Raw genomic sequence first — 125,029 nt, 5'->3', positions numbered from 1 at the left:
GTCAATGGTTGACACATAGCGAGTCCGTCCTAACTTCTCAATTAGTTCATCCACGCGTGGCATTGGATATGCGTCAAACTTGGATACCTCATTTAGACACTGAAAGTCATTGCAAAAGCGGAGGGTCCCATCCGGTTTAGGGACTAAGACAATAGGGCTCGCCCACTCACTCTTTGACGACAATCAGTTCCAGCATCTCGTGCCCCTTCCTCAGTAATTACTTCCCAGCGTGCTTCTGGGACACGATATGGCTTTAAATGCACCCGGACATGTGGCTCAGTGATAATGTCATGTTGGATCAGATGTATGCACCACGGTACTGCTGAGAACACATCAGTATTACGCTGAACCAACTCTCGTGACTCCTGCTTTTGCCTTTGCGTGAGAGCTTCGGAGATTTGTACCTCTGTCTCCGGAGTAGGAAGTGGGTTTCTCCTCTCAACATGGGTCTCAGCACTTGTTACCGCTGGAACATTCACTGCCTCGAGTGCTTCACGTTCAATCCAAGGCTTTAACATATTGATGTGGTATATTTGCTCAGACTTGCGTTTCCCGGGTTGGAACACCTTGTAGTTCACCTCTCTGACTTGGGATACTATCTCATAGGGTCCTTGCCACTTTGCCAGGAACTTGCTCTCCACCGTTGGTACGAGCACTAGTACTCGATCCCCTGGTTTAAAAGTGCGCAACTCGGCAGATCGATTATACAGTAGACCCTACTTTGAGCACTTTGAGCTCTCTCCACATTTTCTCGAACCAGGGGCAGGACTGCTGCCATTCTATCCTGCATACTGGCAAGATGCTCGATCACACTTCTGTATGGAGTGTTTTCCTGTTCCCAGGTCTCCTTTGCAATGTCAAGCAGACCTCTAAGCTGACGTCCGTAAACCAGCTCAAAAGGTGAAAATCCGGTAGAAGACTGTGGAACTCTTGTATAGCAAACAGGTACGGCAACAGACAGTCCCAGTCTTTACCGTCTTTGCTGACAACTTTCTTGAGCATCCCTTTTAGTGTTTTGTTGAAGCGTTCAACAAGACCATCGGTTTGTGGATGATAAACCGAAGTCCGTATGTGTTGGATTTTCAGCATTTTGCACAACTCCTTCATGACCCGTGACATAAACGGAGTTCCCTGGTCTGTTAATATTTCTTTTGGGATGCCAGTCCGAGTGAACATCAGAAAGAGATCCCGAGAGATTGCCTTAGCTGTGGTGGCTATCAGGGGTACTGCCTCTGGGTGGCATAATCTAAAATTACCAAAATAATTTGGTGTCCCCGGGAGGACTTTGGCAGCGGGCCCACTATATCCATGGCCAACCTCTCAAATTGAACCTCAATTATTGGCAGTGGGATTAATGGACTTCTATAATGGGGCATGGGTACTGACTTTTGGCAAACAGGATAGGACTCACACAAAGCCCTTCTGGTCGGTTTCCCAAGCCCGGAGTGGATGGCCCTGCAGGACTGGCCTGAACTTTTACTCCAGTCCAGGACCTACAAGTTAAACGCCTGTGCATACTGCAACAGTCTTGGGGAAAAATATCGGTTCTCCCACACTATACCTCTCTCCACTTCACAATATATATATACAGTAATACAGTATACTATACACATATTCTCCTATGTATTATATGTAAGAAGCTAAAGAATCCTGTGTATACATTACATTGCAAGTATCAAGTCCTTATTATATTATATATTTATAGTTCTTCTGGTTGGTTCTGAAAACATAGGGCAAACATTATCAGAAAGCGTTAATTTTTGCTATGCAATTTTTGGTGTAAAGGTTGCACTTCCTAGAAGGCAAAATTACTAAGAGAATCTCTGTGTGAAGATTTAGCAGTGTAGCTAATGTATAGCTGCAAATTACCTGGTGGGTTGGTCTCCTGCACATATGTAAGCAAGAGACTCTGATCAGCAGTATGCTTGTTACTGTTACAGTACCTTTGGACAGCATCACATTATCCTACTAATATTATAAATGTGAAAGTTTGTATGTTGTGTGTTTGTTTCTCAATCATGTAAAAATGGCTGAACGGATTTGGATGAAATTTGGCACATAGATATTTGGAACCAATATTAACACATAGTCTATCCCGGTAAATGACATGCCTTCACAACTGTTATCAATTTATGTTCATATACTAGATTAAACTTCTCTTGCCAGCAGCAGTATCTATAATTGGAGTTTGCCGATAAAGCCTCATCTCTCTATGTAAATATATAGATAACACTGAGTCTATTGTGTAAAAGCATTTGCATATTATTTGATTTGCTCCAGTGCTGAAACACTGACATAGGAAAACCCCTTTAATCCAAAGTGGCAGTTTGCCAATTTTAAACATGCTGGGAAAAAGAAAATCTAATTTTTGGCAAAATTCTAAAACAACGAGAGCTATGAAGGTAGCCAGAAGTCAACAGAGTTCTCCTTAAGTGGAGTTGATAAGGACTGAGCAAGCTAGGCATCGAGCGGCTCTTAGAGCAGCCAAAACACTGGAGCAGGCGGTTAATTGACGCCAACAACACACTCATTATATGGCATCCCAGCGAGCTGCTGAGATGAATGAACAATCACATGCATAGCACGAGGAACAAGTTCAGCAGCTGAACAGCTTGAGAGCTGCCAAAATGCCGGAGTAGGCAGATCATCGACGGCAGCAATTTGCTGAATATAGGCGGATCATCAACGCCAACAACACACAGACGAAGTCGCGGGCAGAGGCTAGTACAACATAAGACCAAAAGCCTGGCAACATTAAGACTCCAGAACTGGAGAAGAAAAAGCCTGAAGAAGGTGTTAATTCTTTAAACACTTCAGTACGGGGTTCATTTTCCTGGTTCAGGACCAGACACATGTTCGTGTTTTTTCATATATGTGGTTATGATGGCTATAAAAATTTTTCCATTTGGATTATTCAATTAATTTTTGTCTTTTTGGGTGACACTTGGGGCTTTATTTTTATGCTATTTTTATCTTTACATGTTTTTTTTTTATTTATTTTTATATACACAAAAATCAAAACAAAAAACCCCTGAAATAGTATCTGTTTTTAGCATGTTTCACTTTTTTTTTTTTTTTTTTTTTTAAAGCACGTCAGCAGTTCTTTTCTGTTGCAGATTTTGCTGCGTTTTTTTTGAAGCCAGGGAGGGCTACAAAAGAAATGGGAAATATAAAAGAAGTACTACCGTATTTTCCGGACTATAAGGCGCACATAAAAACCTACGATTTCCTCAGAAATCGTAAGTGCGGCTTATAGTCCGGTGCGCCTTATATATGGATGGAAGCGGCGGCAAAGTTACAGCAGGGCTGCCGGACACTTCCCATTCATTTCTATGGGAGCCGGCATGCGAGCGCTCCCCATAGAAATGAATGGACAGACACTTCCCATTCATTTCTATGGGAGCCGGCATGCGAGCGCTCCCCATAGAAATGAATGGAAAAAAGCAGTCCATTCATTTCTATGGGGAGCGCTCGCATGCCAGCTCCCATAGAAATGAATGGGAAGTGTCCGGCAGCCCTGCTGTCACGCCGGCCTGAAACAGAACGTGAAACTTACCGAGCGGTGCAGGGCGGACAGGCGGGCATTCAGGCCTCCTCTTCCTCCGATGTCCTGACCACTTCCTCCGGCGCTCGCAAACTAATGGCCTGGGCGCATGTGCAATATCATAATGCTTCTACTACTGCGCATGCGCCCAGGCCATTATCAGCGAGCGGCGGAGGAGGAGGATGGAACATCGGAGGAAGAGGAGGCCTGAATGCCCGCCCACCCTGCACCGCTCGGAAAGTTTCACATTCTGTTTCAGGCTTTTATTTTAAAACGGGGGGGGGGTCGGGGTCGGGGGGGGGGGGGGGGGTAGTTTAATGTAACTTTTACGGTTGGGCTCTATCAGCATGATTTTGCTGATAGAGCCCCTCCTCGCCTGCCGAGCGCTTCCAATAGAAGCGGCTGGCACGCGGGGGGTTAAGCGGCCGCTGGCAAAGTCTGCCTGCCGCCGCTTTCAATAACATATAATGCGCACCGGACTGCGGCTTATAGTCCGGTGCGCCTTATATATGAACCGAGACGGACTATAAGGCGCTCATGGGCAATGCGGCTTATAGTCCAGTGCGCCTTATAGTCCGTAAAATACGGTATCTCCTGCTCAATCCAATCCTGACAAAACAAACACAGCATAATCTGCAGCAAAAACAGCTGCGTTTTCCGCAATGTGGGGCCTCAGCCTAAAATAGTTTTCCCTCTTCGTAATTTTTATTCTGTATTGCGTCGTTGGGGTTAAGGCTAGAATCTGCGGTGTCAGTGTGGTATTGGCATATTCAGTTTTTCTTTTTCTACTCTATTTATACTTATTATATTTATACTTATTTTACTTTAATTTTTTTAACTTATTTTTTTTACATTGTGTCCCCATAAGGTCATGATATACTTTTGGGGGTATTTTAACAGTATTCTAGACAAACGTGTGGAAGCCATGCCAGTAGTCATTCCACAGACAACAGACCTTAAAGGGGTTGCCCACTTTCAGTCCAATATTGACAAACAAATGTACAATAAAAAGATATACAATTTTCCAATATACTTTCTTTATCAATTCCTCACGGTTTTCTAGATCTCTGCTTGCTGTCACTCATTCTGTTACTTCTAGAGGATAAAACGCTGACCATGGTCATGTGATTTACGGTCCATGGTCATGTGATGCGCACACAGTCAGAGACCTGGAGGGAAGTTAAAAAAACAATAAAAAAAACCCTTCCCTCTTCCAATGATATTTCTGTATCCAGTCCGGTTAGATTGGCGTTTATAAAATCTTCTGGAGTTCTGTTTCATGCCAAATTTTCTCTGTGCAATAACAGGGAGGAGATTGATGTCCTTATTGATTGTGGTTCGGCTCTGAACCTTATTGACACTAAGTCTGTGCAAGACAGCTCTTTGAAGTTAAAGAGGACCTTTCATCAGATCGAACACATGCAGTTTTATATACTGCTGGAAAGCTGACAGTGCGCTTTCCCGATCTGTGCCCGGTGTAAAGAGCTATTGGTCCCGGTACTGTAGCGCTTTAGTGTCAGAAGGGCGTTTCTGACACTTAGCCAGGGATGCCCTTCTGCCCAGCAGCGCCTATTGCGCTGTACTGTGGAGCGGGGAGGAACTCCCCCCTCCCGCTCCTGATAATACTCATCTATGGACGAGCACTGTGAGCAGAGGGAGGGGGCGTTCCTCCCCGCTCACACTGTACAGCGCGATAGGCGCTGCTGGGCAGAAGGGCATCCCTAGCTAACTGTCAGAAACGCCCTTCTGACTGTAAAGCCCTACGGTACTGGGACCGATAGCGCTTTACCCGGGGCACAGATCGGGAAAGCCGACAGTGCGCTGAATTCAGCGCACTGTCAGCTTTCCAGCAGTATATAGAACTGCCTGTGCCCAATCTGATGAAAGGTCCTCTTTAAGAGAGTTGTCTCACCCTATTCCAGTGTCTGCAATTGACAATTCTCCATTGGGTCTTAATGCCATTACCCATTCTGTTGATGATTTTGATTTATGTTTAAAGCCTGATCATGAAGAATAGATTGAACTGTTTATTTTGCCTAATTTACCTGCCAGTATTGTTTTGGGGCTTCCCAGAAGGGGGAAGCATAATCCTGTAATTGATTGGCCCAATAATGTTATTTTGTCCTGGGGCAAAGAATGTGTTAAAAAGTGTGGTGGTGCCATGATTGCCACTATAACTGATTATACCTTACCTGCTGAAATATCAGATTTTCATGATGTCTTTAGTGAATCTGAATCTAAGACTTAACCACCTCACCAGGAGTATGATTGTTCTATCTATGATTCATTCTATCGCATGAGGGCTTCAAGATGGACCCAGATAAGGTTAAAGCTGTGTTGGAATAGCCAAGGCCAGAGACCTTGAAAGCGCTACAGAGGTTTCTGGGCTTTGCCAATTATTACAGGAAATGTATGAAGAATTTTTCTGTGCTTGCTAAACCTATAACTGATTTGACAAAAAAAGGGGTGAATCTCTCGCAGTGGCCTTTGAAGGCATTGGAGGCTTTTGAAGCCTTGAAAGCTAGGTTTAGCTCAGCCCCTGTGCTTATCCAACTGGGACTTTAACATGGTATTTTCGGAACACACAGACAAGACTGTCTATATGGGATCGTCCCCCACATGCACTAACTCATCTTGCGAAAGAGTTTAGATAATTGATTCGTTCCCATGCTTTTTTTCTGACCTATGGCACATGAATAACCCCACAGGACGGTCATATACTCTATGTTCTTTTCCCACCCCCATTCCAGAATTTATTGGAGATTGGAGTTCTCTCCTTGTCTGATTACCCTGATCTCAGTGAGCCTAGTCCCCTCTTTGGTCCTGACCCGTTGCTGTCACTGGAGGGTTTACTTAAAAACCCAACTATGCAGTCTGCCCTATGTCATCACTTGACTAATTTGATGATAATGGGGGCTCAGTCCCTTCAACTGCGACCCTATGGGAAGCACACAACTCGGCAATGAGAGGGGCACTGCATTGCTTTGGCGTCTATGCTTAAGAAGGATAGGCAGGCGACATTCCAGACCCTTGTGAATCACATATGTATGCTCTCCTCCTGTCTAGCGGAGCATCCCTCCTTTTTGACCCTGCATTGCCTAGTGGCTGACCCTCCAGAACTTCGTGACTTGGTCACATCCTATGTCCAGAGTCTACTACTCTATACAAGTCAGCACTACTATGAACATGGTAATAAGGCTCATACCTTTGTAGCCAGGATGCTTAGAGATCACTACACTTCTACGACCCCACACGTAGTTCGGGAATTCTCTGGTCACACTTAGCACCATCCCAACACCATAGCAGCGACCTTTGTACAAATTGAAACACCAGAAAGACTGTGAACATGAAGGAAGTTGCCAACTTCTCCTACTCTTCTCCTGGGCCTGGATGCAGAAAAGGCCTTTGATCGCCTTGATTTTGAATTTATGTTGGCCACCCTGGAGGAGTTTGGTTCAGGCGTTCTACAATGTCCCTTTAGTGGTAGTAAAACTTCCCCATTCCTCTCCTCCTCCTTTCCCATTGGCAATGGGACCCGACAGGTATGCCCTCTCATATTTGCGCTTTGTAGTGAACGGCGAAACCCAGTATTGCAGGGATTAATGTATGGGACAGAGTTTAAGATTTCACCCTTTGCTGACAACATACTTCTCACTGTTACTCACACCCTGGGGGCATACAGACGACTGTCTGGCTACAAGATCAATTTCTCCAAGATGGAGGCCCTCCCAATCAATATTCCCCACATCTTTTATCACTCCAATGCAACTACAACTATCAACAGAAAACATGGAATTTTTTTTGCCTTCCTCTGGATCAACACTGTAAGGTACTGTAGGGTTATAGGTTGGACTTGATAAACTGGTGTTTTCATCCAACCTCATCTACTATGTAACTATGTAACAGTTTGTCATCTACTAAATAGTTTGTCATCTACTAAATAGTTTGTCATCTACTATGTAACTATGTAACAGTTTGTAAAAAAAATATATATATATTTTTTCCGACTTTCCCCACATGGGATAAATGATGCTATTTTTGGATAGTGGGAGCCTATAGTGTTTTTAAATGTAAGGGTTTTCTTAAAAATAAAGAATAAAATATAAACAAAACTTTTAACAGTTTTTTGTTTTTTTTTTTAAACTCTTTACTTGTTCCATAAGGGGACTGGTATCTTTATGTTTAATGGGCATAGGCAGTCAGTATGCCATTGCTCAGTCTCCTAAATGCCATTGCAACTCCTCAGGCCCCAAAATCTTATCCCGGGGGATCTGAGAGCTGGCAGGGAGGGTCAAGTTTGCCCCTGGATGCCATGATTGATATCAATCACAGCATCCAGAGGGTTATTCCACCAGTCAGAACATCTTTCGCCTCTGGCAGCTAGTCCCGGGCCTCGTCTTTATAACACAGCTGAATGCTGGAAGTAATCCTGCAGACATAGCTCCTGTGCCTGCAGATAACAGCGCCGTTCTATTACTGTGCTTAGTGTTATGTACATGCTAAGGGTCGGTTCACATTAGCATATGTATTCTGTCTGGTTAGAGTCCATATGGAGACCACCCGGACAGAATACAATCGCAATTGCAAGCGCTGTGCTGTAAAAGCGTATGGACCCCATAGACTATAATGGAGTCCGTGTGCTTTAACTGCACAGTGCTTGCAGTTGTGTTGGTATACCGTTCGGAGGGGTCCTCATGCGGACTCCCCCGGACAGAATCCAAACGCTAATGTGAACCACGGTAAGTGCAACGTAATAGTATGGCACAGAGTGGGAAGGGGTTAATTTTGGTACTTTATATGATAATTACTGTAGCTTCTGTACTTCAAGTGGATAAATCCTAAAATTTGGCTAAAATTGCAACCTTCTTGTTCTATTAGAGCAGTGATGGCGAACCTATAGCACGTGTGCCAGAGAGAGCACACAGAGCTCTCTATGCTGGCACGCGTACTGTTGCCCAGATCGCTCACTAATGGGGAATTCGGTACAGGATTCCCCATTGAGCGATCGCTGCCTTCAGTTGTATGTGCAAATGCACATACAGCTGAAAGCAGCCAGTGTAGGCCGCAGATCGTGCAACCGCAGCCTACACTGACTGCAGAGTTTGACCTCTACCCCGATGCAGGCGCGATGACATGAGTTATCATCGCCTGCAGTCAAAAGGAAATGGACGCCAGCGGCTCTTCATGGGTAAGTATAAGAGTGTGTGTGAATGTCATACTGAAGAGCATATAATACTGGGAGGGATGCGTACTGAGGAGCATATAACATGGGGAGGATGTGTATTGAGGAGCATATAATACTGTGTGTGGGGGGGGATACTGAGGAGCATATAATACTAAGGGGATGCGTACTGAGGAACATATAATACTGTATGTGTGGGGGTACTGCGGAGCATATAATACTGAGGGGATGCGTACCGAGGAGCATATAATACTAAGGGGGAGGGCTACTATGGAGCGTATAATACTGTGTGGGGCCTACTGTGGAGCATATAACACTGTGGGGGGCTACTGTGGAGAATATAATACTATAGGGGGGGGCAATGCATATAGTACTGTCTGGGGTCCCCTCACTATTTATATCACACAGAGTCTGTTTTATGGCAGATGTGATATATTAGTACAGGCTGTAGTAACATTGCAAGGTCACTATAAAACAGATCCTGTGCGATGTAAGTAGCGAACATTAATTGTTCAAAGTACTAAATGCACAGACCTTTACCTTTCAGTACAAAGTTATTTGTATTATTGAAAGCTCTGTAAAGCCCCATTCACATGACTGTAATTTGTGGGTCTGTAACTGTCCACAATTGTGGATCCGCACAGTATTAACCCCTTCCCGCCAACGGCATTTTTTCATTTTCATTTTTAACTCCCCTCTTTCCAAACCCCATAACTTTTTTTATTTCTCCGCTCTCAGAGCCATATGAGGTCTTAATGTTTGCGGGACAAATTTTTCTTCATGATGCTGCCATTATTTATTCCGTATAATGTACTGGGAAGCTTCCAAAAAAAATTAAGAATGGGGGGATTTGAAGAAAAAGTGCATCTCTGCGAATTTCTTACGGGCTTCGGTTTTACGGCGTTCACTGTGCAGCCAAAATGACAGGTCACCTGTATTCTATGTTTCGGTACAATTCTGGCGATACCAAATTTATATGGTTTTATTTATATTTTAACCCCTTAACAAAAATCCAAAACTGTGCCAAATTTATTTTTGGTCTTTTTAGTTATACCATTTTTGGGAATTGCTTTGATCATTTTTTTATTCAAATTTTTATCAGAGGCAAAACAGTGAAATAATGGCGGTTTGGCACTTTTGACTTTTTTTTTCCCGCTACAGCATTTACTGTACAGGAAAAATATTTTTATAGATTTGTAGAGCAGGCAATTTCGGACACAGGGATACCTAACATGTATGTGTTTCACAGTATTTAACTACTTTTATATGTGTTCTAGGGAAAGGGGGGGCGATTTGAATTTTTTTTTTGCATTTATTAGACCCCCTAGGAGTCTTGAACCCCAGGGGGTCTGATCACTAATGCAATGCATTACAATGCGAACGCATTGCAAAAAATAATAAATTTCTTTTGCAGGTTGCATAGAGCAGCCTGCAAAAGAAAAGCACTGCAGACAGACCGGGGAGCATTTACAAGGCTCCCGTTTGTCATACCAACATAGGCCTACAAAATGGCGGTCCCATGTGCTGCCGTGAAAATGGAGCCTCGGTCAGCTTTGGCCGAGGAACAGGAGGGGTTAATGCCACCGATCGGTCCGGGCACCGACCGGGGGCATTAGCGTTGGGTGTCTATGTAAAATAGTAGGTACCCTGCAGCTATGACGGCCGCCCAACTCCCAGGCGGTCGCCATAGTTAAACGCCTGGCATCCACCGAACTATTACGGCACATGTTGGGAAGGGGTTAAGTTTAAACTACCATGTTGGCAGTTCACGAAAATTTAGTGGGTTTTGGGTTGCAGTTTGGGCACTCGGTCTCTAAAAGGCTCCCCATCACTGTATTAGTGATGGCCTCTAGTGAACCAAACATGTTAGCCAGTAACTAGACTGCACAGTTTACTTGTGGAGGGGTGGAAGAAAGAAAAATAAAAATTATGATCTGATGGTAATACCATTTTGACAAATGTTACTCAAGCTCTACTCAGGGAAAGTCTGATCCATGACTTTTTCATATGTAAGTGGAGAAATATTGATTTGAACTTAAAAGAGAAGAAATCTCTATATTGAGAAATTCAAATGGGTCAGACGACTTATAAGGAAGATTATTCACAGGGCTGCTTGGATACTGTGTTTACAGTTGATTGTGGCATCTGATGGGTTAACCTTCTAGCATTGGCATAAATGCGCTTTGTAAACCTCGTTCCAACATTGGTTACTTTTTTTTTTTTTTAAATTGCAGATAATTCAATAATTATTTACAGATGTGGGCTTTTTTTTTTTTTTAACACTTACTGCCAAGGATATACGTAATATGTATCTATATGAGATGGTTAATCTGATACAAAAAAAGGAAAAAAAACAAAAACCTACATGAACTTATTAATGTACTCTGTCAAAAAACTGGATTTCAACTAATCACTTTGTCCCAGAAGTTTGTATGCAAATATCAACATGAAAGAGAAAGTTTGATACTGGAATCTTCAGAATATTTCCATTACTCCAGAATCATGTTGTCTCGTGCTCTATTGGTGCTTGGTGGAGTCAGTGGTGTAACTTGAAGCACCTGGACTCAATGCAAAATCTGTAGCACTATCTACTTTGTACTATTTAAAATACAGGTATAATGTATGTAGCACAGGGAACTGTAGGCCCCCTTACACCCCTGGGTGGTGCAAGGCTTGAATCCAACTGCCATGGAAACTTAAAGGTGTTCTCAAGGATAAACTGATAATTAACCCCTAAACTAAACTCCCTCCCCCACTTCTAACTTGCAAAAAAAAAAAAAAAAAAAGAAAAAAAAGAAAAAGGGATCTATAAATTACCCATATCCTTGGAGCAGTCATGTGACCACCCCAGGAACACTTTCTGATAATCCAGTGACATTCCGTTTCACCGCTTGGTCACGTTCCGTCACCATTACTCGTCTCCACCAGCCCCCACCATCCCCGCTTACCAAGCCTTCCTGTGTCCAGGGACGGCACCTCCCTGTCTTCTAGCAGTGGGCAAAATAGATTAGCCAGGGAAATGGGGGTGGGGCTAGAAATGGACAGGATCACTGTGGGAGGAGATAGGCTTGGTCAGACAGCAGGTTTTGCAACAGAGAGGAGGGGGTTGAGTGAGAGGGAGTTAGTGCAGCAGCTACAGAGGAATCTACACATCTGGAAGCTAACAGCATGTGAACAAACATAGAGGATGCAGCAGCAACCAGACACACTCAGAAATCGCTCCAAAAAGGTATATTGTAGGTGTACTTAACCCATGACTAGAACTAACAGAGATATATATATATATATATATATATATATATATATATATATATATATATATATATATAAAATTCTGTGTGAAAAAACCCTTTAAGCTATGAAGCTTCCTGGACACAGTTTTGTGCCAATGTGCCAGTTACAAACAATAATGCAAAATTGTATGAAGAAATCCATTCAAAGCATTAGGTGGCATTTTTACAATTTGCTAGGTATCTGCAATCAGAAAAGTGAAGGGTGCAATTTTTGGGGCACAAAAACTGCCCTGGCACTGGAGGTGTTATGGAAGGGATTGGAAAGTATATTTTGCAACACTCCATGCTTTTTGTATATTGCGTCTACTCTGAGTGGTTTAAATTGTCCGGAACAGAAGAAAACGCAGAACACAGGCAGATGCAAATACATAGATTTCGATACAGTCTAATCAATGCTCAGCGGATCTTAAAGCTACACTAACTTACTGTGGAAATACTGTACATATTCTGACTGCATTTGTATATAGAAAGCAGTTATAGCCATAAGGGTTCGAATATACGTTTCATCCACATGCAGCAGTAAAATATCCACATGTAAATTGACATGAGGAGCAGACATTTTCACAGTGGACTGCACTCTCTGCAATGCATACGATGGAATCCACTGCAAATCCGTCTGCATGTAAAACAGCCCATATGGGTGTGTTCTTGGGGGTCTAATTGTCTAAAAAAAATAAGAAACACAAGGTGGTGCTGTTGTAAACCATCTTCTTCAAGCTCATAGTCATTTACCTGTGATTCATATAAACAAGTGTGTCAATACAAGAGTATCACAAACAAGGTTGTGTCTACAGTATTTCACTACAGACCTGAATCCCTTCCCCTAAATATTCTAAATTAAAATAATGTCGCTTTGGGGCAGCATTGTCTTTAACCACAGGGAGTGATTTTCTGCAAGTGTTTTATTCTTTTGACCTCTTTCTAATACTAATGTATCCACCGCTTCACTGTCCTGATGCCCTAAACTACAAGTCTGTCCAAGGATATTTAAGGCAAAAAAAAAAAAATATATATCTTTTCACTGTGCTTAATATGAAACACACAGGCAGCTGTAAAAACTTTTATTTTTTTATTGCTTCTCTTTTCTTGATCGACATGTTTGTCAAGGACACAGGTTGCAGTAATAAAGTGACAGCTGTAACTGTGCAGTAGGGCGCTCTGAGGATATACAGTTATCTAAGACCATATTCATTTTACTTTATAATAAAAATACACAAGAAACTAATATAAAATATGGCAATTTATCATAGAGTGGAAATGTACTTGTTTAGATTTGTGCAAAATACAATTTAGTGAGGTATTTCTGAAATTCAGGCATCCACTGTACTGATCTCCTGAGCATTAGAGGTATGGGGCGCATCCTGTATTGAAGATGTGGATACTTTACCTAGATAAAACAAAAAGGTGGTAAGAGATCAGTTTCAATAAATTTTACTGTTCAAGTTTTTACAGCACACTTAAAATATGTCCAGCGAAAAGATCAAAAATAATAATTTGATAACTAGCAGTAATGCTTACCTGCCACTTCTTCAGTGCTATTGCTTGGCTGCTTCTTTAGCTTAGCTTCATTAGGGCAGAGCTGTGATCTGTGACTACAGCTAGTTAGGGGCCTAGTCTGAGACACATCTTATCTCATCACTGGTTCAGGTTGTTGCTCTTTCCCACCCCCTGTAGCTCTGCTTTCTTACCCTTAGTTCAGATCTGCGTTTGGTAATCCGTTCAGCGAGTCCACATGGGGACTTGCGAACACACTGGCAAGCGGTGTGCAGTGAAAGTACACGGACCCCATAGACTATAATGGGGTCCGTGTGCTTTCCACACGCTGCCCGCACAAATCATGCAGACATAAAAGTAGATCACAATATTTTTCTATCCACATACTCTGTGCGGAGAGAGCACACGATCCTCATTAAAGTCTATGGGATCCGTGTGCTTTCAGTGCACACCGCTTGCCAATGAGTTTGGTATTCCGTTTGGGGGGGTCCCTATGCAGACTCCCCCGAACGGATTACTAACACAGATGTGAACGAGGCTTTAGATAGATTTATGTTTACACACAGTAGCCAAACACAGACTCTATAGGAAGTCAGTGCATGTGAATAGATTCCTAAACTTGCAATGAAAGATTGCGGGGACATTTACCGTATTATGGCCCTACATAATTTTTGTGGTGTAAAAATGGTCACAAATGGAGTTTACATTCCCCTTGCCATTTTCCTAAAAGGGAGCATGGTAAAGTCCAGGCCACTGTCTCAGTTACACCAGTTTTATGTTGTAAATAATGCCTGACATCTATAACAAGAAGTTGGAGTAGATTTCAGTATTTGTGACATGGTCCCCCCCTCCCCGACTAGGCCTAGGTATAACAAGCTGTGTACCTGTGTATTCATCACAGAGATCTAGAAGACTGGGAGGAATTGATACAGAAAGTATAAATGGAAAATTTGCACAACTTTTTATTATACAAACAAAAACATTTATCTCTCAATATTGGTCTGAAAGTGGCCAACCCCTTTAAATTCTGAAGTATTTATGAATTGGTCATAAATTATCACATTATGTATATTTCATTTACGTATTAACCCAGGCCTTGTCTGTAACTGCATTTTAAGAGTGGTTGTGTACAGGTTTCTAAAACCTGTGACATTTATTAGTACAATAAAGTATATGACTTTGCTTATGTATTTGGAGTTACGTGCTGTCCTCATGGGTTATAGATACAACATAAGAATGGGTTCTAAAACCTGTAGTCATAAAAGATCACAAGACTGCAGTCTAGTACATCCACTATACCATATATCATCATGAAGATCAGTGATAAAGAAACCACATAAGGTGATCACCACAAGACATACAAGTTCAAGTTTATTTTATTATAATATGACACAATAAGTCCAAGGGCATAGAGTGAGGTTGCATGTACAAAGTAGTAGAATCTCCAATCCTTATATGTAATAATCTTGTACACACTTTTGCTTGTTACGTTATGCAGTCATTAAAGGGATCCTATCATTAAAAGTTTTTTTTTTTCTGGGTTCCACATAGGAATAGCCTTAAGAAAGGCTATTCATCTCCTACCTTTCGTCGTCTTCTCCGCGCCCCCGTTCGCCAACAATCCCAGTTCTTTTCGGTTTGCAAATGAGTTCTCTCGCAGCATTGGGAGCAGTCCTCCGCGGTCAGACAACATTGGGGGCGGCCCCAATGCTGCAAGAGAACTCGCTCCAGCGCGGCCTCCATCTTCGTCAGGAACATTGCCTTCACCGTCTTCTTCCGGCTGGTTCAAAGTGAAACGCATGCTCAAGTCGGCTCTGCCCGCAGGGCGCGAGCAGAGTCGACTTCACATGCGGGCGGCCATTTTTTTGGTGGCCAGCCGCATATGCGCACATGCTCCAGAGACCTACAGGAGCGTATTGCACATGCGCACATATGCGGCCAGCCACCAAAAAAATGGCCGCCCACATGTGAAATCGACTCTGCTCGCACCCTGCAGGCAGAGCAGACTTGCGCATGTGTTTCACTTTGAACCAGCTGGAAGAAGACGACGTTCCTGACGAAGATGGAGGCGGCGCTGGAGCAAGTTCTCTCGCAGCATTGGGGCAGCCCCCAATGTTGTCTGAGCGCAGAGGACCGCTCCCAATGCTGCGAGAGAACTCATTTGCATACTGACAAGAACCATGATTGTAGGCGAACGGGGGCGCAAAGAAGACTATGAAAGGTAAGAGACGAATAGCCTTTCTTAAGGCTATTCCTACGTGGCACCCAGAAAAAAAAAAAAAAAAAAAAAAAAAAAACTACTTTTAATGATAGGATCCCTTTAAATATTGCAGTCTCAGGCCTGGTTCACATCTGCGTTTGGTATTCCATTTGGGGAATCCGCTTGGGGACCCCTTGAATGGAATATCGAATGCATTAAAAAGCGGTTAGCAGGGAAACCACACAGACCCTATAGACTAATGGGGTCTGTATGTTTTCCGCACAGTGTCTGCATGAATCATGGAGGAGAGAAAAGTGCTGCTTGAAGTACTTCTCTCCACATGATTTGTGCAGAAAACACACAGACCCCATTGTAGTCTATGGGGTCCGTGTGGTTTCTCTGCTAACCACTTTTTAATGTGTTCAGTATTCTGTTCAGGGGGTCCCCAAGCAGATTCCCCAGACGGAATGCTGAACACAGATGTGAACCAGGCCTTTACACCATCCAGCATATAGTTGCAACTGAATGACTGCAGCCTAGCCATTGTAATATTTAATGGCTTATTCTGAAAAAGGTCAAAAATGGGCAGAAACAACAACTTTTGATTGGGTCTTGAATATTTCATGATTGTATAAACAAGAAGCTCAAGAACTGTATGCAATAGTTCTGTTATTGCATATTTTGTAATGACAGTAGAACATCCTTCTGTGTACATAGACCAGATAGGCTGCATGGTGACATTCCAGACCAGGGCGGTCACAGCCTATACCTCTAGGTCTTTAGCACATATTGAACAAAAGGCTGACATTTAAAAATGGCAATCATTTAAAGCCCAGTTAAGGTGTTCCCCTTACTAGAAGGCAGATGAATGTTGTCCTAGTCACCTGTTGTTTACTAAACACTAGGGAATTTTTTTCACCCTATTTGATAGAGCTTTAACCACTTCAGTACTAGGACAATTTCTGGTCCAGGACCAGACACATTCTAGGTTTTTTTGTATGTGCGTTTTTTTTTTTTTTTTTTAAGTAGGTTGTCAGCCCCAAATAGGGATCACAATGTACATTATTTCTCATTTAAGTATGTCTTTGTAGAATGGGATGAAATCCACACAAACACAGGGAGAACATACAAACACCTTGCAGATGATGTTCCTGGTGGGATTCGAACCCAGGACTCCAGCTCTGCAAGGCTGAAGCGCTAACCACTGAGCTACCGTGTTGCCCCATGGGTTGTAACATTTTTTTTTTTTATCATGTGTGTTATTCAACTAATTTCTACTCTTTTTGTTGACACATACAGCTTTATTTTTATGTTTTTTCTATCTGAGAAAATATTACCAAACTAGGAGGGAAGTCTTGTCTGTTTTCCACTTTTTTTTTCTTTATTTAATAAGTGCTTTTTTTTCTCCGTTACAGTAATCTTTATTTTGTATGGTGTCGTGTTGGAGAGGGGGGGGGCTATAACCTTTAATAACAGCGTTTTATTGGCATATTTTATTTCCATTTTTCTTTACCTTTTCTATTTATTTCCTCACATTAACCCCCTGTGTGCCTCACATAAGAATTACTGATATGTGGGACATATGGAAGTATCTTCATAATTAAGGTCCTTCATTAGTACCCCCATGTGTCTCACATATTAGTAACCCTTATATGGGGCACACAGGGTTAATATGAGGGACATGATGGGGTTAACTGCTATTAATGTGAGGCACATGGAGTTAATGAAACTAAATCAGTAACCCTAAATGCCTGACATTACTAGGCAGAGTAACTAAAGGAAGGTCCCTGTGTGTGTCACTTTACTGTAGCTTCCTCTCCTCCATACAACAGACATCTTCCATAAGACACAATGAATCCTGGCTCATCTGCAGGGTAGATGCTAAATCCTAGTGTGCTAAAGCAGGGGTCCCCAACCGCCGGTCATGTTGCACCGGTCCACGTACTGGCGGCGAGGAGTCAGCAGCTGCTGTGGAGCCAGCGAGAGCCCGGGATTGAGCCACGACCCGGGATTTGTCCAGTATAGTATAGTATAGTATAGTATAGTATAGTATCTCGGACAAATGGTGGGTCCTGGCTCAGCCCCGGGCACTCGCGGCTCCACAACACTGACATCCAGTGACAGTATGGCAGACCACAGCTGCAGCGGAGGGCCGTGCTCAGAGCTCCGCTGCGGCCTGCTGTTCTGTCTTCCGAGTCCAGTGGCTGACAGCCACTCACCTCTCCCGGGCGCACTGCCTGTCACAAGTGAGATAACAAGGAGAGCGGAGGGTCGTGCACTGACGCTTGGTTTTTGCTCATCAGGATAAGGTGAGCAAAGTGTGGGGTTGAGCCAGGACCCGCTGTATGTCCGGGATTCTAATACTATGTTGGATATGCAGCGGGTCTTGGCTCCACCCTGCACTCACCTACCAAACTTTGTCTTGTGTTTTCAAATGTACAACCCCATACTTAATCCCGGCCTCAATCACACCTCTTTCCTGCCCCCAACCACACCCCTTCCCGCCCCCACCGGGCCATAGAAAAATTGTCTTGCTGAAACTGGTCTCTCGTGGAAAAAAGGTTGGGACCACTGTGCTAAAGGTCCTCTGATGACGTCATGACCATGTGATCAGACTCTGGTGTGGGCGGAGCTACTAGGATTTAGACTCAACCTTATCTGCAGATGTTACATACCAGTGACTACAGGACCTTTGATGACATCACAGTCACGTGACCTCATGACAAGCCAATCACAGAGCAGTAGCATTAAAGGACCCCCCCCCCCCCCATTCCAGTTTTCTGTGCTCCGTGGACCCTGATTTTTTTTTTTTTTTTTTTTTTTTACATAATTTTTTTTTATAAAAGTCCATATCACTCTTTTATACTTTCATAGCAATAGATATGTTTTATATGCAGACCAACTAGACAATACAAGTGCAAAGTTCAGGAGGTATTTTAAAAATAAATAAAAAAAAAAAAAAACCCAAAAACACTGACATAAGACATGCAGGACCCCATACTTGGGAAAAAAAAAAATAAAAAAAAATAAAAAAAATATATATATATATTTATATATTAAAAATATGAATAATTGAGATAATGGTAATCGCACCTAATCTGATTGTGCTTTTCATTCTGACTAGAAAAATGACAATTTCAATTTGTAATGGGTAAGAAATCTACTTTGTATTCATTTTCAGGCATGAGGTCAACTGAGCTCCAGGGCATGAGTTTTGACTTGAGACGGTAACACAAGATAAAAACTGCATACAGTTTGAAGCTAAACACTTAGGAAGTTGTAGTTGATCAGTGCCGCATGGGCTTTCATTTCTCATACCCTAAAAATACAAAAGGGATGCAATAAGAAACATTATGCATATAGAACTTATTAAAAACCTATACAACAATGGGGCCTTCTAGTCCTCACACTGGTCACACTTATAAAATGTAGCAATTTGGGGTTTTTATAGGTCATATTTCATCAGCATGTAATATATTCTCATCATTGTACTTGCACTGGGTAGCTGTGGTACAATGCATGTATGATCTTTGCTTATATTGCCCGAGGAAGTGCACATTCAATCAAGTGTACACACAATTTTCCACATACATGAAATTTTGCAATCATAAATAAATGCTGACACTTGAAATAGCATTTACATAAGATTTAATGTGGATGCAACATGCATGTCACGCTACAATATAAAAAGAAAGCACAGTCACCGGAGCGCAGGCATTATAAAACATTCTACTACATGCAAAACAATGGTTTATTGCAATACAGTAGTTAAAGATGACCCTTCACCACCTCCAACAAGTCCAATTCTTATCATCAGCTGTTGCTCGACCGATTCTGGCACCATTGGAATTTTCTGTCTAGCCCCTACCATTCCTTAACAATCGATGCTACTACAGTCGACTCTCGATTTAACGTATCGGTATATAACGTATATAGGCTATAACGTATATTTTCTCAGGTCCCGACTAACCTACATGTATTTTTATCCCGTTATAACGTAATATGGTTTGCATATAACGTACTCTTTTTTGGACCCCCGCAGCCAATTGCAAGCCACATATAACGTAGAACGTTGTGTACAGGAGGGTCCCACCTAGCCAATCGCATGCATTTTCTGCCGCGTATAACGTAGTACGTTATACGTGCGAGCCTCTGACGAGTCTCTCACCACAGTGCCCTCTGGGTAGATTAGTTCACCGGAAGGAAGTCGTACGTGTCTCGTGTCGTGTGAAGTTCCGGTTTTGGTTGTTTATTGGCGCCAGAATGCCTCCCAAAAAGAGGACTAAGCTTACTGTGCAGCAGAAGGTAAGCGTGACATGGAGTTGCACACTGGTAAAGATGGTTTTGTGTTGATTGCATCGCGATTTCATTACTGTACGTTTCTATTCTCATCGATCAGGTTGAAATCATACGGGAGTTGGAAGGCAACTCTAGCCTCAGACAGACAGATCTCGCAAATCGCTACAATATGCCTCTGACGACGGTCAATACCATTGTGAGAAACAAAAAGCATATCCTAGAGCAGAGCGAGAAACTCGGGAAGATGTCAGGAAAACGTTCCAAATTCCGCAAAGCAAAGCATGAGGAATTGGAAAACATTTTGATGAAGTGGATTAACCAAGCACGAGCTGCCGGAATTAATATTGATGGTTCGGTTGTCAGGGAAAAGGCAAACACTTTAGCAGCAAAAATGAATGTGAAAGACTTTGTTGCTTCCAGTGGCTGGTTCACGAGATTTAAGGAACGAAACAGTCTTTCGTATTGTGTTGCTGCTGGCGAAAGTGGGGCTGTAGATGTGGCTACTGTTGAAACTTGGACAACGGAGCAACTGCCGAAGATTTTAGAGAAATACGACCTAAAAGATGTCTTCAACACTGATGAGACTGGCGTATTTTTTAATTTGATGCCGAATCGCACTATCGCTGTAAAGGGGGAGAAATGCCACGGGGGCAAAATGAGCAAGGAGAGGATCACCGTACTCGTTACCACCAATGCGGACGGCTCGGAGAAGATTCCTATACTGGTGATAGGCAAGTAAACTAAAATTACAGTACTGTATAAACGAGTTTCACTAAATTTAATTTAAATGTTGAATTACTGTAAATTTGCCTTGCAGGCAAGTACAAGAAGCCACGTTGTTTCAAGAATGTACGCACACTGCCGTGTGAGTACAAAAACAACACCAAAGCTTGGATGACGGGCGATTTTTTCATGCAATTTTTGAGAGCCTTCGACGCAAAGATGGGTACACGCAACAGGAAAGTGGCCCTCTTCCTGGATTGTTGCCCCGCACACCCACAAGAAGTGGAGGGTTTACGCAACGTAGACCTCTATTTTTTCCCGCCTAATTGCACAAGTAAATTGCAGCCACTCGATTTGGGTGTAATTAAGTCCCTCAAGTACAATTACAGGCGTTTGCTCGTGCAGCGGGCACTTGCGCTGATGGAGCGCAACCAATTGGATCAGTTAAAACCGGACCTGCTCCAGGCCATGCACTTCCTGGTAGCTTCGTGGAACAAAGTGACCACCGCTTGCATCAAGAATTGTTTCCAGAAAGCAGGGTTTGAAAGTGCTGGAAACCACACTCAACCTTCGGAGCTAGAAGCAGCTGGAGCAGCAGTGATTTTGTATCAAAATGAGGAAGAAGAAATGGAGCAAGCAGAAATCCCAGGTGACGCCGAAGAAGTTATTGATACACCAAGCTGGGAACTCATCGCAGGGTCTGGTTTAGATTTCGAAACGTACGCAACCATGGACGATGAGGTGATTACATCAGAAGTGCTTTCTGTTGAGGAAATATACGAAAACGAGCAGGAGGAGGAGTGTATTCTTGAGGAACCAAATTCTGATTCTGAAAGCAGCAATTCCGTTTCCGAAACAATCGTGCCAAAATATTCTGATGTTCTCGATTCATTTCAGAAGGTGAAGACTTTCATTAGCGCTTTTGATGTCGGTGAACATATCATTAATCAGGTAGCAAACGTCGAGAGTGTGCTGTATGGGTTGCGCACCAAAGCTGTGCAAAAACAAACCCGTATTGAGGAATTCTTCTGTCCTAAAAAGTGAATGATACGGACACACACACAGACATACAGTACTGTATAAATAAATGTAAATAGTTTTAATTTGGCTTCTGCGTTCTGACATTCTTACATTCGGCGTTATGTGCATGACACGCGCATGTACGTACAGTATTTTATAGGGCCGAAAAAGGTGCTATCGTGAATAACGTAGTCAGGGTCCGGCACAGTGAAATACGTTATATACGTATAACGTATTTTTTTTCCCGGTCCCAGCAATACGTTATATCGAGAGTCGACTGTAGTTTGGTGTCTGATATTCCATTTAGACTCAGTACTGGTAGGAAGGAGGTGTCAGGTATGAGCAGGCAAGGGCTGTGAGGATGAGCTCCGACACTGGCTGCCTCTGATTGGAGCTCTGGGTCGCACCCCCTGCCTGACACGGCCCTTCTGAGATTACAGAGGTTAAATGGCAAATCAGTCACCAAAACTACCTGCATTGATTGCTTGGGAATTGTGGGGGTTAGAGAGAAGATTCCAATTGTGCTGGAATCCGTGGAGCGGTTGTGAAATGTGCACTTTAAAATACCATTGCTCTAACAGCTCTTTAGAGGGGGAAAAAAAAGCAGCAAAACTATTTATAGCCAAAGACACCACAACAAATATGCTATATCTTTAGAGAAATTTTACAACAGAAAAGTTTTAGCCACATAATTGCTAACTGCCACAAAACTGTGCTAAAAAGCAATATATGCCAAAGAAAGCAGTAATAGCGGCACAAACCACCACAATATCACACACTACAATAGAAGCCCCAATTTCAGAATCTGAATCTTATATGCACTTCTAAGTAATGAGGAATGCTTTCTACTAGCACTAGGAAATCTTTATAGAACAAAAAAAAAAATAAAAATAAATGCTCTTCCCATACACGCATGCCAGGGAAATTGAGAATCAAATATGTTAGATCTGAACATGCCTAATTGTTTTGTCGTAACCCACTAAAACAAAAATACAAGCAGTCAGCCTGACACAAAACTAGGGTATAAAGTTGCTCAACACATGTAAAGACATAAACCCACTTCACATCTGTGTCCGTAATCCATTCGGGCAGTCTGTATGGGGAACCCCTGAATGGACTACCGAATGCATTGGCAAAAGTGAAAGCACATGAACCCCATAGCCTATAGATTGTGAACTACTTTCCTGTCTGCATGACTCGTGCGGAAAGCACACGGATCCCATTATAGTCTATGGGGTCCGTGTGCTTTCACTGTACACTGCTTGCCAATGCATTCGGTAGTCCGTTTTTTTTTTTTTTTTTTTTTTTTTTTTTTTTTTTTGGGGGGGGGGGGGGGGGGGGGGCGTTTACCAGCGCAGATGTGAACCAGGCCTTAAATTCAACAAACATGTACACAGGTCACCTCTTGAACTCTGACCTCTAACTTTTCACAAAAACTTTGGCGAACAGGCTTAACATTTGACTTCCTTCCCTAATCCACAAGGACCAGGTAGGTTTCGTTCCCCAATATCAGGGTGGAGACAATGGATGTGGCCAACAACTCTGCTAGGTCTGCCCTCCTTTTGAGTTTAGATGTGGAGAAGGATTTTGACCGTCTAGCTTGGTGCTTTATGATGGCCACTTTAGATTTTCGGGGGCCTTCTTGGCTATCAGAGCAATTTACTCCTCCCCCTCAGCAGTAGATAAACTCCCATATACCTCCTACTCATTTTTCCCTATTCACAACAGGACCAGTCAGGACTGCCCGCTCGCCTCTCATTTTTCTCATAATCTAATCCTGATATTACAAATCAACGCTGGTTCTGCAGCAGGCTCATCCGTGCTAGTTGGGAGAGCTGGCAGCTTGCTGTTACGAGGGAGCGGATTTTTTTTTCATAGGAATGCATTGACCAGCGTTGATTGGCCAGTGTACAGCATTTGGTCAATTAACGCTGGTTCTGCCAGAGGCTCGTCCACAGCAGTCTCCATTGTGGTCCGTTCTTGGACCCCGCCTCCTCACAGACGAGCCTCTGGCAGAACCAGCATTGATTGGCCGAATCAATCAATCAACGCAGGCCAATTCATTTCTATGAGAAAGAGAGTCAGCTCCCTCATAACAGCAAGCTGCCAGCTCTCCAGACTAGAAAGGACGAGCCTGCTGCAGAACCAGCGTTGATTTGCCGCAGGCTCGTCTTTGCTAGTTGGTAGAGCTGGCAGCTTGTGATTACGAGGGAGCTTACTTTTTATCAGCGCAACTGCAAGCGCTGTGCAGTTAAAGCACACGGACCCCATAGACTATAATGGGGTCCGTGCGCTTTAACTGCACAGCTCTCCTCCTAAACACTCTCCTCCTGCTATTTGTGGACTTGGTGACTGTCCTTTAGTTGAATAGTGGTTTCCCCTGAAATGAGCATTTTTTTCCCCATAGACTATAATGGGATTCGATATTCGATCGAGTAGTTGAATATTGAGGCTCTACTCGAAATGAATATTTCACTGTTCGCTCATCTCTATTAATTACCCATCTGTTTCATGAACTTCTTTCTCCAATAGATAAATGGCGTCCTCTACACATATTCCTTATAGGCCATATTACAGCAGTCAAAATTACACTTCTCCCAAACCTTCTGTTGTTCTTCTTCAAAACTCTACCTGTAACTGTTCCTCGCTCTGATCTACACTCCCTCCAGAAGGCATGAAGTGGGAATGAGAAGAGTCATTGCATTCCCCACTTTGTTATGTTGGCTGGTAAGGCAGCTGGGGAACTAGCAGTGCTGTACTTTTTTCACTACTACTGGGTGGCCCCATTTACAATGTATCCCACTTTGGGCAGCATTGAAAAGCTCTGGTTGGCCCTAATGCTTTCTTGTGGGCCTGCTTGTCTTCTCTGCCTTCCACCCCACTTTTAGGACCAATCCATTTAACTAGAGCTATCTGGCTTAGACATCATCAGCTTTTCCCACTCGCTTCATGAGATTTCTCTAAGATTTCCATTCTTTTCAACCCTCTCCTCCCAGAGGGATTAATGGCTGCTATGGCGCACCCTTGGAGCAGGCTGGGCCTGTTCTGTGTCACTGGTTCCATTACCAGCAGATAGCCCATTTTATTTTAGCTTCCAGAAGGGCAGACCCCCCCTCCCCTGACCTACAAATATATGGTTACGTTTACTGGGGCTCTGGGCAGGAAGATCAACTGGTCCCGTGCAGCTAAGTCACCCTCGTGCATTACATTTTGAGAGACCCAATATAAACTCTTGATGCACTGGTACCCTACCTGCTGGAGGCGCCTTTGTACCATCACCCGTTGTATCACATCTTTTGGGACTGTCCTTTAGTTCACCCCTTTTTGGACATAAAAGGGGGACATAACACTTCATGACAATCATTTACCTACTCAACTGCCCACCCTGACACCTAGGTAAAAGGATGTCAAAGCTGTTCCTGTACCTCTGCACCATTGTTAAAACGCTTGTGGGCTCTCCACTGGAGGAGTGTGCGTGGGCACCGCCCTTGTTGCTTGTATTAAAATGAACGTAGGCTAGAATACCTCACTGCTACCCTTAATACTGTAGAGGCTTTCCAGTCCATTTGGTCCCCGAGGAACATGTATGGTATCCTTCATGGACTCGGACCTCCTTCTCCCTCCCGACCCCTCTTGTTTCCTTCCTTTGTATATTATTGTTTTTGTCTAATATCCTTGTCCCCCCACCTTATCTCTTATTGTTCTCAATTGCCATCCATGTTACTTCATGTTCTTGGTGATTTTTTCTGGTTATTCTGTTAATTTATCAAATTAAAATAAAGTACCCCTTGATAAATTCTTTAAAGGGGTCAAATTTACAAAATAGGTTTTTGGCTGGTTTCAACTGTTCTGGCAACTGAGGGGCTCTGCAAATGCAACATGTTGCCTGAAACAGATTCTAGCAAAATCTGCCTTGTGCCTATACATCAATTTACATCCATATGTTGGATGATTTCATGCTTGGGAGAAATTGCATAATGGATTATGGAATGCATTTAGTCTTTTAACCCCTTGTGAATGTGTAAATTCTAGGGCTAATGAATACATTCGTAACAGAAACTGAAAAGTGTAAGTTTGACCTCCATTTTGTATTAATTACTGAGAAACTCCCCTCCCCAACCATATTTACCTCTCTTCCTTTCAGTCTTCGTCCCAGGAGGGAAAGGCTCCTCTTCCTTCTGAGACACGTGTGTAAAAAGCCATTAGCTTACACTCCATCTCTACTACACAAGCGTGGGAGCCCACAGGAGCTCCCTACACCTGCGCAGTAGAGATGGAGCAAAAACTACAGTACAGTACTGGGACTGCTGCACAGGCAGAATCAAAGAGGAGGAGCCATTCCTCAAAGAGGGAAGTCTGGACAGGAAGAATACATTTTTACAAAATGGGGTAGGTGGGTGGGCTGAGCTATTTGGAAAGGGACAGAAGGGAGACAGGTAGGGGGTGTTAGAGAGGGAGATCGTGTGAGAGCCTACAACTACCAGAATGCACTGCATCAGCTAAGGCAGCAGGAAGCTAACCTGGAAATAAGTGCAGAAGATGCTAGGCACTCCCAGAGAAACCCAGAAATCACTCAAAACACTGCTAAGAGATATTTGGGAGCACTTATTAACCCGTTAATAGCACTAAGAGCTGTTTTTGTTCCCCTGAAAACCCATTTAAAGCATCTCAAAGTTATTACCACATGTGACATGTCAGATTTGAAAAATGACCTGGCCATTAATCCCTTAACAACAGAGCCTGTTTTTGCCTTAAGGACACAGCATTATTTCTCATTTTTTCATCATCATATTGCAATAACCTTAACTTTTGTATTTTTATATCGACATAGCCATATGTAAACTTGTTGTTTGTGGGATTAGTTTATTTTATTTACTTTTTTAACAGCATTTTTACAATACAAATCATTTAGCAACTTTTTTTTTTTCCCCCTTTCTTCACTCTTTCTGGGATGGAATGGGAAAACAGTAATTTTGCCATTGATTTTTGTACTATAAAGTTTGAGCTGTTCATTCTCTGGTAAAAATTACATTCTTTATTCTGTGGGACAGTATGATTATGGCAATGCCAAATATGTATAGGTTATTTTACTGTTTTACTACTAGGAGAAATATATATATGTATATATATATATTTTTTTTTTTTAAGAAAAGCATTAGTTCTGAAGTTGCTATTTTCAGAAACCTACCGTATATACTGGAGTATAAGCCGACCCCCTAATTTTACCATAAAAAACCTGGGAAAACTTATTGACTCAAGTATAAGCCGGGGGGGGGGGGGGGGGGGGGATGTAGCAGCTACTGGAAAATTTCAAAAATTAAAATGGTTTTTTGGGTGCAGTAGTTTCTGGGGAAGGGGAGGGGGTGTTTTGGTTGTCTGTCTGCCCCTTCCCTGAGCTTGAGGACTGTTTTTTTTTTTTTTTTTTTCCCCCCCACTTGGAACTCAGCCTGGCTGAATATAGAGCTCCTGACTGAACAGGAGCACTGCAAATACCCTATATTTAGTAGATCGGGCACTTTCAGACACAGGGATACCTAATGTGTTTGTGTTTCACAGTCATTTTCTACTTTTAGATGTATTCTAAGGAAAGGAGGGATTTAGAAGTTTATTTTTTTTATTATATTTTTAAAGCTTTTTTTTTTCACTATTTTATGGGAGATTCTACACAATACTATAGCAGCTGGTCAATTTTTTTTTTTTTTTTTTTTTTGCTTGACTCGAGTATAAGCCGAGGAGGGCTTTTTCAGCACAAAAACTGTGCTTAAAAATTCGGCTTATACTTGAGTATATACAGTATACCTTTTTTATGGTTACATCAATGAGGTTGTGCGATGGCTTATTTTTTGCAGGTAATGTAAAAATGTTATTGGTATTGCTTTAGGTTTTGAGAGACTTATTTCTATTCTGTTTTTTTGAATAGCGGGTGTGAACAAAATTGGTAATTTTGGCTTTTTTTTTACTTGTATTTCTTACACCATTCATCACGCAGGAGAAAATATACATGTGTCAAATTTCATTGAAATCTGTTCGGCGGTTTGGGCGTGATTGAGAAACAAACACCCAAACACACAATCTTTCACATTTATAATATTAAGTAGGATATACACACACAAAATATCAGGTCGTCACTGACATGGCAATAACAAAAATGTATTTTTTTTTATTTTTTTTTAAAGCATGCAAAATATTTTAATGGGGAAAATTGGGTTTGTTTCATTTTAGTGTTTACTTTGTTAATTTTTTTTAATTTTTTTAATTAATTTTATTTTTACCCCCCCCCCCCCCCTTCCTTCCCCCAAGTTCCCCTAGGGTACTTTCACTTAAACAGACACTCCTATTGGCTTCCTAGTTGTAAACACCTAAGATGCCATGGTCGCTATTGACATGGCATTTTAAGGGTTAAACGGTGGGGACTGGTGTTATCACGGTTACAGCAGGAGTAGGTTTTATTTCTTTCACCTTCCCTGGTCTTGTTAACAAACAGGATCTGCTGTAGACTTCAGGTAATATGCCAACTTTCTGGCATGCTAAATTTGTTGGGCCGAAGCATCCTCGTGCTAGTTCTCCCACTTTTGTGAAACTGAAGAACCAGAAGGGTACAAAAAGGTCTGTGTGCCAGAGATGTGCCACATTTACACCTTTGCCATACAGCTGATGTACTTGGGCTACCAAATCCTCCCTCACACCCATTATATATGTATACCTAGTATTTAGTAGTATTTAGAAATCTACAATTGCCCTCTAAAGATAACCTAGCAGCCTTGTGCTGTTACTAATGTCTTATTTTAGATTAATACATAACATTTATGATGTCAACAATTATTGTATTTATCACCACTGTTGCTTTAGTCAGTATTGACTCTGGTGGCAAGGCATGACCTCAAATTTTGGTTGTACATGGTCGAAGTTTTCTCATTACCACAAAAACAAAAAACACAACTGAAGCTTCTTTCACTATAACTCTGGATTGTGCCTTTTTTTTTTATTCTTCTTGTATATAGTAAGTGACAACTGAATGTTACCTGTTCCCTGGTCAAGTACTCAGCATCTTTTTCTAGCTAGCATAAAACACACACACGAGCCCCCCCCCCCCCCAAATAAATAAAAAAGCACAATAACGCAAACACAAGCACAATAATGCAGGCACAATATAACCAATCCCCACCTCCCACAAAAAAGAAACCAGAGAAATATACAATGCAGCTGTGCATCAAAATGGCAGCATTTTCAAGGTAGCACAAATATCAGCAAAAACAAATTTTTCCTTATACCAAGAACACAGACTGTAGATTTACAGAGCAAGCCTGCCAACTGCTAAGGGAGCAGGTAGGGCCACGTTTGCGTGTAACTGATGCACAAATACACACTGTGCCAATGATTTTTGCAGGAACACTTGAAAATGCCTCTGAAATACTGAAATTTCCAATATCTGTAAAGCTGTAATGTTTTGGAGGAGTAACATCTGGCCTTTTTACAATTTTATTTCAATGTAGCTTTAGGAGACCTTGTATTTTGTGGCTACATGGGACTTTGATCAGTTTTTTTTTATTACTTTTTATTAAGAGGAGAAATGAACAGAAAATATCAGATCTGGAATCAGAACGTTAAGGTGTTTATCATGTAGAATAAACATACTAGTTTTATTTTAGGGTGGGGACATGTTTTGGTACCAATTTTGTGGGTTGTTTTTTCCCCCCATAAACAAGAGATTTTTTTTTTCTGTAAAACAATTTAGGTGCTGCAGTTGAACACAGGATATAAGGAGTTAAACGACAAGTATGCTTGCTTATTGGTAATGGGGGGGGGGGGGGGTGAGATATGAACATGAGTCCATGGACACCTCTCCTAGGGTCATCTGATGTGAAAGGGACAGGAGAATACAATCATTTTCTCCTCTCCCTGCACTGTCAGCTGCATGTGTTCTGCACACTGGTTAAAATGTAGGTTGTGGGTATATGGAGCTCCTCTAACTCGACTGCTCTCTATTATATACAGGTGTGACTAAAACACTGGGAATAGTTGCAGTGGGAAAGGGTCCCAATCCGTCTCCATAAGGTTTAAAAAGATCCCACATCAGTGAGATCTTTTTAAACTCCACTGCTCTCTAAATCTAGGTGGGCCAAGATTCTAACGCCATGGCTCAAAAGCTAAGTCATTTGAAGTGACCATTTCCCTGCTTGGAGAAATGCTTTGCTCATTGAACTTTAAGGGGGAAGTGGGGTAGGAGCATAGATAGAAAACTCTCTCATAGATCTAGGAGTCATCTCAGGCAAGATGGCAGCCACCATAACTGTGTGGAGAGGTGAACTGCTAACATAGCCATTAAATATGGAGCCTGACTGAATACATTGACAGTTTGTTGGGTGTCTGTCTAGAGCAGGGGTGGGCAATTAATTTTCCCATGGGGCCACATGAGAAATTGTAACGGTTCTAGAGGGTCATGCGCGTTGTGGCAAATTTAGCTCCACCTAATTCTCTGCTGACTCCGCCCATTCTCAATCATTTTTCCATGTGCCCCACAAAGTAAATTCCTCCTACAGTCACCCTAACATTATACTCCCCCCACATTATAACGTTTCCCTCCAAATGTCCCACAGTATTAAGTTCCTCTGGTGCCCCAGTATAAACCAGCAGAAACTAGAGGGGACATTAAACTGGGGCAGCTGGAGGGGGACATTAAACTGGGGGCAACTAGAGGCAGACATGTCCCCCTCCAGCTACCCCCATGGTTTAATATCCTCCTCCAGCTGCCCCAGTTTAATGTCCCCCCTACATGTGCATTAAGTTTAACTGCCCCCTACATCTGCCCCTAGTTCCTCCCTCTTGCTCACACATGCTGTCTCCTCTCTCTATCATCCAGCAGCCTCCATTGCCAGCAGCTTTCAGCAAGCACAGTCCCGTGTGGCTCCGCCCACTAACAAGTCATAGCCTATCCTGGTGATAGGCTGTGATGACATCATCACAGGTCCTTCAAAAACCTTCCACTAGCTATGCGGGCCGGATAGAAGCAGTCAGAGGGCCGGCTGTTGGCCAGGTCTGGTCTAGACTGAAAGCAGCGCATGAAAAAGCTGTGTGCTGAAGACTCTCTCATCTGCTAATTTCAGGCAGACATTGTGATGTATTATTCATGAGACTACAATCCAAATCCATTATATACAGCGGCATAACTAGGAACGACGGGGCCCCGTGGCGAGCTTTTGACATGGGCCCCCGACCGACACCCACCGAAGACCCCGACCATACCCCCCCCACCCCGCATTTCTACGCTCTCTATTATGTCCCATAGTGGCCCCTGTACACACTGTGACCCCTGAGTATAATAATAACCACTGCCAGGATCGGTTAGTAAATAGGGACAGTTACTGGCTGGAGTAACTCCCAATATCCTGGGCCTGGTAGTTACACCACTGATTATATACAAAAACACACAAATATTTTTTGCCTACGTTTGGGTTTTTTTTTGTTTTGTTTTGGGGTTTTTTTTTTTTTTTTGTTTTTTTTTTTGGGGGGGGGGGGGGTCATTAACCATGAAAAGAAAACCTTAGTGGAATAATCTTTATTACTGGAGGTTTTTCCTTCTGCTTTAATTGAAATTTTATTTTCAATGTGTGTGCAGCTTTACCATGATATAAAGCCATCTACAGGGCTAAACTGCCCATTAACTGCATCAAAATCTTTGGCAAAATGGAAGTGACAAAACATACAGTATATTCTAGTACAATAGACTCAGACTAGACAAAGCGCAACAGTGAACAAAAACATTAGTAATCAGCAGACTTTACAATGTCATATCTTCACTGGGTTTTTATTTTTTTATTTATTTAATTTTTTTTACACTTCGTGTCAACTTTTGATTTTCTGGCAGTATTTATGTCATTTGGATCCTTTCTGTGAAATCCTGCATTTTTTTCTCTCTTTCCCTTGTTTCTGCATTGAAAGCAGTTTCTGCCTCTCACTGAGTGTGTGAAGTACAGGCTTGGAGTATGGGGCAGTGTAAAAAGTAGAGAAAATGAGGGTGGGGAGGGTCATTTCACACAGTTATATATCTTAGATTTTTTCCAGATCCATCACTGGTTGAAAGAGTCGGTGTAATAAATGTGACAAATATCCTAATCTTGACTGTGTTTTCAACCAATGACACTGAATCTCTGGAGATAACACTGCATCCTTAAAGGGGTATTCCAACGTCGAATATTCACCAGTCTTCGTTGCTGTAAAATCTTCTGTCTTCCTGCTTTGTTGCGTCACTAGTGGGCGGGGTTACATATGCAAAGCCAGCAGCGAGATGCCGCTGGCCCTGCGTGCACGCTCATAGATGGTGAGACCAGTCTAGCCTTCACAATGCCAATACAGACCCGGCATCCGCCTCTCTATTACAGCGGATGCCGGGTCTGTATTCGCATTGTGAGGGCTAGACTGGTCTCACCATCTATGAGCGTGCACACAGGGCCAGCGGCATCTCGCTTTACATATGTGAATACAGACCCGGCATCCGCTGTAATAGAGAGGCAGATGCCGGCAACAGTTAGACGCCGGCACAGATGCCTGCGGCATCGCTATGCTCCTGCCCTGCACGAAGCCAGCAGCGATGTTGTAGGCATCTGTGCCGGCATCTCACCCTCCACGGCATCCGCCTCTCTATTACAGTGGATGCCGGGTCTGTATTGGTGGCCCCTTCCCCCCAAAGGGTACACTACCCCCCCCCCTCCAGGCTCGCTCCCGTGCACTTAGCCCCTCCTCCCTCCCCCCTGAGAGCAGGCTGATATATCACTTGACTTATGACCAGATAAGTCAAGGGATGTGTCAAAAAAAAAAAAATGAATAAAGTAAGATAATGGACAAACAAAGCAGTTTTGCTGAAGCAATGTATTTAGGAAAAGTCTTACATTCACAAGCAGTATAGATAGGATCATTATGATGGGACAACCCCTTTAAGTGTCATATGAAAGAAGAGAATCTCCTCTTTCATATGACACCAGAAGCAAGTTTGCTCATTTTATTATGTCCTAGATATAACTGGATGAATTGATCCTCCCCCAGCCTCATTTTCTCTACATTTTACACAGCCCTGTACTCCAAGCCTGTTCTCTATACACAGCAACATTCAGTGAGAGGCAGAATGAGCTCTTAATACAGAAACAAGGGAAAGAATATCACAGAAAGGAAACAAAATATGTTAAAGTATATTACAAAATGTATTAAAAGGGATTCTATCATTAGAATCCCATTTTTTTAAGATTAACACATAGGAATAGCCTTAAAAAGAGAGCCATTCTTCTCCTACCTTTAGAAGTCTTCCCCGTGCAGTCGTTCTGGTGATATTCTACACAGTATGCTCGTGGCTACAGACATGCGCAGTCGGCTGTGCATGCCTAGGATTTTGAAGACCAGGCTGCAAGAAGTCGCGGCGGAGAGCTGTTCCAAAAGATGAAGCGACACTGGAGATTTTTCAAGCAGCATTGGGGACACCCCCAGTGTTGTTTGAGCGCAGGGGGAATAGCCACAGTGCAGCAAGAAAAATAGTTTGCATACCACAGAAAACAGGGAACATCACCGGAACGGCGGTGGGAAGAAGACTTCTAAAGGTAGGAGAGGAATAGCCTTTCTTAAGGCTATTCCTATGTGTTAGAATCCCTTTAATGACACAAATACTGCCAGAAAATCAAAAGCTGTCTGAAAGTTTAGTTATACTTTAAGCATATAATGCTCCCAATGTCCCAATCTGTGGACATAGTTATTATTCTGTCCGTTAATACGTGGCATTGTGTATCATATAGCAGGTACCCTGTGTTTACTTCTTTTACTACAGCCTCACATGAGTCCGCTGCACGGTCATGCAATCTGCAGGCTGACCTGCCAATTCACTCCATGGCCAGAAGTCAATTTTTTATGCCTCCATCTAAGACAGACTTGAATGGAGGCACTCAAAGACCATACAGAAGAACCATTTTGTTTAAAAGTCACACACAGTGTGCAGGACTCAACCCTGCTATAAATGACACAATGGCCTCCATTTATGGCAGAATAGGACAAACAGCTGGGAGTATAGATTTAATTGTAAAAGCTTACAGAAAATGTTCTGAAATGCTAGTTTAGTCATATTCTTATATACAAATAAGCTTAGAGAGTTAGACAGATATACTTACAAAATCGCACATTGATAGGCCAGATCATTATGGAACTAAGTGACAAAGCAGCCACTAGAGATACAGCACCGGTTATGGTCACCATCACCCAGTGATAAAATGGAGTACAGGCTGGACAACAAAGCTGAGTACTAAAGGGAAGATAAAAACAAATGATAGTTATAAATCCAGTTTTCCTAATAAGTGAACTACCAAGCAGCACAATGTGGTCTTGGAGAGTATTCTGTTAAATTAAATTTATTACTAAAGAGAAAAAAACCAAAAAAAACCCAAAGGGTCAATAAAGCACACACACATATATGGTTGGGTTGGGCAACTGTGTCAGAATAAACAATTTTTGCAAACTGGTTAGAAAATTTATTGATTATATGTTTGATCCTCTTGTAACTTTTGAACATTTATTTTCAGGTTCATGAAGAGGGAAGCATTCAGACATACTAAGGAAAGAGACATCTGTAAATTCATTGTGACCCTGCTTTGAAGCAGTACTTGCCAGATAAACCAGCAATCAATCACATATAGGAAGTCAAGAATTTTTGTATCACAGGGCCAGAGATGATGCAGCTGTCCATGTGGAAATTGCATTGCATGTGTCAATACTGACTCAGTGAGTTATGGGGGTGGTATATTTTGCCATATGTCCATGTAATCTAATATATATACTGAGGTTGGGTAATCTGTTTAGGTATTTGGTCAACAAAATGAGAAGGAAGAAGTTCTGAATTGACAATCCTAAACACTTCAGATTACATCCTAATCAAGTATGAATTGGACTTAGTGGTGGAAATTGGACGAAATTATTGGCCCAAAAGGGAATGAGATTTTTTTTTCCTTCTTTCATTTCATTATTTTGTATATGGCTTTTTCGATTTGATCTTGGTAATAATGTGGTATATAAAATACTAACAGTTTAGTTTGATGTAGGTTAGGTCCAGCATTCACTGTAGTTAGTGGGTGTATGTCCTCATACCCATTAATATATATATTTTTTAGACCAGTGTTTTATTTTTATCATTGTCTGCATTTTAGGATAAACCAATATTGTGTATGTAAGAGGATTCCTGGGTTGTGGAGAAGAGAGTTTTTAATTTAATAAAATTAATTTGCACTTGTAACAATCATTTGTGTCATAATTTTAGTTATTTAATGATTGTCATGAATTTCTGTATTTTACAAAATATTAGCATTTATGAATTCCAAAGATGTTTTGGGCACATTTTACCACCTAATATATATATATATATATATATATATATATATATATATATATATATATACACACACACACACACACACACACACACACACACACACACACACACACACACACACACACACACACAACGGACAGTGAAAACACTGGTAATACTTACTGACATGGATGCAGAGACTGTATGAGCACTACGGCCAGGCCATTGGCCACTTTGTCAGTGAAACTCATGGCTCCATATACAAAGGCTCCACTGTGCTGTAAAGTTACAAGAAACAAAACGAGTTAATGCTTACAATAAAAAAAAAAAAAAATTATGGATATGCAAATGTCACTGATTTTGACCAATTTCACTTTAAATTTCTTTATTTTTTTGTGTTAATAGACACAAAATTATATTATAAAGAACATTTTACTGATATACAACTGATCTACCGTATGTCATTGTAATGAATTTACAGTTTATAGTAAACTCCGTAAGAAAATCCTATCCTTAATGTCCAGATTTAGGATAATATAGCATATAAAAGATATCTTCAACTCTTACAGCTCACCATTTCCCTCTAATGGCCAAATATCATGCTGCACATGAGAAGTGTGGAAATCCATACAAACGACATTTGAGTAGGTAGTACTTACTGAGTGGGGTCCAATAAGATCAGCAGTCATAGAAAGAGATGTAACCAAGATCGTAGCCGACCCAGATCCCAAAAGAACAGCAGCTCCATAGACAGCCACACTAAGCTCTGGATCTAGAGCTACCCAGGCAGAAAAAGCAGCAATAGCAAGCAGACCTAAAAAATAGGTAATCTGGAAAAGCAAAGAGGTACAAACTAAACAAAGAGAAACACACTATGCTATATTTAGTTTTCTTATGTAGCCTCAAATCACAACTCACATTGCGTCCAATATATTTGTTGACTGGCTTCATTAGGAATGATGAAACAAATCCACTCACATACATGACCAGTGGAATTGTAGCAATATAATTCTAGAGAAAAGTGAAACGGTATTAAAAATATCACTAGGTGAAGTCGTCACAGTATGAACTATGTAATAGCTCAGGCACATTGTTATAAAACCTGCATGAAAATTTACTGGAGGGGAACCCACACAGGTTTCCCTATAGTCCTATAGTTATAATCAAAGCACAAAGTCCTTAAAGGGATTAATTAATCCATTAAAGCAACTTTTTTTTTTCTAATTACCACGTCGGAATAGCCTTAAGAAAGGCTAGTTGTCTCCTACCTTTAGATGTGGTCTCAGTCGCGCTGTTCCTTAGAAATACCGGTATGCTAATGAGGTCTCGGCAGCAATGGGGGCGTCCTTCTTCGTCATCTGCCTCCTCCCCTTGTCTGTCGTCTTTTTTCTTCGTCATGTCTGACACCTGCGCAGACCTCCGACGCCTGGATGAGTTCACTCACAGGGCTGTACGGACATGCGCAGTCGGCTCTAACAGGGTCTCGCTGTCAGAGCTGACTGCGCAGGCGTCAGACATGACGAAGAAAGAAGACGACAGACAAGGGGAGGAGGCAGATGAAGAAGGACGCCCCCATTGCTGCCGAGACCTCATTAGCATACCGGTAAGTACTGGTATTTCTAAGGAATGACGCGATGGAGACAACATCTAAAGGTAGGAGACGAATAGCCTTTCTTAAGGCTATTCCGACGTGGTAATTAGAAAAGAAGTTGCTTTAATGGTAGAATCCCTTTAAAGGAAACCTCTGCTCTGGGGACCTTCAGTGAAAAGCACTGCGGGGAAAAACCACAACGCGTTGCGGCTGCAGTTTTTCCCGCAACGCTTTTTGGTGTAGCCCGCATAGCCTAAATTATCTCTTTTCTGCTAGCAGAAAAAAAAAAAAAAAAAAAAAAAAAAAAAAAAAAAGCGTTTATGCTCAATCTTCAAGCAGATTCCACGTGATAACTCCCAGTGAAGTTATAGGGAGGCAGGAAATTACTGCCAGAGGTGCAGAATTGGATATGGAATTTGGTCAAGCAGAAAAATTCAACCTCAAAATTCCTGTGGTTTTTATTTTTTCGTGACACATTATACTTAGTCAATTTTGGTCAATATGTTTTGTCTTCGATTATGAAAAAATATGAAATTTGGTGAAAATTTTTTGGGGAAAAAAAAAATGCAGGTTTTCAAACTTTGGGTAGTATGACTATCTATATGAAAGGACTACAATTTCAAATTACTTCAAAAATATAATTTACCACATCTCTGCTTTATGTTTCACTCAAACTTTAATGACTATATGATATACAGATATTATAAGGCTTACAAGTCTAGCAGTAATTTCACAATTTTTCAAGAATATTTCCAAACCACATTTTTCAAGGGACCAGTTCAGTTCTGAAAGGGCTTGGAAGACCTCTCTAATAGTAACCCCCATAAAATCACAAAATTGCATTCGTGAAATAATTCAAAATAGCATTTAGAAAATTTCTTAACCCTTTCAGAATTTCACAGCAATTAAAACAAAATGGAGGTCAAATTTACACTTTTCAATTTCTGTTACTAATATATTCATTTAGCCCTAGAATTTACACATTCATAAAGGGGTTAAAGGAGAAAATGCGGGCCACAACCTGTTATGCAATTTCTCCATGGCATGTAATTATGACACATTAGGATATAAACTGATGTATGGACATACAGAACAGTGGAAACCCTCCCCCTCCAAAATGTGACCCCATTTTGAAATGTAGTCCCCTCAAGCAATTTATCAAGGGTTAGAGTACTTTAACCACGCAGATGTGTCACTGAATTTTTAACCACAGAGATGTGAAAGTGAAAAATTACTAACGTAATAAGTCACTATAGCTTCAAATTTTTCAATTTCACAAAGGGTTAAAGGAGAAAAAGCATCCATTATTTGTTAAGCAATTTCTGCTGACTAGAAATGGCTCACATGTGGTCGGAGACTGCTGTATGGTCACACAGTGGGAATAAAGGAACAGAAAAATATTTGGGAGGACAGAATTTGATATCGTTTACAGGTACAATGTCACATGTGCTGAGCCCCTAAAGTGCCAGAATAGTGGAAATCCCCAAATGACCTCAATTTGGAAGTTACACCCTTTGAAAAAAAAAAAAAAAAATCATCATCAAGGGGTATAGCAAGCATTTGGACCCCACTGGTATTGCATGAATTTATTTTTCAGAGATTCCTGCATAACAGGGAACTTTACCGGGAAAGTGTTACCCTGGTACAATACAGGCACCTTCCATTCCAAAAGTACTGGGGCCCTGCCCTTCCTGGTCAACAATTACCAAAGTCTTCATAACTTTCTCCTATAACTCAAGGAAAGTATCTGTACAATGTGCACTGCCAACTTTTCTTGTACCACACTATTTTTTCGCTTGGCACTATATGGCTTCAGGACTTGTAAGTCAGGATGTAAGGATGCAGTCTTACATGGGGGTAAAGGTACTGGTACCCCGCATAGAGACAAGAGTTGCCATGAATTGAGGACAGGACAAATACATTCAACTAAACTGAGGCACCTAAAGAGTGTGATGCTGGTGTAGAAGTTATCCATATAGGCGATAACCCTGATTCAGCAGTGGGTGCAGCAAATCCCACACAATTACTCCTAAGATTGGGGGGCATTCTGGGGGCTCAATTTTTGCGGTCCATTCCTTCATAAACCCTAAACTTATGGGTTTACCCTGAGCTACTCTTGCACATTTTATACATTTTGTAACATGTCCTCTTACTGGGCAGGTATCCACAGAATTTCAGCCTCTCTTTGACCACTTTTATGCCAAATTTGCAGCATCATACAAACCTGAGCAGAACATTTCTATAGATGAACCTCTGATTAGTTTCAATGACTGGCCTGACTAACTAGGTTGTTTAAGTTTGGGGCATCTCACTGTGCATTATCAGTATAGTGCAAAAATTTCAGGATGGTTTCAAAACATGCCCTGCTCATGACCATTGGATAGATTGGAGTATTATACAAGATGTTTGCACTCCGATACTGCGAATTTGTGATATTTTCACTAAGCCCATATGCAGAGTAAGACGACAAAATCTTTGCTGCATTTACTAGAGTATACCTCTGGGACCTGGCATATGAAAAGGTGGTAGTTTGTTCTACAAATTGTTAGGCATACAAATTTGTTTGTCACCATAAAATCATCAGAGAAAAAGACTTTAAAAGGTAATTTCTCTAAAGCCTTCAGTCTCAGTTTGGATACCTGACCTGCCCTTAAAGTCAGGCAGCTGAGAGTCAATTTTCAGGGGGTGCGGATCCTCCTTTGGGCTCACTCATCACTAGAAGAGGAGGGAGGGAGGAGAGGAAAAAAAAAATAGAGTGGGGCATTTTCTTCTCCTTTGCTGGCCTTATCAATTTAAAAAAAAAAAAAAAAAAAACCCACAACATTAAAAAGTAAAAAAAACAAAAAGGAAGCCTGTTGTGACTTACCTTTGGAAGGTGCAATGAATAGGTCAAGTAGACAGCTATATATGTCTGCGATAAGTTTACTATGAGCCGTGTGCACATATATAAAAGAGCCACCTGAAAGCAACAAGTCAAACAATTACCTGTACATTTTACATAAATATCACCAGTCATTCATATACGTATTCAAGTGTCAGACGATTTACCTGATAGAAAGAAGGTTCTGAAAGCCAATGCTTCCACTGAAGCAATGGCACTGGTGAGCTTGGAAGTTGCTTATGAATGTCTTCATTTTCATCATCTGTTTCTGAAAGGCGTTGAAAATTTGCATGCTCCTTTGTTCCAATGTGGAATAATAGAGAGAATAAAGCTCCAACACCCACTACAATAAGAGCCAACATCTGCAATGCAGAAAAATGGTTTTAAAGACTCTATACAGTATATCCAATTGACCTACATTTGACATTTCTTAATGGACCTACTATGGGTACAAAGATATCAAGTGTTCCTAGTGGAGGCATTGATTTTACGTTACAATATATTTTCTTAAATTTGAAACCCTCATTGATCCTAAATCTTCATGTTTTGACTCTCCTCAAATATATGTAGGCAGATATCTGGGGCTCTATCAAAGAAACGTGGAACAGTGAAGTTAAAGGTCTGTGCTTGCTGCCAACATTACCGTACCCGAAATACAGGAATATCCTGCCGTCCCAAATGCTGTGCATCCTCTGTTTCGCTCAGTTCAAAGTGCAACAGCGCCCAAGCAATTGCATATACAGATATGTTTGCCAAGACTGTAAATGCATACCTGTGGAATTGCAGGGATAGAAAATAGGAATAAAAAATAAAATGATAAATGATATATTATATATTATATATAATAAATAAATACAGTGACAACCTACTCAAATGCATATTCTGTAATTCAGCAAGAAACAAAAAGATTTTACATCAATCTTCAAATGCTTCAAACAATATTTTAGTACTCATGTCTTGGAAGGAATTTCACCCCATTAAAAGGGGCTCTATCAGCAAAATCATGCTGCTAGGCACCACTAAAGTTATATTAAACTACCCCCCAGTTTTAAAATAATAACCTAAAACAGAATGTGATCTACTTACCCATCGTGCACGGTGGGCATTCAGGGTGCGCTGTCTTCTTCCACGCCTCCTCTTCCTGCGATGTCCTCAGGTCCCGTCTTCCTCCGGCGCTCGCGAACTGACATTGCTAAAAAAAAAAAAAAAAAAAAAAAAAAAAATGGGCATGAGCAGTAGCATGCCGCTTCTACTACGGCTACTGCGCATGCTCCCAGGCCATTTTTTTTTTTTAGCAATGTCAGTTCGCGAGCGCCGGAGGAAGACGGGACCCGAGGACATCGCAGGAAGAGGAGGTGTGGATGAAGAAGACGGCAGACCCTGAATGCCCGCCCACCGTGCACGATGCGTATGTAGATCACATTCCGTTTTAGGGTATTATTTTAAAACTGGGGGGTAGTTTAATATAACTTTAGCGGTGCCTGAATAGCCTTTTTTAAAGAAAAAAAACTTAGATGCACAGTACTAAAACTGCCATTAGCTCAGGAGGTTGGGCAGCCAAGGGCTTTCTCCTACCTAATCACATATCTGAACAGGAGGAGGCTGACCTTCAGGTAGTAGGGGTCATCACCATCAAGAAACCACGTAAATGGAACATAAAATGTACAATTTGGCTATAATGGGAACCACACAGACACAGAAAAAAAAAAAGAGGTAAGCAGTACACTCAAAATGTAGAAACGGTATAAAAATTATTTATCAAATACAACACACACACACAAGAAAAAAAACAAACAAACAATACAGGAGAGTTCCCACTAGAGGTCAGCATAGCCGCAAATAATTCGTCCCTATTACAAATTATTTATGAAATAAAAATCACATGGTGTTTTGTAAATACATTCAATATTAAAAGTTAATAAGCACAGCAGCATAAGGGTAAAGTATGTAGATGAAGTATTAAAGGATTTGCATATAACATATATATGAGCAATATTGTAAACCTCAAAAATGGCTAAAAACAATATGTTGCAGAAAAAGGACTGCATGAGAGGTACCAAGTAAAGAATAAATAACTAGTGTTGGTCAAAAGTATTGGCACCCCTGCAATTCTGTCAGATAATACTCATTTTCTTCCAGAAAATGATTGCAATCACACACTCTTTGGTATGATCTTGATTTAATTTGTCTTCAATGGAAAACCACAAAAAGAATTGTCAAAAAGCCAACACCAAACATAAAAAAAAGGGGGTGGACAAAAGTATTGGCACTGTTTGAAAAATCATGTGATGCTTCTCTAATTTGTGTAATTAACAGCACCTGTTACTTACCTGAGGCACCTAACAGGTGGTGGCAATAACTAAATCACACTTGCAGCCAGTTGAAATGGATTAAAGTTGACTCAACCTGTGTCCTTGTGTGTACCACATTGAGCATGGAGAAAAGCATGAAGACCAAAGAACTGTGAGGACTTGAGAAGCAAAATTGTGAGGAAGCAATCTCAAGGCTACAAGTCCATCTCCAAAGACCTGAATGTTCCAGTGTCTAACGTGTGCAGTGTCATCAAGTGGTTTAAAGCCCGTGGCACTGTGGCTAACCTCCCCAGATGTGGGCGGAAAAGAAAAATTGACGAGAGATTTCAACGCAAGATGGTGGATAAAGAACCTCGACTAACATCCAAACAAGTTCAAGCTGCCCTGCAGTCCGAGGGTGCAACAGTGTCAACCCGTACTATCCGTCGGTGTCTGAATGAAAAGGGACTGTATGGTAGGATACCCAGGAAGACCCCACTTCTTACCCAGAGACATAAAAAAGCCAGGCTGGAGTTTGCCAAAACTTACCTGAGAAAGCCAAAAACGTTTTGGAAGAATGTTCTCTGGTCAGATGAGACAAAAGTAGAGCTTTTTGGGAAAAGGCATCAACATAGAGTTTACAGGAAAAAAAGAGGCCTTCAAAGAAAAGAACACGGTCCCTACAGTCAAACATGGTGGAGGTTCCCTGATGTTTTGGGGTTGCTTTGCTGCCTCTGGCACTGGGCTGCTTGACCGTGTGCATGGCATTATGAAGTCTGAAGACTAACAACAAATTTTGCAGCATAATGTAGGGCCCAGTGTGAGAAATCTCAGTCTCCCTCAGAGGTCATGGGTCTTCCAGCAGGACAATGACCCAAAACACTTCAAAAAGCACTAGAAAGTGGTTTGAGAGAAAGCACTGGAGACTTCTAAAGCGGCCAGCAATGAGTCCAGACCTGAATCCCATAGAACACCTGTGGAGACATCTCAAAATGGCAGTTTGGAGAAGGCACCCTTCACATCTCAGGGACCTGGAGCAGTTTGCCAAAGAAGAATGGTCTAAAATTCCAGCAGAGCATTGTAAGAAACTCATTGATGGTTACCAGAAGCGATTGTTCGCAGTTATTTTGTCTAATGGTTGTGCTACCAAGTATTAGGCTGAAGGTGCCAATACTTTTGTCCGGCCCATTTTTGGAGTTTTGTGTAAAATGATCAATGATTTGACTTTTTTTTCATTCTCTTTTGTGTTTTTTTTTTATTGCAAGCAAAATAAATGAAGATATTAATACCAAAGAGTTTGTGCTTGCAATCATTCTCTGGAAGAAACTGAGTATTATCTGACAGAATTGCAGGGGTGCCAATACTTTTGGCCAAATAGAATATATATATATATATATATATATATATATATATATATATATCTCTATCTCTAAGCAGTTCAATATTGTGTAACTCCTACGCAGATAGAAGCATGACAGGGATAGGTTCCCTCTCAGTGGGCAATGTGCTGTTGGAGTGTGAAGGCTTCCATTCAAATTCATGGGGCCATTATTGTACCATCATATACAGCATTGTGTTTTGTCAGATTCAAGGAAACCGCTAATGGGAATAACCCAAATTACAGAAAAATAAGTGGCCCAGTTGACAATAGCAAACAAATGGCATTGCCAATTTAAAACTTTTACAAATTAGAAGCTTAGAAATTTTTTTTTTTTAAAGTCTAAAAATTGCAGGTTTTACCAGCGTTAAGCCCCCCCCCCAAAAAAAAAAAAAAAATTATATCAGGTTTACTAAATCGAACTGTTCAGTAAAGCAAATGTGGCCAGATGCAGACAGACTTAAAAACAGAGCAGGAAATTGAAATAAAATACAATTAAGGAAGTTGAGCTGGAAAGCCTGAAATTTTAAGTAAATCTACAAATGAAGTTCTTACAAAGTTATGCACATACTGTGTTATTGCTGCAGTATTTTTCTAACGTGCATGAATCTGCGGGTTTATGCATTTGTATATACTGTCTTTTTCTAAGTGCACACATGTTCTTGACTGTGGTAGTGACTGCATATCTACCTGATCTTCTCTTCACTACCTGTGAACCAATGACTATTGTTACAACATTTTTTCTGTGATCAGAGGCGGAACTTGAAGATCCTGGACCCAAATGTAAAAATCTATAACAAAGGCATATTTCTCATATCTCATATTCCAGAGAGGCTTTTGGGTCCCCTCAGGAACACTGTACTACACTCCCTATAGTTGCCCATTTTATCTGGCTAGGGCACCAAATTGTCGTTTCCCAGTTCTTCCTTTAGACAAATGTGTATATGAACTTCATATTTCATTATCCCTTGTAAGTGTATCTAATGTGGTCTTTATTTCTATTGCAAGACAGTCCATGATTTATCACATGACGACTCCAGTGACATTAAAGGGGTTTTTCCATCTCAGTCTTTCACCAGTCTGCCTGTACTTCCTGCTTCTCTCACCATCTTCATTTCTCCTTCCTCCTGCTAAACTGCCAGATAAGTCTCAGAACACTTATACTGATCAGATAATATGTAGATGCTCCTACAGAATGGACTCCGTTTTATCTCTGTGTTTAGAGAGAACAGATCTCAATAGGCAAACTGTAATTAGCTGAATCTGACAAGAGCAGTGACTGAGGTCACTTGGTAGGTCCATGGTTATAGCAAGGCTGGGTAAACAATGGAAGGAATAAATTCACATACCAGGCAAACAAAGCAGAATTTCTAAAGCAATATATTTAGGAAAAGTCTTCAATTTACATAAGCTACCAGTATAGATAGGATCCTTGAGATGGGAATACCCCTTTAAGTAAAAAAGAGGCTGTTCAGCATTATCTTATTGAGGACCTTAGAAGCTAGTTGAAAATGCCTTTCTTTTTTGTAGGGTCAGGTCTCAGCTTAAAAACAACATACATACAGGTGTAAACAGAACAGGTGGATCATGCTTCTCAGCGATTCATTTGAATTACAGAAGTCACGACCTAGCAACAGAGATGAACTGCTGCTGTTTGCTGCCTCTCCTGCCCATTACCAAAAAGACTATAATTTTGGCAGATGTTCACCTCAATTCCTCTTCGTTTTCCACCATCTGAACAAAGCAGAAACTGTACAGATAATGCCAGCCTTGCATCATTACCAAGATTTCACAGATAGGGTTCACCTGGTAGCAGTTCATTCAGAGTCTTTAGGTAGAAGGTAGGAGAGACTTCTTTTTCCTACTTTATTTTGTGGCGATAGTCCTGACAATGTATGTGGTGTGAAATTATGGAGATACTGCTGCCAGTGGGGTACAGGTGGAGTAGTGGACACCATACCTGCCATTAGGAGAGGGGAACTGTTGGGGAGCAATGTTGCTACCAGTGATGTTACACTGTAGAGTTTGACCATTCTGCTTAGATAGTGTGTTGTACAGTGGTATCTGTTTAGCAGAAACCACATTTGGAGTCATTTTCTGCTGAATGTTGAGGTTGGTGTTGCTGGAGAAATTTTTTCTGCTGCTAGGGGTATTATGTGGCTGCACTGTGGTATCTGTTCAATGTCATGTCCATAGCAGTGTTTCCTTGCTGGTGTTGCCCCAGTATCATGACAGACTCGTTCCGGGTTTGTAAGTCAGAAATATAAATAAAATTTTGGGAAGCCGTAACCTACAGTTATCATTGGATGTATTATGCTACATGGTATGGGGGGGGGGCAAAAAAAAAAAAAAAAAAATCCCAGAAAACCTGTAAGTTGAAAGGAGGATCTAGAGTCTTATTGGGACACTTGTAACCTAGAAGCCAGATGAAATACAGTTGGACATTGCAGCCTGGTTCCATATGGTATCCTGTGTCACATTTGCCCACAGCTATTGCAGCCTAGCCCAGGGACATAACTAAATGCAGTTTAAGGCTAAGGCTAAGGACCCATGTTGTAGAAACGCAGCTCCTTTTGTTGCAGATTTTGCTGCAGTTTTTTTGAGCCAAACCTTGGAAAGGCTACAAAAGGAATGGGAAATATATAGGAAGTTATTATACTTCTACCTTCTGCTCAATCCACTCCTGGCTTTGGTTCAAAAATAAACAGCAAAATCTGCAACAAAAGAAGCTGCGTTTCTCAGCCTAAAGAATGTTCACGGTTAATGGATACTTGGTTGTGTGTATGGACATGCCCATGTCCAGCTGCCACAAATCTCCACGGATTTGGAAGAAAACTAAAAGGGCTGAATTAACTACTAACCTATATATACACTCCTGTGCATACTTTTGGACTGAGTAATAATGGATGGAAGACATTGCAGGACTAACCATAGGAGGTGAACAGGGCCCTGCTCATTCTCCATCTCCACAAGCACAGAACTGTATATTGGAGTAAGAATGTTCAAATAGCAAAATCTGGCGATTTTGAGGTGGATTCAGCCTCAAAATCCACACCAGATACACCTCCGATATGGAACAATACAAGAAAGTGTCCTGTTTGCCTTGCATTGTGGGGTTCTGTGGCTGATCAGCACTATCCATCTGCAGGTAGTCAGCAACTAAGTTTTCTGCTGGGGAGCACCAAATGTACAGACAAAGAGGAATCTGAAGTTCACCTCAATTTCTCTTCCTTTACTGGAGTGTTTCTTTAAAGAGGACCTTTCATCATATTAGGCACAGGCAGTTCCATGTACTGCTGGAAAGCTGACAGTGCGTTGAATTTCCCGATCTGTGCCCCAGGTAAAGCACTATCGGTCCCGGTACCATACCGCTTTAACGTCCTTCTCCACAGCAGCGCCTATCGCACTGTACAGGGTGAGCGGGGAGGAACGCCCCCCTCCCCTCCTGATAATACTCGTCTATGGACGAGTACTGTGAGCAGAGGGAGGGGGCGTTCCGTCCCGCTCACACTGTACAGCACGATAAGCGCTGCTGTGGAGAAGGACGTACCTGACAGACTGTCAGAAACGCCCTTCTGACTGTAAAGAGCTACGGTACCAGGACCGATAGCGCTTTACCCGGGCACAGATCGGGAAAGCCGATGAATCCAGCGCACTTTCAGCTTTCCAGCAGTATATGGAACTGCCTGTGCCCAATCTGATGAAAGGTCCTCTTTAAATACAATGATCAAAGAAGGTTGGACGTAGTGTGTTTTATTTCAGTATAGTGTATAACTGGCATACAAATGGTACATCTCATGGCCACAATCTGTGTCGAATGTAGACTCTGTCCTCCTACTAGCAGCCTAAATGCCACAAAAAAATATTTTGTGGCATTTTGCTTACTAGAACAGACCTATAACTGCAATATGCTGTCTTTACACAGACAAAACTACTTTAACCCCTTCCCACTCCACAATAGTACTTTGCAGCATGCATATAGTTTACACTCAGCTCAGTACTATTGCGGTGTGGCTTCCTTCTGCTTCCTAAAATAGCTGTGATGGCTGCTGTTCCCTACAGCAGAGCATCACAACTAAGTAAAAAAAGACAAATGGTGGCAGTCCCATGATTATTAACATCGCTATTAGTCACTGACTGATAGAATACTAATGGCAGCAATTGCGGAAGTGGGAATGCCCCCATCTTTTTTACTACATTAAAAGCTGGGATGGCTGCTTTCCGAGACAGCAGACCATCCCAGCTAACTGCTGGGTGACAAATGGCAGCAGTCCCACATTGGTGATCACTGGGACAGCAGACTACCACAGTTTAGTTTAAGTGTAAATGACGGCGGTCCCACAGTGGGGATCACCAGCATTACTCACAAATAAGCCAATGACTAACTTGAGAATAATGGTAGTGATCAAGATGTGGGATTGGGGCCAGTTGCTGTGATAGGCTGCCATCAGGGACAGCAGCCTATCACAGCTCAGTAACATCCAACTAATAGTGGTGGTCCTGTCCCCTCCTATTGCCGCTATTTGTTAGTCAGTGACTACTCACCAATAGTAGCGATTGGTGACATCATAGCACTGCTATACCCCTTGCAACCTCCCTCAACTACTCTGTTGGGTTTAGGGAGTAGTTGAGAGAGGTTGCTAGTAGTTGAGCTGTGCTGTATTTTGCCCATTTGATATCCATACTTACCTTCTCTGCTTTCTTCCTTTGCAGAGTCTCCTTCTGTGCCCACTTCCTCACTGTACCTTCTGCATTACCCTCTGCCCACCTTCTTATTGTACCACATGCATCCTGTCTGTCTACGCTCATTGTTGTACTCCCTGCATCCAGCCAATTTGCAATCTCATTTGTTCTCTGCCCCATAGCCTTTGTGGCTTTCCTAAGACACTGCTTGGGCTCAATGTACCAGCAATGTATGTGTGTCAATTACAAGGAGAGAGAAGTCCTTGGATTGACAACAATAAATGGCCACACCATCACCCATGTACCAGTATGAGGTATCAGTACAGAGACATCCAAACCAGACTGCATCATTACTTCTGGAAGCAAGAACCCACGCATAGTACCAGAGCAACACTTTCCAGAAGTTCCCCCAACTACCAAGAAGGTAAAGAATCAAAAGAGAAATCAAGTCTTCTCAAAGAGGGGGATAAGGAAGAGCACCATATACACCAGTGTGATACATGTCCTGACAAACCAGGGCTCTGTATGATAGAATTTTTTTTCGTATTCATCATTCATCCCTAATATTTAATTTAACCTGATGCAATCCGCACAGATTATGCCCCTGCTGCCGCTTTCCCTTTTGAGCCCTGCCATGTGCCCAAGTATCATATACCAGCCATACGTAGGGAATTGCATAACAGCCACATGTAGGACATTACCATACCCAGGAGAACCAACAATATAAGTTATGGGGTTTATGTCCCCGGTGGCATACACTTGTCACAATATTTCAGAAAATGAAATGATATATATGATTTGAAAATTGCAACTTCATTCTGTACCATCTGCTGTGCAGTACCATTTTGAAAGGCCTATGGGGTAAAAACGCTCAAATGAATGCCTAAATGAGGTTTTTTTAAATGGGGTCACTTCTTGGGGGTCTCAAGTGTACTGGTACCTCAGCGGCCTTACATTCATGCCTTAGCTGATAACCCTTTCTTCTGCCAAACCCATGGTCCTTCCCCATTCTGACCCCTGCTGTGTGGTCAGGCATTATACAACTGCTACATGTAGGTTATCGACATATCCAGGAGAACCCATATTACAATTTATGGGGTCCATGTCTTCGGTGGCACATGCTGGGCACAATATATTGGGCACTGAAATAGCATATATGATTCAAAAATTGCAATCCACACCAATCGGCTGTGAAGTACAATTTGGAAAAGCCTGTAGGCTTAAGGGCAGAGGGGCTAGTTTCCAAGATGGAGTCACTTTGGGGTGGGAAGGGGTTCCACTGTTGTGGTCCCTATAGGACTCTTGAAATTCAACATGGCACCTATAAATCATGTGTGTAAAATCAAAGCTCAAAAGGCAAATAATCCCGCTTCTCTTCTGAGCTCAACTCTGTGATCCAACGGTGGCTTTTAACCACAAGTGGGGCATCACTGTGCTTGAGAGAAATTGTGTAACAAGATGGTGTACTTTATTCCCTGGTAAAAGTGGGAGGAAAAAAAAAAAAAAGTTCACATAACTGTATAAATCATTTATTCATATGGACAGACAAATTCAGATAAGTTCAGTGAAAAGCCTGGGGGTTCAAAATGGTCAAATCACCTACAGTCATGGCCAAAAGTTTTAAGAATGACACAAATCTTATATTTTCACATGATCTGCTGCCCTCTGGTTTTTGTGTGTTTGTCAGATGTTTTTATCACATACAGAAATATAATTGCAATCATACTCTGAGTAACAAAAGCTTATATTGACAGTTAGAATGAGTTAATGCAGCAAGTCAATATTTGCAGTGTTGACCCTTCTTCTTCAGGACCTCTGCAATTCTCCCTGGCATGCTCTCAATCAACTTCTGGACCAGATCCTGACTGATAGCAGTCCATTCTTGCACAATCAATGCTTGCATTTTGTCAGAATTTGTAGGTTTTTGTTTGTCCACCCGCCTTTTGATGATTGACCACAAGTTCTCAATGGGATTAAGATCTGGGGAGTTTCCAGGCCATGGACCCAAAATCTCTCTGTTTTGTTCCCTGAGCCATTTAGTTATCACCTTTGCTTTATGGCAAGGTGCTCCATCATGCTGGAAAAGGCATTGTTGATCGCCAAACTGCTCTTGGACGGTTGGGAGAAGTTGCTCTTGGAGGACATTCTGGTACCATTCTTTATTCATGGCTGTGTTTTTAGGCAAGACTGTGAGAGAGCAGATTCCCTTGGCTGAGAAGCAACCCCACACATGAATGGTTTCAGGATGCTTTACAGTTGGCATGAGACAAGACTGGTGGTAGCGCTCACCTCGTCTTCTCCGAATAAGCGGTTTTCCAGATGTCCCAAACAATCGAAAAGGGGATTCATCAGAGAAAATGACTTTACCCCAGTCCTCAGCAGTCCACTCCCTGTACCTTTTGCAGAATATCAGTCTGTCCCTGATGTTTTTTTCTGGAGAGAAGTGGCTTCTTTGCTGCCCTCCTTGAGACCAGGCCTTGCTCCAAGAGTCTTCGCCTCACACCTGCCTGCTGCCATTCCTGAGCAAGCTCGCACTGCTAGTAGCCCGATCCCGCAGCTGAAACACTTTTAAGAGACGGTCCTGGCGCTTGCTGGTCTTTCTTGGGCGCCCTGGAGCCTTTTTGCCAGCAATGGAACCTCTCTCCTTGAAGTTCTTGATGATGCGATAGATTGTTGACTGAGGTGCAATCTTTCTAGCTGCGATACTCTTCCCGGTTAGGCCATTTTTGTGCAGTGCAATGATGACTGCACCTGTTTCTTTAGAGATAACCATGGTTAACAGAAGAGAAACAATGATGTCAAGCACCAGCCTCCTTTTAAAGTGTCCAGTGGTGTCATTCTTACTTAATCATGACAGATTGATCTCCAGCCCTGTCCTCATCAACACCCACACCTGTGTTAATGGAGCAATCACTGAAACGATGTTAGCTGGTCCTTTTAAGGCAGGGCTGCAATGATGTTGAAATGTGTTTTGGGGGATAAAGTTCATTTTCTAGGCAAATATTGACTTTGCAAGTAATTGCTGTTAAGCTGATCACTGTTTATAACATTCTGGAGTATATGCAAATTGCCATTAGAAAAACTGAAGCAGTAGACTTTGTAAAAATTAATATTTGTATCATTCTCAAAACTTTTGGCCATGACTGTACAGCTGAATTCCTTAGGGGGTATAGGTTCCAAAATGGGGTCACTTTTGGGGTTTTTCCTCTGTGGTATCTCTAGGGCTCGGCAAATGCAACAGGGTACCTAAAAACTGTCCCAATAAAATCACTGCACCAAAATCCATAAAGGTGCTCTTTCATTTCTGAGGATTGTGCTTGATTCAAGTTGCATGCATGGGATATTTCTACAAACTTCAAAATCAGAGTAATAAGTATTATGATTTTGCTGTTAACTCCTTTTTGTTATTAGAAAATCTGTTTTAAATGGAAAATGTGCAGAAAACAAATATGACATTTGGAAATTTCACTTCCATTTTGCATTAATTCCTATGGAACACCAAAAGTGTTAAAGTTCCTATACATGAATAGTGTGAAGGATACAGTTTCTAAAATGGGGTAATTTATGGGAGTTTTCTATAATAAAGGCCCCTCAAAGTCACTTCACAACTGAATAGGTCCCCAAAAACAGAATCTTGAAAATCTGAGTTTGCTACTAAATTTATAAACCTAACATCCTACAAAAGTAAAAGGACATTGAAGAGACAATGCTAATTTTTTTTTTTTGTTTTTTATATAAAACAAAACGCAAAGTATAATGACCAAGATTACCACCAAAGCACAATGTGTCAGGGGAAAAAAAAAAAAAAAAAAAAAACCCACAATCAATCTTGGAATCACCTGAATAGGTAAATGCATTATGAAGCCATTCTGCGAACTAAAAGATGTCAGATTTCAAAAATGGGGTCTGAGAATTATGGCCCAAACTACCCTATGTAGTGGTTAATGTCTGTGTGATTCTGTAGGTAACGTATTTAACCAGAAAACTATAAAATAATTTCAAAAGTCACAAATTTGCAGCAAGTATTAAATGGTGATGTGGTTTCCAGCTGCATCACTAACATATGAGCTAGACCAGGGGTCCTCAAACTTTTCAAACAGGGGTCCAGTTCACTGTCCCTCAAACCACTGGTGGGCCGAAATATAGTTTAAAAAAATAAATAAATAAATTGATTATATACTCCACAGTAGCACCCTCCCCTCACCAGTATTATATGCTCCTCAGTACACCCCCCACCCCACATTATATGCTCCTCAGTACACCCCTCCCACTGTATTATATGCACCTCAGTATGCTCCCCCCACCCCACAGTATTATATACTCCTCAGTACGCCCCCCACCCCCAGTATTATATGCTCCTCAGTACGCCCGCCCACAGTTTTATATGCTCCTCAGTACCCCCCTACTGTATTATATACTCCTCAGTACCCCCCCACACTGTGTTATATGCACCTCAGTACACCCCCCACCACACAGTATTATATACTCCTCAGTAACCCCCCCCCCCCACTGTATTATACGCTCCTCAGTACACCCCCCACTCCAGTACTAAATGCTCCTCAGTACCCTCCCACTGTATTATATACTCCTGAGTACCCCCATCACAGTTTTATATACTTCTCAGTATATCCCACTGTATTATATGCTCCTCAGTGACTCCCCCCTCACTGTATTATATGCTCCTCAGTACCCCCTCCCCCCACTATTATATACTCCTCAGTACAATCACACACACTCTATTATACTTAACCCTGAAGAGGTCGCTGCCGGGCATCCTCCTCCTTCAGACTGCAGGAGCGATGATGTCATCGCGCCTTTGTTGGGGGCAGAGCTCACTCTCTGTAGTCAGTGTAGGCCGCTGTCGCACAGCCTAAACTGACAGCTTTCACTTGCACATACAACTGAAAGCAGCGATCCGCGCACTAACGGGGAATTGGATTCCCAGTTAGTGAGTGAACCAGGTGATGACGCGCGAGCCACATGCGGTGGGCCGGATAAATGCCCTCGGCGGGCCGCATGTGGCCCGCGGGCCCTAGTTTGAGGACCCCTGAACTAGACAGTGGTTGTTATGTCTACCTGTCCTCCAAGAAACTCATCAGCTATTGAAAAGTGGTTACAGGATTACAAAATGTCCAAGTTGGGTCTGCTTTTTTTTTTTGGCGCCGCCCCCCTGAGGGGCTTGGCTGCCTTGATGCAGTGCTCCAAGCTGGGAGCAAACTTTTTCTTTTTCACTCTTTTTCTCTGTATATTCAAGAATCCGGTAACCAAGCAATCTAGCACTATGAATTAGCAACTATAAATCGAATGGAAGACCCTGTGGAGTATTTTGTTCCTTTTGTTTTACATTGTAAAGCATGGACAATGACAAGACCTGGTTCAGCTGGTTTCCACATGTGCCTGTTACCATCCCCCCAGCTAGGACAGCATGGCTCACCATGCGGCATGGAGGAAAACCTACATGGAAGTGTGGACGACTTCTTCAAGGAGATGATTTTTGGCGTCAATTGCTGATGTGTGAAGATGCTACAGCTGACTGGTATTTCTTTCTTTTTATTACTGTTGACACGTGGGACTCTGTTACAGCCTGGGAACCTACAATCACCCACCTACCCCAGGAGTTATGGAAGCTTGGCAAGAGAGCAGCACCATGTATACCTGGATGGTCTCTGACTTCCTTGGGGCAGTAGAACACAGTGGTAAGGAGGAGGAGGAGGGCTTGTGACAAAGGACATTTGGGGCATTTTTTTTTTTTGTGGTTAAAAGGACAATAGTGCTGATACAAGATACCGAACTATCAGCTGTGAGCAGGAGATCTCACTACCTACCAAGAACTACCACATGTTATCATAATAGCTGACTATGTCCCCCACCTCTGCAAAAATTTCTGCTTGTTATATCTACATGCTGTGACCCCCCCTCCTCGTGTCCTACAACCAAGTCGGCTGTATTATTATTATTAACATCAATCCGCACAGAGAACTAAATGATCCTGCAGTGTGTCTGTGTTTCTTTCTTTTTTAGTTGCTCTGATTCCTAGGATTTCTCTACCATGAGCTTGTATGTGTTGCTCTCCTGTTATATACTACTGTACCATCTATGAAACTGTATCACTGAAATTTCCCCATTGTGGGACTATTAAAGGAATATCTTATCTTATCATCTTTCAGTTGGGAAGGGAGGGGTGTGGACAAAAGAGGGGAAAAACAAACAAAAAAAAAAACAAAAAAAAACCACAGCACTTTACATAAGTAGAGCCTTAACAAACTTGAGATGTGGTCAACTTGTAATTTGTCAGCTTGAGGTTTTTTTTATATCCGTGTAAGCCTCTACAGGAAACAGACAGCATCTGTGTGTAACCGGTGACAGAAAGATTATTTTTATTTCCCAGAACCACAGCAAGATAATGCTTAAATCACACTCTGCTTGTGGCATATTGGTAGGTTTTCACAAGGCTTCCATACAGAAACCCTAAACCGTGCAAGAAACACACAAAAAGAATGTGTCCACTCTCTGAATATGTTTTAGTTATTACTTGCTCCAGAATTAAGATCAGTGAAACAAAAACAAAAACCAAAAAGCTAAAGAGACTTAGGGAGCGTTCACACTACCGTTTGTGTCTGACAACTAGTGTCCGCTGCTAATGTCCGTTCAAAATCTTGCGTGGACATTAGCATCGGACACTAGCTGTGTCCGTGACATTTTGCATTGATTTAAATGGACACCGGGTGCGTTCTTTTACAGTCCGTGCCTGTCCTTAACTGTCCGTTCCCAAAGATGTCCGACTTTTCAAGGGGACAGCAAAAACCCAACAGTCTCTGTTCCTCTGACAAATTTGCTAGCCCCGTTATGCCACTTGGAGAAGTATGAGTGCGTGTTAAAACCTTTTTTTTTTGTCAAAAGGGGCGAGTGCCTACAAATTGACTCTGTCCAATTAGAATTGCATTAATAAATTCATACATTGCCAGGATGAACAATACAACAATACAAGTTCTAATAAAAGACGTTTCAAAATGGTTACTTCATAAGGGATGCAAGCATTTAGTTAAAGGCTACCTATGATTTCGATGGAACTTATAAATCATGCAGTGCCATCTTGGGAACATAGCCCTGTTGATGTAAAACCTTTCAAAACTGTTAATTTATTCTGGGGATAATTGCCCCATTTTGATTGTACCTTGATCTGCAGTTTACTCAGAGCAAGGGTCTATGTACATAGTATGGACCTCTGGCTGTAGGAAACTGAGCAAAACTTCTCATGTGTTTCACAAAGCCTCATCCAATTGTCTATGTATTAATGGTTGTAAATGCATTACCACAATATAAAGCTGATGTGGAAACTGATGTAGCAGAGCTGGATTTGAGTCAGCTTGCATTACATACAAAGCTGAATATAGACAGCACAGTAATCCCGGAGCTCTCACCTCCCTCTCCCCTATCTGAGGAGCTCCGTTGCTTGTCAGCCCCTCCCTCCCCCCTGAGAGCAGGCAGCTACATCACTTGGGGAATTAGCAGATAAACCCAGTGGCCATAGAAACGCAGTGTCAACAATGAAGTGAATAAATTAAGATAACGGCCAAACAAAGCAGTTTTGATAAAGCAATGTATTTGGGAAAAGTCTAAAATCCACATAAACTAGCAGTATAGATGGATGCTTTTCATGGGACAACCCCTTTAACAACCAACAGCAGATCTAAAGGATGGTAGCCCCCTAGTGGCAAGACTCAAGAGTTTTTAGGTTGAAGCCCCAAGATCTAGAAAAGCTGCAAGTCAAGCAGCAATCTTCCAAATTTTCAATAATATTTCCAAACCACATTTTTTGAGGGACCAGCTAAGTTCTTATGGGGCCCTTTAAAGGGCTCTCTAATAGTAACCCCCATAAATCACCACATTCTCAAAACTGCACTCCTGAATTCAAAACAGCAATTAGGAAGTTTCTTAACCCTTTCAGCATTTCACAGCAATTAAAGCAAAATTGAGGTAAAGTTTACACTTCTCAATTTGTCACTAATATAATCATTAAGCCATAGAATTTTACACATTCACAAGGGGTTAAAGAAGAAAATGAAATGTAGAAACATATAGATGTAATCTGATGTATGGACACACAGTAGGGTAAAGAACAGAAGGACCGCCATTGGGATTTTGGAGGGCAGATTTTGTTGAAATTTGTTTCAGGCACCATGTTGCATTTACAGAGCTCCTGACATGTCAGAACATTGGATGACCATTTAAAACACCACATAAAACGAAAAGCTGTGCCTGGCTGTCAACATCAAGACATGTAATGGACAAATTAGCTTTTTCTAACAGTCTGTAAACCATCTAGGCAGAAAAAGTTAAGGAGCTACATGTGGACAGGGAAACTGAAGGAACTGCTTGTGCAGACCAGATAATACTGGTGGTCCATTTGGGCCATCTAGAGCCTGTTCACTATGTGCCTCCAACCTTATGTCACCATTGCTGCCAACAGATAGGCCAGAACGGGTCAGTTTGTCAAAATTACAATCCTATTTCTCTCGGACCAAAGTCTGTAAACTGTGCAAAACATCTGAGTGCACCATAGAGGCATTAAGAGATTTGGAGCAATTCAACATTTCTATCTGAATTTTTTTTTTTTGGTCGGTGTACTATCCTTGCACAATGGCCCTATGTAAGTTATGAATACTCCTTATACCTTAAATCAACTAAACTCTTGCCTGAGAAGACAAGTAAAATGATTTTTATTAACAAATCCAAGACATTTCAACAGCCCTCCATTACCTGATAAGGCATACATGTTAGTAGTTGTACGGATAACTGCAGCACATTTACCTTCACTGAATGAGGCGGACAATCCACTTGCCTATATTACATATATTCTATTTCCCTAAGCATTTCTTATGTAGCATTCTTTCATAGCATCATCAGGGGCAGAATCATTATAACACCAGGGCACTACTTCAGCCCACAGAGAAAACTGGTAGCATAAAGTCACACTACCTGGACTTATGAAGCACATGTCCCACTTAGTGAATTAGTCACATGGATGTAGCCAATGACTATTGTAAAGGTGTTCAGTGACACCCAGCCCAGCTGACTATCCTTATGTAGCCAGTGGGGTGAGTGCCACTCAGCTGATGTGTGAGGTCACTATACGAACCTCAAAAGAAGCCTAGTTTACTCTAAGTACATTCGGGTCCTAAACTCACAAATGTATGTACAGTGCGGCATCAGCAATATCATACGGGAAAGTCCATAGCCACAACATAAAGGTCAATATAATAGGAAATTACTGATGCAAAGCAGACTTTTTTTTTAATGTAGATCGAGCCCCATATAGGAATGGGAGGAGATCCATACAAGCACGGGGAGAACATACAAACTCCTTGCAGATGTTGTTCCTGGTAGGATTTGAACCCAGTACTCCTGTGCTGCAAGGCTGCATTGCTAACCACTGAGCCACCGTGTTGCCCCTATCTAAGTAGATCATTTCTATTGAAGGTTAGTTAATACCTGCTCGGTGTAGCCTCTCTTTCCAAAGCAGCAAAGTCTGTCAATGTAAAACAAAAGCACCACACCCCCTCAGGAACATCTATGATTCTTAACCATTCCTCTGTCAATGAAGTCTAGTGTTCCAGTTCTTCTCTAAATGCCACCTTTTTCTCCTATCAGCCCAGAAAGATTGGCATAGGTGGGCACGCATTGACTACTCATCAGACCAATTAAGCGCCAAGCCATAGAGCAGCAGTTTTAAAGCAAAGTGTTAAGCAGTTTGAAAAATGTACCTGTTTTAGGGAAGAAAAATACAACTACTCTACATCGAAAAGTATGTGGTAGAGAATGGTCGCGAGTCTTTACATGTAAACTCACATATGTGAGGAAAAATCAGGAGGTGATGGCAGCATGCATCTGGTGTGAATGGACTGTGTTGCAATTTATGCTCAATTTGCAGCCCGAGTGAAGGATGAGTGCAAGATTGAGTGAATGGAGTGAATTAACCCCTCACAGCTGGACCCACATCATGTTCTAGGAAAGGCCACACGTAACAGATGTAACATTTTCCTATATTGGAGTTTTTTATTTTTTTTAAATGGAGGACACCAAGTTGAAGTAGGTACAGGTCTCCTAAATTTCTCTAGCCCTCTTCCCAAACTTAAAGCCTACAAATCATCACAAAAAACAAACAAACAAAAAACCACCACACAAACAAAACAGTCCCCTCTGGCTCAAACCCCTTACCTCAAAAACCTTCCTCTCTAAAATCTTGTGTGACCTGAATAAAATTAATGGTTTCCTCTCCCTAAATCCTTACTGTAAACTTTTCAAAGAACCTGATGCCAACATAATTCTGGTTTATTCTCGGTTAATCCGTTATCTCTCTGCTAACTCTTTGCTTGACCCCTTACAATCTGGTTTCCGCGCTCTGCACTCTACTGAAACAGCTCTCACAAAAGTCTCTAATGATCTACTAAAGGCTAAATCCAATGGTGACTTCTCTCTTCTTATTCTTCTGGACCTCTCTGCAGCTTTTGACACTGTTGACCATCAACTTCTCCTCACTATGCTCCGCTCAGTCGGCCTCAATGACACTGCGCTCTCCTGGTTCTCCTCTTATCTCTCAGACCGCACTTTCAGTGTATCATTTGCGGGCTCTGTTTTCTCCCCTCTTTCCCTTGCTGTTGGGGTTCCTCAGGGCTCGGTCCTAGGCCCCCTGCTCTTTTCTCTCTACACAGCCCCCATTGGACAAACCATCGCCAGATTTGGCTTCAGGTACCATCTTTATGCTGATGACACCCAATTATACACATCTTCCCGTGACATCACCCCTGCACTCATACAGAACACCAGTGACTGTCTCTCTGCTGTCTCTAATATCATGTCCTCGCTCTATCTGAAACTAAATCTCTCTAAGACTGAACTACTACTGTTTCCACCATCTAATAGATCTGTCCCTGATATATCCATTGCAGTCTCAGGCCTTACTATAACTCCTAGGCAGCATGCCCGCTGCCTTGGGGTCATATTTGACGCAGACCTTTCCTTCACCCCTCATATTGAATCACTCGCACGTTCATGTCACCTCCACCTCAAAAACATCTCCAGAATACGCCCTTTCCTTACCAGAGATACACTAAAGACACTTATTGTCGCTCTGATTCATTCTCGCCTTGACTACTGTAACTCCTTACTAATCGGTCTTCCCCTCACTAAACTCTCTCCTCTACAATCTATTCTGAATGCAGCAGCCAGGCTCATCTATCAGGCTAGACGCTACAGCGATGCCTCCGGTCTGTGCCAGTCACTACATTGGCTGCCTATTCATTATAGAATAAAATATAAAGTTATTACTCTCATCCACAAGGCTCTCCATAATGCCGCACCTCCCTACATTTCTTCCCTCATCTCTGTCTACCGCCCAACCCGTGTTCTCCGCTCACTCAATGACCTAATACTTACATCCTCTATTATCAGAACCTCCCACGCTCATATACAAGACTTCTCCCGAGCTGCACCACTTCTCTGGAATGCTCTACCCCGGACAATAAGATTAACTCCCAACTTCTACAGTTTCAAACGCAAACTAAAGACGCATCTTTTCAGACAAGCCTATCACAATTCCTAATGCACAAAATTGTCTGAACACTGGGGCCACACGGTGGCTCAGTGGTTAGCACTGCAGCCTTGCAGCGCTGGAGTCCTGGTGTTCAAATCCCGCCAAGGGCAAAAAAACCATCTGCAAGGAGTTTGTATGTTCTCCCCGTGTTTGCATGGATTTCCATCCCATATTCCAAAAAAGACGTACTGATAGGGAAAAATGTACATTGTGAGCTCTATGTGGGGCTCACAATCTACATTAAAAAAAAAAAAAAATTGTCTGAACACTGTATAAGCAATGCCGCCCCTGCTACCTCTTGTGTCACCCCTCTACCTCATAGATTGTAAGCTCTTTTGAGCAGGGCCCTCAGTCCCATTGTGTGAAATGATGTTCTTTGTTATGTATGTCTGTATCTGAACCCTATAAATTGTACAGCGCTGCGGAATATGTTGGCGCTATATAAATAAAATGTATTATTATTATTATTATTATTATTATTAATTCTGCCCCTTGGGGACGCTGCGACAGAATACTACAGCAGAAACAGGTAGGGCAAAAGAATACATTTAATACAGATGGGTGGATTGGCAGTCTCAGGCAGTGAAGGGATAAAAGTCTTAGACAACCATAGCCAGGATGCTGCAACTACATAAAACAACTGCATGCATGTCCTCTCAGCTAATGCAGGGAAATTGAAATATTTGGACTTCTTAAAAGAAGGAATTTTAATTGTGTTTTCAGGCAAGAGTTTAGTCACTCCCGAACTGGTAGAAAGACATTTTTACAAGTGTGTCATATGACTGCATGTCATTTAAAAGAAAAAAAAAAAAAAAAAGTGGGTGACATGTTTTACATAAAAAAGCAGAAGTTTAAAACCAGCAGACATGAAAGCAAGTGCCTGCTGCCCAATCCTTAATGTGTGTATGGCCAGATACACACCCTGACTCCATATGGAGGGACAAGATATTTCCATTAAATATTGCCCAAAAACCTAACTGTCCAAAATAAAATGCTCCTATTTCTCAAACCTACTATCTCCGTTTTCCCCCACCACTAGACCCATACTAAAGATTTTATTTTCTGCCATACATTCTGTATTCTTCATGAATACAGCTGCCCCTGACCTATACTAGCACTGACTAGTCCACCCAGCAACTTAGAATAGGGTAACACTGATTTTAGCCATAATGCCCATCACACAACCAAAGTTTGCAGTGTTGCCCACCAATGTAAGTGAATAGGCTGCATTATGCCCCCAGGGATGATAATGGCCCAAAAAGCTCCAGCCTCACTCTTAAAGGGAACCAGTTACCATGCATCATCTTCTAAACAAGCAGAGCTGAGGTATATGGGTCTGGGGTTGCTAGGTGGAGTGGCATAGACACAAAAGTCCAGAATCTTTAGTCCAAAAACAAAGGCAGAGTTTATTTTCACTTAAAAAGGTAGTGCAGCAACAAAAGGAAGCAATACAAAAATAAATACCTGCCCGGCTAGGCTCTAACTAAACATAGACTAGGTTACCTCACCTAGAATCACAGAAATCCAAAAGCCAGTTGAGTCATTCAGGACACAGCTCCCTGACGAGGAGACTCTCTGCAGCTGAGTCGCTGCTGGAACATCCCCAAAGTGTGGACTGGAGGGGGGTGGAATGACAGGTCCCACTACTAGCCTACCTGTCATTCCTAAAAATCCAGCCCAATACTGAGCATTTACCAAATACTCAGCAGACGAAAGTTGTCTGCTGAGAACAAGCATTCCTGGCGTTTTCTCATCTCACCCACCTTAGTAGTTATATATATATATATATATATATATATATATATATATATATATATATATATATATATCACATATACACACAGGGTGTCCCAAAAAAAAGATGTATAAACATTTAGCAGCTGATAACTCAATTATTTATTCTTTCTTTACAGACTGAACCCATTAAACCGAGTGATGGCATACAGACTTGACTTTGAAGAAAAAATTTATTCTAAAATGCTACTGGAAGTATGAAAACGCAGTAGAAGTGCAAAGACAATTTAGGAGGGAGTTTAACAAAGAACCACCTACACGAGTTACCATCACTCGAATTAGAGATAAGTTTGAAGCTGATGGAACTGTGCAGGACATCCATAAGAAGCGTTCCGGAAGACCACGTACCTCGACAAGCCCCATAAAAGAAGAAAGATGGGGCACCTCCCACTACCATGTGTTATTCTCAGGTCCCCAGTAGGTGCAATTGTGTCTGTTAATCGAACCATTCAATTTGAATGTGGCCTCATCACTCCACACAATGTTTGTGGGAAAGTGTGCATCTTCGTTACATCGTTCCAAGTACCACTCGCAATACTGTACTCTTTGGTCTGGATCATCGTCATTAAGAGCATGGACTAATCTTGGAATGTAACTTCTCCACTGACAACGTTTCATGATGCGATGAACTGATGAGTTTGAAATCCCTACCTCACGACTAGCTTGCTGCAAAGACTTTCTTGGACTTCGTTGAAACGTTTCCAGCAATCTTTCTTCTTTTATGGGGCCTGTCGAGGTACGTGGTCTTCCAGAACGCTTCTTATGGACGTCCTGAACAGTCCCATCAGCTTCAAACTTATCTCTAATTCGAGTGATGGTAACTCGTGTAGGTGGTTCTTTGTTAAACTCCCTCCTAAATTGTCTTTGCACTTCTACTGCGTTTTCATACTTCCAGTAGCATCTTATAATAAATTTCCTTTCTTCAAAGTCAAGTCTGTATGCCATCACTCAGTTTAATGGGTTCAGGCTGTAAAGAAAGAATAAATAATTGATTTATCAGCTGCTAAAATGTGTATACATTTTTTGGGGCACCCTGTATAATATATATATATATATATATATATATATATATATATACACATACATACACACACATACACACAAACACACACACTGTATATATAAATTTGTGGCTCATTTCAGTCCAAACGTGTTATACTTGGGGGTTTGAAGAGACACCAGATCAAACTTGAAGCTTTTGAAGAATTCAAGTCGAATCCAGTTCTATCCAAAAGTTTGCTATTCTCTAATCTTTACGCCTGCAGACTAACCAAGTCAGCCATTTATGATGGAGTCAGGGCTCGTTCACATCTGCGGCCCGGTCTCCGTACTTAGGTTTCCGTTTCCTGCCTAAAACACAGGCAGGAGACGGAAACCTGCAGGAGACTTTCTCACCCATTCATTTGAATGGGTGAGAAAGCTGTCCGGCCGTGCGCGGCAGTGAGCGTTTTGCGCTCTCCGCCGCGAAACCGGGTTTTATAATCCGGACACAGAGTCGGACATGCAGTACTCTGTGTCCGGATAAAAAAAAATCCGGTTTCGCGGCGGAGAGCCTAAAACGCTCACCGCCGCGCACGGCCGGACCCGGTCTATGGTTTCCGTCTTCTGGCATGCAGAAGACGGAAACCATAGAACGGAGACCCCAAACGCAGGTGTGAACCCAGCGTCAGAGGTTTAGCCTACAGAATCCACAGCACTAGGTCCTATCAGTGATTGACAGTTATCTCTGCATGCACAATGCGAGAGCCGTTATTCATGTGTTCCTGTTTCTAAACATGTACAGATAAAATAATTAGGTTGCAAGTGTTATATATAACTTATTTTTTGTTTTTTTATATATTATGCGTCAATCTGCTCAGCTCCTCATTTTCTACAACATGATACCTGCAGCTAATACTTAAAAATTAGTATGAAATAGAATTTCTATTACCGATTTTTTTGCAAAAAATCTGCCTAGTGTGATCATACTTTAATCTGCTCAAGGTAACATAATGGCATAAGTCTTTCAAAAGGCGGCATAACATACCGGAATGCTGTAAGTTCCACTTTGTCATGTTCATTCTTAGCCAGGTCTGGAATTAATGCAAGATGAGATATTTGTGTAGATGCCCATCCAAACTGGAAAATGATGATAAAAGGGATAAAGTATACTAAGCCAACCCACTGTGGTGTATTTTCTGTACAGCCCAAGCATGGGTTGAAGATGAAGGGGAATGAGATAATAACACTCAATGTTCCTGCAAAGAAAAAGACCATAATAGGTTAAGAAATTTATGAAAAAAACAAATATATCAGTATAATATATACATCAGTCGCCATGGTATTCTAAAACTGAGGTATACTAAGCCAGTTCTCTAAAATCTCCATGACTGTATGTACATTACAGCACTGTCAACACTAGGTAAGGGAGGGGGAGAGGAATAAATAAATAATTTAGCAGCCTTGACACCTACACCTGATGTTGAATGTTGGAGATTATAGCCAAAATACTGTATATATGCCCGGTCCCAGCAGGAGTAGATTTCATGTCCTGCTCACAAAGGATCAAGAATGCCCTCATATACAGAACCATAACACCAAAACAACATGGCAGTAATATGGAGTAAAAAAAATGGCAGCCTGAGAAATTGTCAATCCACAGCAATTTCTTATTGTCACAAAAGAGGGTAATCTGAAAATTATGCAATCTGTGCTAACAATAATGCAGCCTTACAAATTACCAGTGTTCAATACCCACCTTCACACACTGCAGTGTTTAACTTCCGGGATTGTGAGGAGATGCAAAACACATTGGGGCAGATCTAATATTCACACAATGCGGCAGGCGAGGCACAGATTATGGCTTGTGAAGCACAATTGGAGAGGGCCTTGCACCAAATATGTGCCACACTCATTCCTCTGTGCCAGAAAACTGGTATACATGGTATGGGTACAATGGGGAAATTCACCATTCCCTCTAAAGTCATAGAAAGGCCATAAAACTTATTTGGTCATAAACCAGGAAAAACTGGTTAAAGAACTGCTTCTTTTTTTTTTTTTCTAAATAAGTTCAGGGACCCCCTGAACGGAATACAGAACGCATTGACAAGCATTAAGCAATGAAAGCATACAAACCCCATAGACTATAATTGGGTCTGTGTATTTTTTTTTTTTTTATGTAGCTTGTGAGCACCATATAGGGATCACAATGTACATTTTTTCCTATCAGTAAGTCTTTGTAGAAAGGGATGAAATCCATGCAAACACGGGGAAAGCATACATACTCCTTGCAGATGTTGTTCCTGGTGGGATTTGAACCCAGGACCCCTGCGCTGCAGTGCTAACCACTGAGCCACCGTTTTGCCCCGGGGTCTGTATATTTTCCACGCACTGTCCACACGAGTCATGTGGAGAGGAAAGTAGTTCATGAAATACTTTCTCTCTGCATGACTTGTGAGGTCAGTGCACGGAAAACATACAGACCCCATTATAGTCTATGGGGTCTGTGTGCCTTCATAAGCTCACCGCTTGTCATTGTGTTCAGTATTCCGTTCCCGAACGCAGATGTGAACCAGGCCTAAGGGATCCATCAGGTTATCAGGCATTTGAAACATTTTCTATTATGCTAGAATTATATTTTCAGAGTCGCGTGACAAAAGTTTCATAGGAATGTAAAAAGCAGAAGTTGCCTTTTTATATGAAAGATCTCAATGTAATTTAAAAGCGTCATAGACAACAAATGAAAGCTGCAGAACATGAAAACATCACCTCACCCTTCAGTCAGCAAAAACACATCCTTTAGTTAGATATTTAACAGGAAGGCTCTAGTCAAAAGGTCAGCATTGTCCAAGACATCTATAGCAAACATAAAATTGAGCAGCCCTCTTCATAGCTATGGATTGTCAGCTTTTATGGGAAATTTCTGCAGTTAGTAACCATGCAGGTATAATTTTTTTAAGACATCTAACATGCTTTCATATTGTAGGCAAGTCTTGACACTTCATTTGGCAGCGTCTGATAAGACTTTCCAACCTCCAGAACAGCTTATATTAGCGTCTAGTAGAATTGCTGATCATGTGTAAATAGGGTCTCCCATATTCAATGTCTTGTATGAAGGAGATTAAGCTCTTACTGCCACTGCAATTTTGCGTGTTATGATGTAAAGGGTTTTTTTTTGTCGCCTTCTGAAAGCAGTTTGTGGCCACTTTCTCTATGAAACTTGCCAACCCCTTTAAATGTCAGCTTAGTTTTACAAGCTGTAAAGTCTAAAGAGAATTGAACATTACTTTGATGTCCAAAAACCTCTCTTCTCTTTGAAGATAAATATTCACTGACAATGCAGTCGATGTATCTGGCAACTGCTGTTCCCGTCTACCAATTGAAAAACATGCATCAAGTGTGGGGTAAAGAACACTAGGGGCTCACAGTACACATCTCAGTGCCATACACATTGACAACATAAAAACCCCCAAGTCCAGTGCCATACACATTGGATAGATGACAAACTGGATTGGATGGAATACAAACTTCGATACTGTTGGCCAATTCTTGAGTTAGGTCTTCAATATCAGACCCAACACCCTGAGCCACCTGTTTCCAGTTCTGTACACGGTTGCTGGTTGTTCAACCCACACTCATAAAATACTGATGACGACCTATTCCAGTAATGGCATGCGTGCCAGAGAGGGCACACAGAGCCCTTTATGCTGGCACGCGTGTGGTCACCCTGATCGCTCACTAATAGCGAATCCAGTACAGGATTCCCTGTACTAGATACTAGTAAGGTATCTAACAAAGCAATAAACAGACAACCATAAAAGTTATGACATATACAATAGTAGTAAACCCATATTGTGACTACATTACTATTGTACATGTGATGACTTATTGCTTTGTTGGATACCTTGATTATTTGACTATACAATACTGAATACAGCTTAAGCAGACTGCTGTATGCATCACAATTGAAATTCACCTTCCCATATGTCTATGTTGCTACTGTATTACTATTGTATATGTGATAACTTTTATGGTTGTCTGTTCAGTTACGAGAAGGTTTATTCTTTGCGCAATGAGTTGTACTTTTATTTGACACCATTTTGGGGTTCATATGTTTTGATTAGTTTTTGTGAACCCGTGTACAAATATTGTACAATTCTAAAATTTTTGCATTTTGTTTTCAGTGTTTTACTCTGTATAAACCCCCCCCCCCCAAAAAAAAAAAAAAAAACAAAACAAAAAAAAAAACAAACCATGACTGACTGACTGTCTGGAGGGCTATTAAGATTATGGCAATATCAGATTTATATATTGTTAATTATATATGTTTTACCGCTTTTCGTAAGCAATATGTCATTTTTCGAAAATGAACAATTTGCTTGTATTCTGACGCCAATCAAAATAAAAAGCCATTTTGTTGATAGAGCCACCTCAGGGCTCTTCACATTCGGGGAACGTTGTAGTTGTTACTGTTAAGTTTTTCGTATGTATGACTTTTTGATCACTTTCGATTTTTTTTTTTTTTTTTTTTTTAAAGGGGTGGGTGAGTAGAAGAGGTGAGGTGCCAAAAATATATAAAATTATCACGTTGTATTTTTATATAGTGGATATTAAATAGGTGCAGTTCCTTGATAAGGGTTGAGCTATTAGTTATTTTAGGTGCACATTTTTTGTTCGTGTACACCTATTTTTCAAAAAAGGAGTACTGGCATAAATTTTGGAATTTTGATTTCAATGTTGTGTGACATCAGGGTTTTTGTTTTTTTAATCCTGCCCATGTACTGAAGTGCATTTGCAACATATTGATTGTCACTGCCATGCTCACATCACCCTCAAAATTGTGCCACCTACAGAAAATTACCATAAGGAGAGGAAAATATTTCAGGAGCACTTATGTAAACAAAATAAAAACCCCACACACAACACAACAGCAAATTAGCTAAAAATGAAGCCCTAAATTACTGAAAAACATTATAAAACTGACATTATTACGCCATGTCTCTTGCTACTGTTGTGTAATTGATGGTAGATAACCGCTTTCATGGTTGTCACATGCCCGCTTCCTTACGAAACCACATTTCCTCTCTAGTGGCTTTGATGGTACATAAAATCTAGACAGTAACTAAACAGCAGGTACAAGTTTAACCATCTTGCCAAAGAGGACAACACAGAAAGCATGGATACTTTACATATAACATTTGGGACAAATGTTGCGTTTATACAGCGGCTTTTTTCGTCTTTTCAAATCAGCATGCTTATCTTATAGAAACGAGTAACATCATAACTGCACTCAGTTCTGGGGGCACGGGTGGCATCACTAATAAGTAAGTGACACTGATTAATTCCAGGCTATTTATCTTACATACTGTATACTGACACCATGTACCTGGATGTAATAGCTACAGTAGTTACTGGCCTCTTTAGCAGCAAGACATCAGTCAGTAATAAGAAATAACCTGGAATTAATCAGTGTGTCACTTCTTTATTCGTGGCGGCAACTGTGGCCCAAAGCAGACTGCAGTTATAACATCAAGGTACATACTATGCCCCTCCCCAAAACCAATTCCAAGCTATTTCTCATTATCGGCTTTGCATACCAATACTGCTGAAGCCTATGACACTCTGCCACAGAAGACTGACCATGACTTACAGGACATCCTGAAACTGGGACATGATGATGTCACTGCATTGTAAAACCTGCACCAGAACGCAACAGGAACAGACTTCAGATTGTGGTACGGAGAGTATAAGATGTCCCCCCCACCCCTTTTTTTCCTTTTCAAAAAACAGTTACTAATACTGATAAGGAGGACACTTATTTAAGAACATGGAAATATTAGTTATTAGATTCTCTTCCAGAAAATCCCATCCACACATTGCAGAAAAGCTGCGATTTCCTAAGTCATCGAGGTTTTGGAAATTACAGCATGTCAAATTATACATACGGAAATGCTGGCATTTTCCCTATAGATATAATGGATACAGAAGGTCCGCAGAGGAAGCCTCAGTGTACTTTGGGTGAAATGTGCTGCAGGTAAAAATCCAAGGCATTGTCCCAGTGCTTTATTGCTGTGGCCTGCTACGTGGTGTTTTAGCCTTAAAAGGGGTTGTCCAGGCTAAAATCTTATTACATTGGGCCACGGGAGGGGGAACACAAACACCCCCCCCAAAGAAAAACAAAACACACAAACACCTTCCTGACCCTGGCGCCTTCCTACATGGTCCAGTCCTGCAGCTCCATTGTTGGCCACCACACAACTGTTGAAGCCAATAAGCAGAAGAGAGCCGAGGATGTTGCAGCTGGCGAGAAATTCCGCAATAAGACTACAGCCGAGAAGGCTGGACCGCCCTGGGAACACACCTGAGCACGTTTTGTTCTCAGGTTCTGATCCAAAAGCCAGGTAGCCGCGGCTGAAAGGAGGAGGGTGTGTCTTCAGGCCGAACCGCGAGGAGACTCAACCTGAAGAATAAGCATCTCTTTTTTTTCCGGGGGCCGGAAGAAATGGCTCCCGGAAAAAAAAAAAAAAAAAAAAAAACCCTGAGCGGCTCCTATTGATTTCAATGGGAGCCATCTTTTTAGTCAGGATTTTGAGGTGGATACGGCCTCAAAATCCTGACCAAAAAAAACTGTGTGTAAACTTACCCTTAAAGTTCCTGCCACTAGGAATCACCATTCTAGCTAATTAGCAGTTGACTATTCATTAGCCCTCGTTCACATCTGCGTTGGTAAAACATTTGGGGAGTCTGCATGAGGACCCCCCTGAACAGAATACCAAACACAAACTGCAAGCGGTGTGCCAGTGAAAGCACATGGACCCCACAGACTATTATGGGGTCCGTATGCTTGCCGCCAGATCTCTGCAGGGAACATGCGGACAGGAAAGTAGTTCACAATCTACTTTCCTGCACACAACAGATTCGTGCGGGCAGCATGTGGCAAGCACACGAACCCCATTATAGTTTGTGGGGTCCGTGTGCTTTTACTGCACACCGCTTGCAATTGCGTTCGGAATACAGAACGCAGATGTGAACGAGGGGTTAATAAGTCCTTTTAATAGGTACCATCAGAAAGAAAAATAAATAAACACACACACACACCGCGACATTTTCACACAGTGAAAGGAGGAGGGACTGATCGCTTCACAAAGTGAATGCTGAGGGGAGGAGCTGTTTTTCCTCACAGTATGTCTGGAAACTGCTTTCTCTGTGCACTGGACCTTCTGCACAACTTACAGCCTACAATGTAAGAAAAAAAAAAAAAAAGTCTATGTATTTCTATCTACCCCTGGCTGTATGTGTGATTCTTTTTTCCACACAGACAGCAAGCAGCTTTCCTGACTCAAAGATGGTTCTTTTCCTGTATCAGTGATCTTTTTATCTTATTTTCTATATATTTATTGGCTACACTGCAACTTTTTGTAGTGCAACTAATTGATTTTAGCTATAAGTCTTACGCTAGGTTCACACTAGCATTTGGTATTCCGTTCTTCAGGTCTGCTTGGGGAACCGAAGAATGGAAATCTAATCCACTTTAAAAAGACTAATGGGCTGTGCCGGATTTCCACCCGAAAAACGCAGAGGACTTTCCTCTCCGCATTTTTCAAGAGCAAATGAGGGACAGAAATCCCCAATGGAGTCCAAGCACTAGTGTACCGAGCTTTTGCCTACATTCACATACTGATTGATAAAATGGCCATAACGGAGGAGGGGGAACCCAGACAGCCAGCCATATTCAGGATATAGCCACATTTACATGAACAGATCTTAATACAGCTGAGTGATAGTCATCTTTATCGAGAACAACGTTCTTGTGAATGTAGGCCACAGCTACGACACGTTGCACAACAAAAATTTTCAATGCATCTCTATAGTGTTGTATTGTGACATGTGACTGATGTGGCAGTCACAGCATATCCAAGCCTTTTGGACTCTGTTGACATGCGACTTGATTTCTAAATCCCCCACCCCAAATATGAACTTACTTTGCAGCTTCCCAGTGCATTATAAGGAATATTAAATGGCACAACTCAAGTACAATTTACCCTAAAATAAATAAGCCCTCTTACAGCTCTATGAACAGAAAAATACATTAATGGTTTTAAGAAATCAGGAACCAAATAAAATGAAAAGCAAAAATAAATAAATGTGACAGAAGGGGTTAAAAACCTATTACCAAATGCATCAGATACAGCTTGTTAGTGGACTTGGCAAGATGTACAACATCCTCATTAGCAGCACTTACAGTAAAATGTATGCAATGGAAGCTTATAGTTACAAGCACCTGCACCAAAATGAAGACTGGTCACATTATAGAAGGTGACCATTGTGTATTCTGTATAGAAATGGCGGATCTGGCGCTACCTATAAAGACATACAATGGATTTGGCAGATTCTCCTCACATGTGACAATGCTTTGATATCAGACTCCTGCCTAGGACAAGTGCAGCCCCATCCACACAAGTATCTGAGATGTGATTACTTCCTTTCCACCACTGTCCCGGGGATTTCCCAAACCTACCGATTAGGTGCCAGGACTTCCTGCGCCCATAAGAGCGAATTCCAGGGTGTCGGTCCGATTCATAGCCAACCAGCGGGGTACAGATCCCATCAGCTATCTGCCCAACCAGCAGCAGAACTCCGGCGTAAAACGAGTCGAAGCTCAGCACGGAGTGGAAATAGACTAAGAAATAGGTGAACCACATAGAGGCGCACAGGTCATTCAGGTAATGCCCGGTGGCATAGCTCAGCTTCTGGCACAGGCTAGGTGCGAGGTCTGCCATCCCAGGTCAGCTGTGATACGGAGTATTAGGCACTGGGCTCCAGCATCAGGTAGATAGCAGAGCAGCACTCCTCCCTCAGTCCGCTGCTATCACCGGCTAGGGGCGGCCATGGTGCTCCCTACACTCACAGAACACTGCTACCTCACAAGCGCTGCCACCAGCCTGCTGACTACAACGCCGCGTTAAATTCCGGGTTGTAATTCCCCTACTAGCGATCCCGGCCAGTCACTGACTACTCAGAAGATTGGCAGCCGCCGCAACAACCAGGAGCGCGCTGGAGGCCGAGCCACACAACCGCTTAGCCCCGCCCCTTATCCAAGCGTGTGACTGCCAGCTTAACTCCTTCCTTTCTGCGGGCGGCTGGCTGTGGTGTGACGTAACACAAAGCAGCAGAAGTGACGAAACATTAACGGCTTAGAAAATGAAAGGTTAACCCCTTCTCGCCGATGGCACTTTTTGACTTCCTGACCAAAGTCGATTTTTCAAAACTGACGTGTCACTTTATGTGGCAATAGCTTTGGAACGCTTTAACCCTTTCCCGCCGGTGGCATTTTTTGATTTTCGTTTTTGTCTCCCCTCCTTCTAAACCCCATAACTTTTTTATTTCTCCGCTCCCAGAGCCATATGAGGTCTTAATTTTTGCGGGACAAATTTTTCTTCATGATGCTATCATTAATTATTCTATATAATGTACTGGGAAACTAGAAAAAAAATCAGAATGGGGTGGATTTGAAGAATAAAAGCATTTCTGCGACTTTCTTACGGGCTTTGGTTTTACGGCGTTCACTGTGCAGCCAAAATGACATGTCCTCTGTATTCTGTGTTTTGGTACGATTCCGGGGATACCAAATTTATATGGTTTTATTTACATTTTGACCCCTTAAAAAAAATCCAAAACATTTTTTTCTAAAAGTCGCCATATTCTGACAGCCATAACTTTTTTATACTTGCGTGTACAGGGATGCATAGGGCGTCTTTTTTTGCGGGGCCGGGTGTACTTTTTAGTTCTACCATTTTTGGGAAATTCTATTGCTTTGATAACTTTTTATCAAAATTTTTATCAGAATCAAAAACAGTGAGAAAACGGCGGTTTGGCACTTTTGACTATTTTTCCCGTTACAGCGTTTACTGTACAGGAAAAATATTTTTATAGATTTGTAGAGCGGGCGATTTTGGACACGGGGATACCTAATATGTATATGTTTCACAGTATTTAACTACTTGTATATGTGTTCTAGAGAAAGGGGGGTGATTTGCATTTTTAATACTTTTTATATTTTTTTTTTTATTTTTTTTTTTTGCATTTATTAGACCCCCTAGGGGTGTTGAACCCCAGGGGGTCTGATCACTAATGCAATGCATTACAATGCTAATGCATTGCAAAAAATCATCCTTGCTTTTGCAGGCTGCATAGACCAGCCTGCAAAAGATAGAGATTGTAGACTGGCCAGGGAGCCTGTACAAGGCTCCCGGCTGTCATGGCAACGTGACGTCGGCCCTGGAGCATGCTCCAGGAGCCGGTGATCACCAGCAAAATGGCAGCGCCTATGCGCCGCCGGGAAAATGGCGCCTCCGGTGCCTTTCACCGTGGCACCGGAGGGGTTAATGCCTCCGATCGGTCCCCAGACATTAGAGCTGGTTGTCTACTGCTTAAAGCAGTAGACACCCGGCGGCTATGGAGGCCGCCCGGCTCCCGTTCGGTCGCCATAGTTACACACCCGACATGCGCCGTATTACGGCGGATGTCGGGAAGAGGTTAACTTACCAAAGTGATTTTGAGATTGTTTTTTCGTAACACATTGTACTTCATGTTAGTGGTAAATTTTGTTTGATATGTTTTGTGTTTAATTATGAAAAAATAGGAAATTTGGTGGAAATTTAGAAAAATATGCATTTTATAAAGTTTGAAATGATGTGCATTGCATACAGATAGTCAGACCGCCAAAATTCTATCCTAAATCTCATGTCCCAGATCTCTGCTTTATGTCGGCATCAAACTTTAGTCAGCTTTTTATTTTTTACGGACATTATAAGGTTTACAAGTGAAACAACAATATTCATAATTTTCAAGAAATTTCCAAAACCCATTTTTTAAGGGACTAATCCAGTTATGAAGGGGTTTTGAAAGACCCTTGTATTAAACCCCCCCATAAATCACCCCATTTTCAAGACTGCACCCCTTAAATAAGCCAAAACAACATATACCAAGTATTTCAACCCTATAAGTGCTTAACAGGAATTAATACAAAATGGAGGTGAAATTTTCAAATTTGATTTTATTTTACTAATATTTTAGTTTAGCCATAGAATTTGCACATTCACAAGGGGTTAAAGGAGAAAATGCATCCCACAATTTGTTATGCAAGTTCTCCCGACTACCATAGTACCCCACTTGTGGGTGTAAACTAATATATGGACGCACAGCGAGACGCAGAAGGGAAGGCGCGCCAAGGAGCTTTTAGAGGGCAGATCTGGCTGTGATCAGTTTCAGGAACCATGTCGCATTTACAAAGCCCTTGAGGAGTCAAAACAGTGGAAACCTCTAGAAAGTGACCCCATTTTGAAAACCGCACCCCTCAAAGAATTCATCAAGTGATGGAGTGAGCATTAGTAACCCCGAAGTGAATGTGTAAGCTGTGCGGAGTAAATTGGGTACACCAAATCCCATTCTATTTTCCCACTAGCTCCTATGACACGGACGGGGAAGAGGGGCATTCTGGGGGATCAGCGCTGGTGTATTATCTCTCATAAGCTCTAAATATGGGGTGTCCCCTGAAAACGCTCGCACAGCTTATACATTTCCTTCTAGTCGCAGCCACTTATGTCCTAATGATTTGGCGACTTTTGGGGTTTTTGTCTTCACATTGTACAAGCTAGATTTTATTTTTATTTTCTGGCAATGTGGCCATATGAGGGCTTTGTGTTTGCGGTATTAGATGTACTTTTCAATGTCACCATTTTGGGGTGCCTGTAACTTATTGGCTACATTTTATTAACTCTTTCTGGGTGGGATGTAAAAGGAAACATCAATTCTAGCATTGCTTTTTAGCATTTTTTTTTTCCCCATGCAGCGTACAGCATAAGTAACATGTTACCTTTATTCTGCGGGTCGGTACGGTTACGGCGATACCTCTTTTATATGATTTTTTAATACGTTGCTATTTGTGCAGAATAAAATTAAATTTAGGGAAAAAAAATCAATTATTTTTGCATCGCCATCTTCTGAAAAGCATGCGTTTTTATTTTTCGCTAGACAGAGCTGGTTGAGCGCTTATTTTTTGCGGGATGACCTCTGCTTTTTATTGGTACCATTTTGGTTTTCATCTGACCATTGATTACTTTTTATTGAACATTTTGTAAGGGAAAGGTGGTGAATAATCATTATTTTGTGCGGTTTTCTACGTGTTTTTTTTTTTTTTATGACATCCGCCGTTCGGGTTAAATAATGTTTTAATTTTATTGTTCAGGTTATTACGGACACGGTGATACCAAATATGTAATTTTTTTTCTATTTTTCTTTATTTTACATAATAAAACATTTTATATGGGAAAAAGGGATTTTTGGGGCTTTATTTATTTCTAATTTATTTTAAACTTATTTAAACTTTTTTATTTGTACTTTTTTTTCACTTTTTTTTTCTGTCCCCATGGGGGATTGAAGCAGTGATCTGCTGATAACTGCTTCACTAGATATACGCTGCAATACACATGTATTGCAGTGTATAGGAAACTTCCTTTTGGGCAGGATCAACCAAGTACGTGGAGGGGTAAGTGATGGGGCAGACCCGGGGTCACTTATCAGACCCTGTGCTGCCCCTACAAACATCGGCACCCGCCGATACCCGAGCGGGTCATGTTTGACCACCGGCATCTCAGGGGTTAACACCCGCGATCGGACCCAGTTCCGACCGCGGGTGTTACGGGGCATTGTCAGCCGTATGTTACGGCTGACACCCGCAGGGCATGGTGCGCACACAGTTTCTGTGTGCGCACCATGCAGCTGCCGTGCTAGTTTGCCGTGCTAGTTCGGCAGTTTGCGGGAAGTCCTTCCCAGCAGTGCCGTACTATTACGGCGGATGTCGGGAAGGGGTTAATTCAGAAACGCCATAAAGGCGGGATTCCCACAAATATAACTAGCTTTAGATTCACAGATAATTAAAAGTTAAACACTTATGAAAATATAATGATTAAACATTAATGGTTTTCTCTAACCATGTTGCGCGAGGTTCCCAGGCGCAACTGGTATCTGTCCGCTACCAAACAGTTAAAAAAAAATTAAAATTAAAAAATTGTCCAAAAAGGATACAAAATAGATTCACAGTGAATATTCAAATCCGTCTTTTTAATTAGGCAATGCACGTCCGTAAAAAATAAATGTCTATTTGTGTCCATTACTGACAATATTTTTTTTCATAAGGGTGCATTCACACTACTGATACGCTGCCTGATTCTGAACGTTAAAACACGTTCAGAATCAGCGCGTATAAAGCAGTTCCTACTCATTTCAATGGGAGCCGGCATACGAGCGCTCCCCATAGAAATGAATGGGCTGCTTTTTTCACTACGAGCACTCCCATTGAAGTGAATGGGGAGTGCTTGCGTGTACGGCTCGGCATGGGGAGTGCTTGCGTGTACGGCTCGGCATGAGCAGAGCTAGCCGTACACGCGAGCACATCCCATTCACTTCAATGGAACTGCTCGCAGTGAAAGAAGCAGCCCATTCATTTCTATAGGGAGTGCTCGTATGCCGGCTCCCATTGAAATGAGTAGGAACTGCTTTATACGCGCTGATTCTGAACGTGTTTTAACGTTCAGAATCAGGCAGCGTATCAGTAGTGTGAATGCACCCTAAGTTCACACTGATTAAACGCTAGCTTATTTTGTAGAGTAAAATTACACTTGTAAATTTTGCTATGCCATTGACTTCAATGATATTTTTTACACATGTAAAAATACGCCTGTAAAATGTCATTGAAGTCAATGGGAGTGAATGCACCCTAAAACCGTATGATTTCAATGGGTTGTAAAAACCGTCTGCTGATGTGCATTTCAAGCATTTCCATCTGGTATCCACCCTTTTGGGCAGAGAAAAAAGTCTGACTTGCAGAACTTTTTCTCCGCCAAAAAATAAGGATACCAGTCGGACAACAACTCTGTTTTTTTACCTTTTATGGGCCAGTTCACACGGAGTAAAATGGCATGTATTTTGGAGTGTAATTTTACATGTGTAAAATAAGACTCCCATTGACTTCATGTAAAAAAAAAAAAAAAAACACTCCAAAATTACACTCCAAAATAAACACCATTTTACTCCGTGTGAACTGGCTCTTAAGAGGAAATGTTCAAAATCAGCTTTTGAGAATTATGAGACAGTTTCAGAAACTGATTTTGCACATAGAGCCAAATGCAGATGTGAACCTGGTCGTCTTGATCAGTTGCATAGGTGTAGCTAATTCAGCCTGATCTGGTGGGCTTTATTATGGGAAGGCAGCCCCAGATACAAAGGGCAGATCATACTAAAGCGCCTTCTCTCCTCCTAGCTCTAGATGCGGAGAAGGTGTTCAATAGAGTCCATTGGGGATAATTAGATCGCTTAGCGGAGACATTTGGCATTTGTGACACCTTTAAGGCAGCTAATCTTGCTGCCCCTCTGCCAAAGTGTTAACTTCTGGCTTATTATTGGAACACAAGAGGGATGCACGCTCTCCCCGATCATATTTGCCCTGGTTATGGAGCCCCTGGCATAATCTATTAGACTCAGAGTATTATTGCTGTTTCTCTGTCTTCCCAGCGGACGGCTACTGTGGCATTACTGGTCTTCAGCAGAGTTTCATACTACAAAATGAATCCCTCTAAATCACAGGTGACCTTCCCATTCAATTGGGGTAGTAATAGTGTGACATACAGAGGCATCTTACTAATGGTTCCGAGTTCTGACTTATTCTCTCGGAATTATATCCCATTGCTTACTAAAGTGTCCTCTTTGCGTTCTCATTTTTCAAATTCAATTTTAAAAATTATGGCTCTCCCCATAATTTTATATATTTTTCAGACTTTTATACCTCTTCCGAACAAGTGTGCAGCCATACTTGAAGAGTTACTTTCCAACTTCATTTGAGAGGGAAAAAGGTTGAGATTCTGATTTCATAAAATAACTACCGTATTTTTCGGACTATAAGACGCACTTTTTTTCCCCCAAATTTGGGGGGAAAAGAAGGGTGCGTCTTATAGGCCGAATGTGGCGCCTGGCACCCGCTGTAATAGAGAGGCGGAAGCCGGCAAGTGATAGACGCCATTACAGGTGCCGGGGCCTGCGACATCGCTGCGCTCCTCTGCCCTGCATGAAGCCAGCAGCGGGAGGAGTGATGCTATTCCGCTCCTCCGTCCCCCCGCCGCTGGCTTCATGCAGGGCAGGGCAGCGATGTCTCAGGCCCCAGCGTCTATCCCTCCCCGGCATCCGCCTCTCTAGTACAGCGGATGCCGGGTCAGTATCAGCGGCCCCTTCTCCCCCGGGGCCGGTCCCCACCGGCCCCGTACCTCTGAAGTTGCAGGCCGGCTCCTGCGCGGCGATATCGCAGGAGCCGACCTGTTCGGGTGACAGCCGGGAGCCTAATGAGGCTCCCAGGCCTGTCACTGCTATATATTAGTACTGTGGCTGGGTCTATGACCAGCCGTAATACTAATACACAGAATGTCCCATAGACGGCAATACAGTTGTATTGCCGTCTATGGGACTTGCAATCAAATGACCGCAGGTTCAAGCCCCGGGGGGGGAAATAAAATAGTAAAAAAAAAAAAAAAAAAAAAAAGCTTTAATAATATATAATAAAAATATGAAATAAATAAAAGTTCTAAATCACCTCCTGTCCCTAGAATATATATATATAAAAGTAGAAAATCATATATCATAAACCACCGTTTTTTTTTTTCAATAAAAGGTGATCTAAGCAATAGATATTCCCCAAAATGGTATAACTAAAAAGTACTTCTGGACCCGCAAAAAAAAAACACTCTATGCATCCCCGTACAGCTGCAGGGTTTCCTGTCAATGTGGCCTTGCAGCTGTTACAAAACTACAACTCCCATACATTAAATATTTTACCAGTTTTTGCTTCAAAATTTTTTTCCCTATTTTCCTCCTCTAAAACCTAGGTGCGTCTTATAGTCCGAAAAATACGGTAAGTCCAGAACTTTTAAAAAAAAATTTTTTTTTGACACCCATAACTTTTTTTTTTTTTTAATATTTCAAAGCATAAGGGGTGGATATGGAGTTTTTTGTGCAGCCAGATGTACTTTTTATTTATACCAATCTGGGGAATGTCTATTGCTTGGATCACTTTTTATCCCAATTTTTAATGAGAGGGGAAACCGCAAAAAAAAACAAAAAAAAACTGTGGTTTGGCTTTTTATTTTTCCCCCTGCTACATCATTCACTGTATGGGAAAAATATAAATCAATATTATAAGAGATTGTAGACCAGGTGTTTTTCAGACTTATACCTAATGTGTATTTTTTAGTCTCTTATTACTTTTATATGTCTCTTGGGAAAGGATGGGGGGGGGGGGATGTGAGTGAACCCCAGGGGGTGTGTTTACTAATACAGTGCTAAATACATAATTACGGAACTTCTATTACAGCCTTAGGGAGCCTTCACACGGTGTTACGGTGCACTCATTCTGATCGTAAAAACACGTTCAGAATGAGCGCATAAAAAGCAGCTCCCATTGACTTGAAATCAATGGGAGGCTTTTTTCCCTATTGCTTTAAATGTATTACGCACTGCTTTTTACGCGCTCATTCCGAACGTGTTTTTATGATTAGAATGACCGCACCGTAACACCGTGTGAAGGCTCCCTAAATAGAGCAGACTTTAATAGAAGCTAATGCCAGACAAGAATGGAAGGCTTCAATAGGCTCATGCCTCTCTTGGCAACAAATTCTTTCTACGTCACCCTGGCCATTTTCTTGAAATGTGGTGTGGATAGGGCCATAGGTCATACCAGATATATAAGTATTTACACTTGTATACTGTAGTAGCATAAATGATGCCTGAAATTCAAGCCAGGAATGGGCTAGCATACAATTCCGTGCAGACACAAGTCCCTTTGGTGGTTGCACCTGATTCATGGGTAACTTTGCACCTAGTCATAAATGGGGCCCGTCCTGCGTTGTTGCAGGAGATGTGAAGACTGGTGTTTGAATCACCAGTCTATGTAAATCTCCCCGTGTGTCTAAGGGTGCATTCACACTATGTAACGCCAGCGTTTATCACAGCCATACACGCCGGCGCTACAGCAGGGCTGCCGAACACTTCCCATTCATTTCTATGGGAGCCGGCATGCGAGCGCTCCCCATAGAAATGAATGGACTGCTTTTTTCCATTCATTTCTATGGGGAGCTCTCCCATAGAAATGAATGGGAAGTGTCCGGCAGCCCTGCTGTAGCGCCGGCGTGTACGGCTGTGATACACGCTGGCGTTATGTAGTGTGAATGCACCCTTAGCCAGCAAAGGGGCAAGGTTAATCAGGAGGAGGTTGAGCTTCTTCAAAGAGGTGAGGCTTAAGATGCAGACACCAAATTTTAGTTTGGGGGGTGGGAGTGGGTGGTTGGAAGTAACTCAGCAATGCCACTATATAGTGTATAAAGCTATCTGCCTTCAGTGGCCATGGCTCTGGATATCAGTATTTGGACCACCACTGACATTGATATCCTCATTACACCACTAACTTTCATAGACCATAAATTCCCAGCTGTGATGAAACATGAATAAGATAACAGATCTTTGTAGATACCGGACACAAAACTGTTGTTGGGTGAATCATAACCACTGAATGTAAATAAGACAGAACCCATTATGTTTAGGAGTCTTTTATTGACTATGTAAATGCACACAATCATTTAAACACTACAAGAAACCAGAATGATTTCAACCTCTAATGACAATAGTGTTTCCCCTAGCATGATTACATCAACAGTATTACAGACTGCACCAAAACGTTTGCTTAGCACAGACGACTACAAAATATAATTACCTTTGGTTTGTTAAGAAAAAAAAATAGTATATATATTGCACTCAGTATAATTTACAAAGCAAAGGAGAGGGAGAAAACATGCACAACTAAATTATTATACAATGGGACATCTTCATGCATAGAAATAAATATACTTACAAAAGTAGCTTCACAATGGATTCATGAGGCAAGATGCTAAAAGTGGCACCACGGTGATCAATGGTTGGTAAATATTGATAAGGACACTTGCTGCATGCCTGAAAAAAAACAACCCCATCACCTCTCCAAAAATGTAGACAGACATTTTGTGCAGCGAATCATATGCATACTTTTATACACACTTAGTCCAGATTTAGATGTAGGTGCAATTGATGAAATCTGTTTCCAGGTTTAATTTTTCTAAAACACAACTGAATTGATTTAATCAATAGAAAACGCAACCAACGAACGACAGAAGTGTTACATAATAAACTAAGCATCATCAACTACAAAAGTTAATCTTCTGATTACAGTAACAATTTCATATGAAATGGATACTTAAAATGCAGAAAGGAAAAAATTATAAATGCAGCAAAATCTTACAATGGTTTACAATGATTCTTTAAATCTGCCAGTAAATGCCATTTGTAATTGACATTTTCTCTCCCTCACCTATAAAAAACGTATAAAAAAAAATAAAAATGCACGCACGCACAAACAGGTTACACCTAGTATATACACTTCATGGACATATTCCAACTTTCCTGCACTGCTCTTTGGATAAAGTGTGAACCAACAGAAAGTGGAACGGCAGCCAGCAACCATGACAGCAATTAATTGTACAAAGCAATTCACTCCAATGTGCTAACTTGCAGCAAGCACTTCTGAAGAATAAGTGCCAGGTTGAAGGAGTTTATCATCCAGGTATTACACAACAAAGTATACAAAAAAGGGAACCTTTTGCTTTATGTAGAAGTGCCTGAAATATTAGTATTAAGCAAAAGTGCACAAGCATCTATTTTCTGGAGGAAATTCTGTAAAAAAGGAAAATCTATGCTAATGAGAGTGCTGTGTTCAGAAGTTTGTGTAGATTGCCATGTTAGGACTCTGCATGTCTTATATAAACATTGTCTCGGATTTACTTGACCTTTACAACTCGAGATTTTTTTTTCTCATTTTTTTTGTATTCTCCTTTACATCTATACAGGCTACAACACTGCAATCTATACTTTTCACACAATTAAGGCATGCAATGATTGTCTGAGCAGAAGATTATAATAACAATAAAACAACCCTACCCCCCCCCCCAAAAAAAAAAAAAAAAAAAAAAAAACACACATACACCATTATAAAAAAAAATGTAATTACAGACAGCTGAAAAGTACTGTCTGCAATATCTAACCCTACCCATCAATGCTAACATCCACGTGTCATGTGCCTATAATGTAAATGATGATGGGTAAATAGACATTATACATTTCTAATTAATGCAGTAAAGTATAGTCACAGCGGACCCACTTATGTACAAAAAAAAAACGTAAGCAAGTGTTAAAATGTAACATGGCATTCTGAATATTTGAAGGATTTCCTAGGAATATCAGCTTGAAAAATACATTGATACTGTTAAAGCTTATCAATGCAAGTCAAAACAAATAAGTGGGCAAAAGGAAAGGGAGTGGCTGCCACGCTTTTGGCTAACAAGATCTTTACAGTATATATATTTTTTCGTATCTTCATGTTACACATGGACATTCCAAAGCAAAGCAGCCAAAAAAAGATCACTGCTTGGGTTTTGTATGAATCGAATATTTAAAAAAAAAAAAAAAAAAAAAAAAATCTATAACTTGTAATAAACATGCAAAAATATTATGATCTCTGTGCAAATATTTACAAGCACTAATCAAAAATTCAGGCTAGGACTACATGGAGATTTTGTCCGTAAGTCCCATTGCACTACCAGAGATAGCCATGTTGCCCTATGACTCCATCACCAATGTAAATAAATGGAGTCACATTACAACCCAGAGGGTGTTGTGACTGACTTCTAGTACTCCAAAAAAGCCCAGAAGAGTTATAGCTTTTTGTGACAAGCTGCTGCACTGTCTTCGCGGTCGCAATTCACCTACACTGCTGGAAAAATAAAACAAAATTGACAGGACGACACAGCAATCTTTGGGCACACAAAAGAAGTTGCAGCCAAAGTTGTTACGTAGCCCTAGCCTAAGTTCTAGAGTGCCCCATGTGGTGAAACTAAAGAACACACATCTGCATTTTAAATAAACACAGCAGGACAAAGTAAAGTGAATAATCAAAAGAACTTTGGCCTCAGTGAGCTAAACACACAACTAGAAAATCTGTACAAGCTGCATAGGTAAAATTAAAAAGTAATGTGCAACATTATATATAACCTTAAAGCATTATAATGAATATGTCTAAATTAAGGTATAAGATACGCATTAAATGGTTTGTCCAGGAATATGGATAAATATCTGACTGGAGAGTGGCTGCTTGGCATCTATGGGGCCACTTCCAGGGAGCGGGAAGGGGGCAAATCGCCAAGCACCCAATATATTTATTGTCTACCCTAGCTGCTACAAACTCTCTATTGGTAGTATGCAAACAAATTCTAATTCTAAGATAAATATATGAAAGTTGAGAACAAAATCTCTCTAATCTATAAAAACAACTAGCCTTAAAGTGTCTTGTTTATAGATTTCAGAAGACATACCAAATATATCTTCTGTGCTTGAAAAATGAAAGCTCAGCTGTGATTGGTTGTTATGGGCAACAAAAACAGCCCCTTATCACTTCCATAAATCTGACCCACAAAATACAAGCTGCTGTAAATAATTCTTACATTCTGTAGATAGAGAACCCAATTTCCTGCAGAATTATAATTCTTAAAGGGGCTGTCCTATTCACAGATATCTGTCAGTCCGATAGACTCAGGCCCCTGTTCTGGTGATTGGTGGGTGAGATATCAAACACTCATTCTGTGAACAGGTAGAAGTATCAAATAAGTATAAATAAGTACAATTCCGTATCATTCTTGAGACAAACTACTTAAAGAAGCAACAATCATTTTTATAATAAAATAGAATTCAACACTGCAAACCCGAAAGACACTAGTACTAAACTGTCTTGTTCACAATGCTGCCGACTGTCTACAGTCCCTAAAGCCTAGAATCCAAAACAAGTAGGTGTTCCAAGGGTTAGAAGACATTTTATTCGCCGCTGTCATGTGCATTTGAAGGGCTTATTTACATATTATGTAGAAAAGTAAGAGGTCTCTGTGGATTTAGATTGAGGAATAAAAAAATGGCTTGTGCCCTACCTACTCAGCAGTTCAATGACCTTACCGTCCCACATTTAGGAATGTAGTATGCAATATTACTTCAGTTTTTAAAGACATATTCATTCTAAGCACATAACAGATCCCACAGTTCTGTAATCAGATTTGTATAAGAAGCCAAAAGGGAACCAAAGACCTGTGAACAAGCTGGCAGAGGGCCGGGAGAGTCACTATATAAACAACAGTGAATTTACCGTAATAAGCTCTTGTTTTGTTGTGAATGCATAATAAGTATGTTTTATTTCATTAAAAGCTCCAAATACTTAGTGGAAGTTCTTGTAGAAAGCAAAACTAGGAACTGAGAAAATATTTCCACCTCTTAAGAACTCCTGAACAGCTTAGACATGGAAACGGATATCCGGCTGTGTTCACGGCTGTGCCAAAGTCTCTGTTTGGAGACTGTCATAGTGACTGCTGAATTTCTGATCCAGCGGTATCAGTTTACAACAGACACCTGACGGACCCAATTATAATCAGAAGGGTAGGACAGTCACAGTTTTAGCAGACAGTGTGTCCATTGTTCCCCCAGCAGGCTAGAACAATGGACACCTGGGCACAGAAGTGAGCAATATACAGTTATGCTTGGAGTTTAGGATATAGTTCTATAAATCTATATTTATTTGTGGTAACAGGCCTTACTGTGAACAGGACTGTTAAAAGCTTATATGGAATACTGCTTAAAATAAAACGAAAATTGAAATGGTAAAAAAAAAAAAAAAAAGTTAACATATACGTCAATCACCAGAAGGGGAATACCACGGTCATTTGCAAGTTATGCTGCAGAACTCTGTAACATTGTGGAAGAACTGAATCGTCAAATGTAGGTTTATACAACGTTTTTTATGTTTGTTTGTTTTTTTTTTTAACAGTTCATAATCGATTTTGTGCTGCTTTCTCAAGGTAATAAACATTAACTAAATGACGTTTCAGATGCTTTGTATATTCTTCTGCTTTCTTGAATGCACGATCACAAAAAATGCACACAAAACTTTCATTAGAAACACTGGTGGACACAGAAGGCACTTCAAGAAGGGGCTGGGATTCTAGAGTCTCTTGTGGGGACTGTAAACCGTTTAGACCAGAGTCATCACTCCTTTCTGAAACATTGTCACTGATCTCACTGCCTTCATGGCTATGGATCCCCTCATCCTCTTCAATGTCCAGGGTTTCATGACTGGTAGCCTCATGGCATGGGGTATCCACAGTTTCTTTTGGGTCACAATCGTCTATGTTTTGAGCAGCTGGTGTACACAAAAGTTGTTCTGTGTCACTTGTGTTTGTTTCCCCCAGCTCTGCACATAATTCTAAACTACTATTTGATGCAGGATCATTGACATTTTCAGATTCCTCACTTGTAGACACACTTGTCTCATGGCTACATTCTGCTTCGGGAACGGATTCAGATTTTTCTGCTGGCGAAGTAATGGTGGAGGGCTGTATATCAGGAGCACTTGGAGGCTCCAAAACGGGTTCATCAGTAACTGAGCTTCTTACAGGGTTAAGTTCAAGGTCATTATCTTGAGTACCGCCAGAGTCTTTCTCCAAGAGCAAGGTGTCTGACTCGGGCGTTATGTCCGTGGTAGATGAACTAAGATTAATGTTGGGGGCAGGTACTGATAGATCATGAATTGTGCATTCTTCCAGTTTACTTTCTGCACCCAGATTGCTGCCCTCCATTGTGGTTGCGCTGTCTAAGACTTCGGCTTCTGCAGTCTCTGTAGGAGATTCAAGATCTTTTTCTGCCATTGGTACATTGGTAGTGTCATCTGTAGGGTTGTTTAACGTCATCTTCTCAGAATCCTCATCAGTTAACTTGCTGGGTTTATTTTTTAAAGTGGCAGCAGTTTTGTGGGATATAGTTGTCTTCTTGTGTTTATTTTTTAAAGGTTTCTTCTGGTTAACTTTCTTCACAGAAACTTTCTGTTTCTCAGTTTTACCAGATCGGATTGCTTTCCTAGGAACGTCATTGGTATCCTTATTTTTCGGTGTCAATCTCCTTTTCTTCACATTGGTATCTTGTGTGTTGTTCACCTTCAGTGGCTTTTCAGATACCGCACTTGACTTCCTTTTAGCACATTTACCTTTATCAAGGTTTGCTTCTTCTTCCGTCTTAGAGGAAGTGGGCTTGTGGCTTCGTGTGGTCATCTGACCAACGGGAGGACTGGCAGGTTGCTTCACCTTCACACATTTCTCCTTATCTGCTTTAGGTTTTACTTCAGATTTCTTTTCTGAAGACTCATTTTTAACATCAGAATTCTCTTTTTCTTCTTTTTTACTTGTACTGACATCTGAGCCTGCTGAATCCCCCTTTTTTGTCCTCAATTTGACTTTGGAAACATCCATTGTGATGTCAGCACAGCCAGAGTGTCTGGATTTGATGTGATACTGTAAGTTACACTTCTTTGATGCAGCATAATCACAAACGGGGCATAAGAATTGCCTTGGATTAACATGTAACTCAACGTGTTTCTTGAAGTTGCTACGATCAGCAGTTTTGTAGTTACAGTGTGGACATGTTAGAGGTTTTGGTCCATTGTGGACTTGTCTTGCATGTCGCGTCACTTCATGTTGATTTGATGCAACATAGCTGCACTGCTCACATTTAAATGGCTTTTCACCTAAATAAACAAAAATGATTTATTAAGATAAATGAACTACAGTAATAAGACAAATCTATGACACACACATTTAACATTACACAAGTCTTTAAGACCAAGGCTACACTTGTGACAATCCAAAGATGACAGCAACACTGATGCCCATTTTAAATCCACTATGACACTGTAAAGATGTCTCTATTGCAGACTTTTCCCCACAGTAAAACAGGAATTTCTCACTGGAAACGGCAGCGTGTTGTCTTTCTGGAACATTACAAATATCCAGTGCTCACAAAGTATAGCCATAGCCTAAATTTGAAGGAGAAAAAAAGAAAACCACAATACACAAACAAGGCGATGAAAAATACATGCAAATATCACATATGAATAAAAATTCATACCCAGCTGCTCCAATGATGGCATTGTTAAGAAAAAAGAAATATAGGTTTAACATTAAAGGACAGTTTAAGGATACAGCATTCATGACAGTTACAATTTGCTAAATTATGTGTCTTAAGAATACTTGCATTCCTAATAACATTTTGGAGCATGCTTTCTTATAAAACTTTTATACTTTCCTCTATAATAAAATAGTGCACACAATTTTCAAGGAAATCTACTAAGGTTACTTCATTATGCTATTAATTAGTGATTCCTCCTAGAAATGTAGGAATAAATTGACAACTGAGCATTACCACTCCTCTTGTTAAAGGGATATGTAATGGGATATATAAGGGATACACAATCGTGTGCTGCCAGTGAGACTGTACAGGGATACACCCCTGGGAGTAATGGCTGGCTGTCAATATATTCATACATTCCTAGAAGTAGTAATACCACCACAGATTTCTATAGAAAATTACTCCTGAATCCCTATATTAAGTTCAGACCGCTAACAGGTACTCTATAAATCTGGAAAAATGTACCTGCTCTTTTCACACATATTAGCCCAAAAATCTAGTAGCAGTTCACTTGAATTTGCATGTACAGTACAGAACAAATTATTTAACATATCTTTTCCCACCATATAATAGAAGTTGCCAACCCTTTAACATCATACAGTATTATGTTTCATTAGCTGTTCTTTACACTACAGCCGCTGCCAATGAAATTAATGTTGAATTGACACAATGTCACATGTTAATTTGTGGTACCAAGAGATGTGATTAGAGGTACTGATAATTCAACCAGTTTGGCTTACGCTGGGTTCACACCAGCGTCTGGACTCCGTTATCAGGTTTCCGTCTTCTGCATGCAGAAGACGGAAACCTGTCATGCAGAGTCCGGCCGTGAGCACCGGTGAGTGTTTTATGCTCTCCGTGGTGAAACAGTTTTTTTTAAACCGGACACAGAGTACTGCATGTCCGACTCTGTGTCCGGTTTAAAAAAATACAAAAAAAACTGTTTCACCGCGCACACGGCCGGACACTTTTCAAACCCATTCAAATGAATGGGTTTGAAAGATGCCAGCAGGTTTCCGTCTCCTGCCCCGTTTTGGGCAGGAAACGGAAACCTGCAGAACGGAGTCCCAGGCGCAGATGTGAATGAGCCCTGAGAAACACTCTGGACTCAAAGGTAATAAGTGAAATTTTATAGTAAGAGTGGGATGCCTGCTAACATAAACCAAAGTAAACCAGTCAGCAGTAATCTTAAAACTACAGCCTCAAATGCCTGTAAAATAAATAAAAATAAATAAATCACGTTAGAGTCTACATCATCAATTTGTGACTAGTGGGGGTCAGAAGAATAATGGTGCTGCAGTGTTCTCTGAAATACCACAGCCACGTTAATATTTTCCCAGGCATAACGGCGTAAGCAGCCGTATCTCGTACTACGACTTCGCACAATTCAGAACCCCACTGGCCATAAAAGTGGTGGCCCATCCCTGAACATCTCATTAACATATACAGCTAATGTTTATTTGCCACTTTCCACATCAAAAGAGCACAGCCAAATGCTAGAAGCTTCCACTGCACATTTGTTTTTTTTTGTTTTTTTTAAATGAATGGAAAAAAAACGGAAACAGAAAAGGGCACATAAGTTAAAGAGGACCTTTCATGTTTTCAGGCACATGCGGTTTTATATACCGCTAGAAAGAGACAGAGCTCTGAATTCAGTGTATTATCAGCTTTCCCGTTATGTGTCCCAGAGCAGGAGATATTGGTGGGTTGTGTCTAGCTGGGCTGTAAGGAATGCGTTATATAAAACCACATGTGCCTCTAATGAGGTCCATAAGGTGCAGTAGGGTCTGTTGTGCTAGCATAGCATTGTGGCTTCCATTATAAATGGAACTTGAGTGCACCCTTGATGATTTTGTGATGCTGCAGAAGATGCTGCTCTCCTTATCAGTTGCTGCGGTGACTGGGCTGCATTGCAAATGTTTGAAAATCACACTGAACCCACAGGCAAGAAGCAGACCTACTGCAGAGTGTGGATGGACTGGTTTCAATCCCATCCACCTCAATGGCATTGCATATCGCAGGTACAACCTTTGAATGAAGAAAATGGAAGGCTGCAGAAACGCAGCTTTTTTTGTTGCAGATTTTGTTGAGGTTTTTTTGAGCCAAAGTCAGAAGTGGATTGAGCAGAAGGAAGTAGTATGAGAACTTCCTATATATTTTCCATTTCTTTTGTAGCTAGTCCTTTAGGCTTAAAAAAAAAAAAAAAAAATACTCATCAAAATCTGTAACAAAAGAAGCTGTGTTTCTACAACGTGGGGCCTCAGCGTTTGGCTAAGGCCTCACGTTGTGGAGTGGCAACTCTTTTTGTTGCAGATTATGCTGTGCTTAGTTTTTTTCTAATCCAAACCCAGAGTGGCTTCAATTGGAATGAAAAATATATAGGAAGCTCTCCTACTTCTCACTTATATAAAATTCACTACTGGCTTTTTAGATAAGGTAATGTTGAATCCTTTAACCCCTTAATGACGTTTTTATGCTTTCAGATTCTCTGCATTTCAAAAGCCATATCTTCTTAAAAATTTCCAGAGTGAATCTGTATAAAGCTTTGTTTTATATGTTAGAAATTGTAATTGTTTTAAGCTATACATCAATTTACTATTTTATTTATACAACTTAAAAAAGTTAACTTTATTTTTACATCAGTTTAACGCGTGAAAAAATAAATAAATGAATAAATAAAGATTTTTTTAAAAAATGGAAGCAAACAGATGACCATCCGTTTCCAGTGTAAAAAAAAAAAAAAAACTCCAGACAGCAACGGATTTTTTATTTCATTTTTTTAAAACAATAATGTCCATGGAAATGGATGACCATCTGTTTTTTATCCATGGGGTTTTTTTTGCATCCGTAAAGCTGATGTAAAAATGTGATCTGAATGGACCCCCAACCCAATAAACGCTGAAGGTGTGCTAGATTTATTTCATTAACTTATGCTTGATGATAAATCTAGTATATATTTAGACTGTCTAGCCTAAGTGTCTATCACCTTTTAGTTGATTGAGACTGATCCAGACTTCTACAACACAATTTTAACACGTTTACTCCAAACCACTTTTGTAGAGAAGCCATACCCAAATTAGAAGTGTCTATATATACCATGTTTCCCCAAAAATAAGACAGCGTCTTATATTAAATTTTGGTCCTAAAGATGTGCTATGTCTTATTTTCAGGGGATGCCTTATTTTATTTTTGTGTGCTGCTGCACTATGCTGAGATGTGCTTGCTGCGCAAAGACTGTATGAAGAAGAACATTGCTGCCTCTGCTGTGATACCGTACGTTGTATCCACTGTTCCTGCTGCTGTGGGATGAGCTGGGAGAGTGGACCCCCTGCCGCATACGATGCTTTGTGTACGCACAGCCGGCATCTCCCAGCTCATCCTACAGCAGCAGGAACAGTAGATACAACGTATCGCAGCGGTGTCAGCAGCCGGCATACCTGTGCACACGAAAATCGCACACAGTGTTCAGCCAGCTGCAATGTTTTTCTTCATATAATCTTTGCGCAGAAAGATTATTATTATTGGGGGATGTCTTACTTTCAGGGAGTGCCTTATATTAGGCAATTCAACCAAACCTCTCCTATGTCTTACTTTCGGGAGAGGACTTATTTTCAGGGAAACAGGGAACTTGTGTTCAATTGTAATCACAACAAGAAATTTATGTTATTATTTGAAGTGAATATTTCCTTACAACTGTGGTCTCTCTCTCACCAGAAACTATCATATTAGGCTTACGACGACTTTCAACAAATTTACTGCAATTAAGACTATGGTGGAAGTCACTACATGCAAAATAGACAGATGCAACTGCTGTGAAGTATGCCTACCTTCACTAAACATGAGCTGAATATTGAGCACATGAACAGTCAAGCTTGGACGTTTCATCTACGTTCAGGGTTTCTGTCCCTGAGTCCGCTTAAAAAACGCGGACAGAAAAGTCCTGCAAGCCCTTTTTGGGCAGAAACCTTTCAGAAACCCGTGGAAACCATTATAGTCTATGGGTAATCTCTCTTTTAAGTGGACTATGTTTCCATCTGGGGGGAAGCCCACGCGAACCCTCTGAACGGAAACCCGAACGTAAGTGTGAACTTAGCATAAGGTATACTGACTGGCTTTTACTAGGTACGGTACATTCCCCCCAAAACACACCCTTGGTAAGTGGTCATGCTTTTATCTGCAGCTGACAGACATGACAAACAGATTTGGGACATTAAACCACTGAAGTCATGCTGAAGGCTTAGTATTTCCAAACCTGATCTTAGGTTTTTTTCTAGTCTTGTACTTTTTACAAGTTCTGAACCACAAATCAGCAATGCTACTGTGTAAAATGCCATTTTGAAATGTTAAAGATGCATGAATAATATATTAAAGTCATCTGTGACTGTAACCAACCTGAGTGAGTCCGCATGTGTCTGGTTAAATGAGTTTTTTGTGAGCTTGAATATGGACACATAACACACTGATATGGTCGTTCACCTACAATGAAATTAAGTGTACATTAAAGTTGCAGTTAGAAAAAAGATACATAAAAATAATTAAAATTCAATGTACATACAGAACAAGAGTAAGGAGGAAAAAAAAACACTTCCACATGACTAGACACTGGTCACATTGAGCTTTTACTATCTAGATGGAAACAACAGATTAAAAGAGTCTGTGCTTGCTTTGAGCAACAGTGTCACAGTTATACAAGCTCCTAATAATCTTTGTGCATGAAACCCTCATGTTACACAAAATTTTAGCTTATAGTTATTTAATAGGAATTTTCACTGTTAAAATGCAAATCTGTGCTTGTCTAGTCATTGTGACACAGTACTCTGCTCAGTAAAACAGAATTATACTAATAAGCCATGCACCCATGTGATCTGATATCCAATACATAAGCCTTCGGCTAAGGCCCCAGGTTTGTAGAAACGCAACGTTTTTTTGTTGCAGATTTTGCTGCGTTTTATTGAGCCAAAGTCAGTAGTAGATTAAAGGGATTCTACCATTAAAACTCTTTTTTCTAGGTAACACATCAGAATAGCCTTTAGAAAGGCTATTCGTCTCCTACCTTTGGAAGTGATCTCCGCCGCACCGTTCGTTCGAAATACCGGTTTGTACCGGTATGCTAATTAGTTCTCTCGCAGCGATGGGGGCGTCCCCCAGCGCAGGAGATGCGATGGGGGCATCCCCATTGCTGCTCGTAAACCGAACGTACTGCGCATGCCCACGGCCATAGTGCCGACACCGCAAGTTCGCCGAACAGAGCGTACTGCGCAGGCGTCCGACGTCAAGCCGAAGAAGGAAGGGGAGGATGCAGAAGAAGACAGAGGCGGCGCTGGAGTCGGTTTTCGAGCAGCAATGGGGACTCTCCCATCGCATTTCCTGCGCTGGGGGACGCCCCCATCGTTGCGAGAGAACTAATTAGCATACTGGTACAAACCGGTATTTCAAATAAATGGCGTGGCGGAGATCACTTCCAAAGGTAGGAGACGAATAGCCTTTCTAAAGGCTATTCCGGCGTGTTACCTAGAAAAAAAAAGAGTTTTAATGGTAGAATCCCTTTAAACAGAAGGTTGAAGTATAAGATCTTACTTTACATTTTCCATTCCTATTCAAACCACTCCTGACCAGATGATCTGTTAGAAGAGATCATCTGTTAGAAGCTTCCACTCCAGGTAAAAAAAAAAAAATAAAGTCTACCACTATAGTACAGCAGGATGTGTTATATTGTGTCGTATATATAGTATTATGCTCCTTAGCGCCCCCTATACACAGTATAATGCCCCAGTACGATACCCCTTTAGTTCCCTGACATAGCATAACACCGCTGTAGTGCCAAATACCCAGCATTTTCCCACATCTTTGTGTGCTTTATCTTACTTATGATTGCTGCGTCCCTATTCTCTGACTCCTCTACCATTCTTACAATAGTTTGCAGAGTGCAGTCTGCTACTATAGAGAAGGCTGAGTGACGTGTACAGTCACACTGTTCTCGCCGCCAAGTTAGGGATGGGATTGGTAGGTTGCCAACCCCTGGTTTATTCAGTGTGTCGACATTTTGCTGGAAGAAATGCCTTAGGTAACTGACAGTACAATGTAAAACCGTAGTTGTGACGGTGCTGGCAATACACACTGATATCATCCAGGTGTAACACACAGTATCAACCCTTAACACTCCACATTTCAGGATGACAAATGTGTAGTTGCTTTGATAATTCACCCACTACTTTCCTATATATAATTATGCATAATTTACCCTTCAGGAAATTTGGAAAGCTTGGCAATAACAAATGCATAGGTATTCTGAATACCGGATTATATGTGTATAATATCTTTACTATTGCCATGATACAATAACAATGTATAAGTACTTCATAGTAGGAGGAGTATTGTGTACAGAATGTGTATACCAAGTGTACCTGCCATTATTCCTTTGAACAGTCATTACCCAGCCTTTCCAGGCTCCTGAACTCCAAATCTGCCTAGATAGCTAGCGATAAATCTCCCTGTAAACCAACTTTTTGTCAGAGTCCTGATAAAGCTGAATGACAATTGTGTAAAGCTACAATGATGACCACAGCCCCATAAAAGCTGTTACCCAGCTGTCTCAGACTGCAGAATACCAGAAGTGATAAATCAGAACTCTCATACTGAAGAGTTACTAGCTTGGGTTTGCCATCTCTGGAAAAGTTGGGTATGAATTCCTGTGAAGAAGCAATGGCAAATCCCCCATATTGTATTTATCATAGCCAGACAGAACTGTCATTCAGTCCACTAAAACTTTAGGTATTACGTATTGTGTTGCCACATTTGTGACAACTGTTGTTCAGATCACCCCCTATGTAAAAACATGCAAACTACAAGCATATAAAAACATATTTTTCACATACAGGAAAGTACAAGTTGTCCTACAAAAATGAAGCCCTCATACAGCTATGTGAATGAGAAGGGGTTAAAACACAACAATCGCTTAGGCCACCGTTAACAATGGCAAATTCCAGCACTTCAAGAGTATGATTAAAATGATTTATTTTTTGTAGTTGACATGGATTGAAAACCGCATAGCTCGGATGCTGACGTATTTCCAAAGATCTTGGTCATGTTAGGAGCAGTGTGGCTAAATCCATGTGATCTACAATAAATCATCTTACTCATCCTCATGGAGTACTGGATTTAACAATTTTTGTTCCACAGTTCTTAGGCAGCTGTGCATACATATAGTAAAAAACGCAAGTGTGAGGAGCTGAAAACTTCTTTTCCATTTTCGATTTTATGCTAGAGCAGCAATTAATCCTGCACACAGATCTACAGATGAACCAAAATAATGCATCTGTTTTCTGGGCTTAGTGTCTATCACCTCCCCAAGTATATTCAACTGTCACCAGCGTGTTTACAGAGCACATTGCAGTGATAAATAACAAAGCTGCTATGTTTGCCACTTTTGGTAGATTGTAGAAAAATCTGTTTGAAGTCTTATGCAAATGAGGCAGTTGGCACACTGGGGGTGGGTCTTTAACTCCCTGGAACACCCCTACCAATTCCTAGTTGTGCCACCCCATGCAGTGGGAGTTGATCCTCTCCATTACCTGTTTTCTTGAGCAGCAAGGGCAGCGCTCCCAGAGCTGAAGGCCCGTCCCCAGTAAACTATCTGCCTCATTTACATAACATTTCAAAATAGTTTTTCTCCAAATCTACAAAAGTGACATACAAAAATGCTGACAGTTGAGAATGCTCGGAGGAGATCACCAGACTCCCAACACTACAGAAATGAAGAGCAAATGCATAAGACAGTGCTGAAACATTACCTGTATGTGTTCTTATATGCTGAATATAGTTATTTTTGCGATCAGAGAAATAAGAGCACTGGGAGCACGTATAAACAATCCTTGGGAAATGATTTCGGAGATGTTTCTTCCAATGGTACTCACTAACTGTCGTATAGGTACATATGGTGCACTTGTAAACCCTCTCGTTGTCAGAAGCTTTGTTGTGGTGTTTTAAATGGGCTAAATAGTGATCAAAACGGTTGGTGTTATAGCCACATCTGTCGCATCGGATAGGTCCTTTAGAAAAGTCCACTTCCTCAGGAGAACAGGAGCCCGAATCTTGCACATTTTTGTTTGAGTCATGATCAATGAACCTCTTAGCGCTATGGTCCTTAATATGATGAACAAACTCTTCCTCAGATTCTGCCTTATACTGGCAAGGTCTGCATCTAAAAGGTTTGCTTTTTACACATTTGGTTTTGTCTTCAGTTCTGGAAGAAGGGGTCTCAGTCTTTTTTTCTGCTTCTGCTTCCGACCTAGTTTCCGGAACAGTGATTTGTTGGTCACATGATTTCTCCTCCTGGACTTCGGGGGATTCAATATCCATAGCGTCAAACATGCCTGACTCACTCACTATGTTTGACTCCTCAAGATCCATTCTTTCCCCATCACTGTCCGAAAAACTATTTTCATAAACCGTTGTCAATTCAGCCATTTGTCTATCCTCGTCTAAAGAATAATCACAGCAGCCATTGTTCACTTCTCCAGTCAATGCAACATTTGCTAGCATGATGAGCCGAGGGGCTGCCATCTCTGCTTTAGAAAGGTCATGCAAGCCATACATGTCGCCAATGCCATAGTTGCCACTGTTGCAAAATAAGTTGCTGCCACTAGGCTGGCTAACCATTTGTGTAGCCATGATGAATGCTAAAAAGGAAAAAAAATAAAAATTGAATGTTAGAAAAACAAACAAAACAGAACAAGATGCATATAGCATATAAGTTGAAGAAAATACCCTAATACCCTGACGCAGCATCCACCTGCAAAAAAAGCTCCCATTCATTTCAATAAGAGTTGCCCGCTTTTTTTTTTTTTTTTTCACACTAGTGATTTTTTTCAGCTAGCTGGCAAAAAGAAGCAACACGGTCTATCTTCCCGCGTCCACGCTCGAGACTCACTCCCCAGTAAGCCCATTTTTTCGGGCCTAATCAGGAGTGGGATGCCGATGCTGTGGCTAGCCGCACAGAGAACTCACATGGTGGAAAAGGTGAATGCGCCCCAAGGGTGCATGCACACTGAGTAACGCCGGGCGTGTATGAGAGCCGTACACGCCGGCATTACAGCAGACTGCCGAACACTTCCCATTCACTTCAATGGGAGCGCTCGTAACAGCGGCGTTTACGAGCGCTCCCATTGAAGTGAATGGGAAGTGTTCGGCAGCCCTGCTGTAACGCCGGCGTGTACGGCTCTCATACACGCCCGGCGTTACGTAGTGTGCATGCACCCTAAGGCTGTATTCACACTGAGTAACGCTGGCGTTTTTTGTGCTTATTTTTGCACATAGCGCGGCGTTAACGCCTAAGAGTTATATATTAACTCTGTACATCTATAAAAAGTTGACTGTGTGGCATTTTATCAGTGTGCCAAGTGCCCATTTTCAAATAATAAACAGATGTGGGGAGGGAAATGTACGTGTGGTTTAATTCTGTAATTTAGGTTTTATTCGCAATTGTCAAAGGTGTAAAAAAAATTGTCCTGGCTTTCACAAAGGGTTAAAACACACAAGATAAAAAGATAAGCAAGAGAACTTTACAGGTTTCCAAACTACTTGCAAACATATGGCACCTTTAAAAACAAAGGTTAGGAAAAATACAAAATGCTGTGTGTAAATCCAGCCTAAGGGTGCATGCACACTACGTAACGCCGGGCGTGTATGAGAGCCGTACACGCCGGCATTACAGCAGACTGCCGAACACTTCCCATTCACTTCAATGGGAGCGCTCGTAAACGCCGCTGTTACGAGCGCTCCCATTGAAGTGAATGGGAAGTGTTCGGCAGCCCTGCTGTAACGCCGGCGTGTACGGCTCTCATACACGCCCGGCGTTACGTAGTGTGCATGCACCCTAAGGCTGCTTTCATGTGAGCAAACCGTGTGAAGGGCTATAAAAATACAGAGGTTGTAGATCTTAGCGATTTCCATTTTTTTTCCTCTCCACCCCTTCTTCTCTGGATGCAAAACCACCTAGATGCTATCTTTATTTTTCAGCATCACCTAGCAATGAAAAACAGACAACATCCATGTGCTGCTATTTTTTTCACGGACCCATTGACTTGCATGGCCCGAGGAGAGTAAACAGTGCATACCACATTTTTTTCTCAGACTTGTTGCTTGGCCCCTGACAAAACACATATGCAAATGATCCATCCGCCATAACAGTCTAAAATCATTAGTGTGAAAGGGCCCAAAAAGCCTCCAAATTGTGCCACGAGGGTCAGGACAGACATACACTTACTCCTTAATCATGAAGTTCATCAGAAAATCATTGAGGCATATCAAAAATATCTGTGTGTGTTGTGTTCAGACCAGATTAACCTTCTAATATGGACATCACATGTTAAAGCACCCTTATTGTTTGAGGATCAATATATCTTTCTTCTATAAGGTGGGAGAGAGCCATGTCAACCTAATACTTAGTTTCAAGAGGGCTACCTCAACATTATTAAATTATGGGAAGGTCAAGAAGAATGTAAGAGGCTCCAAGATCATCTCATTCACCTCCATCAGATGTTCTAAAAGAATGTAATGTTTCATGCTTCAAGTTATCTATCTACACACAAACCAAAAGCAAACTATGGCTCTGTCATACACTGGAGGATTCGCTCATTTCTTCACCACTTTATATGACAATACTACAGCACGCAGCACAGTTTTTGCCCACCAACAGAAGAAACCTAGATTGACCTTCAGAAAGTCTGCTACATAACTTCTGCTATAAATGAATGCCATGAAACTGTGAATAAAAACAAACCTGTAAATGATGTAAGTATTGATCATGTCTTGCCTCTCTATAGAAACTAAAGCATGGCTTGTCAACGTCTAGGCAGAAGAAAGTGGCGAGAAAGCACATCCAACGTGATGCAAATAACAACATCATGACCAGCAGTCACATGAATACATTTTTTAAAGGGGTTTTCTAAGGACTCTGTTACTTATTGCCCACCTTGGTTCCTGATGTGTTAAACACCAAGAAAAAAGATTGGAACCAACATCCAGGTCCCTCCTCATTGTTTACTCGTATTATGTATAAATAGGAGCTGTCAAACTCCATCAGCAAAGCCGGTCTAAATGTACAAGAAGACTTGGACTGGCTCACAAGGGTACTGATGAATACCGTGGAGGACACCGTGCCTTTAGGGAGCCCTACTGGACCCCAACTGTTTTTTATACTAAATAGTTGGAGGTGGGGTTACAATCCCTATTAACTTACCTGCCCACTGCAGCCTTCCTCTTCAGCTTCCAAGGGGCTTCCATCAAGTCATTACACCAAGTTGTGCGACACACAGGGCCCATTGAAGGCTGAAGAGGAGGAGGCCGCAGGCAGGAGCGGGGATCAGAAAGTAAATATAGCCAGTTCTGACTTATACTCAGGATAGGCTGTAAATACCTGATCGGTAGGGGGCAGATACACCTCCCGCTGACCAATTAAATGTACAGAGCTGTTTACAGCGACCTGTCCTGTACACAATACAGGGCCAGAACCAGAAAGCTCCATCCACAGAATAGCAGTCAGTTGCAGGTACCTTCACTGCAACTTAGCTCCCATTGACTTCAATAAGCGCTGAGGTGCAGTTAAGGCGCCCAGTTGCTATACAGACAGAGCTTTATACTTTATTTTGTACAGGAAGATTGCTGTGAGTGGAGCTGTACAGTTGATAGGGGTCAGGTGCCCAGACCCCTACCAATTAGGTATTTACAGCCTATCCTGAAGATAGACCATAAAAAATTTAAGCCCCACAAGCTTTAATGGAAATACTGTACCCAATTGGTCTCAGTGGTGACATAAGGCACAGGACTCCAGGCAAAAAGGTATCAGTAGGTGACTGACTGCGAACAATGGAGCACTGGGGACAGGTGAGTAAGCTTATTTTATTTTACAACTCCCTGCCTGCCACATTGGTTGCCAAATCATGGACAACCTCATTAAAGGGTTTATCCCATCTTTCTAATATTGATGGCCTGTCCCTAGCATAGACCATCAATTTTACATCTGCGGAGGCCTAACAGCCAGGACCCCTGATGATTAACTTTTCCAGGATAGTGACAATAGTGATAGTGAATGTTAACAATTCCGGAAGCCACGCTGATCACGTGACAAAGAGTGTAGCATTGGGTTTAGGTAGTGCACATCGTACGATGGGTGAGAGTATGGGTCCCAACATGTTATTAGCTGTAGCCGTGCTGTCTCGGTACAGCTGATCTGCAGGAGTCCTGGAGGTGGACCCCTAGATACCCCAGTCCAACGCTGTATGCAAGTAATCTCACTGAGAGGAGGGAGACGAGTACGGACACCAATCATGTGATCTGGAACTAGCACAAAAGCCCAATGTTAAACATATAAAGAAACGATGCATCAAGTTAAGAAACCCCGCCAAACCCCTTTATGCGCATTAAGCACTAGAGTCATTGGGTGATGTGATCACTTGACTAGTCAATGACATTAATGGTGGCGGTCACATGACTATGGCCATTTGTGAGCAGAAGCCCTATGTAAAAGTTATTGGACAAGCCAGCTGGTGTCTACTTTGTTAATGTGTTTAACTACACACTGTACTAGTCTGGGAAACCCCCTTTAAGAAGTAACACACAAAGCAGCCATTGAGGAAGAAACAAGAGCCGAGCTGCAGAGGATCAGGTGGTAACATGGATACGTCCCTGGGATGAGAACTGCTGCCATCACGTCGTTTCCGCTCTGGTAAGTAAACTTTACACACGCCCATGCCCGACCATGGCTGCACAGGCCTCGTACCCAGAAGAAGTGGCAATGTACCGAACAATGTGCCCGCTCACACACTCTAGGGCAGAAGTGGGGGAGGGGGCCACACCGGGGGCATAGCCACAACTTTATAGCCAAGGGGGGGGAGGGAGCGAGTGAACCGGCGACATCTCCGGAGGCAGAAATCAGCACCACAGGCGGGGGCGGGAGAAGACGGGGCATACAAGAGCCTTGCTCTACCTCAGCCCCATTACTGCCCTGCAACTCCGAGAAAGTACGTCCAGCAGCCTCCCCACCCCCACCACGGTCACACCCAATGTCAGGGCTTTCCAATGGGATGACTAGAGTGAGAAGTCGGGGCCGAGATCAGCCCTGGACAGCGCCTTTCCCAGCGAGCACGGCGCGGCCGCTCACAAGCAGCAAGGCCAGCAGCGGACAGCGACCAGAACACAGGCAGCAGCCTGGAGCCTCACACCAACGTGCAGCTCGTCCACCAAGCGCGGGGGGCACAACAAGGGGCTCGGGCAAACTTGGCCTAGACTCTATAGCCACGCACACTCCTGGAAGTTTCCAGCAGTCGCTAAACATTGCACGCACGTACTCGCCTGTGTTGTAAGAGCGGCGGACACTCACCTCGCACTCAGGACAGCGTCCAGCGAAGAACAGATAGGGCCTACTGCTCGACGCTTCTAGTACGAAAGTCCCCACACTCACATTCCTACACACGCCGCACTCACACTCCCCCTCCCTTCTGGGCAACGACGGCAGGGGGCGCGCACGTCTTCAGCTCTCTCCTCTGCGTGCGCGTACTCAAAACGGCGGCTACACCTGAGGCGGCCGAGCACTGCTTGCAGATGAGCGGAAGGAGGCGACCCCAGAGAGTCGGGCTGCCCCCAGCTCATGAATAACTCTTACCGCTGCCATGTCTTTGCATGTGTTGTTAGGTGTGTAAACATGTGCAGCAAATGGAGAAATGTGACTGTACTTCAGACACCGCCACAGCTTTACAGACCCGAAAACCAATAGCAGGACGTTTACACACAAGGCGAAAGATGTGAATGAGAGATAGCAAGATGGTGGCAGGAAACTTAAGAAACATGTCACTGAGTGGGTTATGTCTAGGGAGCTGTTGTGGGTATCAGAGGGGCAATCCAATACCGAAGCCTGTCCTGCCGCTGGGTCATTCCGTGTCAAGTGAACCAATGATTTTTCCCTCTATATTTTTAATTCTTTTGAGATTTTGTTATTTGGTAATAGTGTGTCAGAGAATGCAAAATGTGAAGAAGAAAAAAATTCTAGAATTTTTTTTGGATTTTTAATTGATTTTCAAAGTTCAGAAAAAGTGCGAATTTCTGTGTTGCCTGCCTTTACATTTCTCCTTATAACTTAGGCTAGAAAAAAGATAGAGAAACAAAATAAACGCCATTCTACTCAGAACTATACAGGCTTTCACCAAATATGTCACGAGTATCTTTGTTAATATTTTACCCATGTGAACGCAAACGCAAAATTTTAAAACGCATTTCCGAAAAAACGTTTTATTTAGAAAATTTTAAAAAATGCACATGGGCCTGCTATGCCCTTAGCCACATCTGTACCAAAATTCAAGTTGGGATCGCGATGGGATAATATTTTAAAATATAACTATAAGGGTCAGTTCACACGTGAAAACCGCCTAGCTTATTTGTGCGAGGTAAAAAACCTCGAGGAGTTTTTTTGACGCTGTTTTTTGCGTTCCACGCGGTTTTTGACGAGGTTTTTGACGCGGTTTTCGCTAGCGGTTTTCGCTAGGTTTTTTTTTTCCTATATGTGCTATAGAAACTGCAGGCGAAAACCGCGCGTTTTTTTGCAAAAAACCGCGCGGTTTTGTGTGCAAAAAAACGCGCGGTTTTTTACCGCGCGGTTTTCGCCTCCCATTCACTTCTATGCAATTCTTCAGGCGTTTTCCGCCTGAAGAAAGGTCATGTCGCTTCTTCAGGCGGAAAACGCTAGGAGGAAAAAAAAAAGCTAGTGGTCTACATAGACCACCATGTTAAAGGAGAGGTTTTTGAAGCGAATTCCGCTGTCAAAAACCTCCCCTTTGCCCACGTGTGAACTAGCCCTTACAGTGTCATTCCGAAAATCTTGAATTCAGATCTGTTCAGCCTGTGGTCTAAAAGTGTGGGGTCCTATATGTGAGATATGTACAGAGAATGAGCCACCTCACAAAGTGTCAGACTAGCAGTATACAGGTCCTGTAATATGACACTAGAGTGGGCCCATCTCTCTCAGAGGTGTGTTTCTGGTAGGACACTTATTGTAGTTCACCTCAGATAACCACAAGAAGGGAGGTCCTAATCTCCATGTTTGATGCATGTCCCTTATTATTAAAGGTAGAGTAGAGTAATTAATACAGAAGTCATGTTGTTATGTTCTCATATTGCATTGCTCAGTATATGTTGATGCAGTCACTGATGTAAGGAATGACTGAGGACTTAATGCTAATGTATAACTACTAGATAGTATGTAAGGACACTTATTGTAGTGCATCTCAGATAACAAGAAGAAGGGAGGTCCTAATCTCCATGTTTGTTGCATGTCCCTTATTACAGATGAATGTTAATAAAGAATGTAACACTCCCAACCACACCAGTGTCAACTCATTAGGTGTGCAACATATAATTACCAAATAATGTATAAATATAAATAAAAAAATAAATAAATGTCCTATTAATTGATTAGTTCATATTTTATAGAATGAGGATTTATCTACTGGACTATTTTTCTTAATAAATTATATGTTTAGTGATATAATAAAAAACAATTGTTACATGTAAAAATAGGTGTTATAAATATTGGTTCTTGTACTCTTGTTAACATATAATTAGGAGGAGACTATTTAGAAAATCGCACTTGAGGATACGAGCAGCTTTTTTCTTTCGGTTTGTTCAATGCATTCAGATTGAAAATGCTGAACAAGCTGTGTTCTGATGATAAGATGTATTTGTTCTGGTACTTACAGTATTTGTTTTTTTTATGTTCTTTTATTGTTGCATATAAATGTTGAATTCAGGAAGTTGTAATTTGAAAAGAAAAAAGGAAGAAGCCACACAAACATAAAATCAGATAATTCAAGGCTTAAAAAAATTAAAAAAAAATTGATCCCAATTTGGTCCCAAGTTGAAAACCTGTACAAATATAATCAAGAGCACAAGTAACACAAATGCATTTTTTCACAATTTTAAAACATACGTTTTTTTCACAATTGCGCATCAAAATTTTGAATTTGATTTCTCCAAAACAAAATATAAAGAAACATTGTCTTGTGACATATCAAATGAAAGCCGGTACCGCTCTGAGAAAAATGATGCCTCCCCCACCTCTTTATCTTAATTCTAGCCTGAGATATGTTACAAAATGTAAAGCCATACCAGGCCAAAATTCACACTTTTTCAAAACTTTAGAAGTCTATAAAAAATTAACTGATGAAGAAAAAAATTCAAAACTTTTTATTTGTAATTAACTTAAGTTGTACTTCATAAAAAATAAAAAAAATCTAAAGATGTCAGGTAAAAAAAATATTCCTATTTGGATCACTTGATATGGAATGACCCCGCTATGGAGGTGGCACTACCTACCTAGCTGTGAATATGTAGAGAGCACAATACTGTGTCCATCACATGAGGTACCCGAGGATTGTTACACCCTCCAGACAGGGCCCTCTGTAACTATCAGCAACAACTTTTAAGTGCCCTATCCACGCTGCACTGTAGGCCAGGTTCGTTGCTAGGGGAATAAAGGGAGTCTGTCAGTAGGAAAATTATTATAGTTTGTTTATATAGCACCATTAATTCCATGGCGCTTTACATTTAGGGGTTACATACAGTACACAAAATATACAGATAGATATAATGCTAACAATGACCGACTGGCACAGTGGGGTAGAGGACCCTGCCCGCGAGGGCTTACAATCTATGAGGGAAGGGGGTAGAGACAGAAGGTGAGGGGGAGACTGTACAGATGGCGGTGTGGTGCTAGTGTTATTGGAGGTTGTAGGCCTTCCTGAATAGGTGAGTCTTCAGGGCCTTCTTGAAGTCTGTGATTGTGGGGTTCAGTCTTATGTGTCGTGGTAAGGAGTTCCAGAGTATGGGGGATGCACAGAAGAAATCTTGGAGACAATTGTGTGAGGAGCGGATCAGAGCGGCGTAGGAGGTCATTGGAGGATCTGAGGTTACGTGTGGGCAGGTAGTGTGAGATTAGTTCTGAGATATATGGAGGAGACAGGTTGTGGATGGCTTTGTATGTAGCTTGAACTCAGTTCACTGGGCTATAGGTAGCCAGTGGAGGGACTGACAGAGGGGAGCAGCCGATGAAGATCGGGGGGGGGGGGGGGGGTGAATTAAACGAGCAGCGCAGTTTAAGGGGGGCGAGGGTGTTTGCTGGGAGTCCATGGAGGGTTTGAACATGTGACTTGAAGGATAGGTCGGAGTCCGGGGTTACCCCAAGGCATCGGGCCCGTGGGACAGGGGTAATTGTGGTTCCATTAACTTTGATAGATGGGTCAGATGGTGGGGCCATACAGGGTGGGGTGAAGATTTTGAACTCCGTTTTCTCCATGTTGAGTTTGAGAAAGCGGGATGAGAGGAAGGAGGCTACAGCTGCTAAACAATCTGAAACTCTGGCCAGCAGGGAGGTAATGTCTGGTCCAGAGATGTATACTGGGTGTCATCAGCATAGCAGTGGTACTGAAAACCATGAGAATCTATGAGTTGGCCCAGGCCAAGGGTGTAAATGGAGAACAGGAGGGGTCCTAGGACGGAGCCTTGGGGGACACCTACAGAGAGAGGACGTGGTGTGGGAGATGCTGAATGTGCAGTCGGTGAGGTATGAAGAGGTCCAGGAAAGGGCCAGGTCAGAGATACCAAGAGAATTTCTAACAGGAGGGAGTGGTCAACTGTGTCAAAGGCAGAGGAGAGGTCAAGAAGGAGGACAGAGTTATGGCTTTGGCGGTTAGAAGGTCATTAGTGATTTTTGTTAGGGCAGTTTCAGTGGAGTGACGGGGTCTGAAGCCTGACTGTGGTCTATCAAAGATCAGGTTGGACGAGAGATAGGAAGAGAGTTCTGAGTGGACGTGTTTCTCAAGCAGTTTTGAGGCGTACGGGAGCAGTGAGATGGGACGATAGTTGGCTGGAGAGGTTGGGTCGAGGGATGGTTTCTTAAGTATAGGTGTGACTGTGGCGTGTTTGAAGGCAGAAGGGAAGGATCCATTGGCTAGAGATGGGTTAGGGCCGGAGTAATGACTTCAGTGAGTTTGAGGATGAGATGTGACTGGATCAAGCGCGCAGGAGGTGAGGTGGGATTTGGAGATTAGGGAGGAGAGTTTTTCATCAGTGATGGTGGAGAAACAGGTCAAGGATGAGGAGCAGTGAGCAGTTGGGTGGAGGGGTTGTCGGGGGAGTAGGGTGAGACTGTCTCTGATGGTGTCAATTTTAGTTTTGAAGCAAGAGGCAAAATCGTCAGCTGAGATGAGTGATGGGGGGGTGCAGGAGGAGGGAGTTGAAGGTTGTAAATAGCTGTTTGGGATTGCGAGAGAGTGCAGATATGAGTGTGGTGAAGTACCCTGCTTCGCAGAGGTGAGTGCATTCTTAAATGTGAGAACTGCCTCTTTGTAACTGAGGAAGTCTTCCTGGGAGTGGATTTTCTTCCAGAGGCGTTCTGCAACCCGCAAGGCACGTCTCGGTTTTTTAGTCAGGTCGGTGTGCCAAGGTTGCCTATTGATCAGTTGGGCTCTGTGTTTGTGTAGGGGGCTACAGAGTCAAGAGCTGAGGTAATGGTGGTGTTATAGAAGGCAGCAGCGGCATCTGTGTCCTGGAGTGAGGATATGTCAACGAGGGTGCAGGTGTCAAGGCGGTTGAGGTTCCTGTGGGGGTGTGTTGGTTTAGAGGTTGGGGTGTCTATTGGAGAGGAGAGGGCAGAGAATGTCAGCAGGTTGTGGTCAGATAGCGTGGATGGAGAGTTAGAGAGGCTGCGTATGGAGCAGAGGCGGGTGAATATGAGGTCTAGAGTGTGCCCCTTGATGTGGGTGGCAGAGGAGGGCTATTGGGAGAGACCAAAGGAGGAGGTGAGGGACAAGAGACTGGAAGCGGGGGGTGGTCTGTGTTAATGGGGATGTTGAAATCACCCATGATGATGGTGGGGGTGTCTATGGATAGGAAATGTGTGAGCCAGGTGGTGAAGTGGTCGATGAAGGCAGCAGTAGGTCCCGGCGGTTGATATATGAGGGCCAGTTGGAGGGTGAGTAGATACGAACAGAGTGCACTTCAAAAGAGGGGAGGGTGAGGGCAGGTAGCGCTTGGATAGGGGTGAATGAGCAATTGTCTGACAGGTGGACGCCTACACCTCCACCAGGTTTATTGTTGGGCGGGGAGTATGTGAGAATTGCAGACCTCCATAGGAGAGGGCGGCGGGGGAGGCAGTGTCTGAGGGTGTCAGCCATGTTTCTGTGAGACCGAGAAATGAAAATTCATTAAGATTGAAAAGGTCGTGGATATAGTCTAGTTTATTACGTATGGAGCGGGCATTCCATAGTGCACCGGAGAGGACAGGGGGAGGGGTAGGAGCGGGTGAGATTGGTTTGAGATTTCGGGGGTTCCGTGCGCTAATGCCAGGTGTGGGGAAAAGGCCGACAGTGGAGATTTGCTGGGGAGGTCCAGGATTAGGAGATATGTCACCAGAAGTAAGGAGGAGCAGGGAAAGGGACAGCAGGTGTAGGTAGGAGAGGGTGCAGGGGGATTGTATGTGTCTGGGGCGGAAAGCCTGTAGGTTTGTGAGTAGCTGTGCAGAGAAAGTTATATGGTGGGGTAGGAGAGAGGGAGAGATCAGGATTTCTTTACTGACAAGGCTGGTTTGGGGTGGAAAAGTGGTTTTTATAAGGATTGGGAGAACAACAGTGATTAAAGTGAGAAGCATTGCAGTGACAAGTGATCAGTTTGTAGCAGTTGGTTTTTGATCCCTTCTGGTCCCATTCTGGCCTAATTCTGATAACCACACTTAGATTTCACACTTGGATTGCACACTGGATTGCACAAATGAACTAGGCCAAATGACCTAAGCACTTACGTTTATACAACCCAAGGTTTGTAAGATGCCCCTCAGGTATGAATGGGGTGTGGATGTATGCAAACAGAATCAAGCCAGAATCAAAGACAAGGAAGGAGGCACAGCAGGGTGTATAGGCAGAGGTATCACAACTAATATAATAGCTACAAAGTGATTATAGACATACCAACAGAATGAATGATAATAGCAAGCAAGAATACAGTTATGTTGGAAGCAGGAGTGAGGTTGAAGCAGCAGAGTTGATTGTAGCAGGAGTTAGATGTTGTGTTCATGTGGTAGAGACATACCTGTGGATGGAGCAGGATTAGATGACAGAAATGGATGGTGGATGGCAGTCTACTTCCATTCTGGCCTAATTCTGATAACCACACTTAGATTTCACACTTGGATTGCACAAATGACCTACAATTGGTATCAAACTAATGACACTACCTTGTAGGGATGCTTCTACATTTTCCAAGTATGCCTTTCTTATTTTGCATTGCAGCTCCATTTTCATGAAAATTGCTATTTGTATGCAAATGAATTGAAAGGCGCTTTAGGGTGCATTCACACTGAGTTTTGTGGCACTGTTTCTGCCACAAAACTTATGTAAAGAAGCAGCGCTGTAAAACTGAATCCCATTGAGTTCAATGGGTTCCGTCTTACGCACGTTACACATTGAACTCAATGGGAGTTTTTTTTTACCCATTGATTTCAATGTGTTACGCACGACACAGTTTTTCCAGTTTTTCATATTACAAAGACAGGGTCAACAACAATGAAGCGAAAGAGGGACCGTCCTCCTTGTGGAAGATGAAAGGAAAACCGCGCTCGCCCAGGTACAATGAAAAGACTTTATTTTGCACAACGCGTTTCGAGCATACTGCTCTTTCTCAAGTGCATATGATCAACCTTAAAATTAACAACAACATCCAGAACAACAATAAATACTTCAAAATTTAGATAAATAGTTAAAATATCCAGTTATACAAAGGCTAAGGATATCATGATAAGGTCCAGTAAGTTGCTACACTTATGGACTAAGCTAAGAGAATTCTAACAGTCTCATTAGATGTGTGAATAATCACATAGAATAGAACTGCTAAATGAAATAAACCTTACTAACACAACACAAATAGGAGAGATGATAATCATTGCAATCTAAAACACTATTCAACTTGTAGGTGAACATAAATAGCTCACTATAGATAAAACATACAGATCAGGCCATGTTGTAAAAAATCCCTCAAGCACTAAATAAAGTGCCAGGGGAGTCACTCAAATCCTACTTCACCATAAATCCTAATCCTAATAAATCCTAAATCCTAGTGACTCCCCTGGCACTTTATTTAGTGCTTGAGGGATTTTTTACAACATGGCCTGATCTGTATGTTTTATCTATAGTGAGCTATTTATGTTTACCTACAAGTTGAATAATGTTTTAGATTGCAATGATTATCATCTCTCCTATTTGTGTTGTGTTAGTAAGGTTTATTTCATTTAGCAGTTCTATTCTATGTGATTATTCACACATCTAATGAGACTGTTAGAATTCTCTTAGCTTAGTCCATAAGTGTAGCAACTTACTGGACCTTATCATGATATCCTTAGCCTTTGTATAACTGGATATTTTAACTATTTATCTAAATTTTGAAGTATTTATTGTTGTTCTGGATGTTGTTGTTAATTTTAAGGTTGATCATATGCACTTGAGAAAGAGCAGTATGCTCGAAACGCGTTGTGCAAAATAAAGTCTTTTCATTGTACCTGGGCGAGCGCGGTTTTCCTTTCATCTTCCACAAGGAGGACGGTCCCTCTTTCGCTTCATTGCCTTGACGTCTTGCAGGCGTTCTTTCCAGCGGCTGCCCGTGTCCCTATTGCTTCCAATATTATACGTCATAGAGTTGTTGTGTCACACACAACTCTTCCAGGTGAGCGGACAAATTTTTTGCTTACCTACTTTTTACCCATCATTTCTACACATTGGTCGGCTCGGTGCCCCTCTCTCTCTGTATAGGGTCAACAGCAAAACATACCATAATATTTATTAGGCTAAGGCCCCACAGCCAAATCGCGGAGTGTCCGGCCCATGGGGCCCGGCCTTACTCTGATTGTGCAGTTTGTAGAAATATCCCATATATGGCCCTTCTGTGCAACTTGACTCAGTGTTAGGATTGTGCAGAGACTGCGGCCATGATATGGGCGTCGCTGTATGTTCGTGTGTGTGTGTGTGTGTGTGTGTGTGTCACACACAGGGTTACTTGGTCTCTGGCTAGTCCTGGAGTTCAGGCTAGCCAGTTTGTTTATTTGTGCGGCTGCTCTGACTGCACTGAGCTCTGTGAATTTCAACAGAGCACACCTGGTCATTTAATTTAGCTGGCAGTGACAGGAACTGTTACTCTGTATTCACACCAGGTTGGTTGCAGTAATGGCCCAGAGGGCTCCGTAGGGTTTTATTTGTTTATTTTTTTAATAAACCCTGCTGACCATAACACTCAGACACAATCCTCAGAAATGAAAAAGCACCATTATGGATTTTGGTGCAGTGATTTCTTTAGGATAGTTTTTAGACACCATGTTGCATTTGCAGAGCCCTACAGATACCACAACAGTGGACAACCCCCCAAAGTGACTTTTAGAGTTGTAGAAACTAGACCCCTTAAGGAATTCATCTGTGGTTGATTTGACCATTTTGAACCCCCAGGTTTTTTACTAAACTTATCTAAATTTGGCCATGAATTTGAAAAATGATAATTTCTCCAGTTATATGAACTTTTTCATAATTGTTTACCCTTTTTGTAGGGAATAAAGTACCCCATCTCATTACACAATTCCTCCAGAGTACAGCATTGCCCCATTTATGGTCAAAACCGCTGTCTGGCCGGAGGGCTCAGATGTGAAAGAGCGTTATTTGTATTTTGGAGGTCTGATTTTACTAGAATGGTTTATAGGTACAATGTCGCATTTGCAGAACCCTAGAGGTACCACAACAGTGGAAAACCCCCCAAAGTTAGCTCATTTTAAAAACATTACCGTTTTAGGCATTCCTCTAGTGAGCATTTTGCAATTTTCGAATCGTACATGCCATTTCAGTGCCCAATATATTGTGCCCAGCATGTGCCACGAGAGACATAGACCCCACAATATTGTTTCTACATGTGGTTGTTGTGTGCCTTCTGGCCATACAACTTGGCTCACAATGTAAAAGGACCATGGATTTGGCAGCAGAAAATCATTTCAGCTAAGGTATGTATGTAAGGCCCCTGAGGTACCAGTAGAGTTGATACCCCAAGAAGTGACCCTAGGGTTATAGTGAGGATTTTAATTCCACAGGCTTTTCCAAATCGTGCTGAATAACAGATGGTAAAGAATGAGAATTGCAATTTTCACATTGTATATGCCACTTCAAATTGTACCTAACATATGCCACTGGAGACATAAATCCCATAAATTATAAAGTGGGTTCTCCTGGGTACAGCAGTTTCCTAACTGTGGTTATTATGTGATGCCTGGTCACACGACAGGGCTCAGAAGGGAAAGACCACCATTTAGACTATTGGAGCGCAGACAAAGCTGGAATGTATGCAGGGACACTGAGGTAGCAGTACTGATAAGTGACCCCATTTTAAAACTTCACCCCATAAAGTATCCATATATGGGTGTGGTGAGCATTTTGACTCCACAGGTTTTTTCAAAATGTATTGTGCAACAACTGGTGCAGAATGAGAATTGCAATTTTTGAATCATGTATGCCATTTCAGTGCTTCATATTGTGCCCAGCATATGCCACATAAATGACATAAACCACATAAATATGGGTTCTCCTGAGTATGGTAATTCCCTACGTATGGCTGCTATGTGATACCTGGGCACACGACAGGGCTCAAAAGGGTAAGACACCTTTAAACAAATATAGTGAAAATGTATCTTTATGTTGTTCCTGTGTCAACACAATTCTGCAAAGAATTTTCTGTGTCCAATAATCTCAATGGGACCGCACCAATCTCAGATTGTAACAATTCTATGTAATTACACTAATTAATATATGCACTACATAACTCCACACTCATACAGTGCTTGAGAAAGGCCTTCTGCTGTGTGGGTAGATATCCCTGGCTCACAGAGATAAGAGGACCCTAGATCAAGGCAAGAGTCGGGAATCTGGCTATTGACATGACCCTTGGGCTGAAACAATCAGAGGCAGCAATTTACTATAGAACGAAAGATTGTGAATGACAATCTGTTTTCCCTTAGCCCAAACAGCAGCACAACTGGGGTATTCCTGCCCCTATGAGCTGTTAGGACAGGTGGAATATTTAATTACCTAACAGCTTTGACCCCTATAAGAGGTCGGAAGACCAACTCCCCTTTGTGTTAGTAACAAGTACAGTCTTGACATATATTTTACAGAAGTAATCTGACATAGTACACATAAAGTACAAATACAGCATAGGGAGGGAGCCTTGTGCTGCTGTTTGGGCTAAGGCAAAACAGATTGTCATTCACAATCTTTCATTCCCCCTACGCCCAACAGCAGCACAACTGGGGATTTAGCAAGTATCGCTTTACCCGAGGGCAGGTGACTCTGGCAGGCTGATGCCAACACCGAGTGTCCAAATGCTGTGGACTCCATTGTTCGCCACTCAAGTCTATAATGCTTAGCGAAAGTTAGCTGAGAACTCCAAGAAGCCGCTGCGCATATCTGCTCCAAGGAAAGGGAACGTCTTTCGGCCCATGATGTTGCTACTGCTCGGGTAGCATGGGCACGGATAAGATCTGGCACTGGGAGATCCTGAGCACGTAGGGAGCAGATAATGGCTTCTCTAATCCATCTTGATAGAGTTGGTTTTGATGCTTTGGTACCTTTAGTGTGGCCGAACACGTTGATCAGCAAATTCTCCGATTTCCGAAAGGACGCAGTGCGCTCTAGATATATCTGTAAAGCTCTCACCAAGTCCAACTTTTGCATCCTCTCCTCCCACTCCGAGGTGGGAGAGGGAAAAAAGGCTGGTAAGACAATTGCCTGGTTGATATTCTGAGGAGTGGGTACCTTTGGCAAAAATCCTGGGACGAACCTCAGTTGTACTCTATCTGGAAAGAAGGTTATAAATGGCTCAGAGGCAGCTAAGGCCTGAAGCTCACTGACCCTCTTGGTGGAGGTTATTGCCAACAGGAAAGTTATCTTGTATGCTAGGTACTTCAAATCCGGGGGGGAAGGGGGGGCGCACAAAGCCCATGTAGAACTTCGGCTAGGTCTCAACTAGGGACGGACGGCTGCACTTGAGGACAAAGTCTAGTAGCCCCTCTTAAAAATTGCTTAATCAGAGGATCTAGTGCTAACCTGGTCTCCAAGAGAGCGGACAGAGCTGAGACTTGGACCTTTAGGGTAGCAGGTGCCAGCCCCTTCTCCAGGCCATCTTGTAGGAACTCCAAGACTGAATCTCTATTAGGGTCGCGCTGGTTACTTGAACACCAGTTCTGGAAAATCCGGGCGACCCTCTGGTAACTCTGGTTAGTTGACTCCGCTCTTGAGTGCGCCAAAGTTCTTAGCACTCCTTGGGATAATCCTCTTTCACCAGCTACAGGCTGGCTGACCTCCAGGCAGTGAGGTTGAATCTGTTCAGGCCTTGATAAGGCCGACTGTTCTGGATTATCAGATTTTGCACTGGTGGAATCCTCCAGTTGTTCCTCCGCCTCATGGGGGTGAAGACGGTGAACCATGCCCTTTTTGACCAGAATGGCGTGCTCCTTGCCAAACTCTGGTCCTGCCTGCGTTTTGTCAATACCTTCAGAATCCTCCGTCGAGGAGGGTAAACGCTCTTCCGTTTGAACCTCCCAGGTATTGACAGGGCATACAGCACCAGAGGACTGTCCTCCCGGACAAGGGAGCAGTGTACCTCTGTTACGATGCTGCTTGAGGTGGCCATCAGATCCACTTCGGGGAGACCTCATCTTTTGGTAAGATAGTGGAAGGCACCCTGGTCTAGGGACGACCTGGCTAAGGTCGCCCGAACTCTTACGAGTTAGTTCCTCAGACTGTGTCAGCAACCTGGAATCTGAACCGCCGGCAGCTGGGAGCGTAGAAGATCCGTCCAGATAAGGATCTCTGTGGCGCCGCGTAAGATGGGAAAGGCTCTGTTCTTCCTTCCGTGAAGGCTGTAAGCTGTCATGGGGTCGTCTACTCGGATCTTGATCCTGTCTCTCAGGAAACGTGGCGCCAACGTCTGACGTTTCACTCGAGCTCTCGTAGACTCTCGCCAGCTGGGTAAGCGCATTCTCAGGTACCGCCAGGTGCCTTGTACCAGGGTCTCCCCCTGTTATGACCCGGTCTCAGCAGTCTCGGCCTGTTAGGTTCAGGCGCAGAGTGTCCGGACAGCATTCAGCGCGTGAACCACCTGATGCACGGCAGGGGAATGTTCACACCAGACATGCAGTTTCTGCTCTGGCACTCGGGCGTGGATCACGTGGTGAGTGGCCTGAGGGATCAGTGCCTGGTGTGTCTTGGCCTCTGAAGGGGTTAAGTTCTCTGCAGTGCTGAATACTTTACAGGCCATGGGCGAGGCCTTCTCCTTACTATATAAGGTTGTTGCACATGCTATCTGATGCCGGTCTTAAACGTCTGTTCCTGTTCTCAGTGAATGTCTGTTGTCTGAAGCTGCTACCATCTGCATCCTGGCCCATCCAGTTTCTTGCTCCTGTTCACACAGGACTGTTCGCTAAGTATTGAGCTTGTATCCAGACATAGTGTTCCGGGCGCAGCGAGCCCTAGGTATTTTTCTGTTTGGAAGTTTGGAATTTTGGTAGGGGTTTTTTGTGTGTGATCCTAAGTTCTGTTTTTCCCTATCCCTTGCTTAGTTCAGTTATTCTGTGTTTCACGTTTATTCTCTTCCTATGCTTTTGTGTTCTCATGTTCACCGTTAGTCCGCGTCTGGACATCCGTGGGGGGCTTGTTCTGTATCTGCCTCTCCTTCGTAAACGTGAAGCTAGACAGGGGCTCTATTTCCCTTGGTAGGTTAGCTACTTCTCCGGCTGTGCTCGTGCCCATTCAGGCAAGTTAGTCGGGCCCACGGCTACTTCTAGTTGTGCGAGGCAGGGTGTAGGAGGATCCACACTAGAAGTCCAAACTGCTCATACTTCCGATTTTATTTTCTTTTGGTGTGTTTTTCCTGTACTGTACTGAGAAGTTATCAGTCAGGGGCCAGTCCGTGGTCAAGGATCCCGAGACCATAACACCCCCAGATGAGCTCCCCTGATTGGGGAGGCATCTGTGGTCAACAGGGTCTAGGTGATCCTGACCAAGGACCTGCCATCTCGAAGATGGGTCTGCCGGGCTTGTGCAGGCCGGGCACTGATGGTTTACTGGATAGGCTCTTTTAGTCCCTAGGGACAGTGATTCCAGACTCGCAGCTTCTTGACATAGAGAAGGTGCCTCGAGGTGAGAGAGTCTATGGTGAATCCCCGGAACTGGATCTGATCTCATGGAACCACGTATGATTCTAATGGGTCTTCGGCTACGGTCTGAATGTATCTGAGGTAGCCTTCCCTGATCTAGGGTTTGAGAATCCCTATGCCCAATTAAAGGGCTTCCCAGCCTAACTGCAGGTCTGGGAGAAGACCCGAGGATACTACTTCCCCGAAGATAGGGGGGGCTGAAGTTCTGCCATCTGGGAGGGTGGACACTTGAGGACAAGGCTTTCCATCTAGGTATTTGTCCCCTAAATACAAGGTCCTGGACCGAGCTACGGACGATCCTGCGAGTATACCTGGCCTGAAGGTCCTTCAGAGAAACCGCATCGGGGGGGGGGGGGGGAACGGTCTAGGTAGAAGACGATGGACCTGAGTCCTTCGCCCAAGGTCTTGGGTACTAAGAAAACCGGAGGAGGATCCTTCTGGAAGGGCACTCACAGATGAAGTTGTTTGGGGCCCTAAAGAGGGCAAGATGTTGTCTCGGTCAGTGGAGTCTAGATGACATGCTGAGTGACTCCGGGACCTTTGAGCTGAGGGCCTAGATGGAGGGCAGGCCCGTCTTCTCCCAAGCTGGCAGATTCCAGATTGGTCAGGAATCTCTTTTCCGGTCGCGGGAAGCACTGCGTCCCCTGCCTCTGCCCTGGGGAGCGGAGCGCCCACGTCCCCTGAAGCCTCTGGTGGAGGAACCTCACCCCCGAAAGGTGGTTCTTCTCTCTGGCGGCTGCGGCAGATTTTTAGACTTGGTGTCCGCCAGATCCTCCATAATTTTATCCAGGGCTTTGCCAAAAAGCCTACCTGGCTCAAAGGGCAGTGTGCAAAGCCCTAGTTTGGAAGCGTTGTCCACCCTCCATGGTTTGATCCACAGTGGTCGCCTGGCCACAGTAGTAAGGGCCATAGACTTAGAGGCGAGCTTCAACTGTATCCTGGAGGATTCAGCCAGGTGGTCCACCAACAAGTTAATGTCAGTCATGGCCGACAGGAGGTCGTCCCGGTGGACTCCCATGTCAATATCCCTAGCAAGAGCTGATAGTTCGGCCTGCAGGCCAGCGACCACTTCGTTTGCCGATATGGCCACAGAGGCCTGAGAAGAGGTGGCGGAATACGCCCGCCTCAAGGACCCCTCTACACGGCGGTCCAACGGATCCTGCAAGCTTGACCCGTCTTCGGCAGGAAGGACAGTTCGGCGGGATAATTTTGCCACCACCACGTCCACTTTGGGTGGTGGTCCCCAGGCACCCTGCTGGGACTCCGACATCGGGAAGAGAGCCCTAAATCTTGCGGAAGGTATCAATGCTCTCTCTGAACGCCTCCACTCTCCCTCCATTACCTGGGTCAGATCTGAATTGGCCTTGAAGGACTTTGCCCTCCTGCTTTGTCCCTCACCAGGGTCTGATGACCCTGAACAGCCTGCTCATTTTATTGAGGGGAAATACCTCTTTTTCCACCTCCTCATCCGAGGAGTCGACCTCCCCGATGTGAAGCCTTTCCAAGGGCGGGAGGGGGGGTTCAGATGTTTCCAACCGGGGTCTCTTGGCAAGGTGAGAGATGGTCTCATCCATCTTCCTCATAGACTGAGACACAAAGTCCTTTACCCAGGAGACCATTTCCCTAATGGGAGTAGCCTCGGAAGGGGGGGCTCTGCATCCCTAGCAGTACCTGTATTCACAGGCATCAGGGAGAGGGATTTTACACCGGGCACAAGCCAAATGTCTCCTCTTAGCTGTGGTCTTCCTCCGAGGGAGGGTAGAGGAGGATGAGGAGGACATTCTGTAAGGAGGCAGAGAAAGAGAAACATGCACAGATATACATAAGGGTTCGGACCTCCTTAGTTACCGCCCCAGCCCCAACCCCCTGCACCGACCTTGAAAATAGGAGCTTGAGATTTAAACACGCTGGTAACTCCAATCCTGAGGCAGCAGCACTCAGAAGTACCTGTAACCGGAGCGACAGGCACTCTACTGTGGTGGAAGGGGGTTTAAATAGGCGGGCTGGGGAGGGAGAGGGGGCGGGGCCACGCCCCCTAGTCAGGCCCGACCCTTCCTGTCACAGTGTGCACACATAACTACCCCCCCCCCCCGATCCTCCTACATAGGAGAGGGGAAAACCAACCAGGAACAGTCTTACCTGGCTCTTTCTTTAACCCTGCCTGCAGCCACAGGACGGGACGTGCGGACTGCGCATGCGCGGTTTCCCCGGAAGCGGTCCCCGGCTTGGGCGGAACCTGGGAACCGCAAACTGGTTCCCAGGCCCCGCCGGAGGATGAAAGTTCCTACCCGCCGGCAGCAGGAAACCCGACGTCCGGAAGCGGAGGCCGATCGTTTCAGCGGGGAATCAGACCCGGCACAGAGGACGCCAATACTGAAGAGTGAAGTCAACCCGACCAGCTGACAGGGAGCCGCGCAACAAGGTATGATCTAGGGGGGAAAGGGGACCCCTATAGGAGGCCGGAACACCTCTCCCCTGTCCACCTGTCCTGTCCCACAGGACAGAAAAAAACACAAAGGGGAGTTGGTCTTCCGACCTCTTATAGGGGTCAAAGCTGTTAGGTAATTAAATATTCCACCTGTCCTAACAGCTCATAGGGGCAGGAATACCCCAGTTGTGCTGCTGTTGGGCGTAGGGGGAAAGTTACTTTTAAGTTGGCAACATTATATACAATACGATTGAAGGCCTGGAAAAGAATGGTGCATAATGTGCTTTCATACCACTCACTACAGAGGGTACAATAACAAGGGGGTATATGTTTAAAACGGGGGAAAAATACATTATAAAGAATACTTGCGGGCATTTTCTAATAACTGCAAGTAACCCTTCCTAGGCAGGAGACTTAAAGGGAGACTCTCACTTACACCAACCAATATAAACTATAGGGGGCGTTGGCTTCATTACACAAGCACATGTGCATCATACGTAATAACTAGAGATGAGCGAACACTGTTCGGATCAGCCGATCCGAACAGCACACTCCCATAGAAATAAATGGAAGCACCTGTGACGCTGACTTTACCGGCGGCCGGCCGTCGTCACAGGTGCTTCCATTCATTTCTATGGGTGCGTGCTGTTCGGATCGGCTGATCCGAACAGTGTTCGCTCATCTCTAGTAATAACGTCCATCCAGTTATGTAGTTTAGCCCCTCCACCTGTTCCAGAGTAAAGTCAACATCAGTTACAGAGCGCAACGGTGAAATCCCTTAAATGCGCAATATACGCCTGTAGTTTGTGCACAGTATGCTCGGACATGGCACAAACTATAGGAGCATACTGCGCATGCATTGGATTTCAGTGCTGCACTCTGTGATGTAACTGGTGATGACATCAGGAGGTGAATATGAGCTGGTGCTCACCAAAGAAGTACCTCTGATCCCCAGAATGTGCATCCAAGGTAGCAGAAAAACTACTGAGATGCTGGACCTGGATATAAATAGTACAGGCCAAACCTCTAATTATGTTTCACACTTGATGAGGCACCACCCTACTAGGTAAAGCAAGTCCATGATGAAAAATACAAAAAATTTGTACTGTTCTTTTGTATACTATATAAATTCGTATTTGGTGTTAAGAGCCAATTCATAAAAAGATATATTCAATTCTATTGTAAACCCCACATGGGTAAAAAGCACGTGAAGACAAATCGGGTGACTTTCGTCCAAAAACAAAACACACAGTCCACAGCTTTCAATTCATATGAATCAGCATGACTACATGTGCACAAAAAACCTCCCGATCCAGGTGGTCAATCAGAAACAAGTGTAGTAAAATTTCAACACAATGAAGCCTCTACTACTTAAATAAAACTTAACTTTAATTTCTTTGTATAAGTCCATAAAAAGGAGAAATATCACCAGGTACAAAAATAGAAAAAATCATGAGAAAAAAGACTTATAGCATCATCAGCATCATTGCGGGTATTAAGTCCCTCAATTAAGGGGTTAGTGAGTTGTTGGATACACTATTGCAGCCTTCGGTACTTAGAATTCTGGGTTATTTGAGAGACACCAAACAGGTTTTAAAGGCTTTCTTTGGTACTTGTGATGTAAGCAGCCTTTATTCTTCTATCCCACATAATTTGGCCTTATTAGCCTTATCCAGTCATCTGTATAAACATTCGACCTATTCAGAGGAGTTATGCGAGTACATCATTTCAATAACTGATTATTTGCTCAAACATAATTTTTTTATGTTTGACAATACTTATTACCTACAGATATGCAGGGCCCCTATGGGATTCTGTTTCTCCCCCACCTTAGCAAATATTTATATGGCATGGTGGGAGGAGAAATTTATTTACACCAATGACAATCCCTTTAGAGAACATTTGTGCTGCTACATTGATGATCAGGCGGCGTTGTGGCCGTGCCAGCACTTATGGAGTATCTTAATAACAATGAGCTGAATCTTAAGTTTATTCATACTGTAGCGTTTAATACTGTTAACTTCTTAGGGGGGGTTCACACTGCCATCGGTGTCCGACAACTAGTGTCCGCTGCTAATGTCCGCTCAAAATCTTGTGCGGACATTAGCAGCGGACACTAACTGTGTCCGTGACATTGATTTAAATGGCAATTGGGTGCGTTCTTTTACTGTCCGTGTTTGTCCTTAACTGTCCGTTCCCAAAGATGTCTGACTTTTCAAGCGGACAGCAAAAACCTACATGTCGGGTTTTGCTGTCCGCTTGTAGTGTGTCTACTTCACTCTATTGCAAGGAGTCTTCAGGGAATATGATCTTACACGCAACCAGCTGCTATCCCCAGCATACAAAAAAGTCCATCCCCGTTGGCGAGCTTATTAGAGCAAAACGGGCTTGCTCAACTGAATTAGATGTTAAAAGACAAGAACAGGACATTTGTAAAAGGCTCAAATCCAGAGGAGACTTACCATGGCAATTAAAAAGCGCTTCTGACATCGTTAGGAATAGATCTAGGTCCTCCCTTTTTCAAGATACAGTGAGAATCAACAATGGGAGTGACTCTAATGGTGTCTTTTTCTGTAGCAGCTTTAGTAGGGACTATAACAAAATTATTGGAATAGTACGTAAATATTTGCCCATATTAACACAAGGCAAGATTGTAGCCGAAATCATGCAGCGGGGTTGTAGATTCATTTCTCGTAGGGGTAAATCTTTGGGGAATATTTTATCCCCCAGCTTGTATGTAGAAGCTAGGAAACCAAAAAGTAACACCTGGCTAAACATTCGGGATTTGTACAAATGTGGGGCCCCAAGATGTCAAGATGCCGTTATGGCAAGAAATCTGTCTCTTTTGAAAATGTTTATACACACAAAAAATACCAAATTAAGCAGTTCTTGAACTGCAAAACCAAATATGTGGTATATTTAATGTGGTGTGACACATGTAATCTATTCTATGTTTTGGCTGCACTATCTGCCCATTAAAAATTTGTATATCTGGTGTCAGGGTCTGGGGTTGCTAGGTGGGGTGGCATAGACACAAAAGTCCAGTTTCTTTAGTCCAAAACAAAGCTAGAGTTTTATTTTCACTCAAACAAAATGGTGCAGCAACAAAAGGAAACAATACAAAAATAAATACCTGCCCGGCTAGGCTCTATCTAAACATAGAATAGGTTACCTCACCTAGAATCACAGAAATCAAAAAGACAGTAGAATCACTCAGGACACAGCTCCAAAAATATGACCTCTTTCTTTGGCTCTCCAGCCAAACTCTGCCCAAAGTCTGCTGCTGGAGCTGGCTTCTTAAGCTCCCTTGATGAGCAGACTCTCTGCAGCTGAGTCGCTGCCGGAACTTCCCCAAAGTGTGGACTGGAGAGGGGTGGAATGACAGGTCCCACTACCAACCTACCTGCCATTCCTAAAAATCCAGCCCAATACTGAGCATTTACCAAAATGCTCAGCAGACGAAAGTTGTCTACTGAGAACAAAGATTCCTGGAGTTTTCTCATCTCACCCAGTTTACTAGTCTGGGTGAGATCTACACCCCCTCCATTACCTGACCAGCCATCGGCTTACACTGAACATATAGCGGATTGCAGCAAAACTTGCATTAACAATGTTTATGGAGTTTCCAAACACTTCATTCTTTTCCATAGTGGTGATGTCTCATCGTTACAGTTTTGTGCTATTGAGCAGGTCAATAAACCCTTGCGTGGTGGTAATTGGAGAAGGAAACTCGTCAAACGGGAGGCTCTTTGGGTCTTGGAGCTCTCCAATTATAAGACAGATCGTATTTATTTTTATTGATGATGTTTAATATGTAACAATTTACACAATAAATTTTTTTAATTAATTTTTTTTTATATACAGTCCTATGAAAAAGTTTGGGCACCCCTATTAATCTTAATCATTTTTAGTTCTAAATATTTTGGTGTTTGCAACAGCCATTTCAGTTTGATATATCTAATAACTGATGAACACAGTAATATTTCAGGATTGAAATGAGGTTTATTGTACTAACAGAAAATGCGCAATATGCATTAAACCAAAATTTGACCGGTGCAAAAATATGGGCACCTCAACAGAAAAGTGACATTAATATTTAGTACATCCTCCTTTTGCAAAGATAACAGCCTCTAGTCGCTTCCTGTAGCTTTTAATCAGTTCCTGGATCCTGGATGAAGGTATTTTGGACCATTTCTTTCTACAAAACAATTCAAGTTCAGTTAAGTTTGATGGTCGCCGAACATGGACAGCCCGCTCTCAAATGATCTGAAAACAAAGATTGTTCAACATAGTTGTTCAGGGGAAGGATACAAAACGTTGTCTCAGAGATTTAACATGTCAGTTTCCACTGTGAGGAACATAGTAAGGAAATGGAAGACCACAGGGACAGTTCTTGTTAAGCCCAGAAGTGGCAGGCCAAGAAAAATATCAGAAAGGCAGAGAAGAAGAATGGTGAGAACAGTCAAGGACAATCCACAGACCACCTCCAAAGAGCTGCAGCATCATCTTGCTGCAGATGGTGTCACTGTGCATCGGTCAACAATACAGCGCACTTTGCACAAGGAGAAGCTGTATGGGAGAGTAATGAGAAAGAAGCTGTTTCTGCACGTACGCCACAAATAGAGTTGCCTGAGGTATGAAAAAGCACATTTGGACAAGGCAGCTTCATTTTGGAAACAAAAATTGAGTTGTTTGGTTATAAAAAAAAGGCGTTATGCATGGCGTCCAAAAAGAAACAGCATTCCAAGAAAAACACTTGCTACCCACTGTAAAATTTGGTGGAGGTTCCATCATGCTTTGGGGCTGTGTGGCCAATGCCGGCACCGGGAATCTTGTTAAAGTTGAGGGTCGCATGGATTCCACTCAGTATCAGCAGATTCTTGAGAATAATGTTCAAGAATCAGTGACGAAGTTGAAGTTACGCCGGGGATGGATATTTCAGCAAGACACTGATCCAAAACACCGCTCCAAATCCTCAGGCATTCATGCAGAGGAACAATTACAATGTTCTGGAATGGCCATCCCAGTCCCCAGACCTGAATATCATTGAACATCTGTGGGATGATTTGAAGCGGGCTGTCCATGCTCGGCGACCATCTAACTTAACTGAACTTGAATTGTTTGTCCAAAATACCTTTATCCAGGATCCAGGAACTGATTAAAAGCTACAGGAAGCGACTAGAGGCTGTTATCTTTGCAAAAGGAGGATCTACTAAATATTAATGTCACTTTTCTGTTGAGGTGCCCATACTTTTGCACCGGTCAAATTTTGGTTTAATGCATATTGCACATTTTCTGTTAGTACAATAAACCTCATTTCAATCCTGAAATATTACTGTGTCCATCAGTTATTAGATATATCAAACTGAAATGGCTGTTATAAACACCAAAATATTTAGAACTAAAAATGATTAAGATTAATAGGGGTGCCCAAACTTTTTCATAGGACTGTATATACACGTTTGCAATTTGATTAGGACTTGTATATCCAACGTGTATTATGTTTATATATTTGATTGCTTGCATGTTTGGCTTTGCGATTGGGATGGAAATTGGGATCCGGCATATGTACGCTTAACAATAACTTTATTTAAATGCCTTTACTGTCATATTCATTTTGTAGTTTGCTATTGGTTTGTTCTACATGTAATTCTTGTGTAGACTGGGTGTCCTATGTATGTAGATCAGTGTTCATGGTTTTTGCGTTTTCATTACTGGGACTGGGCGTTCACATGACCAAATTTAATATTTTACGGTCATGTGACCTTATTGGTCATGTGACGTCCAGTGTTTCTCCGGCTTTACTTGCGAAGGTTACGATGTTGTTTTGTTGAGATAGTCACAGGATTGATGATATGATATTTTTTGTTTCTCAGACCGGTTCATCTTATGTTGTGGATATCAGGAATGGTGAAAGGCAATCGTTATTCCCTATATCTGAGTAAGTAATGTCTCCTTTTATATTTCATCGGAAGACTTACATCTTTATATGATAGTATTGTATGTTTTTTGTGTTCTGCAGTTGCATGCATATCTACTTATACACTTAAATAATAACTTTATTTGAATGCCTTTATTATTACACATCATTTTGTAGTATGTTAATATTTTGTTTCATACATACCGTATATACTCGAGTATTCGCCGACCCGAATATAAGCCTAGGCCCCTTAATTTTACCACAAAAAACTGGGAAAACATATTGACTTGAGTATAAGCCGAGGGGGAGAAATGCAGCAGCTACAGGAAAATTTCAAAAATTAAAATGGTTGGAGTTTTTGGGTGCAGTAGTTGCTGGGTGCTGGGGAAGGGGAGGGGGTGTTTTGGTTGTCTGTCTGCCCCTTCCCTGAACTTGAGGACTGAGGGTTTTTTTTCCCCCACTTGGAATTCAGCCTGGCTGAATATAGGGTATCTACAGAGCTCCTATTAACCCCTTCCCGACGGAACAGGAGCACTGCAGATACCCTATATTCAGTAGACCCGGCACTTTCAGACACAGGGATACCTAATGTGTATGTGTTTCACAGTCATTTTCTACTTTATTATGTATTCTAGGGTAAGGAGTGAGTTAGAACTTTTATTTACTTTATTTTTTTTATATATTTTTTTAAAGCTTCTTTTTCTTTTTTTCAGTATTTTATGGGAGATTCTATACATTACTATTGCAGCTGGTCATAGACCCCACTCCCAAAAAAAAAAAAAAGGAATTTTTTTTTTTTTGCTTGACTGGAGTATAAGACGAGGGGGGCTTTTTCAGCACAAACACTGTGCTGAAAAATTCGGCTTATACTCGAGTAAAATGATTATATTAAATGTTTTGCGGCCATGTGACCTCATCAGTCATGGGACGTTTAGAGTCTCTCCAATTTGACTTGTAATAATAGTGGTGTTGCTATGTTGCGATATTTACAAGATCTCCGATTTGACACCTATGTCTTTTAGACCAGTTGTGTAAGTGATATCTTCTTTTATATTCCTTCGGGAGACTTAAGTGTTTACATGATTGTATTTCATGTCTTCCAGCAGTAAACATACAGTTTCCCCTGTGAGGGTAGATGCATTCGTAATTCAGTTTATCACTGTTGTAATGAATTTCTAACATATTTGTTGTTTTTTTTAACCTTCCGTGGTTTATGTTCACAATTGTTATAAAAGCGCAATTTTATTTTATACTCTGTTAAGATAACTCTACATTTGACACACTATGCTAATTATGTGTTTCTGTGTTTTTACCGTAGGCAATTATGTTTTTAATCATGTGTGTTTAATGTGGTTTAATTGTTTAACCCCTTAGCGACCCATGACGTAACTATACGTCATGGGTCGCATGGGGATGTATGGAGCGAGCTCACACGCTGAGCTCGCTCCATACACGGCAGATGCCGGCTGTATAATACAGCCAGGACCTGCCACTAACAGCAGCGGTCGGTGCCCGAGCCGATCGCTGCTGTTAACCCTTTACACACTGCGGTCAAACGTGACCGCAGTGTGTAAACGGCGCCGGCGGCACGGGCGCCGCCATGTTTCGCCGATCGCCGCCCTCCGGAACGTCACATGAGGGCGGTGATCGGTTGCTATGACAGCCGGAAGCCTATTGAAGGCTTCCAGGCTTGTCTCTGCACCAGATCTATTAGACGATGCCAGAGGCATCGTCTAATAGAAGTGCTGGGATTTTCCTATTCACTGCAATACTGTAATAGTATGGTTTCAAGGTACCTAAGGGGTCTGATCATAAATGTATAACAAGAAAAAAAAAAGTTTTTAAAAGTATTGAAAAAATTAAAAAAATATAAAAGTTCAAATCACCCCCCTTTCCCTAGATCAGCTATAAAAGTAATTAAAGAAAATTAAACATAAACATATTAGGTATCCCCGCGCTCCAAAATGCCCAAACTATTAGAATATTAAAACATTTATCCCGTACCGCGAACAACGTAGCGGCAAAAAAAATAAAAATATCAAAACATTTCAAATACTATATAAATTTTGTATCACCGCGTTCGTACTGACACGTAGAACACAGGTAACATGTCATTTGTACCAAACAGTGAACGCTGTAAAAATTAAACCCATAAGAAAATGGCGCAAATGCATTTTTTCTCCAATTGCACCTCATTCTGAATTTTTTTCCAGCTTCCCAGTACATTGCACAGCATATTGAATGGTGCCATTACAAAATACAATTTGTCCCACAAACAATAAGCCATCATGTGACTCTGTGAACTGAAAAATGAAAAAGTTATGGCTCTTGAAATGTGAGGAGGGAAAAACGAAAATGCGAAACCAAAAAATGGCCTGGTCCTTAAGGGGTTAACCAATTAGCGGGGATATATATTAGAGATGAGCAAGTACTGTTCGGATCAGCCGATCTGAACAGCACACTCGCATAGAAATGAATGGACGTAGCCGGCACACGGGGGGTTAAGCGGCCGGCCGCCGTCAAAGCGGAAGTACCAGGTGCATCCATTCATTTCTATGGAGCGTGCTGTTCGGATCGGCTGATCCGAACAGTACTCGCTCATCTCTAATATATATCCCTATGTAGTGCAGCATTCCAACATTACTATGAGTAAGAGGCACATGCCTCGAAACACGCAGGTTTCTTCTATCCCGGTGCTTCACACAAATGCACACGTTGCGCTGATGATTCTGTAATTCTTTTTCTCATGATTTTTTCTACTTTTGTACCTGGTGATATTTCTCCTTGTTATGGATTTATACAAAGAAATTATAAGTTACATTTTATTTAAGTACCGTATATACTCGAGTATAAGCCAACCCGAGTATAAGCCGAGGCCCCTAATTTTACCACAAAAAACTGGGAAAACTTATTGACTCGAGTATAAGCCTAGGGGGGGAAATGC

General features: G+C 42.2%; 2 protein-coding genes across 2 annotated transcripts; both read right to left on the bottom strand.

Moving 5' to 3' along the window:
- Positions 1 to 13,106: 13,106 nt before the first annotated feature.
- Positions 13,107 to 71,309, bottom strand: MFSD12 (major facilitator superfamily domain containing 12). The gene is made up of 10 exons (XM_075283505.1): positions 70,799 to 71,309; positions 63,329 to 63,539; positions 40,212 to 40,335; positions 39,731 to 39,925; positions 39,549 to 39,641; positions 36,010 to 36,102; positions 35,751 to 35,921; positions 35,275 to 35,369; positions 33,902 to 34,032; positions 13,107 to 13,406 (listed from the first exon to the last, which is right to left on the bottom strand). Exons 1-10 carry the CDS (start codon positions 71,058 to 71,060, stop codon positions 13,330 to 13,332), a joined length of 1,452 nt encoding a protein of 483 aa, XP_075139606.1. The 5' UTR covers positions 71,061 to 71,309; the 3' UTR covers positions 13,107 to 13,329.
- A 10,080-nt stretch (positions 71,310 to 81,389) lies between these two features.
- REST (RE1 silencing transcription factor) lies at positions 81,390 to 99,971 on the bottom strand. The gene is made up of 4 exons (XM_075283000.1): positions 99,839 to 99,971; positions 94,251 to 95,138; positions 90,853 to 90,936; positions 81,390 to 86,020 (listed from the first exon to the last, which is right to left on the bottom strand). The coding sequence occupies exons 2-4, from the start codon at positions 95,128 to 95,130 to the stop codon at positions 84,273 to 84,275; spliced, it is 2,712 nt and encodes a 903-aa protein (XP_075139101.1). The 5' UTR covers positions 95,131 to 95,138; positions 99,839 to 99,971; the 3' UTR covers positions 81,390 to 84,272.
- Positions 99,972 to 125,029: the final 25,058 nt, after the last annotated feature.

The sequence above is a fragment of the Leptodactylus fuscus genome, chromosome 1 (genome assembly GCF_031893055.1).
Source record: "Leptodactylus fuscus isolate aLepFus1 chromosome 1, aLepFus1.hap2, whole genome shotgun sequence".
NCBI classification, from domain to species: Eukaryota; Metazoa; Chordata; class Amphibia; order Anura; family Leptodactylidae; genus Leptodactylus; species Leptodactylus fuscus.
This window is presented reverse-complemented; position numbering and strand designations above follow the sequence as displayed.

What these genes read in the sequence shown, in the direction of transcription:
- REST (XM_075283000.1), bottom strand. Translation starts at nt 95,130, where the DNA reads ATGGCTACACAAATGGTTAGCCAGCCTAGTGGCAGCAACTTATTTTGC. An exon ending in GCATATAAGAACACATACAG is followed by an intron (nt 90,937 to 94,250) that starts GTAATGTTTCAG and finishes ATTTCATTGTAG; the next exon opens with GTGAACGACCATATCAGTGT. An exon ending in ACACATGCGGACTCACTCAG is followed by an intron (nt 86,021 to 90,852) that starts GTTGGTTACAGT and finishes TTGTTTATTTAG; the next exon opens with GTGAAAAGCCATTTAAATGT.
- MFSD12 (XM_075283505.1), bottom strand. Translation starts at nt 71,060, where the DNA reads ATGGCAGACCTCGCACCTAGCCTGTGCCAGAAGCTGAGCTATGCCACC. An exon ending in GTGGAACTTACAGCATTCCG is followed by an intron (nt 40,336 to 63,328) that starts GTATGTTATGCC and finishes GCAATTCCACAG; the next exon opens with GTATGCATTTACAGTCTTGG. An exon ending in ACAAATATATTGGACGCAAT is followed by an intron (nt 35,922 to 36,009) that starts GTGAGTTGTGAT and finishes TTGCTTTTCCAG; the next exon opens with ATTACCTATTTTTTAGGTCT.